The 144179-nt window shown below is 37.4% G+C and overlaps 7 protein-coding genes and 3 pseudogenes across 10 annotated transcripts in view; 7 read left to right on the plus strand and 3 right to left on the minus strand.

The window, feature by feature from the left end:
* Nucleotides 1-8930: 8930 nt before the first annotated feature.
* Nucleotides 8931-16050, minus strand: LOC116267473 (uncharacterized). Its single transcript, XM_031649206.1, is given in 8 exon segments — nucleotides 8931-9021; nucleotides 9138-9206; nucleotides 10159-10222; nucleotides 10225-10288; nucleotides 12232-12418; nucleotides 12626-12794; nucleotides 15604-15694; nucleotides 16024-16050. Coding segments are annotated over 8 exon segments (762 nt in total).
* Nucleotides 16051-19543: 3493 nt separating this feature from the next.
* On the plus strand, nucleotides 19544-21931 carry LOC116267474 (cell division control protein 2 homolog 2-like; annotated as a pseudogene).
* A 1920-nt stretch (nucleotides 21932-23851) lies between these two features.
* LOC116267476 (cell division control protein 2 homolog 2-like) lies at nucleotides 23852-25382 on the plus strand. The gene is made up of 8 exons (XM_031649207.1): nucleotides 23852-23920; nucleotides 24017-24107; nucleotides 24192-24221; nucleotides 24304-24413; nucleotides 24521-24592; nucleotides 24706-24827; nucleotides 24914-25062; nucleotides 25324-25382. The coding sequence occupies exons 1-8, from the start codon at nucleotides 23852-23854 to the stop codon at nucleotides 25380-25382; spliced, it is 702 nt and encodes a 233-aa protein (XP_031505067.1).
* Nucleotides 25383-32498: 7116 nt separating this feature from the next.
* LOC116267477 (cyclin-dependent kinase C-2-like) lies at nucleotides 32499-45899 on the plus strand (annotated as a pseudogene).
* Nucleotides 45900-50469: 4570 nt separating this feature from the next.
* On the plus strand, nucleotides 50470-56512 carry LOC116267478 (cyclin-dependent kinase C-2-like; annotated as a pseudogene).
* Nucleotides 56513-67879: 11367 nt separating this feature from the next.
* On the minus strand, nucleotides 67880-94392 carry LOC116267402 (uncharacterized). Of its 2 annotated transcripts, XM_031649093.2 has the most exons (9): nucleotides 93838-94392; nucleotides 83758-83902; nucleotides 81883-81973; nucleotides 73115-73317; nucleotides 72755-72979; nucleotides 70683-70814; nucleotides 69649-69716; nucleotides 69471-69532; nucleotides 67880-68119 (listed from the first exon to the last, which is right to left on the minus strand). In XM_031649093.2, the coding sequence occupies exons 1-9, from the start codon at nucleotides 93993-93995 to the stop codon at nucleotides 67989-67991; spliced, it is 1215 nt and encodes a 404-aa protein (XP_031504953.1). In that variant the 5' UTR covers nucleotides 93996-94392; the 3' UTR covers nucleotides 67880-67988. The 2 variants fall into 2 exon arrangements, with proteins under 2 accessions (XP_031504953.1, XP_049931123.1); XM_050075166.1 differs by lacking the exons at nucleotides 67880-68119; nucleotides 69471-69532 and having other exon boundaries at nucleotides 69658-69716; nucleotides 70616-70814.
* A 1405-nt stretch (nucleotides 94393-95797) lies between these two features.
* On the minus strand, nucleotides 95798-100064 carry LOC116267395 (ACT domain-containing protein ACR4-like). Its single transcript, XM_031649076.2, has 7 exons — nucleotides 99365-100064; nucleotides 99224-99269; nucleotides 99021-99135; nucleotides 98648-98715; nucleotides 97367-97960; nucleotides 97048-97152; nucleotides 95798-96402 (listed from the first exon to the last, which is right to left on the minus strand). Exons 1-7 carry the CDS (start codon nucleotides 99409-99411, stop codon nucleotides 96061-96063), a joined length of 1317 nt encoding a protein of 438 aa, XP_031504936.1. The 5' UTR covers nucleotides 99412-100064; the 3' UTR covers nucleotides 95798-96060.
* A 6137-nt stretch (nucleotides 100065-106201) lies between these two features.
* Nucleotides 106202-112161, plus strand: LOC116267502 (cyclin-dependent kinase C-2-like). Of its 2 annotated transcripts, XM_050075167.1 has the most exons (12): nucleotides 106202-106285; nucleotides 106417-106479; nucleotides 107929-108010; nucleotides 108105-108195; nucleotides 108280-108309; nucleotides 108391-108500; nucleotides 108604-108676; nucleotides 109042-109162; nucleotides 109249-109366; nucleotides 111367-111507; nucleotides 111715-111772; nucleotides 112079-112161. In XM_050075167.1, exons 3-10 carry the CDS (start codon nucleotides 107939-107941, stop codon nucleotides 111490-111492), a joined length of 741 nt encoding a protein of 246 aa, XP_049931124.1. In that variant the 5' UTR covers nucleotides 106202-106285; nucleotides 106417-106479; nucleotides 107929-107938; the 3' UTR covers nucleotides 111493-111507; nucleotides 111715-111772; nucleotides 112079-112161. The 2 variants fall into 2 exon arrangements, with proteins under 2 accessions (XP_049931124.1, XP_049931125.1); XM_050075168.1 differs by lacking the exon at nucleotides 106202-106285 and having other exon boundaries at nucleotides 106292-106479; nucleotides 107924-108010.
* A 244-nt stretch (nucleotides 112162-112405) lies between these two features.
* On the plus strand, nucleotides 112406-118252 carry LOC116267503 (carboxyvinyl-carboxyphosphonate phosphorylmutase, chloroplastic-like). 2 transcript variants are annotated; one of them, XM_031649254.2, is made up of 5 exons: nucleotides 112406-112645; nucleotides 112767-112840; nucleotides 113628-113710; nucleotides 113846-113870; nucleotides 117538-118252. In XM_031649254.2, the coding sequence occupies exons 1-4, from the start codon at nucleotides 112431-112433 to the stop codon at nucleotides 113867-113869; spliced, it is 396 nt and encodes a 131-aa protein (XP_031505114.1). In that variant the 5' UTR covers nucleotides 112406-112430; the 3' UTR covers nucleotide 113870; nucleotides 117538-118252. The 2 variants fall into 2 exon arrangements, with proteins under 2 accessions (XP_031505114.1, XP_049931126.1); XM_050075169.1 differs by having other exon boundaries at nucleotides 117994-118252.
* A 25922-nt stretch (nucleotides 118253-144174) lies between these two features.
* Nucleotides 144175-144179, plus strand: part of LOC116267582 (cyclin-dependent kinase C-2-like) — a 10177-nt gene continuing 10172 nt past the window's right edge. Inside the window, exon 1 of the mRNA XM_050075165.1 lies at nucleotides 144175-144179. This exon is cut by the window's right edge and continues 135 nt beyond it. Within this exon, the coding sequence (XP_049931122.1) occupies nucleotides 144178-144179 (2 nt within the window). The 5' untranslated portion in view covers nucleotides 144175-144177.

Consider the following 144179-nt stretch of genomic DNA (forward strand, 5'->3'; position numbering starts at 1 on the left):
TTTAAATTTTTTTTAATTTTTAATCAATAACTTTAAATATTTGTCTCCTATGTATATAAGTGCCCCTTTATGAAAATTTGTGAAGTGCAGAAAATGTTTCTGATGTCCATATCCACATAGCTACATAGCTTCTCAGTCATTCAGATCCAGTCACCCACGGACTAGCGACACAAATCCCCACACCTTCTTACTCAACACAGTTTTGAGCTCCTTTTGCTGTTCCGAATAACCGATAAGCAACGGCCAGGTAGGTGTGGACTGCATGTGGGCAATTGCCTACACAAATTTCAAAAATCCTCTCAGTTTTATATTGATATTTTGAAGCAATTTGTCTCATTTACATATTGTTGTTCTTTAAAAAGTTTAAAATTTTACACTTAATACTCGTCGACCAAAATTTTCTGGTTCCGCCACTGCCGATAAGCATGGATTTAAATATATTTTTGTAACACATTATGGATTTAAGGACAGTGGATCTAAGATCTCTTGTCGTAACAAATTATGGAGTTGAGGACAGTAGATCTCAGACCACCGTCATGTCTTAAATTAGTGAATCGCAAGTCAAAGCGGGAAAGGGCTTTGACTTGCGATGCATAGATCTCGAGACGCGCCTTTCACAAATCCATGGTGTAATCTTTAAAATATATTTTAAATACTTGTTATAAATAACATGTACGAATTCTTAGGATATAAGGTCTTATAATGTCAGAATATCTTGTGCCCCCAAGGCTATGTATCGTAAAGAGACAAGGGTTTAAGGTGAGAATTTCGCCTTTCATGTAAGTGGTAAGATGAAATATATTTAACTTATCAACTTGTTAAATCAATGAATCTCACTTGCAATGCATAGATTTCAAGTCTCACTTTCCACAAATCCATGGTGTAATCTTTAAAATATATTTTAAGTACTTGTTACAAATCACATATAGAAATCATAGGATATAAGGTCTTATGATATAGGAATATCTGATGCCTCCAAGGCAATGTACCATACGGGGACAAAGATTTGAGTAGGAGTTTTGGTTTTTATTTGGGTAATAAGATGAAATACTCCTCAACCAAGTGGTGTTGCACCTTCCTACCTTTTGGAGTGTGTGGTCTTCAACAAACAGCTTGCAACTACTTAGGATCGATGATACTTTGATAATAAGTATGCTGTCGATACAAAGCCAAGTAGTCATCCTACTACTACTACTACTACTCTCTCTCTCTCTCCCTCTCTTATATATATATATATATATATATATATATATATATATATATATATATAACATATGTTTGACATCTCGGTGATGCTTAATTAAGAGTACAATCCATGAGCAAGGCAACGCGGCAATGCCTGACGGGCAGGTTAGGTCGGTAGATGATGTTCTTTCTATGTGCTTGCAACTTTCTTCGAACCTCTATGTCTACTAAGATACAAATATATATATATATATATATATATATATATATATATATATATATATATATATATATAATTTTGGATGTTGGTGTATGTAAGGAAGTTAAAATGTAAAAATAATCTTAGCAGATGACTAAAAATAAAATATCCAACACTAAAAAACAGTTATGAGAGTAGCATCAGCAGAGTTCTGTTTTAGCCGAACCACTAAAAATAAAAAAAAAATGTGGTGTTAAAATATTGTCGTTAGAGGAGCATTAACAAACCTTTTTTCTTTTCTTTTTTTTTTATGGTGAAGCAAAGTTTTTCAGGTGCGTTTAGCGACAGTCTTTAGTACTTTCAGCAACGGACTTTTTGCATTTACCTATCAACCAACATCTGGAACCCTTCCGACTTAAAATTCTGCTGGATATATGTATGTTAGGAACAAATTTTGTTGTAACTCAGGTAATGCTTAAATAAGTTTGAATTTGAAGATATGGTGATATTTTCACCTCCAATCAGTTTCAGCAAGTTAAATGCCCTTCAAACCAATTTTCGTTGGCATCTGAACTTGTTAATCATCAAGAGTGGCATGGTTGTATACAGTCATGCCCTCTTGAGAGAGAAACAGAGCATGGCAAAAAAAAAAATTTGAATTTGGGTTTTTATTTTTTATTTTATTTTATTTGGATCTTGTTCTTGTATTTTTAAGATTTTATTTATTCTTACTCTGTTTCGGATCTAGATCCATGGATATGTTTTCAGGCTACATAAAGATGTTTAAAGCCTCATTTGTAATTAGCTTTGAGTTAATGAAGATCCTAATGGTCATTTACATTTAATTTTCCTTTTACATCTCCTTCAATTCCCCCTAGGTTAGTTAAGCGTTGATGTGGGATCAGAAGAGAGAAGTCCTCTCTTACCCTAATGTGTAGATCTTTACTCCAATGGAGGCGGAGAGCAGGTGCCGGCAAAAATGAAATTTCATGTTTCAGTTTTCTAATTTCTGTTTTTATTAACTGAAAGGTAATTACAAATGGATCTCCAAACATATCTATATAGCCTAAAGACAGACCATTGGATATGGATCCAAAATAAAATAATAATAAATAAATACCTAAAAAAACTAGAACTGCATCCAAACATCAAGCGCGTTTAGGAGGTGATGACCTTAACTTTTGGATCAACATTAAGCCCATTTAGGAAGCTGCTATTATGGTAACATAAACTGATAAGAGATTATAAATATCTTGTTAATTTAGTGTCATAGAGACCCTCCCAAATGTAGTATCTAAGCAACTAATAATGGCATAACTGACTAATATAAGTGAAGAGATCAAATTGGCAATCAAAGAGCAAATAACTTCTACCGTCCTTCTTGATCTCACTAGAGTTCTAACCGTCAAACTCATTCAACTCTTCTCTTCCTTAACTGACTGGTCTTCCCAAGCTTCCTTCCATTTTTACGAGTAACAGATGGAGGCAATCTCTCGGTAGGTTTGCATCGAAACTGGCATTCTCATGCTTCCTTCTCCAACTCCAAGCATGGATGCCAAGTGCGATGAGTCTGCAGTTCCGCCTCCGGAGACGAAGATGTACAAGTGCAAGAAGTGTCATTGCTGGATTCGTTTGTTTCAAGCATCAGCGGCCATAATAGCTGATGCAAGATGCAGTGTTTTGACATTGGTGGGCACGCAGTTCAGAAGCGCTTGGTCTCAGTAGGTCGCCGTGAGTGCTCTATTTGCGGAAGGTGCTTCCCGGCTGACCAGGCTCTGGGTAGACATATGACCTTGTATAGGCGGCTGGTTTCGGTGGGCAGTCACGAGTGCTCTATCTGCGAAAGGTGCTTCCCGATTGATAAGGCTCTGGGTGGACATATGACCTTGTACAGGTGGCTGGCTGACAATGTAGGCACAAAGAAGCCTCTGGATATTGACCTTGACTTATCTCTATCAGTTGATGATCGTGAAGAATAAGAAATAGACGTGAAATAGCCGAATAAGATGCATTGCTGGTTATGAGAATTTGGTGGTGCCCATACTCCGAAAACTTTTTGTTATCTTCTCATGTGCCGCTAGCTATCATCGTTGATCTATAACCTGGACAGGTCTCTAAAGTAAATACCTAGTGCCTTCTTGGAAAGTGGTCGCCCTAAGGCTATTTTATCTTCAAGAAAGTGATCACCTTAACTTTTGGATCAACATCAAGCTCATTTAGGAAGCTGCTTGGGCGGCAATGTGATTATTATGGTAACATAAACTGATAAGAGATTAAAATTATCTTGCTAAATTATCACAGAGACTCCCAAATGTAGTATCTAAGCAACTAATAAAGGCGTAACTGACTAATACAAGTGAAAAGATCAAATAGACAATCAAAGAGCAACTAGCTTCTACTGTCCTTCTTGATCCCGCTAGAGCTCTGGCCGTCAAACTGCTTCAACTCTTTTCTTCCTTAACCGACTGGTCTTCCAAAGCTTCCTTCAATTTTTATGAGTAACAGATGGAGGCAATCCCTCAGCAGGTTTGCAATGGAACTGGCGTTCCCATGCTTCCTTCTCCAACTCCAACCATGGATGCCAAGTACGATGAATCTGCAGCTCTGCCTTCGGTGACGAGGATGTACGAGTGCAAGAAGTATCATCGCCAGTTTCATTCGTTTCAAGTACTAGGCGGCTATAGTAGTCGATGCAAGATGCAGTGTTCTGACGTTGGTGGGCGTGCAGCTCAGAAGCGGCGGGTCTCGGTGAGCCGCCATGAGTGCTCTATCTGTGGAAGGTGCTTCCCGACTGACTAGTCACTGGGTGGACATATGACCTTGTAGAGGCGGTTGACAGACCATGTATGCAGAAAGAAGCCTCTGAATATTGACCTTAACCTATCTCTACCTGCTGATGATCATGAAGAAGAAAACGCAGGTGTGAAGTGGCCGAATAAGATGCGCTGCTGGGTATGAGAATTTGGTGGTGCTACTACTCAGAAAGCTTTTGGTTATCATCTCATGCGCCTTTAGCTATCATTGTTGATCTATAACCTGGACAAGCCTCTGAAGTAAATATGTAGTGCCTTCTTGGTAAGTGGTCGCCCTAAGGCTGCTTTATCTTCAAGAAAGTGATGACCTTAACTTTTGGATCAACATCAAGCCCATTTAGAGAGCTGCTTGGGCAGCAATGTGATTATTATGATAACATAAACTGACAAGAAATTATAATTATCTTGCTAATTTAGTGTCACAAAGACCTTCCAAAATGTAGTATCTAAGCAACTAATAATGGCATAACTGACTAATACAAGTGAAGATATCAAATAAGCAATCAAAGAGCAACTAGCTTCTACCGTCCTTCTTAATCTCACTAGAGCTCTAACCGTCAAACTCCATCAACTCTTCTCTTCCTTAACAGGCTGGTCTTCCCAAGCTTCCTTCAATTTTTATGAGTAACAGATGGAGGCAATCCCTCAGGAGGTTTGCAATGGAACTGGTGTTTTCATGCTTCTTTCTCCAACTCTAATCATGGATGCCAAGTACAATGAATCTGCATTTCTGCCGCCGGCAACGATGATGTATGAGTGCAACAAGTATCATCACCGGTTTCGTTCGTTTCAAGCATTAGGCGGCCATAGTAGCCGATGCAAGATGCAGTGTTCTAACGTTGGTGGGCGTGCAGTTCAGAAGTGTCGGGTCTCGATGGGCCGCCACAAGTGCCTTATTTGCAGAAGGTGCTTCTTGGCTGGTGAGGCTCTAGGTGGATAGATGACATTGTACGGGCAGTTGGCCAACAATGTAGGCAAAAAGAAGCCTCTGGACATTGACCTTAACCTACCTCCACCTCGTGAAGATCGTGGAGAAAAAGAAGTAGATGTGAAGTGGCCGAATAAGGATATGAGAATTTGGTGGTGCCAATACTCAGAAAGCTTTTTGTTATCTTTTCATGCACCACGAGCTATCATTGTTGATCTATAACCTGAACAGGCCTCTAAAGTAAATATCTAGTGTCGTCTTGGTAAGTGGTCGCCCTAAGGCTACTTTATCTTCAAGAATGTGATGACCTTAACTTTTGAATCAACATCAAGCCCATTTAGGAAGCTGTTCGGGCGGTAATGTGATTATTATAATAACATAAACTGATAAGAGATTACAATCATCCTACTAATTTAGTGTTAAAGAGACCTTCCCTAATGTAGTATCTAAGCAACTAATAATGGCATAACTGACTACTACAAGTGAATAGATCAAATAGGCAATCAAAGAGCAAATAGCTTCTACCATCCTACTTGATCCCACTAGAGCCCTAACCATCAAACTCCTTCAACTCTTCTCTTCCTTAATCGACTGGTCTTCCCAAACTTCATTCAATTTTTATGAGTAACGAATGGAGAAAATCCCATGGCATGTTTGCATTGGAACTGGTGTTCCCATGCTTCCATCTCCAACTCCAAGCTTTGATGTCAAGCACGATGAATCTGGAGTTCCACCTCCAGTGACGAGGATGTACGAGTGCAAGTAGTGTCGTCACCGGTTTTGTTCATTTCAAGTACTAGGCGGCCATAGTATCTGATGCGGGATGCAGTGCTTTGGCGTTGGTGGGCGTGCAGTTCAAAAGCACCCTTTCTCGGTGGGCCTTCATGAATGCTCTATCTGCGAAAGGTGCTTCCTGACTGACCAGGCTCTAGATGGACATATGACCTTGTACATGTGGCTAACCAACAATGTAGGCAGAAAGAAGCCTCTGGAGATTGACCTTAATCTACCTTCACTTGTTCATGATCGTGAAGAATAAGAAGCAGACGTGAAGTGGCCAAATAAGATGCGTTGCTGGGTATAAGAATTTGGTGGTACCAATACTCGAAAAACTTTGTGTTTTTTTCTCATGCGCCGCTAGCTATCTTTGTTGATATATAACTTGGACAAGCCTCTCGAGTTAATATCTAGTTCCTTCTTCGTAAGTGGTCGCCCTAAGGTTGCTTTTATCTTCAATATAGTGATGAAACCCATTTAGGAAGCTACTTGGGCAGCAGTGTGATTATTGCGGTAACATAAACTGATAAGAGATGATAATTATCTTGCTAATTTAGTGTCACGGAGACTCTCCCAAACATAGTATCTAAGCAACTAATAATGGTGTAACTAACTAATACAAGTGAAGAGATCAAATAGGCAATCAAAGAGCAACTAGCTCCTACCGTCCTTCTTGATCCCACTAGAGCTCTGGCCATCAAACTCCTTAAACACTTTTCTTCCTTAACTGACCGGTCTTCCCATGCTTCCTTCAATTTTTACAAGTAATAGATGGAGGCATTCCCCTAGCATTTTTGCATCAGAACTGGTGTTTTCATGCTTCCTTCTCCAACTCCAAGTATGGATGCCAAGCACAATGAATATGCAGTTTCTGTTACGTGACGAGGATGTACGAGTGGAAGAAATGCCATCGCCGGTTTCATTCGTTTCAAGCACTAGGCAGCCATAGTAGCTTATGCAAGATGCAGTGCTCTGACATTGGTGGGCATGCAGTTCAGAAACACCCGGTCTTGATGGGCCACCATGAGTACTCTCTCTGTCAAGGTGCTTCCCAACTGACCAGGCTTTGGGTGGACATATGACCTTGCACAGGCGGCTGGGCAACAATATGGGCAGAAAGAAGCCTCTAAATATTGACCTTAACCTACCTCCACCTACTGATAATCGTGAAGAAGAAGAAGCAGACGTGAAGTGGCCAAAAAAGATGCGCTGCTAGGTACGAGAATTTGGTGGTGCCAATACTCGGAAAATTTTTTGTTATCTTTTCGCATTGGCGTGTGTGTCCGATGTCAATACTTGAAACAACTCCTAGAAGGATACTAAGCTTTTGTCTATGGAATTACAGAAACTTATTCTTATTTTTTCTACAAGTACTGCAAAGTTTAGTAGATACAGCATGTTTCTCCTTTTACTGTAACTGGCTAACTAGCTTAAAGATTCAGATAAATTAACACATTTTTTGTATTTAATTGTAGAAACTGCGTATACGTGAATAGATATTCAGAAATTTTTCATTTTTTTGATGCATTTGTGGATGTGTATGATATTAACCAAGGGAAACATCTCCTACTAGGATCTTTTGTTGTCGTTGTATGCAATCGCAGGAACTGCATATAAATTACTTGTACTTATATTCTTGAACCCCATTTATAACAAAGCTTTTTGACATGTATAATTACCTTAAACTTATCCGATATGGGAGAAAATGTAAGTGTGTATTTGGGTAAAATTTCAAGGGCTTTCTTAATTAATCACTTTGGTTAATGGACAGTGACATAGCCACATAGATATGACAATATTATCTTATGAAAGATAAGATTAGACAAACCACCATCGGATGATTAAACTTGATCATATGCACCAAGTATTGGATCTTACAATGAAGATGTCAATAAATTCAATTTAAATCTGACTTTCGACTGAACTGCTTCGAAAAGGAAAAAAATTAGCAGTTCCAAAAAGAAAAAAATTAACATCAAATTAAGAAATTTTGTTTCATATTTGAGAAATGACATTCTATGGGATTCGGATTAAATCAATATCCCAATAGGATTTGGGTTTGGATCGGATTTAATATATATATATATATATATATATATATATATATATATATATATATATATATATATATATATATATATATATATATATATATATATATATATATATATATGTATGTATGTATATACTATGTCCAATATCAGGACGTTTTGAAAGTGGGTTCATATTGTAATCTGGTTCGGATGTAACTTAAAAATTCGATTTGGATTCAGATCTGAGTCACTGGTTTTTGTTTTCCTCTAAAAAGCATAAAAAACTTAAACCAGCGACTGACTACCTACCATTCTCTGACCCAATTAGGTGTACCAAACTCTTTAAGGACATATCATAACTAGTGAAGTTATCCCATTGGTAATGTATGAAATTTTTTGTAAATTTATTTGCTTTCTCGAAGGAGAGTTTTTCTATAGAGACAAATACTTTTGAATGTCATAAGTTGGTACACCTTGTCATAATTTGATATTTAGCTTGGTAATAATAATAATGATGATGATAACAACAATTTTAATAATATCTTGTTTAATGTTAAATGTTTGAGATCCCAATAGAATCTCAATCGGCAAGAAACACAGAGATCTCTGTGGTGCAGATAAGCATATCGTAAGTTGGAATTTCTCGGGTATAATATGGTAAAGTTGTACATCTCGGGGATATCTTATCAAAGTTTTAAAAAATTTAAAACTTCTAAAAAATCCTGAAATTGTAAAAAAATAAAATTAATATGAAATTAATAAAAATATGAACGCAAAAAAAACGTATAATACGCATTTTTCATGTTTTTTTATATTCTAGCTTTTAAAAAAAAAACGCGTGTTATTGCCGTTTTATACGGTTGACTTATTTTTCGTGTATTTAACACGTCTTTTTCGATTTTAACTTCACTCTTCCATGGTAGGTATCACTTGAAAAACAAACAGGTATTACAGAAATATTCATCAAAGAACTAAAGAACTGCAACTAAGATTTCCTAAAGGATATCTTGGATAGCGTTATTACCAGCAGAAGGATTGTTTGTAAGAAACTGCTAAACCACATCTTCATTTTGAGCAACAGTCAAGCTGTTCAAGGCAGCAGTCGTCAACTACTATAGGATTAAATTCCCCACAAAAGGCCTATAACATGAAATTAAAAAAAAAATGCATTGATGTCCCAAGTCCTAAATATAGATATTTACCTGCATGTGATATACACAAGTGACCCTCCAACTTTAAGCAATCTGAAACCATTAGTAAGAAGCTGTAACCGCACCGAGTTTTAAGAAAAATCATTCATGTAGCATTTAGATCAAATAGATCTGCGGAAAGGTTGAAGCAACCAAAAAAGAGAGAAAAAGGAGAATAAAATGATGCAATGAGAAAAGGATTAACAACTTCAACCAAAAAATAGGAAGAACAATAACCAAAACAGAAAAACTAAAAATTTTAAAGAGTGCTCCTTCCTGAAAGGCAAGTATCTAAAAATCAAGTCAAGTTTCATAACGTCTAAAAATAATCAGTTGTTGTTAGACATCTAAATACAGATGCACAGAAAATGGTGTGGTGCTCCATGCTTCCTGATTTTAACCTTTTAGGAGAAGACATTGATCTACAGTAAAATGTCTTCATAATCCTGATTACTACCACGTTGCTCCTAGTGGCTTGATACGAAAAAAAAAAGAGTTTGAAGCACTTTTCGTAGAAGTGCCTCCTAGCTGTTGTACTTCCTATTTTACCAGGTCATATAACGGATTATAGCCTTGCTGCCCAGAATCGTACCCAAGAGAATAACTCTTCCATTTTCGGTCATGGTCATACAAGTATAAACATCCACTACATTATTCTTTAGAGTTTAAACTTTAAACTAATCGAAGTTGACAATTACATTTTAAAAAAGGAAACTTCAAATAATTAAAATGCAAAATGGATAGCACCACAAATACACTGACAGGCAAGGGCCACGCAAACTCGTGAAGAGGGTTGGATTTGCCAATCAGATCAGTAACAAATGGAAACCAATATCTCCTCATAACTCAGGAATCCCTAGTGGGGCTGTTCTTAAGGCTCACATGTCTTTTCTAAAGCAATTCAGCGTCAGTAATTTGAAAACATAAATAAGGATCATAGGAATGTTAATTCAGCAGGTGAAAACCTGTAACTAAAATATGATCAATTTAAAATCTCTAGATAGATACGGCTAGGGATTCAACATATTTTGCCTGGAGTCGAGTCAATGAACCAATTCTTTCTGCATCCAACAGTCTTCTTTGAAGAGTGTCCCATCCCAATCTTCAAACTTGAGGATGTGCTTAACAGACCCATCATGTGTACACTCAGCATCAACCAAGACCTAACAAATAAATAGAAACACACAGAAAAAATAAATACGTACAATGATGATAAAGGACAGAGATAGAAGAACAGAGAACATAAGTCACCTAAAATTCTTCATTCTAGCAACCGTGATAAGGCAACTCACAGCTAGCCTAAAGGTATAATGCTACTCCTATGTAGCAAGAATAGAAAGACAAGTACTAAATTACACTGACACCACAAAATACTAGTCCAATAGCAAAGCTATTCTTGTCCCTCTAGAGAATTAACAGCATCGATTCAAAGCATTATTGCACCCCTGAAGTAAATGTTCATGAACTTCATGCATTATTCAACAAAACAACTGTTCACGATCATTTTCACCTTATGAAAGTAGATTTCAAACAAAATCCTAATTTTCATATGATGGCCATAGGGATGTCAATATGTCATCCAAGCCTGCATCGTGCAACAGAAACACATAATTTCAGGTTCAATCAATAGTGAAAATTCAATTAAAGCCAAAAATCAATCTGAGAACCACTGAATGCAACTTAGTTGGTAATGGGCTTGGTGAATATGTCACAACAAACATACAACAGCACTTCTGCATTGCTTTTAGTATCCAAATCTAAATCAGGCTGAACCTCAATACCTACAATGTATATCCAATAAAGCAAGTATCTAATAAAATAACACAAACATATGCCCCCATTGAACGTGAGAAGCTGCTACTGAGTTCCTTAGGCATAAACTAATAAAAAAAACTTCTAATTTTCATCCGAAATGGATTCAGGGTGCAGGTGACACTTCTTGAGAAAGCTTGGGTGTAGGTGCAGCAATGATATGTTTGTGCATGAGTTTTTGTGTGTGTGTGAGAGAGAGGGAGAGAGTTAAGAGCGAAAAGAAGCTTTTTGAAAATTGTAAAATAATCCTCTTCATGTAAATTGTAATAAAAAGATAACTTCAAAAGTAAAAGCATAAAATATCAAAAAGAAACTTTTCATAAACTGTAAAATGATTCACTTTTTGGATCTTTTCTGTGTCTCCCTCCACTGATGGTCGAACCATGCAGCCACTACTCCTCCTGCTGTAGATGGGTTCCCTTCTTCTTCCTTTTTCTCCTTCTCCTTCCTCCTTACAACTCCACTTTCTCCTTTCTCCTTTCTCCACTACGTTAACACTGTACTTCTTTATATGGTTGGCCATGAACTTTTCCATGTTGACACTATAGCCACAAATATCGTTCTCGGGCTTTTATTGGCAAGGTTTTTCTCATGTATTTATCGACAAAGTTTCTTTTAAGGAAAATTTCTGGAAAATCTTGGATTTTTTTTTAAAATTTAAAAATCAAAATGTTCGATAAAATACAAGAAATGAAAATAATGTATTGCATTTAGGAGGTCATGTTAAATACTTAAAACAAGAGGAAATAACACAATGAAACAAAAGTTGAAAAAAATAAAAAACAGAAAGTGAAAGAAAAAATAAATGCAAAAATCGTGATAAATTGTTATAAATTTATTTTTAACTTTTTTTCAAAAAATCGCAATATTTCTTCGTTTTTATCGTTTCTTTTGTTTTGTTCGTTAATATCGCGAAATTTTCGAAAATATCACAATATTTGTGGGCATGGTTGAAACTCCACATGGTGTCATTCTGGAATTCTATTTTTTGGAAGTTCTCTCAAAAGTGAGGTATATTTAAAGCTTTTAGTTCACCAGTTTATAGGAAACATGCTGCCAAATCAGTGGAGATCTTGAATACAAAAAGATGCATTTTCCTTAGAAAGAGAAAAGAATCATGCATGGCAACTTGTTTTACCTGTTCTACATAAGGTGGGTATTTTATTAATATCAAAGGCATCTTAAGTGCTTCATCTAAACAATTAACAATTGAGTGAACTGTGAAGCGAGAGGGATACAAAAACCGATACCGAAATGACATGTTATTTCCAGATGACCATGGAAGATAGCATACCTTGTCGTATCCACCATCATTACCCTCTTCTTTTCCAGTTTGAAACAGCTGCTCCTTTCTTAGTCCAATTACTCCAGAATGCTTTCCATAGAAGATCAATTCACATGTATTGGCTTTCGATATTCTATTAGTGTGTTTAGACTTTCTTCTTTCACTCCAAGGTACTCTAGATGACCATTCCTGATAAACATCTTCCTTTCCTCTATAATCACCATTTTCTGATTCCTAGACATAGTAAGTTAACATGTAAAGGGAAAGACGTATACAGCAAAGGCATGATATCTTTAGCTGAATGCGCATTAAACTCTTGCTGCTAAGAAAAGTATCAAGTTAGCATGTGCTACAATTTTTCTCCTTTACCATCACTGGTTGGTTCTCTGTGCAAGTTCCCAAAGGCAAGAGGGAAAAGGGTGTTCCACCTGCTACAAAAAGCCTACAACGAACCCCCAATGCATATTTTTGCAACATTGTCCTGCATGCAGCCAGACGGCTTTTTGCAATGTCTACTCCAGTTAGCGAACCTGAGCTGCCAAGAAGTTCGGCAAGCATGCATAACTTTGCACCTGATATAGAGAAAATATGGCAATCAGATGCTGGCCTGGAGCTCAAGCAAAAAATGTAAAAAACATGCTTTCAACGGTTCGATCATGCTTAATTATGCAGATTTAAATGGACGAATGTCAATGCAAGTTACAAAAATATGCAACGTAGTTGAGAGAAAATCTGCTAAACACAATGCAGATGGTGTCTGGAGAAAGTTAGTGATAACACACTTCATATGCAAAGAAAACAGCTTAAGATATTGTCCAAGTCCATGCAATAGACTTTTTAAGAAGGTTATCACACCCATGTACCACTTGCACCAGGTTCTGGTGTGGATGTAGGTGCAGCAAATTCAGTGGTCAAGAGATTTCAGGCTCAATCAACTATAGATACATATCAGACTCAACTTTGACACAAGTATAGTGTAGTCATTTGAGTCATAACTCCATAGGTTCATTAATTTGTTCTGATACACAGTCTATATGTTATCTTTTGCTATATATTAGTCTTCATTTTGCTCTTGATGTTAAAACATTTAGTACTATAACTCTTTCTTTGATTTTCTAATGAATTGATAATTTCATGCTTACAACAGGTGTCCCGATTGAAGTAATCTAATCATGCTTGTACTCATTGTTACTGAACAACAACTATTACTTTATTTTATACTATAGCTTATGAGCATAATTCTTCTTATTTAGTTAGTTTGTGGGGCTTTCTTTGAAGTACAGTTCACCAAAACAAAGGTAAGTGAACGTAGTTGCAAGCTTGATAATGACCAACCATTAGTTACTATGGTAGATCAGAAAATTTGCAACTCATGTCTTCCTATTTTCCACGTGATTGAACTGCTGCTCATTTTGTTTCCCTTAAAGTTGCCAGTTTCCTTTCTCTTCAATGTCAACCACAATTAGACATCAATATGTTAATTTGGATTTTGGCATATATCTTTCATGGTGCCAGTAGAGTTTCCACATGCAGATGAACCTTGAACAGGTCTGAAAGTCATAACTGCTTAAGCTTTGAACCTGCACTAGCTGTGCATTGAAGAACTTAAAGTATAGTTTTTATTGACAAGTTGCTTTGGCCTTTAGAATCCACCGTGCACTACGTGATCACAATTCAGTACTCCACTTTGATCCATGTTTACACCAACAAATAACAATACGTTTAAGATGAAAAAGATGACAAATTTCTCACCCTTCCATTAATGTATGACCAAAGCTGATGAAAAATAGCTAGATATAATTAGCTCTTTTAACTCGTCTAAAAGAGGACCAATAATTTTAGAAAGGCCAATGCACTTTGTTCTTTAGGGTTCTTTTCATAGTAAAATTCTTTGAGGAACAAGAAACTATATACTTGTACAAGTTACAACTATACCAGACATTCTACAGTGCATTTGTTTTCATTTGAAGTCTGCAGCACGGAATAACATTGATATGATATTAGCTTCCTGCATCACTTTAGACAAACAGTTTTTGTTTACCAATTATCATGTATTGATACTTCTTATCATTCGTGGACTTGTGTGGTTAAGAAAGCCATGTTATTGCCAGGCAGGCCTTTTTTTCAGATTTTTGATCCATCGATAGATTAAAACTGTAACTGCTATAAAAATGCAATAAATCAAACACTAGACAATTATGAGAAAATAAAGTACATCAAATTATTAGTTGTTCTAATTCACAATTGCATAAAAAATTTGATGCTGTTATACACTATAATAGTTTTATCAAATCTTACATAATATATGAACTATCTCTCATCATGCCAAATTTCCGGATATTTTCAATGAGGATGATCCATCTTCATCTCACAATGGATGAGTTCTGGCAATATTTTGTAAAATTAATCTAGTATGAGTTTGTGCCTTTCTTTTATTACCTTCTAGAGAGCATTACATAATAGTTGATGGGATAACACAGTTAGACCTTAAACTAAAACTTAATATCATGAGGAAAGAATAATGTATCACATTAAGTACTTGTGTATTAGAAGTTGCTAGAGATTTATTATTTGTAGCTTTTCTGTTAGAACTTATTTGGGCCAGCTTCATGGATGCAAATTTCATTTGGTTTATATGCAAAACAATTCATAATCTTGTTCCTTTTTGTTAGATATGCACTTTAACATGATTAAGATGTTCAAACCATTGTCGCAAATTTTTTTGTGTGACATATTTCTCAGGCAGGAAAATTCAGAGAATTTAAAAATTAAAAGTAAAAACTAAAAAGTAAAAACTAGTAATAGAACTACCAAAATCAGAATTTTGTATTCTTACAAAAAACATGGTAAAAATCCAAAACAGGTAATGTTAAGACAAACTATGAAAAGATTAAGATATATTAAAAAAAATTATTATTGAAAAAACAATAAATTTGAATTTTTGCTCCTTTTTTTCAAAATCATGTAAATTTTGTAGGTTATTTATAACATGGACAGATGCACTCTTTAGATTGTCAAGTTTTAAACTTAATTTAATTAACTGCAGGTCCTCATAGCATATATTTTCAATTACTGTGCCTTCTCATATCTAATGTCTTTTACTCTAGCAAATGACTTTTCAACAATTAACTTTTTTACTGAATTTTTATATTTTTTATCCTTTTTAAAATTTTCAAAGAAAAAAATGTTTTTTTACTACATATTACATTCTGTTATAATCTTCCTTTGCACTGAACTTGTATAACTTATTACATTTTGTAACATATTGTGAAAATCAGCTAAATTGCAGAAATTGAAAAAGGAAAATTGATGGGGAGCAACAAATCTTTGAAGAAACATAAAAATAGTAGAATGGAATCGTTATATAACAAAATAAATTACCTGGAGCAGCACAAAGATCAAGAATGTGATCCCCTGGCAAAACATTTAATGTCGTGACAGCAGCTCTAGATGCAGCATGAATTCCATATATCTAAATTGAATCAACAGAATCTACTTAGTAACATACATTAAAAAAAAAGAAATATTAAAATCAATATGGTAAATGCAGTAGTTATAATATAAATATGTGTGAGTGTTTGTGTACGTGTGTATTTTTTAACCACGGTATGAGACAACACAAGACACGCCCCTGAAAGTAGATTACACTCTTTATATTGTAATGTAATTATACATTACATGGTACCTTATGCTCTTGGCGCACTTCAAAAGTTGCCAAATGTTATACTCTTTAGTCTTTAGTTTCTTAAATGATTATGGCTCAGCCTCTACCCGTTTTTATGAGTATTACATGAGAAGCACCTGCATTTTAGAGGGGGAAACATCCATTCGGGGACAATTTGGTGTTGAAACTAGAGGGACATCATGCATGCCATAAATAGGCAGAAGTAGACCAAGAAGTTCACATGTGTGGCTTTTCTAACTGAATTCTTGTGCATTTGATGGTTTATTACTTTATGCAATTGAACGTTTCTTGATACCCATATTATTATTTCATTTTTAGCTAGTATGATTTTTCCAGCATTAACTTCTTTTAAGTATTTTCTGATTTTGTTATCTTGCGATTTTGAAATCTTCTTATTTTTTAAAAGTTTACATTTTTTACAATATGTTACAACTTACGATGTGTTCTTTAACATATCTTAATTTGAGCAGAATCAGTACAAAATATAATACATCTTTTACAACATTACTCCAAACTTATAACACCATTTTTTCATGATAATATAGTGATGTTATTAAGAAAAAATCATTTTGGTGACAAAATCTCATAATATTAGTTCCAGTAAAAAAGTCTTTTTGCAATAAAAACACAAGAAACATGTGAGGCCTTAGGTTTATAGTTGTTTCAAATGAATGAAGAATTGTAAAAGATGTCAAGGCCACGACAAGTCCTGTTCAAAATGATGTTTTTTCGAAAACAAGAAGAGAGATAAACATGTTCATTGAGCATAGTGAGGGTATTAGAATCGGTAGATAGAGAAGGATCTTGATAAAGCCAAAGAATCTATACATTCTTCTACCCAACAAATCAGCCCGGTTTCATAAAACCTCCTCTTTTGGTAGAAGAGAGTTCTTACTTCCAGGTGATATGTCATTTGATGTCAAGTACTTTTTTGAAAGAGAAAATTTTTTATTGTGCCTAAAAACATTTTAAAAGTGTTTATCATGCAATGATATGCCTGCCCAAGTAAAAGGAAACTTTCAAGTTTTTTTATTGTCAATCATTAGAAGAGAAAATGTGGAAAAATCCTATCAAGCTGAGGAAGTAAAGACTAGGAGATGTTATTGGCTCTAGTGATCAAGTGTCTGTAAGGGTTTAGCTGGAAAATATCCTAAGAGAAAAGCCATAATGCCTTATAAAATATTGGCAGGTAGCAAAATAAGAGTTGAGAGATGGGCTCGGGCCTTGTGTAGTTGTTCCTCTGAGATAATAATCAAGAGTACCGAGTAGACATATAGGTGATTTATGTCTATGTCGCGAAGATAATGATTTATGAACTTTTGGCATGTTGAAAATCCGCAAGGTGAAATGGGTTGATATGTGACAAAACTACACATGGCCACCAAAGCGGTGGAGCTTCGTAGTAGCCTTTGGGGTGGTGAGGTATTTCGTCAAAGGTGAAGGTCGGCCTGAAAAAGAAAATCAAAAGCAAGAAAAAATGAAAAGGCAAAAGGCCAAATGCGGAAAAAAAGGAAAGAAAAAGAAGCAAAACCAAGAAAAACAAAAAAGGTGTCTGTCAAGAGATAAATGGCATGAAGGCTGAACTCGAAAGAATTGAAATGCGACAATCTTTCATGGATGTGCGATCCTTGGGTCAATATCTGCTCTTCCTTTTGATTTCCTAAGACGTTGAGGATGATTACTTTATATTCATTTTTGGGAAATTTAAAGGCTTCCCCTCTAGAGATTCAACAATCCCGATGCTTGTACGGTATTGAGGGTAAACGAAGGGCATATCATTTGCACAACACGAGCACTTTCTGCTTATGATTTAAATTGATGATTTATAAACTATTTAAAAGTAAACACTTGACATCTCTTATAATGTTTCCTGACTTCGTGGGCATATGAGGAACTCCCAGCCCCTCTCTGTTTTTGAAAAATGTTGTCCTTTTTATTACCAAACCGCTAGTCCATTCATAGAATAGATGAAACCCCTCAACATATTCCACTGATGCTGAGTGTAATGAATTTTCCATCTTCCCCTTTCCATGTTTCCATCTCAATTTGTTTTCTTGTGAAGGCTAGGCAGTATTTTTGTTGATTTCTCTTTTAAGGTTTGCTTAGGAAAGGGTTTGAAAGAGTCGTTAGCCTTTTACTTTTTTATCATTATTTATTTATTTATTTATTTATTTATTTTACATTGTCCGTGTCTTCTGATGCATATAGCTGATGTCAAAGTTTAAAGCTCAACTCATCAGTGTTCTTGTGGATGTATAGTGGTTTTGGAAAAGCTGATTCACGTTGCACGAGAGTATGATCTTGTACTTCAAAATCAAGTTTTTATTTGAGTTCCCAACAAAGTTGTGGCATCCAATTTGATTTGAGTGAGTTTACATAAATTTTTGGCTGAAACAGAAACTAATGGTGGCTGCAAAAGTTTGCACAAAGACAGGCAAATCCTGTCCTTGTTTGTTTGTGTTTTTTGTTCGTTAGCTTGTCATAATTGGTAGGAGTAGGAAGCCAAGTGTTATGCATGTACATTGCCCGAGAGCTCAAAACCACACCCTCTACACCGGAAATCTCCTACAATTGCAGAGATTGCTGCAGAATTCTATTCCAAATCTGTGGATGTTTGGGTGACTTTAACATTTGATGATTGATTTGTTTTGCTTCCCAAGACTTATCCCTTGGTTTTAGTTTATTTTATTGTAGGGAATCTGATCTGACCCTGTGATTGCAAAGTTGATGTCGAAAACAGAGAATTTTTGCTAGAGAAATTTACATATATGTGCAGAAATTAGATTGCTTGCAGAAACCAAACAAGTTTCAACTTTCAATTGGTCTCTCTTTTACCTGAATTGAGTTAGGATTTTGGGTGTGATATGACAGCTTAAGTCAAAGTCGTGTAGGCTTCTTTCACGGTCTTTCAAATTTGCTTATATTTAGGTCCAGTTAATTTAGAGAACATAGATTTCAAGTAAGGATTTTGGTTATTTTCTGTTTCATGTGTATCGTTTTAAAGTGTTTATTAGTTGAGCTTAGAGTTCTTGCTCGTGAGTGGGTCTAAGCTGTAGGTTTATGCCCTTGTTTTTCTTTGTTCTCATTTTTTTTCAAGTTCGTCATTGCAGCCGCAGGCACTTTTGGATAAATGTAAGGGCGGATGCATTCAGTGGAGGAGTTGGAGCACAAGTCAAAGATCTAAATTGACACAGGGTTGCCCTTTCAAGCAACCACACTTTAGGAATTGTTTATTTTTCAACTTCTGTAATTAAACTAGTAGCATCACTCTTGAAGAACCTTTTGACTTGTTTCTATATGAGGTAGTAAATGTGCATTTTTTGGTCTAACATAATATCCGTTTGTTCCATGTGTTCGATCTTTAATTCCCACTTATTGGACTCTTATTTTCCTCAAACTGCACAAAACTGCTAGGTTTTTGGGTCAAAATTGGGTATTGAACTTGACACTCTCAAAACTTGAGAGTTTTTGGACCGAAGTTATAAAATTCTTACTAAACTGTTTCCTGTTAACTTGGTGCATGAACTCAGAATTTCCAAATTTTATCTTTCTGCTCGCCAAATTGGAGCTCTATAGATGAGGTTGTTGTCAAGCTTGAATGTTCCAATGAATGGACCAACATGTAGCTACTTAGCAATGGCTTGTCTATTGGCCACACTTTTGGTCTCCCTAGAGTATTAGGCATGCATTCTTTCTAGTTGGCATGTACTGTTGCATTTAAGTTTCAATTGTGCTGTATTATTTATTAACTATATATACTCTTGTTAGGTGATCAATCTTGCAAATTCTCCATCAATTGTTGGCAAGCATTTAGACAATGAGTGTCCTGAAGATTTCATCAAAGGCCTTATTCTCTTTATTTCTTTTCTTCATGTTGAGAAGAGGTAATTCTTCTTTCTCTCTCTCTCTCTCTCTCTCTCTCTCTCTCTCTATAAATATTTCATTTCAAGGAAGCTTGTTTCTGTTGCTCAGAGAGACAGAGACTACAGAATGTAGACGAAGAGGACGAGCAGGGAGAGACTTCAGACCCTCCTCTCATTCACGCTTCCTTTTATCATCCCCTCCAGGATTCTGTCGTTCACCTTGTCACCAGGTCTACGACTTCACTTTATCCTACCTCCCATCTGGACCATCCCTGGTAAAGCATTTTTGTTAATCTATATTAGCATGCCGGTACTTTGTTATGGCTGTTAACACTTTTGTATTGTTTTAATTTTTTAACGCTTTTGTATTGTTTTAATTTACCAGATTATAGAGAATTTCCTGTTATTTAAGGTTTGGATTGAGATCATGAGAAACCATATCCAAGGTCCGACTTTAAGCAATAGTTTATTATGTTTTCAAAAATACAGATTCCAATCTCACAGGTTTGAGTGCATATATTATACTATATAGTTAGTTCAACGTATGTCATTTATCAAAAATTATTTTAATTTTTTTCATCTGATTTTTGTTTTCAAATTTCTTGTTTATTTTTCATAATCAAATTTTTAGGTTTTACTTGAAGTGTTCTGAGGTAGAAACCAATAACCTGTCTATTCTCAGCACGACTTCAACGGCTTTACGATTATTCGCCTGGGACGTAACCCGTTGAGGTCATGCTTGTGACTGATCGGTCACTAGTTTCTAATTATTTAGGTCATTAATTAGTGATTAATTAATAAATATGTGCAGTGGGGAACTAAATATTGCAGTTTATCATTTTATTATGAATTCCTGTATTAGGATCCAAAGTTTGGCATATAAAAGTCTTCATACAAGACTGGCCGTTTCCAGGCAACCAGCCAACAACGTTAAGGTGATGGCGGCAGCCCCAAGTTGGGCATTTGCTGAACCCGGCAGCTAACTAGCAGCCTCTTGTATTTTAATGGCTAACTTATAGGCTCAATTGTTGACGTGGTGGATCGATCACCGTGTTCTTTCGCCACGACACCAAAGGGTGGAGCCAGAAATTTTTTCTTGAAGAGGTACGAATTATTCAAAATATGAACCGAAATATCATTTTTGAAAACAAGACAAGTGTTTTCTATTTAATTTATATGTAAATTTTTTATTATTTTTTGTTTTTAAGTGAGGCCAAGGTCCTTGTTGCCTTGGCTCTGCCCCTGAACACTCTAATAATGATGAACATCTTCTTCTCATTGTTCTTGGAACTGCAGTCAAGTGTACATGGCCAGGGAGATCAAAACAGGCGAGATTGTAGCTTTGAAAAAGATACCCATGGACAATGAGAGAGAAGGAGTATGCCAATTAGCTACTTTACTATCTAATAGGACATTTTTAGATGATGAATGCATTTTGTTTAGTTTTGACTTTTTTTTTGTAACAATTGCAGCTTCCTATAACCGCTATACGTGACATCTCCAGGTTCTGTTTCCTCAACAAGGTATTCTTCAATTGTGATGACTTTAGTTGGTCATTGATCTTATATTCTCTATATCTAATTCGGAAGACCTGAAAAAGATGAACACGGAAGGCCAGGTATTTCTTTGTGCATTTAAAATTCCATTATCATATTTTTTCCTTTATCTATTACATTTTGAGACATTAATTTTTGTTCAGATGGCAATAAATGCAAGGGAAGCATTTATATGGTATTTTAATACTTGGACCATGATTTGACTGGGTTTTCAGATAGACCTGGAATGCGGTTTACAGTTCCCCAGATAAAGGCTAACTTCTCTTTAGGTTAAGAAATTCATTTTAACACACTTAATTGTGGTCAGTATCTCAATTGAATATATTCTTATTTATATGAATTTTTCTATGTATATCTCAGTGTTACATGAGGCAGCTGTTAACGGGGCTTCACTATTGCCATGTTAATCAAGTTCTTCATCGTGATATTAAAGGTCACTGGACAGCATTGTTGTTGTTTTCACCCCATAGAATATACTGCAATGCCTTCTGGGCTTGTTTGTTTCCCTTCTAACTGCTTTGGCGTCTTGCTTTCTCTCCTGTGCAGGTTCCGATCTTCTAATTGACAATGAAGGGCAAAGCATGGACTGGAATTTACATGTGTGAACGAGAGGGTGATTTTGCCTTTGTCATGGTGAGCATTTTTTGATCTTGTGTAGATTTCATGGGGATAGGGAGAGAGTGTGTTTTTCTTATTTTTTCTTTACTTGATCTTTTTATTTCAATGAAACCACTACAAGCTTGTTTTCAGTAAATGTGTCCCTTGGGGAACATAAGATGAGGTTATCCTCCAAGAGTTTACTAGATTTGGTTGTTGACAGGGTTGAGAGCAAGATTTAGAGGAATCTCCTTATTGTGGGTTCTGATTGTCAAATGTCTTATTTTGCCTAATCATAAACCATTGGCATTTTGGATGTACGTGAAGTTCATCCAACTCTTTGTAGGCACTGGGGGCCAAATTGGAGCCCTATAGATGAGGTTGTCATCAAGCTTGAATGTTCCAATGAATGGACCAACATGTAGCTACTTAGCAATGGCTTCTCTATTGGCCACGCTTTTGGTCTCCCTAGAGTATTATGCATGCATTCTTTCTAGTTGGCATGTACTGTTGCATTTAAGTTTCAGTTGTACTGCATTATTTATTAACTATATATACTCTTGTTAGGTGATCAATCTTGCAAATGCTCCATCAATTGTTGGCAAGCAGACGATGAGTGTCCTGAAGATTTCATCAAAGGCCTTATTCTCTTTGTTTCTTTTTTTCATGTTGAGAAGAGGTAATTCTTCTCTCTCTCTCTCTCTCTCTCTCTCTCTCTCTCTCTCTCTCTCTCTCTCTCTATAAATATTTCATTTGAAGGAAGCTTGTTGTTGTAGCTCAGAGACACAGAGACTACAGAATGTAGACGAAGTGGACGAGCAGGGAGAGACTTCAGACCCTCCTCTCATTCACGCTTCCTTTTATCATCCCCTCCAGGATTCTGTCGTTCACCTTGTCACCAGGTCTACGACTTCACTTTATCCTACCTCCCATCTGGACCATCCCTGCTAAAGCGTGTTTGTTAATCTATATTAGCATGCCGGTACTTTGTTATGGCTGTTAACACTTTTGTATTGTTTTAATTTTTTAACGCTTTTGTATTGTTTTAATTTACCAGATTATAGAGAATTTCCTGTTATTTAAGGTTTGGATTGAGATCATGAGAAACCATATCCAAGGTCCGACTTTAAGCAATAGTTTATTATGTTTTCAAAAATACAGATTCCAATCTCACAGGTTTGAGTGCATATATTATACTATATAGTTAGTTCAACGTATGTCATTTATGAAAAATTATTTTAATTTTTTTCATCTGATTTTTGTTTTCAAATTTCTTTTTTATTTTTCATAATCAAATTTTTAGGTTTTACTTGAAGTGTTCTGAGGTAGAAACCAATAACCTGTCTATTCTCAGCACGACTTCAACGGCTTTACGATTATTCGCCTGGGACGTAACCCGTTGAGGTCATGCTTGTGACTGATCGGTCACTAATTTCTAATTATTTAGGTCATTAATTAGTGATTAATTAATAAATATGTGCAGTTGGGAACTAACTATTGCAGTTTATCTTTTTATTATGAATTCAGGTATTAGGACCCAAAGTTTGGCATATGAAAGTCTTCATACAAGACTGGCCGTTTCCAGGCAACCAGCCAACAACGTTAACGTGATGGTGGCAGCCTCAAGTTGGGCATTTTCTGAACCCGGCAGCTAACTAGCCTCTTGTATTTTAATGGGTAACTTATGGGCTCAATTGTTGACATGGCGGATCGATCATTTTTTTGAAGAGGTACGAATTTTCAAAATAAGAACCGAAATATCATTTTCAAAATTAGACAAGTGTTTTTTTTTATTTCTATGTAATTTTTTTATTATTTTTTATTTTTAAGTGGGGCCAAGGTCCTTGTTGCCTTCGCTCTGCCCCTGAACACTCTAATAATGATGAGCATCTTCTTCTCATTGTTCTTGGAAGTGCAGTCAAGTGTACATGGCCAGGGAGATCAAAACAGGCGAGATTGTTGCTTTGAAAAAGATACGCATGGACAATGAGAGAGGAGTATGCCAATTAGCTACTTTACTATCTAATAGGACATTTTTTGATGATGGATACATTTAGTTTAGTTTTGACTTTTTTTTTTTGTTACAATTGCAGTTTGCTATAACCGCTATACATGAAATCAAAATTTTAAAGGAACTTCATCATGAGAACATCATTCAGTTAAAAGAGATTGTGACATCTCCAGGTTCTATTTCCTCAACAAGGTATTCTTCAATTGTGATGACTTTAGTTGGTCATTGATCTTATGTTCTCTATATCTAATTAGCAGGACCCGAAAAAGATGAACACGGATGGCCAAGTATTTCTTAGTGCATTTAAAATTCCAATATCATATTTTTTTCCTTTATCTATTACATTGTGAAACATTAATTTTTGTGCAGATGGCAATAAATACAAGGGAAGCATTTATATGGTATTTGAATACACGGACTGTGATTTGACTTGGTTATCAGATAGCCCTGGAATGCGGTTTACAGTTCCCCAGATGAAGGCAAACTTCTCTTTGGCTTAAGAAATTCATTTTAACACACTTAATTGTGGTCAGTACCTCAATTGAATATATTCTTATTTATATGAATTTTTCTATGTATATCTCAGTGTTACATGAGGCAGCTGTTAACGGGACTTCACTATTGCCATGTTAATCAAGTTCTTCATCGTGATATTAAAGGTCACTGGACAGCATTGTTGTTGTTTTCACCCCAAAGAATATACTGCAATGTCTTCTGGGCTTGTTTGTTTCCCTTCTAACTACTTTGGCGTCTTGCTTTCTCTCCTGTGCCGGTTCCAATCTTCTAATTGACAATGAAGGGCATTTAAAGCTTGCAGATTTTGGCTTGGCTAGATCTTTGTCTAGTGACCATAATGGAAATCTCACAAACCCTTTCATAACTCTTTGGTACAGGTAACCTGTCATATCTTGTTGTCAATGATGTTGCTGTTGGTTTTGGGACATAGTTTCTCTTTTCTAATTGTTGAATTCATTGGCAGACCTCCAGGGTTGCTGCTTGGCTCCACTATGTATGGGCCAGCTGTGGACATGTGGTCGGTTGGTTGTATTTTTGCTGAGCTACTAAATGGGAAGCCAATCTTGCCTGGAAAGAATGAGGTGCCTGCACAAGCTTATGATTTTTCGGAATGTAAACCATAGCATTGGATACAAAGCAGATGAAACTAATCCAACTTAGTGATTCACAACTGAAAATAGCAGAAAATTATACATGTATTACTTTGCTCACCAAGTTCCAACACTTAATCTATAATTTTTAACTTTTTATCCTCATGCATTAAATTTTTTTCATGATGTAACATTTGAATTTAAAATGAAAAACGCCAAGAAAAGTCATCAACCTCCCCATTTTTGCTGTCTTATAATTTTTGGGATTGATAATGGTTTCCAGTGTTAGTAGTAACTGACATGAGAGGGGATGGATTAACTGTACAGGCGGACGTCTTATGAAAAAGATAATTTTAAAAATTATTGTCCTCAAATTTTAAGGCTTATACGGTTTATTTTTTAGGATTCCTCGTACTATTGCTTGTGTTAGATCCTCATTTGTCATACCACCAACTAGGCCATTTGACCTGTTGAGTAGCTGGCCTGCTTGGTGCTTTGTTGACTAGGCCTGAAAGTCATAGGGCTTAATTGGTCTTCTAGTGCATGGGCGCCCTCTTTTTTATATTTATATGCAGTGTTATTTGTATCGTATGATATAGAGCCGTATTGTATAATACATGTCATATAGGGCAGCAAAACCTATGCGATACCCTTACGATGCACATGATTTGCATGTGCATTGTAGGTGCATCGGAATGATATGGCTGCTGTATCATACGATAAGACTGATACAGTCCATATCTTACAATACGGAGCTATTTTTAAGAAAGTGGCATGGTGTCCCTTTTGATCGTTTTCTATTTTAAAACCGTTTTCCTTCATTTCTAACACTTCTAAGAACTTTGGGAAGGGGGAGTTTTTGCTGGTTTTGGAGAGCAATTTCCAAATAAATTGACGGAGAAACTGCCGGTTTGAAGGCAAATTTACTCGTTGGAAATCCATTTGTATTTGTTAAAAAGAGGGCTTTTGTGTTTCTCAATTTAGTGGTTTACATAAATTTTCATTATTTTCTAAAGTTTATGAAGATATTTGTTTAATGTGTTCTTAACATATTATGACTTATGAATGATGAATCATGAATGTTCATTATAGAACATGTTTTTCATGATTTTTTCTGAATTTTCTCTATCTTTCTGATTGTTCTTTTTTATGAATTTAAAAAAATAATGTTACGATACATTATGATATGGCATATAGGTCGTACAGTGCGCCTTTTACAAACATTGTTTATATGTATGTGTGTGTGTGTATTATGTGATGTTACATTCAGTGGGTGAATGTGGTGTACTTGGCTTGCAACAATATGTTATGTTTGTTACTACCTTTGTCACTTTAAATTTCTGTTTTTTTGACTTAATGATTTTACTTTTAGTCAGCTGACTTGTACTATCTTTTTGAGGGCCCAACATGTGTCTACTTCTGAGTTTGACAGTAGGTTCCTGGTTGTCAAAATGGAGACTGGTGAGAACTAAGTCTAGACATAGTAAAACTGATCCTGGATGGGCGACTTGGGGGTTGGAAGATAGTCAGGTTAAGGTTTGGATTATTAGATCTGTTTCTGTTGATATTCAACCCCTTATTTTGTGAAAGTTGACTGCATATGACATGTGGACTGTGCTTGCGATGATGTATGGCCGTAAAAAGTGAGTCCTGCGTACATATCAGATTAAACGTAGCATCTACTCTCTTAAACAGGGTGACTTGTCTGTGGCATCTTTCTATCCAGCCTGAAGACTAAATGGGAGGAACTGGATTATCATGTGAATGATGACTAGAAGTGCGGTTCTGATCATGAAATGTATTGGCAGAAAGAGTGGATGGACCGTACGTTTATTTTTCTGGGAGGTCTGCGTGATGAGTTTGAATCCATTAGGAGTCAAATTCTCAATTGTGATGAGATCCCTGGAATTGAGGACGTGTATGCCCGGGTGGAATCTGAGGAACAACGCCGTCAAGTGATGCATATTGATGACTCTAATCAGGGTAGTTCTCCCTCTGCGTTTGTTAGCCGTGCTCCAGGGTTTGGGCAGCGTACTACTCGGCGATGTAGTCATTGTAACAAGTTGGGCCACTCTGTTGATTTTTGTTGGGATCTTCATCCTGAGAAGAGGCTCACCCGTGGTCGTCCTCCCTCTGGTAGAAGGGGTCCTCCTATGCCTGACACTAGCTCTCTCGGTGCTGAAAAACCGAAGCTTTCCGCTGACCAAATCAAAGAGTTACAAGCTTACATCAGCCGATTATCTACTACGAAGGAGGAAGCCTCCACGTTTGAGGGAGCTCAGTTAGCCCAAGCTCTTGTTGCGACTAGTGATCAAGGTAATTCCTTACTTGGAGATTGGGTAGTGGACAGTGGAGCCACTCATCATATGACAGGGAACCTTAAGATGTTTCAAGAGTACAAATTGTCTTCAGGGCAGCAACGTGTTTCTATGGCTGATGGGTCCTCGATCTCTGTGGCTGGAAAAGGGAGTTTGTCCTTATTAAATAAATATCTTCTGCATAATGCTCTTCATGTTCCCAATATTCCTGTGAATTTGTTATCTGTCAGTAGTATCACCAAAGAACTCAACTGCAATCTAATTTTCTCTGCTGATCATTGTACCCTGCAGGACTTGGTGACGGGGAAGAAGATTGGGATTGGTTCGGTTATTGATGGCCTCTACAGACTGCCCGTACAGGTTGCCTCTGCTCTCATTTCAGCCACAACCAGACAGTTCACGGGCGTGGAGGATAGGTCTAGCATTATGAGATGGCACGAGCGTCTTGGACATCTCCCATTCCAGCTGATTAAGAAGTTGTTTCCTAGGTTGTTTACTTCTGTTTCCATGGACTCCTTCACATGTGAAATGTGTCAGCTTGCTAAGCATGTCAGGGCTTCGTACTCTATTTCTATCAATAAAACCACTCGTCCTTTTGCCTTGGTTCACTCTGATGTTTGGGGTCCTTCGGGAGTACCCACTTGTCGTGGTTTTCATTACTTTATGACTCTGATTGATGACTACTCCCGTTTTACGTTCGTGTACTTGTTGAAAGAACGTAGTGAGGTTCCTGTCATTGTAAAAAATTTTGTTGCCTTTGTCGAAAATCAATTTCAGACCTCTGTTTAGACTCTCCGTACTGATAATGCCAGGGAGTATGTCTCCCAATCCTTGGATGACTTCCTGCAGGGCAAGGGTATTGTTCATGAGACGTCCTGCAGTTATACTCCTCCTCAAAATGGCGTGGCCGAACGGAAAAATCGCCATTTATTAGATGTCACCTGAGCTATTATGTTCCACAGGCATGTTCCTAAGCGCTACTGGGGCGATGCTCTCCTCACTAGTGGTATGCCCACCTCATCAACCGTATGCCCACTCGTGTGTTGAATGGTCGTACTCCTTACTCTGTCCCACTCATAACCCATGGCCTCTTACTCCTCGGGTGTTTGGGTGTGTTTGCTTTGTTCATAACCATAGTCCCACCATCAAGAAACTTGACCCTCGGTCTGTCAAAGCTGTCTTCTTGGGGTATTCCTCCACTCAGAAGGGATATAAATGTATTGACCCCACTACCTCCAAAATCTATGTCTCTCGGGATGTTACCTTTCATGAACATGAGGCGTATTTTCCTACGAATCCTCTTCAGGGAGAGTGTATAGGGGACAGTGTGGAAGAGTATTCTCCAACTCAGTTTATTCAGTTTACGGACTTCTTGGACTACAAACTTAGTCACAGTGTGGAAGATACATGCAGAAATGATACAGACACCCATGTGAAAGGGGGCCCTGTGGTTTATCAGCCCACATCCCGTGATCATTTGTTTGGGCAGGTTTATACTAGAAAGAAGAAAGATGTGGTTGAGACTGTTGATGTAACCAATCCCAATCCTGTCAGTTCCCCGGATGAACCAAGTCAAATGAATGAAGAGCTTCCCATAGCCCTGCGCAAGGGGACCAGGTCATGTACTTCTCACCCTATTAAGAGATTTGTCTCGTATTCAAAACTCAGTAAAGAATACAAATGCTTTATTACTACTCTGTCTATGTCTGTGATTCCCAGGGGTGTGGAAGATGCTAGAGAGGATCCTAAATGGCTTCAGGCTATGACAGAGGAGATGGATGTCTTGACAAAGAACAACACGTGGGAAGTGGTAGATATTCCCAAGGGGACTCACTTAGTTGGTTTCAAGTGGGTGTTTAGTGTGAAGTATAAACCTGATGGCACTGTGGAACGGTATAATGCTCGTCTGGTTGCTAAGGGGTTCAACCAAAAGTACGGAATTGACTATCTTGAAACCTTTGCTCCTGTTGTGAAACTGAAGACTATGAGGGTCATTTTGGCACTTGCAGTGCAAAATAAGTGGGCCATGGACCAACTTGATGTCAAGAACGCCTTCTTGAACGGTCATCTAGAAGAGGAGGTCTATATGAACATGCCTCCAGGATATGCTCAAAGTGGAAAATGCTGTCATCTCAAGAAGGCCCTGTACGGCCTGAAGCAGTCTCCTAGAGCGTGGTTTGAAAGACTGAGGGTGGTAATGAAGACAATGGGTACAAACAAGGAAACGGTGATCATACTTTGTTCGTTAAGCAGAGAAGCGGTCTGGTGAGCATCCTTCTTGTGTATGTTGATGATATGATTGTCACAGGCGATGATGAAGAAGATAAAAGGAAGATGAAGGAGAGGTTAGCTGCTGAATTTGACCTTAAAGATCTGGGAAAATTAAGGTACTTTCTGGGAATAGAGATTGCACGATCAGAGACAGGGCTTGTTATGAGCCAAAGGAAGTACACTCTGGACCTCCTGAAAGAGACAGGTAAACTAGGATGCAGGCCCTTTCTAACTCCAATGGAGTCAGGTACGAAGATAAGTATCAAAACTTGTAACATCCTGGATGAGGAATGAAAAGGACGGTATCATAGGCTAGTTAGTAAGCTTATTTATCTTACTCTTACTCGCCCTGATATTACTTATGCTGTAAATGTGTTGAGTCAGTTTATGCATGCTCCTACGGATTGTCACTGGAAGAGTGCAGAAAGAGTGTTGGGGTACCTGAAGAATAACCCAGGTAAAGGGTTACTGTATACACGGCAGGACAAACTTGATATTGAAGGATACTCGGACGCCGATTGGGCTGGTTGCACGGATACCAGAAGGTCTACCACAGGGTACTGCATCTTTCTAGAGGGTAACCTGGTGGTATGGAGGAGTAAAAGACAGGAGGTCTGTTCTAGATCCAGTGCTGAGGCTGAATACAGGGCAGTTGCTATGGGAGTTACAGAGATGTTATGGCTAAAGATTCTTCTAGCAGATATCGGAATTGAAATTGATGAGAAAATGAAAATATATTGTGACAATAAGTCTGCTATTAACCTGACAAATAATCCCGTCCTGCATGACAGAACCGAACATGTGGAGATAGATCGCCACTTCATACGTGAGCGCATAGATTCGAAGGAGTTGATTCTTCCTTATATGAAGTCTGAAGATCAAATTGCAGATGTTCTAACTAAGGCCTTATGTACATCTCAATTTGAAAAGAATGTTAGCAAGCTTGGCATGTTTGACATGTATGCCAAGCTTGAGGGGGAGTGTTAGAATTCAGTGTTATAGGGAACCGAGGACGGGCTCGGTTCCCTAGGCGGGCCTCTCTTCCTCCCTCTACATAACTCTCACTTATTGTAATTGTTGATTAAGTGAATGAAGTTTTCCTCTCTCCTAGGGTTGCGGTTTTGCCCCTAGGTTAGAGCTTCCCCGTGGTTTTTCACCTCTTTTTGAGGTTTTCCACGTAAACTTTGTGTTGGCTCTTCTTTCTCTCCTTTCGCTGTGAGTTTCTACAATTACTTTATCTACATTTTTGGGAAATTTAAAGGCTTTCCCTCTAGAGATTCAACAACATTGATGCGAAATGAATCCCGATGTTTGTACGATATTGAGGGTAAATGAAGGGCATATCATTTGCACAACACGAGCACTTTCTGCTTATGATTTAAATTGATGATTTATAAACTATTTAAAAGTAAACACTTGACATCTCTTGTAATGTTTCCTGACTTCATGGGCATATGAGGAACTCCCAGCCCCTCTCTGTTTTTGAAAAATGTTGTCCTTTTTATTACCAAACCGCTAGTCCATTCATAGAATAGATGAAACCCCTCAAACATATTCCACTCATGCTGAGTGTAATGAATTTTCCATCTTCCCCTTTCCATGTTTCCATCACAATTTGTTTTCTTGTGAAGGCTAGGCAGTATTTTTGTTGATTTCTCTTTTAAGGTTTGCTTAGGAAAGGGTTTGAAAGAGTCGTTAGCCTTTTATTTTTTTATCATTTTTTTTTTTTTTACAATGTCCGTGTCTACTGATGCATGTAGCTGATGTCGAAGTTTAAAGCTCAACTCATCAGTGTTCTTGTGGATGTACAGTGGTTTTTGAAAAGCCGATTCACGTTGCATGAGGGTTTGATCTTGTACTTCAAAATCAAGTTTTTATTTGAGTTCCCAACAAAGTTGTGGCATCCAATTTGATGTGGCATCCTACAATTGCGGAGATTGCTGCAGAATTCTATTCCAAAGCTGTGGATGTTTGGGTGACTTTAACATTTGATGATTGATTTGTTTTGCTTCCCAAGACTTATCCCTTGGTTTTAGTTTATTTTATTGTAGGGAATCTGATCCGACCCTGTGGTTGCAAAGTTGATGTCGAAAACAGTGAATTTTTGAAAGAGAAATTTACATATATGTGCAGAAATTAGATTGCTTGCAGAAACCAAACAAGTTTCAACTTTCAATTGGTATGTCTTTTACCTGAATTGAGTTAGGATTTTGGGTGTGATATGACAGCTTAAGTCAGAATCGTGTAGGCTTCTTTCACGGTCTTTCAAATTTGCATATATTTAGGTCCAGTTAATTTAGAGAACATAGATTTCAAATAAGGATTTTGGTTATTTTCTATTTCATGTATATCGTTTTAAAGTGTTTATTAGTTGAGCTTAGAGTTCTTGCTCGTGAGTGGGTCTAAGTTGTAGGTTTATGCCCTTGTTTTTCTTTGTTCTCATTTTTTTTCAAGTTCGTCATTGCAGCCGCAGGCACTTTTGGATAAATGTAAGGGCGGATGCATTCAGTGGAGGAGTTGGAGCACAAGTCAAAGATCTAAATTGACACAGGGTTGCCCTTTCAAGCAACCACACTTTAGGAATTGTTTATTTTTCAACTTCTGTAATTAAATTAGTAGCATCACTCTTGAAGAACCTTTTGACTTGTTTATATATGAGGTAGTAAATGTGCATTTTTTGGTCTAACATAATATCCATTTGTTCCATGTGTTCGATCTTCACTTCCCACTTACTGGACTCTTATTTTCCTCAAACTGCACAAAACTGCTAGTTCCACCCGCGATTTTGCAGAGGTTAGGGACCGACTTGGTGCAGGAACTCAGAATTTCCAAATTTTATCTTTCTGCTCGCCAAATTGGAGCTCTATAGATGAGGTTGTTGTCAAGCTTGAATGTTCCAATGAATGGACCAACATGTAGCGACTTAGCAATGGCTTGTCTATTGGCCACACTTTTGGTCTCCCTAGAGTATTATGCATGCATTCTTTCTAGTTGGCATGTACTGTTGCATTTAAGTTTCAGTTGTGCTGTATTATTTATTAACTATATATACTCTTGTTAGGTGATCAATCTTGCAATTTCTCCATCAATTGCTGGCAAGCATTTAGACGATGAGTGTCCTGAAGATTTCATCAAAGGCCTTATTCTCTTTGTTTCTTTTTTTCATGTTGAGAAGAGGTAATTCTTCTTTCTCTCTCTCTCTCTCTCTCTATAAATATTTCATTTGAAGGAAGCTTGTTGCTGTAGCTCAGAGAGACGGAGACTACAAAATGTAGACGAAGAGGACGAGCAGGGAGAGACTTCAAACCCTCCTCTCCTTCATGCTTCCTTTTATCATCCCCTCCAGGATTCTGTCGTTCACCTTGTCACCAGCTCTACCACTTCACTTTATCCTACCTCCCATCTGGACCATCCCTGGTAAAGCATGTTTGTTAATCTATATTAGCATGTCGGTACTTTCTTATGACTGTTAACACTTTTGTATTGTTTTAATTTTTTAACGCTTTTGTATTGTTTTAATTTTATCAGATTATAGAGAATTTCCGGTTATTTAAGGTTTGGATTCAGATCATGAGAAACCATATCCTAGGTCCGACTTTAAGCAATAGTTTATTATGTTTACAAAAAGACAGATTCCAATCTCACATGTTTGAATGCGTATATTGTACTATATAATTAGTTCAACGTATGTCATTTATGATAAATGATTTTAATTTTTTTCATCTGATTTTTGTTTTCAAATTTCTTGTTTATTTTTCATAATCAAATTTTTAAGTTTTACTTGAAGTGTTCTGAGGTAGAAATCAATAACCTCTCTATTCTCAGCATGACTTCAACGGCTTTACGATTATTTGCCTGTGGCTTAACCCGTTGAGGTCATGCTTATGACTGATCGGTCACTAATTTCTAATTAATAATGTCATTAATTTGCGATTAATTAATAAATATGTGCAGTGGGCAACTAACTATTGCAGTTTATCATTTTATTATGAATTCCTGTATTAGGATCCAAAGTTTGGCATATAAAAGTCTTCATACAGGACTGGCCGTTTCCAGGCAACCAGCCAACAACGTTAAGGTGATGGTGGCAGCCCCAAGTTGGGCATTTGCTGAACCCGGCAGCTAACTAGCAGCCTCTTGTATTTTAATGGCTAACTTATAGGCTCAATTGTTGACGTGGTGGATCGATCACCGTGTTCTTTCGCCACGACACCAAAGGGTGGAGCCAGAAATTTTTTCTTGAAGAGGTACGAATTATTCAAAATATGAACCGAAATATCATTTTTGAAAACAAGACAAGTGTTTTCTATTTAATTTATATGTAAATTTTTTATTATTTTTTGTTTTTAAGTGAGGCCAAGGTCCTTGTTGCCTTGGCTCTGCCCCTGAACACTCTAATAATGATGAGCATCTTCTTCTCATTGTTCTTGGAAGTGCAGTCAAGTGTACATGGCCAGGGAGATCAAATTTTTGTGCACATGGCAATAAATGCAAGGGAAGCATTTATATGGTATTTTAATACATGGACCATGACTTGACTGGGTTTTCAGATAGACCTGGAATGCGGTTTACAGTTCCCCAGATAAAGGCTAACTTCTCTTTAGGTTAAGAAATTCATTTTAACACACTTAATTGTGGTCAGTATCTCAATTGAATATATTCTTATTTATATGAATTTTTCTATGTATATCTCAGTGTTACATGAGGCAGCTGTTAACGGGGCTTCACTATTGCCATGTTAATCAAGTTCTTCATCGTGATATTAAAGGTCACTGGACAGCATTGTTGTTGTTTTCACCCCATAGAATATACTGCAATGCCTTCTGGGCTTGTTTGTTTCCCTTCTAACTGCTTTGGCGTCTTGCTTTCTCTCCTGTGCAGGTTCCGATCTTCTAATTGACAATGAAGGGCAAAGCATGGACTGGAACTTACATGTGTGAACGAGAGGGTGATTTTGCCTTTGTCATGGTGAGCATTTTTTGATCTTGTGTAGATTTCATGGGGATAGGGAGAGAGTGTGTTTTTCTTATTTTTTCTTTACTTGATCTTTTTATTTCAATGAAACCACTACAAGCTTGTTTTCAGTAAATGTGTCCCTTGGGGAACATAAGATGAGGTTATCCTCCAAGAGTTTACTAGATTTGGTTGTTGACAGGGTTGAGAGCAAGATTTAGAGGAATCTCCTTATTGTGGGTTCTGATTGTCAAATGTCTTATTTTGCCTAATCATAAACCATTGGCATTTTGGATGTACGTGAAGTTCATCCAACTCTTTGTAGGCACTGGGGGCCAAATTGGAGCCCTATAGATGAGGTTGTCATCAAGCTTGAATGTTCCAATGAATGGACCAACATGTAGCTACTTAGCAATGGCTTCTCTATTGGCCACGCTTTTGGTCTCCTTAGAGTATTATGCATGCATTCCTTCTAGTTGGCATGTACTGTTGCATTTAAGTTTCAGTTGTGCTGTATTATTTATTAACTATATATATTCTTGATAGGTGATCAATCTTGCAAATGCTCCATCAATTGTTGGCAAGCATTTAGACGATGTGTGTCCTGAAGATTTCATCAAAGGCCTTATTCTCTTTGTTTCTTTTTTTCATGTTGAGAAGAGGTAATTCTTCTTTCTCTCTCTCTCTTTCTCTCTTTCTCTCTCTCTCTCTAAATATTTCATTTGAAGGAAGCTTGTTGCTGTAGCTCATAAAGACAAAGACTACAGAATGTAGACGAAGAGGACGAGCAGGGAGAGACTTCAGACCCTGCTCTCCTTCACGCTTCCTTTTATCATCCCCCCCAGGATTCTGTCGTTCACCTTGTCACCAGCTCTACCACTTCACTTTATCCTACCTCCCATCTGGACCATCCCTGGTAAAGCATGTTTGTTAATCTATGTTGAATATTGGAGCAAGAAGGGGACGAGAGAGAGAGAGAGAGAGAGAGAGGAAAACACTTTCTTGCTTATTCACGTGACCCTAATCTCATCTTAAAAGAGATTAGGGTTGGCAACATAACAATTACAAAATCAATCCACTAAATATAAGAAAATATTTAAAGAACTACTATTCAACTTTCTAATATTGCAGAAACACTCTTTAACACTCCCCCTCAAGCTGGAGCATAGATATCAATCATGCTCAGCTTGTTACAACCTCTCAGGAAATCGCCTATGGGAAGAGCCTTGGTAAACATATCAGCTGCCTGATCTTCAGAGGAGACATGAATAGTGCTAATAATTCATTCTTGAACTAAATCCCGAACATAGTGGCAATCCACTTCAATATGTTTTGTCTTTTCATGAAAAACAGGATTGTTAGCAATATAGGTAGCCGCCTTGTTGTCACAATACATCTTCATTGGGAGATTCACTGAAACACCCAACTCTAAAAGTAATGATCTGACCCATGACATTTCAGCTGCAGTTTGAGCCATAGCCCTATATTCCGACTCAGTACTAGATCAAGCCACTACATTCTGCTTCTTGCTCCTCCAAGAAATAAGTACCTCCCACAAAGACACAAAAACCTGTGGTAGACTTCCTGTCATCTATAGATCCTGCATAATCAGCATCACTATACGCTTCGATGTCAACACCTTCTCCCTTTTTAAACCATAACCCCTTTCTGGGGGCTGATTTCAAGTATCTGACAATCATTAGAGCAGCATCCCAATGAACCTTTCGAGGCTTTTCCATGAATTGACAAGTATGCTTCTTGCTTTTCCATGTAGTTTATTCACAACAAAGCTAATGTCGGGGTGAGTGACCGTCAAATACAGCAGTTTCCCTATAAGAGTTCTGTAAGATCTAGAGTCAAAAGGCTTTGATTCATCATCATGTATATGAATTCGGGGATTCATGGGAAGTGTGGTAGGTTTAGCTCCCAATAAACATGTTTCTTGCAGAAGATCAAGAGCATATTTTCGTTGAGACACTATAATTCATTTACTACTACGAGCCACCTCATTACCAAGAAAATAACGGAGTTGTCCAAGGTCTTTTGTGACAAAGTTTTGTTGTAAAAACTCCTTTATCTGAGCTATTTCTTGATTACTTTCTCTAGTGAGAACAATATCATCCACATATACAATCAATATCACTATACTAGATGTGCCTCGCTTGATAAACAATGAATGATCAAGCTGGGATCGTTGAAATCCACACTTAGATAAAACCTCAGTTAGCTTATGGAACCATGCACGAGGACTTTGTTTAAGTCCATAAATAGCCTTCTTTAATTTGCATACCTTGGAACACTCCCCTTGTCGCTCAAAACCAGGTGGTTGTTGCATATAGACGGTTTCAGACAGGTCTCCATACAGAAAAGCATTTTTCACATCCAGCTGAAATAGCGGCCACTCTCGCTGGACAACAAGAGATATAATCAGTCGAATAGTGCCCAACTGAGCCACGGGCGAAAAAGTCTCGAAAAAGTCAACGCCATAAGTCTGTGTATATCCTTTAGCAACAAGACGTGCCTTGAACCGTTCAACTGAACCATCAGAATGATACTTGATGGTGAACACCCATTTGGAGCCAACCACATTACAGTGCATTGGTGGATCCACCAAATCCCAAGTCTCCCAAGAGATAAGAGCATCCATTTCCTCCTGCATGGCTTGCCGCCACCTTGAATCTAACAAGGCTTGATGGTGAAAAGACGGGATGATGTGGTTAGACAAAGCTCGATCAAACTGCACCAAACTTGTACTCAAATGGTCAGTAGAGACAGAATTAGAAATCGGATGTAGTGTGCACTGTCGCTTGCCCTTGTGAATAGCAATGGGGAGATCATCTGCAGTGTGATCATCATTTAAACCTGAGTCAGTCTTATCAGTGGAGCTTACCTCTTGAGAAGACACTGGTGGGCGGTTGAGAGAGGGACCCAAACAACGAGTATAAACTAATGGAGGATCAATGAATCGTTCACATGACATAGATTGAGATGGAAGGATCGACTCAAGTGACACTGGTGGAATAGGAAGAGGAACCGGTATAGGCATCTCAGACGGAGGACTCGAAGGAGAAAAATAAGGACGAGACTCAAAGAATGTAACATCCGCACTGATAATCTCTTTCTTGGTCTGGGGATCAAAGCACTTATATCCTTTTTTATTTGCAGAGTATCCAATAAATACACATTTGATGGCTTGGGCAGCAAGTTTGTTTTTGTCTGGGCCTAGGATGTGTGCAAAGCAAGTGCATCCGAATACTTTGGGAGGTATTGGAACCCTCAGACACATTACCATCAGCCATAGTAAAATTCCAACCAGAATTGTACTCACAATATGTATGTATAAGGTGCAGTAGTTCACTTCAACCAAGGCACGACAGCATAGAAGAATCTGGAACACACTTATGGCTCTAATCATCAACTCAGAAATTCACTAAAACAGGCAGCAACATAGGCACAAACTTAGGCAGCAACTCAACAAAATAATTTCAGCCGATGGCAGCAACACAAGCAGGAACTTTACGATTAGCAGCAATCCACAACTAATGAGACCTCAACTTATAGATTTCATATCCACGATCTGTAGATCATTCTACTTCTCACATCAAATTATATCCACAAGCAATAGATTGACTCTGCCCCACACGGTCAACATAAAAATCTGATTACAGCAACAATAACCTCCACGAGATCCACTTAAGGATCAGGTTGAACACAAACACAAAGCAAATTGGCGGACTGTTTTCAGACGTGGATAGCAGGCAGCACTTTCAGATGTCGATAATAGGTAGCAAACAAGCACAAGTTTGACAGTAGAGAAAACCTGTCTCACTTCAACGATGCAGAGAGAAAACAGAAATCTGCCTACTCCATACAATTTCAAACTTGTCTCACTTCAACGATGCAGGAAAAAGACTGAACCTGCCCACACGACATACCTTTGCCTGTGAGAATCCACCAGGCACCACACGGCTAAACAAATCAGACTGCCCTAGCAGATCCGACATTCTTTGGCCTGAACATCTTCCATGGCTGCACTTGAGTTAGATTTGATTTTGCAGCAAAGTCTAATCTGATTCACCATTTCAGCTACGTGATAAGCTTCAACGGCAGCAGCTTTCAGCAACTTCACGACAGCAGCAGCAACACAAGGGTGCTAATCACGTTTTCACATGTTAAAAACGTGATTAGCCCCTATCCAACCAACCAATCAACTTGCTTGTTTTGTAAACAACAAGAACCCTAGGTGTGAAACCCTAGTTTGGCGGAAGAGATGAGAGATGAGAGGAGAAGGGAACCCTAGCCGTGAAACCCTAGATCACACAGCCCTAGGTCTAAAGCTCTGATACCATGTTGAATATTGGAGGAAGAAGGGAACGAGAGAGAGAGAGAGAGAGGAAAACACTTTCTTGCTTATTCACGTGACCCTAATCTCATTAAAAGAGATTAGGGTTGGCAACATAACAATTACAAAATCAGTCCACTAAATATAAAAAAATATTTAAAGAACTACTATTCAACTTTCTAATATTGCAGAAACACTCTTTAACAACTATATTAGCATGTCGGTACTTTGTTATGACTTTTAATACTTTTGTATTGTTTTAATTTTTTAACACTTTTGTATTGTTTTAATTTACCAGATTATAGAGAATTTCCTGTTATTTAAGGTTTGGATTCAGATCATGAGAAACCATATACAAGGTCCGACTTTAAGCAATAGTTTATTATGTTTTCAAAAAGACAGATTCCAATCTCACAGGTTTGAATGCGTATATTATACTATATAATTAGTTCAACGTATGTCATTTATGAAAAATTATTTTAATTTTTTTCATCTGATTTTTGTTTTCAAATTTCTTGTTTATTTTTCATAATCAAATTTTTAGGTTTTACTTGAAGTGTTCTGAGGTAGAAATCAATAACCTGTCTATTCTCAGCACGACTTCAACGGCTTTACGATTATTCGCCTGGGACGTAACCCATTCAGGTCATGCTTGTGACTGATCGGTCACTAATTTCTAATTAATAAGGTCAATAATTATCGATTAATTAATAAATATGTGCAGTGGGGAACTAACTATTGCAGTTTATCATTTTATTATGAATTCCTGTATTAGGATCCAAAGTTTGGCATATGAAAGTCTTCATACAAGACTGGCCATTTCCAGGCAACCAGCCAACAACGTTAACGTGATGGTGGCAGCCCCAAGTTGGGCATTTTCTGAACCCGGCAGCTAACTAGCAGCCTCTTGTATTTTAATGGCTAACTTATAGGCTCAATTGTTGACATGGCGGATCGATCATTTTTTTGAAGAGGTACGAATTATTCAAAATAAGAACCGAAATATCATTTTTCAAAATTCGACAAGTGTTTTTTTTTATTTGTATGTAATTTTTTTATTATTTTTTATTTTTAAGTGGGGCCAAGTTCCTTGTTGCCTTCGCTCTGCCCCTGAACACTCCAATAATGATGAGCATCTTCTTCTCATTGCTCTTGGAAGTGCAGTCAAGTGTACATGGCCAGGGAGATCAAAACAGGCGAGATTGTTGCTTTGAAAAAGATACGCATGGACAATGAGAGAGGAGTATGCCAATTAGCTACTTTACTATCTAATAGGACATTTTTTTATGATGGATACATTTTGTTTAGTTTTGACTTTTTTTTGTTACAATTGCAGTTTGCTATAACCAATATACGTGAAATCAAAATTTTAAAGAAACTTCATCATGAGAACATCATTCAGTTAAAAGAGATTGTGACATATCCAGGTTCTATTTCCTCAACAAGGTATTCTTCAATTGTGATGACTTTAGTTGGTCATTGATCTTATATTCTCTATATCTAATTCGCAAGACCTGAAAAAGATGAACACGGAAGGCCAGGTATTTCTTTGTGCATTTAAAATTCCGTTATCATATTTTTTCCTTTATCTATTACATTTTGAGACATTAATTTTTGTGCAGATGGCAATAAATACAAGGGAAGCATTTATATGGTATTTGAATACATGGACCATGATTTGAGTGGGTTATCAGATAGACCTGGAATGCGGTTTACAGTTCCCCAGATGAAGGCAAACTTCTCTTTAGCTTAAGAAATTCATTTTAACACACTTAATTGTGGTCAGTACCTCAATTGAATATATTCTTATTTATATGAATTTTTCTATGTATATCTCAGTGTTACATGAGGCAGCTGTTAACGGGACTTCACTATTTCCATGTTAATCAAGTTCTTCATCGTGATATTAAAGGTCACTGGACAGCATTGTTGTTGTTTTCACCCCATAGAATATACTGCAATGTCTTCTGGACTTGTTTGTTTCCCTTCTAACTACTTTGGCGTCTTGCTTTCTCTCCTGTGCAGGTTCCAATCTTCTAATTGACAATGAAGGGCATTTAAAGCTTGCAGATTTTGGCTTGGCTAGATCTTTGTCTTGTGACCATAATGGAAATCTCACAAACCCTTTCATAACTCTTTGGTACAGGTAACCTGTCATATCTTGTTGTCAATGACGTTGCTGTTGGTTTTGGAACATAGTTTCTCTTTTCTAATTGTTGAATTCATTGGCAGACCTCCAGAGTTGCTGCTTGGCTCCACTATGTATGGGCCAGCTGTGGACATGTGGTCGGTTGGTTGTATTTTTGATGAGCTACTAAATGGGAAGCCAATCTTGCCTGGAAAGAATGAGGTGCCTGCACAAGCTTATGATTTTTCGGAATGTAAACCATAGCATTGGATACAAAGCAGATGAAACTAATCCAACTTAGTGATTCACAACTGAAAATAGCCGAAAAATTATACATGTATTACTTTGCTCACCAAGTTCCAACACTTAATCTATAATTTTTAACTTTTTATCCTCATGCATTAAATTTTTTTCATGATGTAACATTTGAATTTAAAATGAAAAACGCCAAGAAAAGTCATCAACCTCCCCTTTTTTGCTGTCTTATAATTTTTGGGATTGATAATGGTTTCCAGAGTTAGTAGTAACTGACATGAGAGGGGATGGATTAACTGTACAGGCAGACGTCTTATGAAAAAGATAATTTTAAAAATTATTGTCCTCAAATGCCATTTGACCTGTTGAGTAGCTGGCCTGCTTGGTGCTTTGTTGACTAGGCCTGAAAGTCATAGGGCTTAATTGGTCTTCTAGTGCATGGGCGCCCTCTTTTTTATATTTATATGCAGTGTTATTTGTATCGTATGATATAGAGCCGTATTGTATAATACATGTCATATAGGGCAGCAAAACCTATGTGATACACTTATGATGCACATGATTTGCATGTGTATTGTAGGTGTATCGGAATGATATGGCTGCTGTATCATACGATAAGACTGATACAGTCAATATCTTACAATACGGAGCTATTTTTAAGAAAGGGGCACGGTGTCCCTTTTGATCGTTTTCTAAGAACTTTGGGAAGGGGGAGTTTTTGCTGGTTTTGGAGAGCAATTTCCAAATAAATTGACGGAGAAACTGCCGGTTTGAAGGCAAATTTACTCGTTGGAAATCCATTTGTATTTGTTAAAAAGAGGGCTTTTGTGTTTCTCAATTTAGTGGTTTACATAAATTTTCATTATTTTCTAAAGTTTATGAAGATATTTGTTTAATGTGTTCTTAACATATTATGACTTATGAATGATGAATCATGAATGTTCATTATAGAACATGTTTTTCATGATTTTTTCTGAATTTTCTCTATCTTTCTGATTGTTCTTTTTTATGAATTTAAAAAAATAATGTTACGATACATTACGATATGGCATATAGGTCGTACAGTGCGCCTTTTACAACATTGTTTATATGTATGTGTGTGTGTGTATTATGTGATCTTACATTCAGTGGGTGAATGTGGTGTACTTGGCTTGCAACAATATGTTATGTTTGTTACTACCTTTGTCACTTTAAATTTCTGTTTTTTTTACTTAATGATTTTATTTTTAGTCAACTGACTTGTACTATCTTTTTGAGGGCCCAACATGTGTCTACTTCTGAGTTTGACAGTAGGTTCCTCGTTGTGAAAATGGAGACTGGTGAGAACTAAGTCTAGACAGGTCAGTTTCAGTTGATCAACGTCGCCTGCAAAAATAAAATCAATAAGGAGGTGTAAAACAAATCCATATATTCGCCTTCCCCACTCCACCCACCCCCCCAAAACACATACACGAGTACAGACCCCATCCATACTGTTTTCATTATATATTCTATGTTGGTCCTCCTCTTCTTCTCTATGAGATCATTCTGAGTTGGTCAAAGTGGTCTGACTAAAACAAACTCAATAAGGAGGTGTAAAACAAATCCCTATGTTCCCCTCACATACGCACCCCCCCCCCCCCCCCCGCCCTAGAGAAACCACCCATGATGTTTCCATTTTATATTCTATGTTGGTCCTCCTCTTCTTCTATATGATTGAAACTTTCCTTTTCCTGATAATTCTAGCCAGAGCAGTTGAATAAAATATTTGAACTGTGCGGATCAACTGATGAGGTTAACCGGCCGGGAGTTTCAAAGATTCCTTGGTCCAATAATTTCAAGCCTTCAAGACCAATGAAGAGGCATCTTAGAGATGTTTTTAAGCAGTAAGCACAAAACATATGAATCAGGTTTACAATGATTTGTAGTGAGAATTTGTCTTGAGGAGTTCTTTTTTTCACATTTTTTTTTATTTTGTGTTTGTTTAGTTTTGCGGTTTATCAGTGCTTTACCATCTTATTATTGTTATTGTTTTCATTTTACTTAGAAGTAAATGTGCACCTGAGATGCAGTTATTTTTGCTTTCAGCTTCGATCGATAGGCTTTGGAGTTGTTGGAGCGGATGCTAACTCTTGACCCATCTCAGGTATCACCTTGCTATTTTCTCATAGTTTTGGAGGTTTGAACTTTTTGTGACAAATGATTTAGTGTATGGATCTGAGTTCTGGCAAGTGGGAGTAGCAAACCTACTCCTTGAATTCTTATAATTATTAAGTGGTGAATCCTGCTCCAGATCTGAACGTCCTTGCAAAACGAATGACACTATGCAAATAACATTGCAAGTTTGGCCTTGGGTGTCCTTAGCAGTTTTACTGTTAGATTTATTATAGACTTGTCAAGTTCGTAAGTTTCTAACTTTGGGCTCCCATAGCAGTTAATCTCTTTCTTGTTTTGACAGTGAGCTCGGTAGTTTCCCTACGTCTGGAGAACGAGTCTCTACTTCTTATTTGTTAAGTAGCTCTGTGCATGTAAATGTCTTTATTTCTAGATAGGGCATGATCTCTTATTTGTGGATTCTAATGATAGAGAAATCACAAACTCCAAAATCAAATGAACTGTGTACTAGTATTTCCTTGGATTTCCTTTTGCAGCAAAAAGTGATGAAGGTTTTAGTTTATTGTTTGGTTACTCTTGCAACAGCCTCTCCCTCTCTCTCTCTCTCTCTCTCCGCGCGTGTGTGTGTGTGTGCGTGGTGCTGAAAAGGAAAGACCTCCTATAAACATGAATAATAACCTTTACAAGATTTTTCCAAGTTGAAGTTTTTTGAGTGAATATTTATTGTTCTAATTTCTTTTCTGCAAAAATCATACATGATACATGGCCATTGTATTGTCAAGTCATATAAATATTCCTATTGTTGGCCTCCAAGCTTCGTTTGTTCGGTACCATGTCTTTTTTGCAAGCCACTTGTGGTGATGAGAGTAATATAAGAAAAATCTCCCGCAGTTATGTAGTTCTCTGCCCATTCTCATTGTCGAGTTACTATTTCAGTCTGCATTTGTGAACAGGGTGTCAAGAGGTGAGGTTGTGGCACTAAAGCATTTTGTGACTACTTCACTTGATTCTAAACGTCTTGCTGCTAGTGCTTTTGATAGCTTTCTGGAAAATTATGAATTTCCCAACTAGCGTCTTTTAATCTACCAAAATGAAATAACTGCGATGTTTGGTTAGTATTTGACATGAACTATTCACTAGCTGGACATCATAGCAAGCATTTGGCTGGTCGGATTGTGGTCTGTTTTTTAACTTGTCGTTGTCCCGTGGGATGTCATTGGAAGAATGTTGCCAGCAATTATTCAGCATTCAGTGTTGTCATTTCTTGTTTCTGGAACAAGCTGGAGTTAAGGACCTAAGGTTTAAAACGATGCTTGCTATGATGTCCAGCTAGTGAATAGTTAATCCGACTAGCCAACTAATCAGTTCCCTGCTAAGTCACATTCGAATGAGGGTATGGTCCCTGTACTCCCCATACCACAGATGCAGCACTGCAATTACAGGGACATATCTGGATTCGGCTTTTTTTTTTTAACATTGTTTTTGGTTAAAATTGAAAAAGAAAGGGCAGCAAGGGAGGGTTTTTAGGAGAAAAGAGAGAGAGAGAAGGAGTACACAATGAAAATCTTTTTGCTTGAACAGTTTTTTTTTTTTTTTGGTTGGGTGGGGGTAGGGGAGAGACAGAGAGTTGGGGAACTACAGCAGCATCCCCTTTTTTTCTTATAACTTTCTAAAATTTCTCTTTGAATTTTGTCAGGAAGAATTCTATTATTGTACATATTGAAATACTAAGACTGCATGTTCTGTTTCAATTTGCATTCTGTGTCTCGTTATTTCTATTTACAAGGGGTTCTCCAGCTGCTTTGAAGTCAAAACTAGAGACTAGAGTTTAGATGTGTTGGTACAACACCTTCCTCCTAGCTATGATATTTATCTTGTTGAGATAATATGTATTCTTCCTTGATGTTCTTGCATTTCTCCAGTTTTTTTCTTTTCTGTTGATATTAACCTTTTTTTCTCCTTGCATCCTCTGCTGTTTGTGTTTGTCCATTAATGGTTTCATTTTCTTCTTTTCAGAGGATATCTGCAAAAGATGCACTTGATGCTGAGTATTTCTGGTGTGATCCGTTGCCATGTGACCCTAAAAGGTACAAAATCTTTTGTTTATACAAAGTGTCACAATTGATGGCCTTTTGATAGCCAATTCTGGCCTTCCTCTTAGCTTGCCCAAATACGAGTCATCTAATGAGTTCCAGACCAAGAAGAAAAGACAACAGCAATGGCAGTACAAAGAAACAGCCAAGAGGCAGAAATTAAAGCATCCTCAACAGCATCAAGCTGGTGGATATGCTACTGGACCTTATCGACCTCAAGGCCGAGGTCCTGGTTATGCTGGAACTAGTATGCCAGGAGGTGGCCCTCCTAGAGCTGGAGCTGGTGCCTATGGCGTCGGGGCTACAAATTATCCCCAATCAGGTCCTTATGGCAATTCAGGTACTGGTCGGGCACCCAACATGATGGGTGGTAATCGGAATCCACAATATGGTTGGCCACAGTAGTCTGGAAGCAAACTGAAGTATGATCTGTTCAATATATCTGTGCACTTGACTGGTGATCCTACGTTCTGAAGAGAAGGGCTCTGCAAGGAAGGAGTGATTAGATAGGTGGGGATAGAGTAATAATAGATGATTTGTATTTGATTTTTGAATTCGATAGTTCGATTTTTGAATTGGATAGTTTGATCTTCCCTACTTCTATAGGAGAGCATATGAAGTTCTTCTTCTACCCAACAAATCATTCTGGTTTCATAAAAACTTCTCTTTTGGTATAAGAGAGTTCCTACTTGCAGGTGATATGCCATTTGATGTCAAGTACTTTTTTGAAAGAGAAAATTTTTTATTGTGCCTAAAAACATTTTAAAAGTGTCTTATCATGCAATGATATGCCTTCGTTTTGTTCTTACTACCTGCCCAAGTAAAAGGAAACTTTCAAGTTTTTTTTGTTGTCAATCATTAGAAGAGGAAATCTATAAAAATCCTATGAAACTGAGAAAGTCAAGTCTAGGAGATGCTATTGACTCTAGCGATCAAGTGTCTGTAAGGGTTTAGCAGGAAAATATCCTAAGAGAGAAGCCATAATGCCTTATAAAATATTGGCAGGTAGCAAAATAAGAGTTGAGAGATGGGCTCGGGGCTTGTGTAGTTGTTCCTCTAGGTTAATAATCAAGAGTACCGGGTAGACATATAGGTGATTTATGTCTATGCCGCGAAGATAATGACTTATGAACTTTTGGCATGTTGAAAACCCACAAGGTGAAACGGGTTGATATGTGACAAAACTACACATGACGACCAAAGTGGTGGAGCTTCGTAATAGCCTTTGGGGTGGTGAGGTATTCCCTCAAAGGTGAAGGTCGGCCTGAAAAAGAAAATCAAAAGCAAGAAAAAATGAAAAGGCAAACAGCCAAATGCGGAAAAAAAAGGAAGAAAAAGAAGCAAAATCAAGAAAAACAAAAAAGGTGCCTGTCAAGAGATAAATGGCATGAAGGCTGAACTCGAAGGAATTGAAATGCGACAATCTTTCATGGATGTGCGATCCTTGGGTCAATATTTGCTCTTCCTTTTGATTTCCTAAGACGTTGAGGATGATTACTGTATGTTCATTTTTGGGAAATTTAAAGGCTTCCCCTCTAGAGATTCAACAACATTGATGCGAAATGAATCCCGATGCTTGTACGGTATTGAAGGTAAATGAAGGGCATATCATTTGCACAACACGAACACTTTCTGCTTATGATTTAAATTGATGATTTATAAACTATTTAAAAGTAAACACTTGACATCTCTTGTAATGTTTCCTGACTTCATGGGCATATGAGGAACTCCCAGCCCCTCTCTGTTTTTGAAAAATGTTGTCCTTTTTATTACCAAACCGCTAGTTCATTCATAGAATAGATGAAACCCTTCAAACATATTCCACTCATGCTGAGTGTAATGAATTTCCATCTTCCCCTTTCCATGTTTCCATCACAATTTGTTTTCTGGTGAAGGCTAGGTAGTATTTTTGTTGATTTCTCTTTTAAGGTTTGCTTAGGAAAGGGTTTGAAAGAGTCGTTAGCCTTTTACTTTTTTTATCATTATTTATTTATTTATTTATTTATTTATTTTATATTGTCTGTGTCTTCTGATGCATGTAGCTGATGTCGAAGTTTAAAGCTCAACTCATCAGTGTTCTTGTGGGTGTACAGTGGTTTTGGAAAAGCCGATTCATGTTGCACGAGAGTTTGATCTTGTACTTCAAAATCAAGTTTTTATTTGAGTTCCCAACAAAGTTGTGGAATCCAATTTGATTTGAGTGAGTTTACATAAATTTTTGGCTGAAACAGAAACTAATGGTGGCTGCAAAAGTTTGCACAAAGGCGGGCAAATCCTGTCCTTGTTTGTTTGTGTTTTTTGTTCGTTAGCTTGTCATAATTGGTAGGAGTAGGAAGCCAAGTGTTATGCATGTACATTGCCCGAGAGCTCGAAACCACACCCTCTACACCGGAAATCTCCTACAATTGCAGAGATTGCTGCAGAATTCTATTCCAAAGCTGTGGATGTTTGGGTGACTTTAACATTTGATGATTGATTTGTTTTGCTTCCCAAGACTTATCCCTTGGTTTTAGTTTATTTTATTGTAGGGAATCTGATCTGACCCTGTGGTTGCAAAGTTGATGTCGAAAACAGAGAATTTTTGGTAGAGAAATTTACATATATGTGCAGAAATTAGATTGTTTGCAGAAGCCAAACAAGTTTCAACTTTCAATTGGTCTCTCTTTTACCTGAATTGAGTTAGGATTTTGGGTGTGATATGACAGCTTAAGTCAGAATCGTGTAGGCTTCTTTCACGGTCTTTCAAATTTGCTTATATTTAGGTCCAATTAATTTAGAGAACATAGATTTCAAGTAAGGATTTTGGCTATTTTCTGTTTCATGTATATCGTTTTAAAGTGTTTATTAGTTGAGCTTAGAGTTCTTGCTCGTGAGTGGGTCTAAGCTGTAGGTTTATGCCCTTGTTTTTCTTTGTTCTCATTTTTTTCCAAGTTCGACATTGCAGCCGCAGGCACTTCTGGATAAATGTAAGGGCGGATGCATTCAGTGGAGGAGTTGGATCACAAGTCAAAGATCTAAATTGACACAGGGTTGCCCTTTCAAGCAACCACACTTTAGGAATTGTTTATTTTTCAACTTCTGTAATTAAACTAGTAGCATCACTCTTGAAGAACCTTTTGACTTGTTTATATATGAGGTAGTAAATGTGCATTTTTTGGTCTAACTTAATATCCGTTTGTTACATGTGTTCGATCTTCACTTCCCACTTACTGGACTCTTATTTTCCTCAAACTGCACAAAACTGCTAGTTCCACCCGTGATTTTGCAGAGGTTAGGGACCGACTTTTGTATGGTTTTTGGGTCAAAGTTGGGTATTGAACTTGACACTCTCAAAATTTTAGAATTTTTGGACCGAAGTTATAAAATTCTTACTAAATTGTTTCCTGTTAACTTGGTGCAGGAACTCAAAATTTCCAAATTTTACCTTTCTGCTCTCCAAATTGGAGCTCTATGGTTGTTGTCAAGCTTGAATGTTCCAATGAATGGACCAACATGTAGCTACTTAGCAATGTCTTGTCTATTGGCCACGCTTTTGGTCTCCCTAGAGTATTATTTATGCATTCTTTCTAGTTGGCATGTACTGTTGCATTTAAGTTTCAGTTGTGTTGTATTATTTATTGACTATATATACTCTTGTTAGGTGATCAATCTTGCAAATGCTCCATCAATTGTTGGCAAGCATTTAGACGATGAGTGTCCTGAAGATTTCATCAAGGGCCTTATTCTCTTTGTTTCTTTTTTTCATGTTGAGAAGAGGTAATTCTTCTTTCTCTCTCTCTCTATAAATATTTCATTTGAAGGAAGCTTGTTGCCGTAGCTTAGAGAGACAGAGACTACAGAATGTAGACGAAGAGGACGAGCAGGGAGAGACTTCAGACCCTCCTCTGCTTCACGCTTCCTTTTATCATCCCCTCCAGGATTCTGTTGTTCACCTTGTCACCAGCTCTACCACTTCACTGTATCCTACCTCCCATCTGGACCATCCCTGGTAAAGCATGTTTGTTAATCTATATTAGCATGTCGGTACTTTGTTATGACTGTTAACACTTTTGTATTGTTTTAATTTTTTAATGCTTTTGTATTGTTTTAATTTACCAGATTATAGAGAATTTCCTGTTATTTAAGGTTTGGATTCAGATCATGAGAAACCATATCCAAGGTCCGACTTTAAGCAATAGTTTATTATGTTTTCAAAAAGACAGATTCCAATCTCACAGGTTTGAATGCATATATTATACTATATAATTAGTTCAACGCATGTCATTTATGATAAATTATTTTAATTTTTTTCATCTGATTTTTGTTTTCAAATTTCTTGCTTATTGAGGTAGAAATCAATAACCTGTCTATTCTCAGCAAGACTTCAACGGCTTTACGATTATTCGCCTGTGATGTAACCCGTTGAGGTCATGCTTATGACTGATCGGTCACTAATTTCTAATTAATATGGTCATTAATTAGCGATTAATTAATAAGTATGTGCAGTGGGGAACTAACTATTGTAGTTTATCATTTTATTATGAATTCCTGTAATAGGATCCAAAGTTTGGCATATAAAAGTCTTCATACAAGACTGGCTGTTTCCAGGCAACCAGCCAACAACGTTAAGGTGATGGTGGCAGCCCCAAGTTGGGCATTTGCTGAACCCGGCAGCTAACTAGCAGCCTCTTGTATTTTAATGGCGAACTTATAGGCTCAATTGTTGACATGGCGGATCGATCACCGTGTTCTTTCACCACGGCACCTAAGGGTGGAGTCAGAAATTTTTTCTTGAAGAGGTACGAATTATTCAAAATATGAACCGAAATATCATTTTTGAAAACAAGACAAGTGTTTTTTTTTTAATTTATATGTAATTTTTTTATTATTTTTTTATTTTAAGTGGGGCCAAGGTCCTTGTTTGCTTGGCTCTGCCCCACTCTAATAATGATGAGCATCTTCTTCTCATTGTTCTTGGAAGTGCAGTCAAGTGTACATGGCCAGGGAGATCAAATCAAGCGAGATTATTGCTTTGAAAAAGATACGCATGGACAATGGGAGAGGAGTATCATGGACAATGGGAGAGAAGGAGTATGCCAATTAGCTACTTTACTATCTAATAGGACATTTTTAGATGATGGATGCATTTTCTTTAGTTTTGACTTTTTTTTTTTGTTACAATTGCAGCTTCCTATAACTGCTATACGTGAAATCAAAATTTTAAAGAAACTTCATCATGAGAACATCATTCAGTTAAAAGAGATTGTGACATCTCCAGCTTCTATTTCTTCAATAAGGTATTCTTCAATTGTGATGACTTTAGTTGGTCATTGATCTTATATTCTCTATATCTAATTACCAGGACCCGAAAAAGATGAACACGGAAGGCCAGGTATTTCTTAGTGCATTTAAAATTCCATTATCATATTTTTTTCTTTATCTGTTACGTTTTGAAACATTAATTTTTGTGCAGATGGCAATCAATACAAGGGAAGCATTTATATGTTGTTTGAATACATGGACCATGATTTGACTGGGTTATCAGATAGACCTGGAATGCGGTTTACAGTTCCCGAGATAAAGGCAAACTTCTCTTTAGCTTAAGAAATTCATTTTAACACACTTAATTGTGGTCAGTACCTCAATTGAATATATTCTTATTTGTATGAATTCTTCTATGTATATCTCAGTGTTACATGAGGCAGCTGTTAACGGGACTTCACTATTGCCATGTTAATCAAGTTCTTCATCGTGATATTAAAGGTCACTAGACAGCAGTGTTGTTATTTTCACCCCATAGAATATACTGCAATGTCTTCTGGGCTTGTTTGTTTCCCATCTAACTACTTCGGTGTCTTGCTTTCTCTCCTGTGCAGGTTCCAATCTTCTAATTGACAATGAAGGGCATTTGAAGCTTGCAGATTTTGGCTTAGCTAGATCTTTTTCTAGTGACCATAATGGAAATCTCACACAAACCGTGTCATAACTCTTTGGTACAGGTAACCTGTCATATCTTGTTGTCAATCATGTTGATGTTGGTTTTTGGACACAGTTTCTCTTTTCTAATCGTTGAGTTCATTGGCAGACCTCCAGAGTTGCTGCTTGGCTCCACTAAGTATGGGCCAGCTGTGGACATGTGGTCGGTTGGTTGTATTTTTGCTGAGCTACTAAATGGGAAGCCAATTTTGCCTGGAAAGAATGAGGTGCCTGCACAAGCTTATGATTTTTGAGAACTGTAAACAATAATATTGGATGCAAAGATGAAACTGATCCAACTTAGTGATTCACAACTGAAAATAGCACAAAAATTATAGATGTATTACTTCGCTCACCAAGTTCCAACACTTAATCTATAGTTTTTATCCTCATGCATTAAATCGTTTTCATGATGTAACATTTGAATTTAGAATGAAGAGCCCCAAGGCAAGTCATTAACGTCCCCTTTTTCCGTTGTCTTATCATTTTTGGGATTGATAATAGTTTCCGGTGTTAGTAGTAACTGACTGGAGAGGGGATGGACTAACTTTACAGGCAGACATTTTATGAAAAAGATAATTTAAAAAATTATTATCCTCAATTTTTATGGATGATACGGCTTATCTTTTAGGATTCCAGTGTGGGGTTTCTAGTTTTTAGAGCATTTGACTCGTACTATGGCTTGTGTTAGATCCTCATTTGTCATACCACCAACTAGGCCATTTGACCTGTCGAGTAGCTTGCCTGCTTGGTGCTTTGGTGACTAGGCCCTGGCCTGAAAGTCATAGAGCGTCATTGGACTTCTAGTGCATAGGCTCCCACTTTTTTATATTAATATGTGGTGTTATTTGTATCGTATGATAGAGAGGCATATTTTATAATACATGTCATATAGGGCAGCAAAACCTATACGATACACTTATGATGCTCATGATTTGCATGTGTGTAGTAGGTGTATCGGAACGATATCACTGTTGTATGATACGCTACAACTGATACAGCCCATATCTTACAATACTGAGCAATTTTTAAGAAAGGGGCCCAGTGTCCCTTTTGATCGTTTTCTCTTCTATCACTTCTAAGAGCTTTGGGTGGGGGGGGGGGGGAGTTTTTTGCTGATTTTGGAGAGCAATTTTCAAATAAATCGAGGGAGAAACTGCCGGTTTGAAGGGAAATTTACATGTGGGAAATCCATTTGTATTTGGGAAAAGAGGGCTTTAGTGTTTCTTCTTCTACAAAAGGTATACAATCTCTCAATTTCGTGGTTTACATAAATTCATCCATACTGTTTCCATTATATGTTCTATGTTGGTCCTCTTCTTCTCTATGAGGTCAGTTTGAGTTGATCAAAGCGGTCTGACTAAAATAAACTCAATAAGGATGTGTAAAACAAATCCATATATTCCCCTTGCGCCCCCCCCCCCCCCACACCAATAAAAAAACACACACACACACATGCATCATGATGTTTCCATTATATATTCTATGTTGGTCCTCCTCTTCTTCTCTATGATTGAAACTTTCCTTTTCCTGATAATTCTAGCCAGAGCAGTTGAAGAACTATGTGGATCACCTGATGAGGTTAACTGGCCGGGAGTTTCAAAGATTCCTTGGTACAATAATTTCAAGCCTTCAAGACCAATGAAGAGGCGCCTTAGAGATGTTTTTAAGCAGTAAGTACAAAACATATGAATCTGGTTTACAGTGATTTATAGTGAAAATTTGTTTTGAGGTCTTTTTTTCACATTTGCTTTTTGTTATGTTGTGTTTGTGTAGTTTTGTGGTTTATCAGTGCTTTACCACCTTATTATTGTTATTGTTTCCAGTTTATATAGAGGTAATGTGCACCTGAGATGCAGTTATTTTTGCTTTCAGCTTTGATCGACATGCTTTGGAGTTGTTGGAGCGGATGCTAACTCTTGACCCATCTCAGGTATCATCTTGCTATATTCTCAGAGTTTTGGAGGTTTGAACTTTTGTGATAAATGATTTAGTGTATGGATGTGAGTTCTGGCAAGTGGGAGTAGCAAACCTACTCCTTGAATTCTTATAATTATTAAGTGGTGAGTCCTGCTCCTGATCTGAACGTCCTTGCAAAACGAACGACACTCTGCAAATAACATTGCAAGTTTGGCCTTGGGTGTCCTTAGCAGTTTTAGTGTCAGCTTTACTATAGACTTATCAAGTTCTTAAGTTTCTAATTTTGGGCTCCCAAGGGAGTTAATCTCTTTCTTGTTTTGACAGTGATCTCCGTAGTTTCCCCAAGTTTGGAGAACAAGGCTTTTACTTCTTATTTGTTAAGTAGCTCTGTGCATGTAAATGTCTTTATTTCTAGATAGGGCATGATCTCTTATTTGTGGATTCTAATGATAGAATCATCACAAACTCCAAAATCAAATGAACCATGTACTAGTATTTCCTTGGATTTCTTTTTACAGCAAAAAGAGATGAAGGTTTTACGTTTTTTTTTTTTTGTTAGTCTTGCAACAGCCTCTCCCTCCTTCCCCCCCTCTCTCTCTCTCTTTCTCTCTCTGTGGTGCTGAAAAGGAAAGACTTCCTATATTAAGTTACTAAAGAAACATGAATAATAACCTTTACAAGATTTTTCCAAGTTGAGGTTTTTTGAGTTAATATTTATTGTTCTAATTTATTTTCTGCCAAAAATCATACATCATTCTTGGTCATTGTATTGTCCAGTCATATAAATATTCCTATTGTTGGCCTCCAAGCTTCTTTTGTTCGGTACCATGTCTTTTTTGCAAGCCACTTGTGGTGATGAGAGTAATATAAGAAAAATCTTCGGGAGTTATGTAGTTCTCTGCCCATTATCATTGTCGAGTTACTATTTCAGTCTGCATTTGTGAACAGGGTGTCAAGAGGTGAGGTTGTTGCACTAAAGCATTGATGACTGCTTCACTTGATTCTAAAAGTATTGCTGCTAGTGCTTTTGATTGCTTTCTGGAAAATTATGAATTACCCAACTAGCGTCCTGTTCATCTACCAAAATGAAATAACTGTGATGTATATGACATGAAAGTGATACCTGGCATTTCAATGTATTTACAGTTTTGTTTTCTTCCCAAATATGGAAATGTACATTCAAACTTCTCTGTGACTTAAAAATGACAAAGGGAATCAGTGTTTCTTGAGAAAATTATGGTCTATTTTTGAACTTGTCCTTGTCTGGTGGAATGTTATTGGAAGAATGTTGTCAGCAATTGTTCAGCATTCAGTGTTGTCAATTCTTGTTTCTAGAACAGGCTGGACTTAAGGAGCTAAGGTTTAGAACGATTGTTGCTATGATGTCCAGCTAGTGAACAGTTAATCCGACTAGCCAACTAATCAGTTCCCTGCTAAGTCACATGCAAACGGGGATATGGTCCCTGTACTCCCCATATCACAGATGCAGCACTGCGGTTAAGGGACATATCTGGATATTGCTTGTTTTTTTTTAAACATTTTTTTGGTTAAAATTGAAAAAGGAAGGGCAGGAAGGGAGAGAGAGAGAACTGACTGTAAACCTGAATGGTTTTGAATGAGAGAGAGAGAAAGAGAGAGAGAGAGAGAGGAAAAGGGCACACACTGAAAATCCTTTTTCTTGAACAGTGGTCCCATTTATTTCTTATAACTTTCTAAAATTTCTCTTCGAATTTTGTCAGGTAGAATTCTATTATTCTACATATTGAAATACTGGGTGCATTTTCTATTTCGATCTGCATTCTGTGTCTTGTTATTTCTATTTACAAGAGGTTCTTCAGCTGCTTTGAAGTCAAAACTAGAGACTAGAGTTAGATATGTTGGTACCACTCCTTCCTCCTAGCTATGATATTTATCTGGTTGAGATTGTATTCTTCCTTGATGTTCTTGCATTTCTCCAATTTTTATCTTTTCTTCTTGAAGTCTGCTGTTGATATGTCAACCCTTTTTCCTCCTTGCATCCTCTGCTGTTTGTGTTTGTTTGTCCACTAATGGTTTCATTTTCTTCTTTTCAGAGGATATCTGCAAGAGATGCACTTGATGCTGAGTATTTCTGGTGTGATCCGTTGCCATGTGACCCAAAAAGGTACAAAAACTTTTGTTCATGCCAGGTGTCACAATTGATGGCCTTCTGATAGCCGGTTCTGGCCTTCCTCTTAGTTTACCCAAATACGAGTCATCCCATGAGTTCCAGACCTAGAAGAAAAGACAACAGCAAAGGCAGCATGAAGAAACAGCCAAGAGGCAAAAATTACAGCATCCTCTGCAGCATCAACGTTTGCCGCCAATTCAGCAGCCAGGGCAACCGCATATGCAAATCAGGCCTGGCCCTAACCAACCCATGCATAATGCCGCACCTCAAGTTGTTGTTGGGCCAAGTCACCACTACAATAAGCCTCGGGGACCTCCAGGAGGACAGAACAGGTATCCTCAAGGCGGAAACCCAAGTGGTGGATACAATCCAAATCGTGGTGGCCAAGCTGGTGGATATGCTACTGGACCTTATCCACCTCAAGGCCGAGGTCCTGGTTATGCTGGAACCAGTATGCCTGGAGGTGGCCCTCCTAGAGCTGGAGCTGGGGCCTATGGCGTCGGGGCTCCAAATTATCCCCAATCAGGTCCTTATGGCAATTTTGGTACTGGTCGGGCACCCAACATGATGGGTGGTAATCAGAATCCACAATATGGTTGGCCACAGTAGTCTGGAAGCAAACTGAAGCATGATCTGTTCAATATATTTGTGCACTTGACTGGTGATCCTACATTCTGAAGAGAAGGGCTCTGCCAGGGACTTCCGCTTTCATCTCAAGTGGGTCGATGGGAATTGGTTTAATGCACCAGAGGTATTCCTACAAACCAGTGTTGGATATTTAAGAATATCCCTTGACCTAGATTTAATTCATGCACTTGTTTTTAGTTTTATATGGAGAAAGAGGAGATGGTTTGGTATTTCATTACTACGCTGCTCCTTTGTCCTGCAGACAAAAACAAGAATGTGTGATTTTCTCTTCGATGTTTATCATAGCTTGACTGGCGATGATGAACTTGTCAGTATATGGATGGGTTATGTGGGTTTTGTCTTGTGACTAGAATCTTCGTAGTAGCTATGCAGTCCAATTTCATTTTTGCATAGGAATGGTTGGGTTGTTTGTATGGTGTAGTGGTTCTGAAGTTCTTTCACCAGCTGCTTCACGTCAAAGGCTGAAATGACTTGAACATGGGAATGCCTCTTTGTTTGCATACAGGAAGATCAAGGAATCAGTGGACCTGGGGAGCCCTTTAGAAGGGCGAACTAATCTTCGACTATCACTAATTCTTTTTTTTTTAAAAAAAAAATCTCAGGTTTGGTGCTTTTCTGTTCATTCGTCTAGAATTAGCCCTGGATGTGCTTTGTGCTCCAAATTACCAAGCCGGGTGCCCCTTGTGCGAAGGGGAGATGGCCTAAGGTTCTGGAGAACATTGAACTTTTATTTGTACAATCGTTTTTGAAGTAGACTAGGAATTGTAGCTATTGTCCTGTGTTTCTGATAGAATTTTCACCAAATTAAAAATCGTTTTTAAATATAAAAACGACCTTCAAATTTTTTTTTTTTTTTTGTATCTAAAACTTCTTTGGCATATGTAAAATGACCACCAGTTTTCAGTTGGACCAATTAGGTTGGATTTGCAACATTATTTAGTAGTCTTCATTTTTTTTAGAATTTTGGATCTTTAGTCATTAACCTCACACGACATTGATGGAAAGGTTTGCTTTGTTGTTTTCATTTTTTTTTTGAGTGAAATTTTATATCTTATAGTTGGTAAGGGTTCAACTTACTAAATATAGGTTCACTTCTTCGTTTTTAGGACGTGTTTATGTTCCTATAAACTGTTTTATTTTTTTTTATTGAACTCTTGATTTATTTAGCATAAGGTGCATGAGTGATTAGATAGGCAGGGATAGAGTAGAATAGATGATTTGTATTTGACTTTTGAATTCGATAGTTTGATTTTTGAATTGGATAGTTTGATCTTCCCTACTTCTATAGGAGAGCATATGAACTTCTTCTTCTAACCAACAAATCAGTCTGGTTTCATAAAACCTTCTCTTTTGGTAGAAAAGAGTTCTTACTTCCAGGTGATATGTCATTTGATGTCAAGTACTTTTTTGAAAGATAAAATTTTTTATTGTGCCTAAAACCATTTTAAAAGTGTCTTATCATGCAATGATATGCCTGCCCAAGTAAAAGGAAACTTTCAAGTTTTTTTTGTTGTCAATCATTAGAAGAGGAAATGTGGAAAAATCGTATGAAGCTGAGAAAGTCAAGACTAGGAGATGTTATTTGCTCTAGTGATCAAGTGTTTGTACGGGTTTAGCTGGAAAATATCTTAAGAGAAAAGCCATAATGCCTTATAAAATATTGGCAGGTAGCAAAATAAGAGTTCAGAGATGGGCTCGGGGCTTGTGTAGTTGTTCCTCTAGGTTAATAATCAAGAGTACCGGGTAGACATATAGGTGATTTAAGTCTATGCAGCGAAGATAATGACTTATGAACTTTTGGCATGTTAAAAACCCGCAAGGTGAAACGGGTTGATATGTGACAAAACTACACATGACCACCAAAGCGGTGGATCTTCGTAGTAGCCTTTGGGGTGGTGAGGTATTCCCTCAAAGGTGAAGGTCGGCCTGAAAAAGAAAATCAAAAGCAAGAAAAAATGAAAAGGCAAAAAGCCAAATGCAGAAAAAAAGGGAAGAAAAAGAAGCAAAACCAAGAAAAACAAAAAAGTTGTCTGTCAAGAGATAAATGGCATGAAGGCTGAACTCGAAGGAATTGAAATGCGACAATCTTTCATGGATGTGCGAAGCTTGGAAAATTTAAAGGCTTCCCCTCTAGAGATTCAACAACATTGATGCGAAATGAATCCCGATGCTTGTACGGTATTGAGGGTAAATGAAGGGCATATCATTTGCACAACACGAGCACTTTCTGCGTATGATTTAAATTGATGATTTATAAACTATTTAAAAGTAAACATTTGACATCTCTTGTAATGTTTCCTGACTTCATGGGCATATGAGGAACTCCCAACCCCTCTCTATTTTTGAAAAATGTTGTCCTTTTTATTACCAAACCGCTAATCCATTCAAAGAATAGATGAAACCCCTCAAACATATTCCACTCATGCTGAGTGTAATGAATTTTCCATCTTCCCCTTTCCATGTTCCCATCACAATTTGTTTTATTGTGAAGGCTAGGCAGTATTTTTGTTGATTTCTCTTTTAAGGTTTGCTTAGGAAAGGGTTTGAAAGAGTCGTTAGCTTTTTAACTTTTTTATCATTATTATTATTATTATTATTTTACATTGTCAGTGTCTTTTGATTCATGCAGCTGATGTCGAAGTTTAAAGTCCAATTCATCAGTGTTCTTGTGGATGTACAAGGGTTTTAGAAAAGCCTATTCATGTTGCACGAAAGTTTTATCTTGTACTTTAAAATCAAGTTTTTATTTGAGTTCCCAACAAAGTTGTGGCGTCCAATTTGATTTGAGTGAGTTTACATAAATTTTTGGCTGAAACAGAAAGTAACTAATCCTGGTTGCAAAAGTTTGCACAAAGACAGGCAAATCCTGTCATTGTTTGTTTGTGTTTTTTGTTTGTTAGCTTGTCATAATTGGTAGGAAGTCAAGTGTTATGCATGTACATTGCCTGAGAGCTCGAAACCACACCCTCTACGTCGGAAATCTCCTACAATTGCAGAGATTGCTGCAGAATTCTATTCCAAAGTTGTGGATGTTTGGGTGACTTTAACATTTGATGATTGATTTGTTTTGCTTGCCAAGACTTATCCCTTGGGTTTAGTTTATTTTGTTGTAGGGAATCTGATCTGACCCAGTGGTTGCAAAGTTGATGTCGAAAACAGAGAATTTTTGTTAGAGAAATTTACATATATGTGCTGAAATTAGATTGCTTGCAGAAACCAAACAAGTTTCAATTGGTCTATATTTTACCTGAGTTGAGTTAGGATTTTGTGTGTGATATGACAGCTGAAGTCAGAATCGTGTAGGCTTCTTTCACGGTCTTTCAAATTTGCTTATATTTAGGTCCAATTAATTTAGAGAACATAGATTTCAAGTAAGGATTTTGGCTATTTTCTGTTTCATGTATATCGTTTTAAAGTGTTTATTAGTTGAGCTTAGAGTTCTTGCTCGTGAGTGGGTCTAAGCTGTAGGTTTATGCCCTTGTTTTTCTTTGTTCTCATTTTTTTCCAAGTTCGTCATTGCAGCCGCAGGCACTTCTGGATAAATGTAAGGGCGGATGCATTCAGTGGAGGAGTTGGATCACAAGTCAAAGATCTAAATTGACACAGGGTTGCCCTTTCAAGCAACCACACTTTAGGAATTGTTTATTATTCAACTTCTGTAATTAAACTAGTAGCGTCACTCTTGAAGAACCTTTTGACTTGTTTCTATTTGAGGTAGTAAATGTGCATTTTTTTGTCTAACTTAATATCCGTTTGTTCCCTTTGTTCGATCTGTACTTCTCACTTATTGGACTCTTAGTTTCCTCAAACCGCACAAAACTGCTAGTTCCACCAGTGATTTTGCAGAGGTTAGGGACCGACTTTTGTATGGTTTTGGGGTCAAAGTTGGGTACTGTTTTGTTATGGATATATGTTGATACATCAATTTAGTTGATTCTTGGTTTTACTGTTCAATTTGATAGAAGCTTTTCCAAGAATTGGTTGTTTTAGACTGAAACACAGAGGGATTGGTCTCACTCTGAAAGGACCAGGATTAGATCTGGACCCATGAAGATTACAGACACGCTGTTGAAGCAATTACCACCTAAAACCAGCTCGCCTGCTCATCTTGTTAACAGTTAACTAGTGTTTTTGCAGTATGCTTACAACATTACACAGAAAATCAAAGATACTACTTGCACACAAAATGGTCAAACATAGAACTATATCTGCTTCCAGTTTACAGCAAAATACTTGGATTGGATTTTGGTGTGCTATGCATGATCTACAGGTTTGAAAAGTAGAAACCATACTGAAATGTTGTATTTATTGTAATTCACTTATATTCGTATCTCAGTTGGGTAATGCTCGACATTTCGTTGTCATTTCAGTACGCAGAATGTGTAAGCATAGTATGTAAAAGCAAAAAACTTTTACTGAGTTATTGGATGTACCTGAAGTTCATCCAACTCTTTGTAGGCACTGGGGGCCAAATTGGAGCTCTATAGACGAGGTCGTTGTCAAGCTTGAATGTTCCAATGAATGGACCAACATGTAGCTACTTAAGCTTGAATGTTCCAATGAATCGACCAACATGTAGCTACTTAAGCTTGAATGTTCCAATGAATGGACCAACATGTAGCTACTTAGCAATGGCTTGTCTATTGGCCATGCTTTTGGTCTCCATAGAGTATTATGCATGCATTCTTTCTAGTTGGCATGTGCTGTTGCATTTAAGTTTCAGTTGTGTTGTATTATTTATTAACTATATATATTCTTGATAGGTGATCAATCTTGCAAATGCTCCATCAGTTGTTGGCAAGCATTTAGACGTCCTGAAGATTTCATCAAAGGCCTTATTCTCTTTGTTTCTTCTTTTTTTCATCTTGAGAAGAGGTAATTCATCTTTCTCTCTCTCTCTCTCTAAATATTTCAATGTTTGCTTTTGCAAGATCCCATATGTTCTTGACCTTAAAGTATAAGACAAACTTCTGATGAAAAAAATTGAGAAAATAAACATAATGGCAAAAATGAGAATGAAGAAGTCAATAAAAATGAGAAATAGGGCCAAAGATAGTGATCGCAATTGAGTCTAGCAGCAATCTGCTGCTACATGGTTGAGTTATGTACACATATATCATGTTAGTTAGCCAACTCTTTTGGCTTACCTTTTTCGGAAAAATTATGGCATTACAAATTATCTTGTGTTTGAATGTGCTACCACATTGATATTGCATTAGCTAATGATTGGACACTTTGGCCCACTTAGTTACTTTCCATGGTATGGGTCATGGCCAAAATCTTATTTGTTGTAGTGATCAATCATTTTCTTACATGTAGATTTGCAGAGCTGCTGGATGCAAGCCCATCCGTGCTGTATCTGATCTTCTTTAACTCAGGCAAATTCTTGCCTCTTTTTTATGAAGCCGCTCACATGGCCTAGGTAACAAAGTCATTATATTGGGTGATATTTGAGGGAGAGAAATTCTTTCATGTTTTTGATGGACGTTTGGAAAATGAAATCATGCAGGAAGTGGTGTTTGAAGTATGCAAAAGTTGCAAGGAGATGGTGTTGAAGGAGTCCTTGCATATGCACATGGTTATGTGGGCAGTTCTCCATTGAAGTGTTCCAGTATATTTATTTTATCTATAAGCTTTCTTTTTTATTCTGTTTTGTTATGGATATATGTTGATACATCAATTTAGTTGATTCTTGGTTTTGTTGTTCAATTTGATAGAAGTTTTTTCAAGAATTGATTGTTTGAGACTGAAACACAGGGATTGGTCTCACTCTGAAAGGACCATGGTTAGATCGGGACCCATGAAGATGACCAAGGCAAAATAGAATATGAATTCAGAAAATGTGCTTACGTCTTATTTCTTTCATGCTTCTCTCGTCCTCGTCCTCGTCCTCGTCGTCTCCCTCGCACTCTCACTCTCCTGCTCCAGCCACTCGCCCTCATCTCTCTCTCGCTGCCTCCCCTGACTCCCTCCCTCACTGTGTCTGCTCTCTCGCTCCCTCCCGAGTCCCTCCCTGACTCCCTCCCTGCGTCTGGGGCCTCTGGATGATCGATGACTTTGACAACGGCGGCACCGTCTTTGATTCATGTACGACCCTGAGCTTCTTCCTCGAGGGGTGGTGTGACTGGTGTTGCTGGACGCCTGGACCTGTGCGTGAACACCAGTGCCGAGTGCCGACGAGGGAACCGCGAGGCACGAGAGCGAGGCTGCCGGCTGCTGAGCTCCCTCCAGTTGAAGCCCACGGTCCACCTGCCGGCTTCCGCCGCTCGATTTCAATTTGCAGATTTAACTACGAAACACCCACCCGCTGCTCGATTGCAATTTGTAGACCATCACGGTCAGTCCCCCTTCTTTAGTTCTTTCCCCTTTTCTTCCACTCTGTTTTTCGCCTTTCTATTGGTTTCTTTAAGCATCTCTGTGCCTCCGGCATGGCATGTTGCAGTAGTAATGTTTTTTCATCGATTTTATTTCCCCTTAAAATCATATGAATTTGTGTTGTTGTGGAAGGCGATTTCTTCAGTTCATTTGAGGAAATTGATTTTTCCTTTTACAGGAACCGATTCTGGCTTCCGACCGCATTTTCTGTTCAATTATATTTCTTCTCTGTTCCTCTTGTTATATGCTTATGGGGGCTGGTTTTGTTTTCTACGAACTAATCTGGCTCTGAGGTGATGATTACATTTATTTGAAAGCCTGCTTACTGGAAGCTGATTTGGTGATGTTGGTTTTATGCCTGGTAGATGAATCAAAATGACAAATGGAGCCTATGGCTGTTATTAGTAGGTGAACTAGCATTATGAGGATGGTCTCTTCATTGGTCAACTGAATCAGAAACATTCGGAAAGAGAAGCTTCTCTGATAACTGGAAAATATGCTACTTGCATCCGCAAACATGGTAAATGGATATAAAATGAGAATCGGAAAGATTTTTCTCATTCATTTTTTCCAAAAAATATATTTCTATATTTTCAATTCGAGATTTTCAGGCCATCAAACGGCCCCATGTAAAGTTTGTCAATGCATGCAAATCTTCCCTTTAGTGGAGAAGTGAACAGAGTCTTGAGGTTCTTGGAGTTGCTGCAATAGAAAAAAGGTGATTCTCTTTTTCCTTCTTTGGGGGGCATTGTTTACTTAAGTAGATTGCGTTCGTCTTCTTTTGGATGCCATTGCAGGAAGGTGTTCCTGGAACAATCGATCTACTTCGGAAGGCTGGAATCAACTTTTGGATGCTTTTTGGTGATAAACAAAATACAGCCAATCAGATAGCACTTTCTTGCAACCTAATTTCTCCTGGTTAGTCATGCTTCATTTTCTTTTTTGACCAGCCCAGGTGACTTCTTTCTCTTGCAACTCTCTCTCTCTCTGAGATAAGTTTGAAGGAAGCTTGTTGTTGTAGCTCAGAGAGACAAGAATGTAGACTAAGAGGATGAGCAGGGAGAGACTTCAGAACCTCCTCTTCCTTCACGCTTCCTTTTATCATCCCCTCCAGGATTCTATCGTTCACCTTGTCACCAGCTCTTACCTCCCATCTGGACCCTGGTAAAACACTGTTTTGAAATTGCTATCTTTCAACAAATAAATTTTATACATAACATGACATTAATCGGCTCATATATATATATAAATAAATCATATATTTATTTATTTAATCTGATATGTGCGTAGAATATTTGGCAATTGCAAAAACAAGAGAATAAGTCCTCAGAATTGATTTAATGAATAGTCGTTGAGAACAAATGCTCATAATTGGCTTATTAATTAATTGTATTAGCAGAGACCCACTTCTCAGTTTTGAGCAAGACAGGGACCAGGTTGGGACCAGGTTGAGATCCCGGCTAACATTATCTGGTCTGATTTAAACTGTTCATTCTCGTTAGCTTTCATTTACATATGTTCAACTAGTTCAGCCAACTAGGGTTGGACTCGAACTCATCCATGCAAGTTCAACTTGTTAATGAACGAGTCTAATTTGAGTTTGATTTGCTCGGTCGTCTCAACTTGTTTAATAAAAGGAGTCGAATTTGAGTTTGATTTACACGAGTTCGACTCGTCGTATTGCATGTTTGTTAATCTATATTAGCATGTCTATGACTTTTAACACTTTTGTATTCTTTTAATTTTTTAACGCTTTTGTATTGTTTTAATTTGCCAGATTGTAGAGAATTTTTTCCTATTATTTAAGGTTTGGGTTCAGATCATGAGAAACCATATCCAAGGTCCGAAACCTCACTGCTTGGATTCGGTACCCAAGCCTTTCGGCATGTCGTGTCAGAATTGAGCACAATTAACATGTTTATTTATTGTTTTGCTATATATATATATATATATATATATATATATATATATATATTGGTGAAAACCAATACAAAAGTCAGACTTATTAAGATTAATTATTATTTTTTATGTAATCTAACCTTATAAATATATGAGATTAAAAGTGATTTGATGAGAAACATATGTTAAGTTAGTTGTTTTTAAATTGTTTTAATTAAAAAAATAAACAGTTCTTATACCATCAAAGTTTGTATAGTAGAAAAATCTTTTTTTTTTACAAAAATTCTTAAACTAAAACATGATTTATATTAAAGTAATATTATGTTTTCAAAAAGACAGATTCCAATCTCACAGGTTTTAATGCATATACTATATAATTAGTTCCACGTATGTCATTTATGTTAAATTAATTTAATTTTTTTCATCTCATTTTTGTTTTCAAATTTCTTGTTTATTTTTCATAATCAAATTTTTAAGTTTTACTTGAAGTATGAGGTAAAAATCAATAACCTGGCTATTCTCAGCACGACTTCAATGGCTTAGGTCTACGATTATTCGCCTGTGACGTAACCCGTTGAGGTCACGCTTGTGACTGGTCGGTCACTAATTTCTAATTAATAAGGTCATTAATTAGCAATTAATTAATAATTTTTTTTCGTGGGGAACTAACTATTGCAGTTTATCATTTTATTATGAATTCCTGTATTAGGATCAGAAGTTAACATATAAAAGTTTTCATACAAGACTGGCCGTTTTCAGGCAACCAGCCAACAAGGTTAACGTGATGGTGGCAGCCCCAAGTTGGGCATTTGCTTAAAGGTCTTCGCCTGAACCCGGCAGCTAACTAGCAGCCTCTTGTATTTTAATGGCTAACTTATAGGCTCAATTGTTGGCATGGCGGATCACATCACGGTTATACTTTTAAATTTAAATTTTGATATGAACCGTCATTTTTCAAAATTAGACAAGTGTTTTTTTTATTTATATGTATTTTTTTATTTTTTATTTTTAAGTGGGGCCCCTGAACACTCTAATAATGATGACCATCTGGCTAAGCCTCGGCACCTGGGCCGGTCCGTAGAAATCGGGCTCAGACACCCAAAAACCCAGGCTTGAGTGTGGCCGATTAAATTATAATATTATCATGCCCACCTGAGACGGCTCGGTGCCTTTTTTTCTGAACCTGAGTTGGATTTTTTTCTGAACCCGAGTCGGATCGGGTATTGAGTGCCTGCGGGCGGCCTGGCCGGGTGCCCAGACTTACATCTGGCCACATGGTTTGGGGCTTCATGTTGGCTACAACCTAATGAGCTTTTACTTGGCCGATTTAACGTGTATGCTATTGAATGATGGCTTGACTGCAATATTTAGAGCTTCCTCATAATAATAATGATGATGATAACAACAATTTTAATAATATCTTGTTTGATGTTAAATGTTTGAGATCTCAATAGAATCTCAATCGGCAAGAAAGACATAGAGATCTTTGTGATGCAGATAAGCAGATCCTAAGTTGCACCACTGTCAATTAAGACAAGGAACCGCTGCTTAGTTTCCTTCTACATATAGGTTTTGGATTCCACGTTCCGAATGAAAGCTCCTTCCTTCCCCTTTATCTCTGAGTCTCAAGCTGTCAGCCTCATCCTTCAATTTGCTTGTAGAACCCACTCCTTTTTTGTTGGTACAGAAGCATAGTCTTTCCACCCACCCATTTGAGTTATACCCCTTAGTGTTACATAAAGGTTTGAAAATGTATTTTCCTTATAAAGCTCTGCTGATACAACCTCCTAGAAGAATCTGTTAAAAAAAAAGACTCAGTTCTTCAAAATAAAACTAGAATGGGATTGATATGGTCCAGGGTTTTTGTTCGAGATGAACATGAAACAAGCACACAGAAAACAAGAGAGTCCACGGAGGGAGTAATTATAGAGTTCAGTTAGGCTCCATTTATCTGCTTCATGTTAACCTTCCAGTGCTTTATAGATTGCATGGTGGCTGGCAAACGGGAATGAAGTTGTACAATTATTATAAGTCTATAACGGTGACATTCGTCACCCGTATTTCTTGACTACAAGCATGTCAAGATCGGCTCAAACTCAACTCATCTATACTCGTTTATTTTATGACAAAATTTGCATACTTCAGCCAGCAAAAAAACTCGTTTAAGTGGGATCGGCTTCTCTATGGTTTTGATTCTTCGGGTCCCATTTCTTCACTTTTTGAAAGGTGGAAGGGCTTTGCCGGATGTCACTGGGTCTTGAGTTGAAACGAATCGAGTTACATAAACTTGAACTATGGACTCATTAAAAAGCTTGACCTTAAAGTGGAGCTCTAATTGATCAACTTGTTAATAAATTAGTCCAGTTCGAGTTGAGTTTTGTAGAACCAGTCTGAGTCCAACTCGAATTGGCTCAACTAATAAAACAATCCTTGGTGCATAAAAACAACGTCACTAATTTCTGTATGATTCATAAATGCGACTATTGAATCCGGCCCACTACCTTAAAAATTGCGTCAATATTAATACCCATCTCCTTTGATGCGTGCACACTTCGTGGATCTTTGTCTGTGGTAAACAAGCGCCCCCTAATAAACATCTTGACCTAATCTCTCATCCTAATGTTTTTTCAACCCCAGCTGTACTTGACATCAGTCTTCTTGAACCAAAATCCTTGTGCTCGAACCCAAGTCATATGGGTAAGGGTGCGGGTTCAGTACAAGAAGCACGAGGAGACGGGTACATAGATATTATATATAATGTTCATAAAAATTCTCGAAATTAAAGAAAAATAAGAGGAAGATATATAATCTAGATGGAAAAAAAGAAACAGAAAAAATCAAAATTAAAACAAAAATTAAGATGGAAAAACAGAAAGAAACTATCAAAATTAAAACAAAAATTAAGTTTTAAAACCCAGCTGTATCCGCGTACTTGTGTGTTACTGTACCTACATACTGACACAGATATACGCGTACCACTTAGCATAGAACCGTCACCAGTCATAGAACTATCACCATCGTTCAAATCAGAGCCAAATTTGACACTTTCAATTGGTCATATAACAGTCTGCTTCCTCAAACATAGATAGTTTCTAAGACTCTAATTAAGGAAGAAACGGGAATGGATTAAAAATTCTTGACAAGGGAAAGATGAATCCTGAAGCTTGCCAGTAAGGTAAGGAGAAAACTCCAAAATTTACAGATCACTATGCTATTGCTATTCAGCCCACGACACAGTCCCTCTTCATTATCTTGCCTATACCTTATTGACATCCTCATGTTTTTTATGTTCTTATCGGTTGTGACACTTATATACAAGCTCAGTTCACGCTCTTTACTGAATCGTTGATAGTTTAAATGCTGCAGGGACGATGAACAATTAAATGTTAAATTTACTTCAGAGCTGTCCAATCTCAAAAACTAGTAAAGAAGCCATATGTAATAGAAGAAATGACTGAACTACTGATTAATCTAAATTTACATGGAATTACAATAAAAGGATTCGAATACGTTCGTGGACTAATTTTACATAATGGACTCGCCTAGTCTTAGAACAATTTCACGACCTTGGCAATAAATAGCCCACTTGTTCGGGATGTGCAGGGATCAAATCTTATTGTCCTTGGAATCCTTCCACTCCTGCAAGGCCAACCCTTTGCAGCACGAATATCTTGCAGCTCTAATTAAGTCAAAACAGAGAAAAATAAAAGAAATCAGTTACAGTATCTCTTTGAACAACAATTAGCATCTGGATTCTTCTGACCAGATTTCAGGACATACATGATAATAAAAAGGCAAGCAGAAAATTTTCCAGTAAATTTTTTCCTCCGTTGCCCATCGCATTCCTCTATATGACTTTTCTTTTTCTGCCAAAGTGCCAGCAGGATCTACAGTACTAAAGTGCAAGTAGCGTTGGTGTGAAAGCATAGCATTTCAATTTGAATCCACCCAACCCAATTGAGAAGAACCGAACTTAACAGACACTTTCCTTTGGTGGGAATGCACTCCAAGTAATGGGTACCTTGCGGGGACCCCAACCCACCTACTCAGGTCTTGTGTGGATATACATGAGGAAGGGGTGCTCCTAGGTATGCAAGGGGTGAATTTGTAGCAAAAATGCATTCCTCATCAAGTCTTTTGGGAGTTGCAGACATGCTTGTACAAATTAGGTGACAGCTACAAGGAAAAGAGAAAGAAAGGAAACTGTGCCCAACCATTATGCTGCTCAATTTCTAACATCATTCCCACCTTAACTAAAACTAAATTGCAACTACATGTGCGCCAACTTTTTTTTTAACAGTTGCAAATTATGATCAGATTTGCAGTTGGCTATTATCGTACAAAAATCTAGACTATAAAGTATTTTAACCATTGTCACATATATAGTGGATGGGTATTATAGGGCGAGGAATTTCTCGGGTATAATATGGTAAAGTTGTATATCTCGGGGATATCTTGGCAAAGTTTTAAAAAAGTTAAAACTTTTAAAAAATCCTGAAAATTGTAAAAAAAATAAAATTAATATGAAATTAATAAAAATACGAACGCAAAAAAAACGTATAATACGCATTTTTCATGTTTTTTTATATTCTAGCTTTTAAAAAAAAGGCGCGTGTTATTGCCGTTTTATACGGCTGACTTATTTTTCGTGTATTTAACACGTCTTTTTTTATTTTAACTTCACTCTTCCTTGTGACAAATGCACGACTTATATTGCTTGACAATTCTAATTATGATGCTTTAATTAGTTACAATTGTTCAGTGTCATACTATGTTTTATTTTGCACTCGATATTTCCTTGCTGTGTAACCTTTTCAACAATAATTTTTCAATTTTCAGGTTTTCTATATTTTTCTCTGAACGTTTTATCTTTTCTAAAATTGTGAAAAAGTAAATTATGTTTTTACACGGTATACTCTTCCATGGTAGGTATCACTTGAAAAACAAACAGGTATTACAGAAATATTCATCAAAGAACTAAAGAACTGCAACTAAGATTTCCTAAAGGATATCTTGGATAGCGTTATTACCAGCAGAAGGATTGTTTGAAAGAAACTGCTCAACCACATCTTCATTTTGAGCAACAGTCAAGCTGTTCAAGGCAGCAGTCGTCAACTACTATAGGATTAAATTCCCCACAAAAGGCCTATAACATGAAATTAAAAAAAAAATGCATTGATGTCCCAAGTCCTAAATATAGATATTTACCTGCATGTGCTATACACAAGTGACCCTCCAACTTTAAGCAATCTGAAACCATTAGTAAGAAGCTGTAACTGCACAGAGTTTTAAGAAAAATCATTCATGTAGCATTTAGATCAAATAGATCTGCGGAAAGGTTGAAGCAACCAGAAAAGAGAGAAAAAGGAGAATAAAATGATGCAATGAGAAAAGGATTAACAACTTCAACCAAAAAATAGGAAGAACAATAACCAAAACAGAAAAACTAAAATTTTAAAGAGTGTTCCTTTTCCTGAAAGGCAAGTATCTAAAAATCAAGTCAAGTTTCATAACGTCTAAAAATAATCAGCTCTTGTTAGACATCTAAATACAGATGCACAGAAAATGGTGTGGTGCTCCATGCTTCCTGATTTTAACCTTTTAGGAGAAGACATTGATCTACAGTAAAATGTCTTCATAATCCTGATTACTACCACGTTGCTCCTAGTGGCTTGATACGAAAAACAGTTTGAAGCACTTTTCGTAGAAGTGCCTCCTAGCTGTTGTACTTCCTATTTTACCAGGTCATATAACGGATTATAGCCTTGCTGCCCAGAATCGTACCCAAGAGAATAACTCTTCCATTTTCGGTCATGGTCATACAAGTATAAACATCCACTACATTATTTCTTTAGAGTTTAAACTTTAAACTAATCGAAGTTGACAATTACATTTTAAAAAAGGAAACTTCAAATAATTAAAATGCAAAATGGATAGCACCGCAAGTTCATATTTCTCTTTTCTGTACTGACAGGCAAGGGCCACGCAAACTCGTGAAGAGGGTTGGATTTGCCAATCAGATCAGTAACAAATGGGAACCAATATCTCCTCATAACTCAGGAATCCCTAGTGGGGCTGTTCTTAAGGCTCACGTGTCTTTTCTAAAGCACTTCAGCATCAGTAATTTGAAAACATAAATAAGGATCATAGGAATGTTAATTCAGCAGGTGAAAACCTGTAACTAAAATATGATCAATTTAAAATCTCTAGATAGATACGGCTAGGGATTCAACATATTTTGCCTGGAGTCGAGTCAATGAACCAATTCTTTCTGCATCCAACAGTCTTCTTTGAAGAGTGTCCCATCCCCAATCTTCAAACTTGAGGATGTGCTTAACAGACCCATCATGTGTACACTCAGCATCAACCAAGACCTAACAAATGAATAGAAACACACATAAAAAATAAATACGTACAATGATGATAAAGGACAGAGATAGAAGAACAGAGAACATAAGTCACCTAAAATTCTTCATTCTAGCAACCGTGATAAGGCAACTCACAGCTAGCCTAAAGGTATAAGGCTGCTGCTATGTTGCAAGAATAGAAAGACAAGTACTAAATTACACAAACACCACAAAATACTAGTCCAACAGAGGTAGCAAAGCTATTCTTGTCCCTCTAGAGAATTAACAGCATCGATTCAAAGCATTATTGCACCCCTGAAGTAAATGTTCATGAACTTCATGCATTATTCAACAAAACAACTGTTCACCCTGAATATACAGACACCCAGATCTTTTTCAACTTATGAAAGTAGATTTCAAACAAAATCCTAATTTTCATATGATGGCCATAGCCCATAGGGATGTCAATATGTCATCCAAGCCTGCATCGTGCAACAGAAACACATAATTTCAGGTTCAATCAATAGTGAAAATTCAATTAAAGCCAAAAATCAATCTGAGAACCACTGAATGCAACTTAGTTGGTAACGGGCTTGGTGAATGTGTCAGAACAAACATACAGCAGCACTTTTGCATTGCTTTTAGTATCCAAATCTAAATCAGGCTGAACCTCAATACCTACAATGTATATCCAATAAAGCAAGTACCTAATAAAATAACACAAACATAAGCCCCCATTGAACGTGAGAAGCTGCTACTGAGTTCCTTAGGCTTAAACTAATAAAAGGAACTTCTAATTTTCATCCGAAATGGATTCAGGGTGCAGGTGACACTTCTTGAGAAAGCTTGGGTGTAGGTGCAGCAATGATATGTTTGTGCATGTGTTTTTGTGTGTGTGTGAGAGAGAGGGAGAGAGTTAAAAGCAAAAAGAAGCTTTTTGAAAATTGTAAAATCATCCTCTTCATGTAAATTGTAATAAAAAGATAACTTCAAAAGTAAAAGCATAAAATGTCAAAAAGAAACTTTTCATAAACTGTAAAATGATTCACTTTTTGGATCTTTTCTTTGTGTCTCCCTCCACTGATGGTCGAACCATGCAGCCACTACTCCTGCTGCAGATGGGTTCCCTTCTTCTTCCTTTTTCTCCTTCTCCTTCCTCCTTACTACTCCACTTTCTCCTTTCTCCACTACGTTAACACTGTACTTCTTTATATGGTTGGCTATGAACTTTTCCATGTTGACACTATAGCCACAAATATCTTTCTCGGGCTTTTTCAACTTTTCCATGTAGGATTTTTTAAAAAAAATAAAAAATCAAAATGTTCAGTAAAATACAAGAAATGAAAAACTAATAAATATTGTATTGCATTTAGGAGGTCATGTTAAATACTTAAAACAAGAGGAAATAACACAATGAAACAAAAGTTGAAAAAAATAAAAAACAGAAAGTGAAAGAAAAAAATAAATGCAAAAATCGTGAAAAAATCGTGATAAATTGTTATAAAATTATGTTTAACCTTTTTTCAAAAAATCGCAATATTTCCCCTTTTTTATCCTTTCTTTTGCTTTTTTTGTTAATATCGCGAAATTTTCGAAAATATCGCAATATTTGTGGGCATTACTTGACACTCCACATGGTGTCATTCTGGAATTCTATTTTTTGGAAGTTCTCTCAAAAGTGAGATATCTTTAAAGCTTTTAGTTCACCAGTTTATAGGAAACATGCTGCCAAATCAGTGGAGATCTTGAATACAAAAAGATGCATTTTCCTTAGAAAGGGAAAAGAATCATGCATGGCAACTTGTTTTACCTGTTCTACATAAGGTGGGTATTTTATTAATATCAGAGGCATCTTAAGTGCTTCATCTAAACAATTGACAATTGAGTGAACTGTGAAGCGAGAGGGATACAAAAAACCGATACCGAAATGACATGGTATTTCCAGATGACCATGGAAGATAGCATACCTTGTCATATCCACCACTATTAGCCTCTTCTTTTCCAGTTTGAAACAGCTGCTCCTTTCTTAGTCCAATTACTCCAGAATGCTTTCCGTAGAAGATCAATTCACATGTATTTGCTTTCGATATTCTATTAGTGTGCTTAGACTTTCTTCTTTCACTCCAAGGTACTCTAGATGACCATTCCTGATAAACATCTTTCTTTCCTCTATAATCACCATTTTCTGACTCCTAGACATAGTAAGTTAACATGTAAAGGGAAAGACATATACAGCAAAGGCACGATATCTTTAGCTGAATGCGTATTAAACCCTTGCTGCAAAGAAAAGTATCAAGTTAGCATGTGCTACAATTTTTCTCCTTTACCATCACTGGTTGGTTCTCTGTGCAAGTTCCCAAAGGCAAGAGGGAAAAGGTTGTTCCATCTGCCACAAAAAGCCTACAACGACCCCCCAATGCATATTTTTGCAACATTGTCCTGCATGCAGCCAGACGGCTTTTTGCAATGTCTACTCCAGTTAGCGAACCTGAGCTGCCAAGAAGTTCGGCAAGCATGCATAACTTTGCACCTGATATAGAGAAAATATGGCAATCAGATGCTGGCCTGGAGCTCAAGCAAAAAATGTAAAAAACATGCCTTCAACGGTTTGATCATGGTTAATTATGCAGATTTAAATGGATGAATGTCAATGCAAGTTACAAAAATGTGCAACGTAGTTGAGAGAAATTCTGCTAAACACAATGCAGATGGTGTCTGGAGAAAGTTAGCGATAACACACTTCATATGCAAAGAAAACAGCTTAAGATATTGTCCAAGTCCATGTAATAGACTCTTTAAGAAGGTTATCACACCCATGTACCACTTCCACCAGGTTCTGGTGTGGATGTAGGTGCAGAAAATTCAGTGGTCAAGAGATTTCAGGCTCAATCAACTATAGATACATATGAGACTCAACTTTGACACAAGTATAGTGTAGTCATTTGAGTCATAACTCCATAGGTTCATTAATTTGTTCTGATACACAGTCTATATGTTATCTTTTGCTATATATTAGTCCTCATTTTGCTCTCAATGTTAAAACCTTTAGTACTATAATTCTTTCTTTGATTTTCTAATGAATTGATAATTTCATGCTTACAACTGGTGTCCCGATTGAAGTAATCTAATCATGCTTGTACTCATTGTTACTGAACAACAACTATTACTTTATTTTGCACTATAGCTTATGAGCATAATTCTTCTTATTTAGTTAGTTTGTGGGGCTTTCTTCGAAGTACAGTTCACCAAAACAAAGGTAAGGGAACGTAGTTGCAAGCTTGATAATGACCAACCATTAGTTACTATGGTAGATCAGAAAATTTGCAACTCATGTCTTCCTATTTTCCACGTGATTGAACTGCTGCTCATTTTGTTTCCCTTAAAGTTGCCAGTTTCCTTTCTCTTCAATGTCAACCACAATTAGACATCAATATGTTAATTTGGCTTTTGGCATATATCTTTCATGGTGCCAGTAGAGCTTCCACATGCAGATGAACCTTGAACAGGTCTGAAAGTCATAACTGCTTAAGCTTTGAGCTTGCACTGGCTGTGCATTGAAGAACTTAAAGTATAGTTTTTATTGACAAGTTGCTTTGGCCTTTAGAATCCACCATGCACTACGTGATCACATTTCAGTAATCCACTTTGATCCATGTTTACGCCAACAAATAACAATACGTTTAAGATGAAAAATATGACAAATTTCTCACCCTTCCATTAATGTATGACCAAAGCTGATGAAAAATAGCCAGATATAATTAGCTCTTTTAACTCGTCTAAAAGAGAACCAATAATTTTAGAAAGGCCAATGCACTTTGTTTTTTTAGGGTTCTTTTCATAGTAAAATTCTTTGAGGAACAAGAAACTATATACTTTTACAAGTTACAACTATACCAGACATCCTACAGTGCATTTGTTTTCATTTGAAGTCTGCAGCACGGAATAACATTGATCTGATATTAGCTTCCTGCATCACTTTAGACAAACAATTTTTGTTTACCAATTATCATGTATTGATACTTCTTATGATTCGTGGACTTGTGTGGTTAAGAAAGCCTTGTTATTGCCAGGCAGGCCTTTTTTTCAGATCTTTGATGCCATCGATAGATTAAAACTGTAACTGCTATAAAAATGCAATAAATCAATCACTAAACAATTATAAGAAAATAAAGTACATCAAATTATTAGTTGTTCTAATTCACAATTGCATAAAAGATTTGATGTTGTTATACACTATAATAGTTTTATCAAATCTTACATAATATATGAACTTTCTCTCATCATGCCAAATTTCCAGCTATTTTCAATGAGGATTGTTGAAATTAGGAAATTTATATTTAAGTGTGGTAGTTTTCTGATTATTTAAAAGTTAGAGTCTTCTTGAGTCATTTATATCTTTTTGTGTCTCTCTTGTGTAAAGACACTAGCCGACCCCTATTCTCTCTTTAAATAAGAGATTAGGGTTAGCAATGAACGTACGTTTTGTTTGTTCTCACTCTCTCTCTCTCCCTCTCGTTCTCTTCTCTTGTGTTCCCTCTCTTTTCTCCATCTTTTGCAACATGGTATCAGAGCTGGTTATCTCAATCCTTCTCCGGTGACGGCTGATGTGATTTTCCGGCGATCTCTTCTCCTATTCTATCTCTTCCTATTTCTTTCCTTTTCTATCTCTACCCTTCCTTTCTCTCTTCTCTCTGCTGATCGAGAAATAGTGGACAGTGTGGAAGGGGAACCTAATCACACGTGAGAGGTATGTGTGATTAGGTCCCTAACATGGATGTAGTGCAGCATAAGCAACTACGTGGAAGTTGCGGGTGGGAGTTGCTGTGGAACAGTTTTTCTTTTTCTCTCTGATCTGGAATGTGGAAGACTGAAAAGGGTTGTATCAGAAGCTTCTTAGTTGCTGCTGTTGAAGAAGAAACTCAGGCCAGATCACATTGGTCGTTGTTGTGTGGGAGACGACAAGATCAGCCTGAAATGTGGATCATATCAGATCTGATAAATATATATATATATCAATCTCTGGACGTGGATACATTGAAGCTGTGGACATCAACAGAAATTTATATGCACAGCTGTGAGGGAGTCTACATTGGTTAATGTCTTAAGGACATTTCTCTCTCAAGACTGTTGGCTGTAACATGAACATTTGGGGACCTACACAATCTATTGGTACTTCCTTCCTACTCTCTCACCTCTGATTTTCTACGGCAGACTTCTGTGAGCAAGTCTGCTCACATCTTGGGCAGATTTGTTTGCTCAAGTTAGGGTTTCTTAAAACCCTAAGTCGATCCATTCTTGAATTCGTGTGGAGGAAACCAATGTCGTGCAGGCAATTCTGATTGTTTTTGTAGAAGTCGTGGAATGACGCACAACACTGTTTTCTTATGTCGTTGAAGTTTGAGGTCACGTTGGAAGGTCTGAAGTTGTCTGAAAATAAGTTTTTTTTTGTTGGTTGTCGTTAGAAGATGTTGGCATAATCATCATTGTGACATTAGTGGCATGTGGCAGTGGTGCTGCGCGTGATATTGTTGATTTCTACTTTGCTGATCAGCCCCTTGACATGTGACAGTGGTGCTGCGACTGCGAGTGATATTGTTGAGTTCTGTGTTGTTGATCAGCCCCTTACATGACTGATTAATTATAAGTTGGATGTTCTTTTGTGTGTTCAAACTGCTGCAAAATTGTTTTGGTGCTCCCTGCTGTGTTTAATATGGCTGAGATTAGCAAACCAAATGGTGGGAATGATTATAAAGGAACTGGGAATTCCTCCTTTTTTGGATCTACAGTCACAGTTAGCATTGACAGATCTGAGTATGAGCAGTTTTTGGCACACATAGTCTCACAGGCTTCAACTTCCACTGTTTTGATTGATCGAGCTCTCTCTACGGGTACATCCACGCCTGATTCAAGTATCTCTTGGATTATTGACTCGGGAGCATCGAGACATTTCTGCAGTAGACCTGGTTTGTTCACTGTTTTGCATAGATTCTCTCAGCCACGTCATGTTAAAATTGCAGATGGCAGAATGTCACCTATATTGGGTTATGGAGATGTGAAACTTTCTCAGTCTATGACCATTCCACATGTCTTATACGCTTCTGAGTTTCCTTCCAATTTGCTCTTTGTTATACAGTTAACTATTGATTTACACTGTCGCATTATTTTTGACCCTGGTGCATGCTCATTTCAGGACTTACAAACTGGGAAGATTATTGGTGGTGGCTATGAAAAAGGGGGCGTCTACATCCTGTCAGTCCCTATGGGCCTTGCTGCTACCTCTTCTACATCAGATTCTACACCCTTTCAGTGGCATCTCAGACTTGGCCATCCTTCGGGGTCCAAGCTTCGTTCCATCCTACCTCACATTTCAGTCTCAGAGTCATTTCCATGTGAGGCCTGTCAACTTGGCAAGCATACTCGTAGTAGTTTTCCTTCGAGTCTTAGTCCATCAAGTCAAGGGTTGTTTGATCCAATGTTATAAAAGGCGTAGCGTATCGCGTATCGGTCGAGCTGACCTATACGCTGTATCGTAACGTATCGCAAACGTAGCGTATCGTATCGTAAAATTAATTTTTTAATTTTAAAAAATATTTAAAAATCATAAAAAATAGAGAAAAATTATTAAAAATCTAAAAAAATAAACAAAAAATCAGAAATCAAGAAAAATATATTCAAATATAAAAAAGATCATCATACATAAGGAACATTCATGTGTGTCAACAACGCATTCAAAAATTAAAAATTAGATATTCAAAATAACATAATAAGCATCCATGACAATTTTAAACTTAAAATTTTATAGAATCTTAAAACTTAGAGTCTTAGGACTTTGAGTTTTAGGACTTATATTACATCACAATTTTATAAGTTCAAAACATATAGTTATCAACTTATCATCTTTCATGATTTAACGATAATATTTTCCAAATCGATGAATCCTTGGTTATTTTTTATGAAAATGTGCAAAATCTCTCCCTCCTACGTCTCTTGGAGTCTTTAAATACAAGAAGAGAGAGAGGGAGGAGTGTTTAAACTTTAAAAAATAAAAAATTTTGTGTTTTAACCCGTATCGTACGATACGGGGGTGTATCGCCCGTATCGTACGATACGGCCCCCGTATCGCACGTATCGTGCGATACGTGTACGATATAGATGCGTATCGTCTTTAAACAGCGTATCGTATAGGTTTTCTTAACCTATACGATACGTATCGTACGATACGCGTCTGTATCGTACGATACGGATAACATTGGTTTGATCTTCTTCATGTTGATGTGTGGGGTCCTAGCAGGGTTGCTAGCCGATCTAAGATTAGGTATTTTCTGGTTGTTGTTGATGATTACTCTCGAGTTAGTTGGGTATTTCTTTTGAAAGAAAGGTCTGAAGTAGTACATATCCTCAAAAACTTGATTATTGAAATAAAAACTCAGTTTGGTTCTCTGGTTAAGTGTATTCGCACTGATAATGCTCTTGAGTTCAAATCTTCTATCTTAATGACCTTTTATGCTGAAAATTGTATCTCTCCCCAATTTACATGTCCCCACACCTCACAACAGAATGGAGTTGCGGAAAGAAAACATAGACAACTTCTAACTGTTGCTCATACCCTAATGCTTCATAATCATGTACCTGCATACTTATGGGGTGATGCCATACTCATGGCTTATTACCTAACAAATCGTTTACCATCATCCTCCATTGACAACAAAGTACCGATTAAACTTGTTTATCCCAATCGAAGCTTATTTCCTGTTGCACCTAAAGTATTTGGTTGTACTTGTTTTGTTCACATTCTTGGGCCCAAACATGATAAACTTACTGCTCAAGCCATTAAGTGTGTTTTCATTGGCTATCCTCGAAACCAAAAAGGGTACAAGTGTTTTGATCCGGTAACTCACAAAGAGTATATCAGTGCGGATGTAACTTTCTTCGAGTCTCAATCCTACTTCAGTCCTACTTTTGTGTCATCTGAGATGCCATGTCTTATTCCTCTACCTATCCCTCTAGTCCCATTGCAGTCTTTTCCCTCTCCTACTCCGACAATGAATAGGTTCCAGGACCCTCCATTGGTATACACGCGTCGGCAGGATCCCTCTCATGGTCGACCATCAGAATCTTCTCAGGATATGAGCTCCATTGAAGTAAGTATACCTGACATTGATCCTTCTCAGGACTTGCCTATAGCCCTACGCAACGGCAAGAGACAGTGTACTATGCATCCAATCTCACAATTTGTTTCCACTGATCACCTTGATGACAACTTACAGCAGTTTCTTCATGCTATGACAGTTCATACTGTTCCAACTAGTCATCAACAAGCACTACTAGACTGTAAATGGCGAAAAGCCATGCAAGATGAGATGGATGCTCTCTTACAGCGTGGTACTTGGGAATTGGTTGATCCTCCTTCAAATTGTGATATTGTTGGCTCTAAATGGGTCTTTACAATCAAGTACCATTCAGATGGGTCTTAGAGAGATATAAGGCTCGATTAGTGGCTAAGGGTTATACCCAGACGTATGGAGTTGACTTCTTTGAGACTTTCTCTCCTGTGGCCAGGTTATGTACTATTCGGCTCATTATCTCTGTTGCGGTATACTCCAATTGGCCTATGTATCAGCTGGATGTAAAGAATGTCTTTCTCTATGGTGATCTTGAAGAGACTGTATATATGTAGCAGCCCCCAGGGTTCGAGCGACAGAGGGAGTGTAGAAAAGTGTGTCATTTGAAGAAGGCAATTTATGGACTTAAACAAAGTCCTAGAGCGTGGTTTCACAAATTATCTGAGGTCGTTTCACATTGTGGATTTGAAAGATCTCCTTTGGACCATTCTCTATTCATCAAGAAGACCTCCAAAGGTATAGTTGTAATGGTAGTTTATGTTGATGACATTATCCTGACAGGTGATTGTGATCAAGAAATTTCGATCACAAAGACTTTCCTTCAGAAGCACTTTGTCACGAAAGATCTTGGTCACTTGCGATATTTTCTTGGCATTGAGATTGCTCATAACTCAGAGGAAATATGTACTTGACCTACTGCAGGATACAGGGATGTTAGGAGCCAAGCCGGCTAATCTTCCGATGAATCCACGTCTTCATCTTCATGATGATCAATCAGAGCTAGTAGATTCACGATCTTACAGGTCTCTTATTGGCAAGCTTCTGTATGTCATTGTGACTAGACCAGATATTAGCTTTGTTGTTGAGAAACTAAGTCAGTTTATGAAAAAACCTAGAAAAGTCCATTGGGATGCTGCATTGATGGTTTTGAAATATCTAAAGTCATCTTCGGGCAGGGGCCTTTTTTTCAAGAAAGGTGAATCTCTAGAAATTGTTGCTTACAGTGATGCTGACTATGCAGGGTCTATTGAAGATAGAAAATCCACCACAGGCTTTTGTATCTTTGTTGGGGGCAACCTAATATCATGGAGAAGCAAGAAACAGAATGTAGTTTCGAGATCAACTGCAGAATCTGAATATAGAGCAATGGCTCAAACGGCTACTGAGATGACTTGAGTTAAGTCTATGCTAACAAATATGGGTATTGAAGTTTCTCTTCCTATGAGAATGTGCTGTGATAACAAGGCTGCCACTTACATTGCAAATAATCCAGTATTTCATGAGAGAACAAAGCACATAGAGGTCGATTGTCATTATATTCAGGATCTTATACAAGGAGGTGTTGTGTCTACAGTTCATGTAGCTTCTGAAGATCAGGCGGCAGATATGTTTACTAAGGCTCTTCCTATTGGTGATTTCTCTAGATGCTGTAACAAGCTGAGCATGATTGATATCTATGCTCCAGCTTGAGGGGGAGTGTTGAAATTAGGAAGTTTATATTTAAGTGTGGTAGTTTTCTGATTATTTAAAAGTTAGAGTCTTCTTGAGTCATTTATATCTTTTTGTGTCTCTCTTGTGTAAAGACACTAGCTGACCCCTATTCTCTCTTTAAATAAGAGATTAGGGTTAGCAATGAACGTACGTTTTGTTTGTTCTCACTCTCTCTCTCTCCCTCTCGTTCTCTTCTCTTGTGTTCCCTCTCTTTTCTCCATCTTTTGCAACAAGGATGATCCATCTTCATCTCACGATGGATGACTTCTGGCAATATTTTGTGCAATTAATCTAGTATGAGTTTGTGCCTTTCTTTTATTATCTTCTACAGAGCATTACATAATAGTTGATGGGATAACACAGTTAGACCTTAAACTAAAACTTAATATCATGAGGAAAGAATAATGTATCACATTAAGTACTTGTGTATTAGAAGTTGCTACAGATTTATTATTTGTAGCTTTTTTGTTAGAACTTATTTGGGCTAGCTTCATGGATGCAAATTTCATTTGGTTTACATGCAAAACAATTCATAATCCTGTTCCTCTTTGTTAGATATGCACTTTAACATGATTATGATGTTCAAACCATTGTCGCAATTTTTTTTTTTGGTGAAATATTTCTCAGGCAGGAAAATTCAGAGAATTTAAAAATTAAAAGTAAAAACTAAAAAGTAAAAACCAGTAATAGAACTACCAAAATCAGAATTTTGTATTCTTACAAAAAACATGATAAAAATCCAAAACAGGTAATGTTAAGACAAACTACGAAAAGATTAAGATATATTAAAAAAAATATTATTGAAAAAACAATAAATTTGAATTTTTGCTCCTTTTTCTCAAAATCATTTAAATTTTGTAGGTTATTTATAACATGGACAGATGCACTCTTTAGATTGTCAAGTTTTAAACTTAATTTAATTAACTGCAGGTCCTCATAGCATATATTTTCAATTACTGTGCCTTCTCATATCTAATGTCTTTTACTCTAGCAAATGTTTTTCAACAATTAACTTTTTACTGAATTTTTATATTTTTTATCCTTTTTAAAATTTTCAAAGAAAAAAATGTTTTTTTACCACATATTACATTCTGTTATAATCTTCCTTTGCACTGAACACGTATAACTTATTACACTTTGTAACATATTGTGAAAATCAGCTAAATTGCAGAAATTGAAAAAGGAGAATTGTTGGGGAGCAACAAATTTTGAAGAAACATAAAAATAGTAGAATGGAATCGTCATATAACAAAATAAATTACCTGGAGCAGCACAAAGATCAAGAATGTGATCCCCTGGCAAAACATTTAATGCCGTGACAGCAGCTCCAGATGCAGCATCAATTCCATATATCTAAATTGAATCAACAAAATCTACTTAGTAACATATATTAAAAAAAAGAAATATTAAAATCAATATGGTAAATCCAGTAGTTATAATATAAATATGTGTGAGTGTTTGTGTTTGTGTTTGTGTACGTGTGTGTTTTTTAACCACGGTATGGGACAACACAAGACACGCCCCTGAAAGTAGATTACACTCTTTATATTGCAATGTAATTATACATTACATGGTACCTTATGCTCTTGGCGCACTTCAAAAGTTGCCAAATGTTATACTCTTTAGTCTTTAGTTTCTTAAATGATTATGGCTCAGCCTCTACCCGTTTTTATGAGTATTACATGAGAAGCACCTGCATTTTAGAGGGAAAAACATCCATCCGGGGACAATTTGGTGTTGAAACTAGAGGGACATCATGCATGCCATAAATAGGCAAAAGTAGACCAAGAAGTTGACATGTGTGGCTTTTCTAACTGAATTCTTGTGCATTTGATGGTTTATTACTTTATGCAATTCAATGTTTCTTGATACCCATATTATTATTTCATTTTTAGCTAGTATGATTTTTCCACCATTAACTTCTTTAGTATTTTCTGATTTTGTTATCTTGGGATTTTGAAATCCTTTTATTTTTTAAAAGTTCACATTTTTTACAATATGTTACAACTTACGATGTGTTCTTTAACATATCTTAATTTGAGCAGAATCAGTACAAACTATAATACATTTTTTACAACATTACTCCAAACTTATAACACCATTTTTCATGATAATATTGTGATGTTATTAAGAAAAATTCATTTTGGTGACAAAATCTCATAATATTATTTCCAGTAAAAAAGTCTTTTTGCAATAAAAACAAAGAAACATGTGAGGCCTTAGGTTTATAGTTGTTTCAATTGAATGAAGACTTGTAAAAGATGTCAAGGCCACGACAAGTCCTGTTCAAAATGATGTTTTTCGAAAACAAGAAGAGAGATAAACATGTTCATTCAGCATAGTGAGGGTATTAGAATCGGTAGATAGAGAAGGAGCTACTATGGGTGTATTTGTTTAAGGATCTTGATAGAGCCAAAGAATCTATACAAGCTCCTAGCAAATATTAAAATATATATATATATATATATATGTCATATCAATATAATGGATAGAAGATGGAACCATAATGCTTTAGCTTTGTGGTTTTCGTCACAATACAAATAAATGCCCGTAATGCTTTCTACTGCAGTCATTTAGATGTGTATGCCACATTTTTTCATATGTTGATAAGCATAAATATTGAAGTACCAAAGCTTAGATATTTTTTTTTTTATTAGGTAGACCACAGTAACCAAATCTAAAAATTTGATCAACAAAATACTCAATCAATATAATGATAACTATGGGAGCAGAATAAACTGGAATATTCATATTTGATCTACATCATTTTGTGAGAATTATGAGCTCTTCAGTTCTTCAACTCTTTTGAATCAGATAAAGTTTTTAAATTTTTTCATTAATCTTTCTCTAAAGACTCCTTTATCATTGTCCAATCCATTGAAGACATGTTGGCATATCTCAAAAAAAGAATAGGCTTAGATACACACTGACTCAAAGAACCCAGCACGATTGCAGCTGGACTAAATCACTCAACCCTATCCAAAAGAAAAAGATTGAAAATGCCTTGCTGAAAAGCTTTCTAATCTCTTTCATACTTGTGAAATATATACATAAAAAAAGCAGAAGATTGAGACCTTAGTCTTTATAGCAAGTTTCTACGTGAGCTAAAATCATGTCCAAGAAGATCACAATGTTACCTTTCCTTCACAATAGACCTTAGACCTTGCAATTTGAATTTGTGATGCAATTGCAAAGAAACCTGGGAGCCAGTTGACGTTTTCAAGCTTACAACCAAGCTCAGCTTCCACATCTGCAAGTAGAGTCTCAGAACCTGGTTTAAGCCTTGAAAGCAAAAACAGTTACTTAAAATATGCACAATTCAAAACTAACGGGGAAAAAGACCATAATAAAAATTTTACATAATGCTGATATAAAAAACAAGAAGCACAATCAAGAAAGGTTTCTGTTATAGGCAATAGATCAAAGAGGTGTTGATAGGTGTATCATGTGGGATCAATATGCCTCTTATGCCAACTGGGCCAAACAACTATTCGCATGTGGTAAGCCATAAAATATCATGATGGCTGTACTTTGTAAGTAAAGAAAGGAGTGCAGAAAAGCCAAACTATCAGAAAAGTGTCTTTTTGTGAGATAGGAGAAGCAGCTTTTACACCACAGTAGACATTCGCTATGTCTTTAAGAGATAAACATTATGATAAGCTACATTAAGCGTGCCATTGTGAAGTATTTACCTATTATAAGATGCACAATTAATAAAAAACAAAGTGATTTTTCCAACTTCAGGTCCAAGTTTACTCCTCAATGGTTGCTACTATAATGAGACTCCTCCTCCATTTGTATATGACTCTGGAACTTAGTTGTTAAGGTGTCGTCTAAGCGACGCTTAGTCGTGGACTAGGCATGAGTCCACAGCCCTCGCCTAAGTCATGGACTTAGGCGAGGGGTTTGGTCTTGGCGCCAAGGCCAACCAAGGCTGGACTAGGCGCCAGCATGCCTAGTCCATGGAAGGTGACTTTTCACCTTCAAATTGTTTTCTGTTCAAAGTGTTTGTTTTGTGTTCTCAAAGTGTTTCCTGTGTGTATTATGTATTTCAAAGTGTTCAAAGTGTTTTTCTGTGTGTTCTACCAGTATTTATATATGAGTTTTGTATTTGTTTGTGTATATATTATAACTTGTTACATCAGTCAAAGTCAATGTCAAATCTTTTATGGTAACTGGTTGTTTCTTCTTCTAACTCTCCATACCCTGAATGCAATCCTAACAATTTTGGAAACTGATTTCTTCTTCTATCTCTCCATACGTTGAATGCAATCCTATCTCTATTGTTAATTGTTATGAGGAACTAATCTCCATACACAGAAAATTGTTGAAAGCCTAGCATTTGACCAGAGCCAACTATAGCCTGGCATTTCACTATTTGTCAAATACAACTTGAAAAACCTAAAGCTATTTGCCAATGCATTTGACCACAACCAACTATAGCCTAGCATTTCACTATTTGTCAATGCATTAAACATTTTATTTTGCTGTTTTATAAGTTGATTTTGACTAATCCTAACTCGCTAACATGCTAACTTAACACATAAAACCAATGTTGCAAAATGTGTATCGTAAGCCGTATCAATCTGCCCAATAGATACGCTATATCGTAAAGTGTCGTAATCTATCGCATGTGTATTGTAAATTTATTTTTTTAATTCAAAAAAATAAAAAATAAAGAAAATTAGATAAATCAATAAAAATAAAAAATTTGTTTTTTTAAATGAAAAAACATGTTATACCTAATAGCAGGCTTATTATAGGTATAAAGTTACTTCACAAACATTAATAAGTAGTTATAATATCATATAGTAACACAGCATGATCTAAGGCATCAGGAAACATAATTTATAAGATGATCCACATAATAACTCATAAGTAAGTCATAACATCCATAACACATCAAAAACCAAGTTTTACGTACATTATACATCACATCACAAGACAAAATTGTTCAATGTTAATGCAAATAACAAATGAAAACAGCTTCCTTCATAATCTTTATCATCTCATTCTCATTCTCATCTTTTATAGAAGGTAATAAACCTTCTTTATCTAAACAAGAATCAATCATCCATGCATAAATCTGACCTCAAATCGATGATTTCATGGTGAAACTGATTATTCCTTTTGAAAATTGCCACAATCTCCCCCTCCTTCAACTATTAGATATGTTCAGAAATGAAGAGGGACGCAAGTTTTAAAAATTAGTTTGAAAAGTTTTAACCCTATATTTTTCAAAATAGACATGTATCATGCGATACGCGGTGTATCGTGCGATACGCGGTGCATCGCCCTGTATTGTATGATACAGGCTGTGTACCATATTGTTAATTTAAAAGTACACCCCGTATTGCACGATACAGGCTGTGTATCATATCACAAATTAAAAAGCGACGATATGTATCGTACAAGACGGCCTCGTATCATACAATACATGCAGCACTGCATAAAACATAAAAGCCAGCATTTTAGAATTTAAAATAACTAAGCAAAATTGCAACGACTTTTGGATGCCTTTTTAGGCTAGTCGCGCCTAGCGGCCTTGACAACTAAGCTCTGGAACATCAAAACCTTGTGCATTAGGTACATGTATTGTTGCAGTCACAAACCACTTTTAAGCTTATCAACTGTTTGAAAATTCACTGAACTCATTTCAGTTTCTGTCTTCTCCCCAGTACAGTGGCATTAGAGTTCTTACTTACAAACAAGGCCAGGAATTCTTGTTATAGCAACATATGTTGTTACACTGTCAAACCCAAGTGAGTTGCATTGTTCAAATCCATGAGATCTCAGCATAGTCACTGCTGTCATATATTTTGGAGATATTGCAATGTTGAAGTGAGAATTGGACACTTTGAGTTAAACTGGAAACTATTTTCATATACTGAAAATAATTATACATAACATGATAATGTTGGCAAAATCTCATAAAATCTCTATAAAATCTTGAGACCACTTTATCTTTTTTCTAAAATTTAAACAGGTATTTTTAATTCTTATGTTCAAATTATCATTTTTTCTGTAGTTGCATTTGGATGCTGCTTTTTTAAACAATCTTAACAGTCCATTCTTTCTTAAGATGCCCTTGATATTATCTGTAGAAACACGAACCACAAAGAGAGAGAGTGGAGAACGAACACACAATCTACGTGGAAAACCTCAGAAAGAGGTGAAAAACCACGGGGAGGCTCTGACCTAGGGGCACACCGCAACCCTAGGAGAGAGAAAATTATATTTCACTTAATTCAACACTAAACACAAGTGACAATATAAAGAGGGAGAGAGGAGAAGCCGCCTAGGGTACCGAGCCCGCCTCGGTACCCGCGCCCCATAGAACCGGGTCCAGGAATGGATCCGGTTCCCACAGCAACATATTCTAACACTCCCCCTCAAGCTTGGCATACATGTCAAACATGCCAAGCTTGCTAACATTCTTTTCGAATGAAGAAGTACAAAGCCCTTTAGTTAGGACGTCTGCAACTTGATCTTCAGACTTCATATATGGCAGAATCAGCTCCTTTGAGTCAATGCGTTCCCGGATAAAATGACGGTCAATCTCCACATGTTTGGTCCTGTCATGTAGAACTGGATTATTGGCAAGATTAATCGCAGACTTGTTGTCACAGTACATCTTCATTTTATCTCCCAGTTCCACACCAATATCAGTCAAAAGAATCTTCAGCCACAGCATCTCTGTAACCCCCATTGCAACAGCCCTGTACTCAGCCTCAGCACTAGACCTCGAACATACTTCTTGCCTCTTACTTCTCCAAACAACTAGGTTACCTCCAAGAAAGATACAATACCCTGTAGTAGACCTCCTTGTGTCAGTGCAACCTGCCCAATCTGCATCTGAGTAGCCCTCAATAGTAAGTTTGTCTTGTCGAGTATACAGCAGTCCTTTTCTTGGGTCATTCTTTAGATATCCCAACACTCTTTCTGCACTCTTCCAGTGACAATCCGTGGGAGCATGCATAAATTGACTTAGCACATTTACCGCATACGTGATATCAGGGCGAGTTAGAGTAAGATAGATAAGCTTACCTACTAGCCTCTGATATCGCCCTTTTCCTTCCTCATCCAGAATAGTGCCCGTCTTGATACTTATCTTAGTTCCCGACTCTATAGGAGTAAGATAGGGCCTACAACCAAGTTTGTCTGTCTCCTTTAGTAAGTCAAGAGTGTACTTCCTTTGATTCATAACCAGCCCTGTCTCTGATCGAGCAATCTCTATTCCCAGAAAGTATCTCAGCTTACCCAGATCCTTGAGGTCGAATTCCTTAGCTAATCTCTCCTTCATCTTTCTGTTTTCTTCTTCGTCACTGCCAGTGACAATCATATCATCAACGTAGACAAGGAGAAGACTCACCAGACCACCTCTCTGCTTTATGAATAAGGTATGATCTCCATTTCCTTGCTTGTACCCAGTAGACTTCATAACGATCCTTAGTCTCTCAAACCAAGCTCTAGGCGACTGCTTCAAGCCATACAAAGCTTTCTTGAGGTGACAACATTTTCCCTCTTGAACATACCCGGGAGGCATGCTCATATAGACTTCTTCCTCCAGATGGCCGTTCAAGAACGCATTTTTAACATCAAGCTGGTCCATGCGCCACTTCCTGTGCACAGCAAGAGCAAGAATAACCCTCACGGTCTTCAACTTTGCAACAGGGGCAAAGGTCTCAAGATAGTCGATCCCATACTTCTGGCTGAACCCCTTTGCAACCAAACGAGCTTTATATCGATCTACAGTGCCATCAGGTTTGTACTTCACGTTGTAAACCCACTTAGAGCCAACTAAGTGTGTCCCTTTAGGAATATCAACAACTTCCCATGTTTTGTTCTTAGCTAACGCACCCATCTCCTCTGTCATAGCATGTAACCACTTGGGATCATCCTTAGCATCATCCACCGACCTGGGAATAACAACTTTGGATAAGGTTGTGATAAAACATTTGTAATTTGTACTGAGCTTAGCATAAGAAACAAATCTCTGAATAGGGTGAGAAGTACATGACCTGGTGCCTTTGCGCACAGCAATGGGGAGCTCTTCATTCGATGGACTTGGGTCATCCGGGGAGATCACAGGATTGGGATTGGTTCTATCCTCATCACCAACATCTTCCACTGTAGCTTTCTCCTTTCTGACATAAACCTGGCCAAACAAGTGATCTCGGGCAACAATGGGCTGAGCATCCACCGTGACCCCTTCCATATGGCTGCCCTTCTCATTACTGACCGTGACCGTGTCAATCACACTGGGACTAACCTTGTAATCCAAAAACTCCATAAACTGAATTAGCTGATTAGAGGAATACTCTTCCCCTTTGTTCCCAAGACACTCCCCCTGAAGAGGATTCACCGAAAAATACGACTCATGTTCATGAAATGTGACATCCCTCGAAACATACACTTTGGAAGTAGTGGGATCCACACATTTATACCCCTTCTGAGTGGAAGAGTACCCCAAGAAAACTCCTTTAATAGACCGGGGATCAAGTTTTTTGAGAGTAGGGCTATGATTATGCACAAAACAACTGCACCCAAAGACACGAGGAGTAAGAGGCCACGGATTCTGAGTGGGCCACAGGGTAGAATAAGGAGACTGACCATCCAACACCCTAGTAGGCATACGGTTAATGAGATGTGCACTAGTGAGAAGTGCATCACCCCAATACCGCTTCGGGACATGACGTTGGAACATAATGGCCCGGGTAACATTCAATAGATGACGATTTTTACGTTCAGCTATACCATTTTGAGGAGGGGTATAACTACAAGAGGTTTCATGAACAATACCCTTGCCTTTCAAGAATTCATCAAGGGATTGGGAGACATATTCCCTTGCATTATCCGTACGGAAAGCTTGAACAGTAGTATGGAATTGAGTCTCAACAAAGGCAACAAAGTTTTTCACAACTGCTGGAACCTCACTACGTTCTCGCAACAAGTACACGAACGTACATCTAGAGTAATCATCAATAAGCGTCAAAAAATAGTGACAACCACCACACGTGGGTACTCCAGAAGGAGTACCAAACATCGGAATGAACTAAGGCAAACGGATGAGTGGTTTTATTCAAAGAAATAGGGTACGAAGCCCTGACATGTTTAGCCAATTGACACACTTCACAAGCGAAGGAGTCAATTGAGACAGAAGCAAACAAATGAGGAAACAACTTCTTTATTAACTGGAAGGGTAGATGTCCAAGACGCTCGTGCCATCGCAGAACAGTAGATCTATCGTTCACACCAGACAAGTGACCACTCGTGGCAGAAATCAATGCTGAAGCAACTTGAACCGGCAGCCTGTAGAGCCCATCAGTAACCGAACCAATCCCAATCTTCTTCCCCGTCACCAAGTCCTGCAGGGAACAATGATCAGCAGAGAAAATCAGATTACAGTTTAATTCTTTAGTAATACTGCTGACAGAGAGTAAGTTCACAGGAATATTTGGAACATGCAGGGCATTGTGGAGACGGTATTTGTTCAACAGGGACAAGCTCTCTTTCCCAGCCACAGAGATAGAAGACCCATCTGCCATAGACACGCGTTGCTTGCCAGAGGAAAGTTGATATTCTTGAAAGAGTTTAGAGTCCCCTGTCATGTGGTGAGTGGCTCCACTATCAACAATCCAATCACCAAGAGAAGGGTTACCTTGATCAGTCGAGGCAACGAGAGCTTGGGCTAGCTGAGCCCCTTCAGACGTGGAGGACTCCTCAGGGGTAGTAGATAGACGGCTGATGTACGCCTGTAGCTCCTTGAGTTGAGCAGGGGACAACTTGGACATTGCACCACTAGAAGAATTGCTCTGACTGGAATCAGACACAGAAGGGCTACGCTTGCCAGAGGGAGGACGACCTCTGACCAATCTCTTCTCGGGATGAAGATCCCAACAGAAGTCCACCGAATGCCCCAACTTGTGGCAATGAGTGCAATGTCGGGCAGGACGCTGCCCAGTCCCTGAGGCACGGCTGACAAAGGCAGAAGGGCCATGACCGGTGTCAAGATGCATCACGTGGCGACGTTGTTCTTCAGACTCAACACGAGCATATACTTCCTCTATCCCCGGAATCTCATCACCATTAAGAATCTGGCTACGAATAGACTCAAATTCATCCCGCAGGCCTCCCAGAAACAGAAACGTACGGTCCATCCATTCCTTTTCCCAGTAGAGGGAATGATCTGAACCGCATGTCCACTCATCAGTCACATGATAATCTAACTCCTCCCACTTGGTCTTCAGGGCAGCATAGAAGGCAGCAACAGACAAATCACCCTGTGTCAGAGAGTAAATACTGCGTTTAATCTGATAGGTGCGCAAATGTCTCTTCTTGCGACCATACATCTTTGCAAGCACAGTCCACATATCAAAAGAGGTCGGCTTCCGCAGAATGAGGGGCTGAATATCGGATGACACGGAGCTGATAATCCACACCTTCACTTGGCTGTCCTCCAACGCCCACGTCGCCCATTGAGGATCAGATTTGATGGGCGCAGGTTTGTCGCCAGTGATGTAAGAGAGACGCCCACGGCTAGTAATCCCAATCTCGAGAGCGGCAGACCAAGATAGGTAATTGTCCTTGGTCAGACGGATGGAGGTGACCTGGATCGGCACGTTCTCAGTCTTGGAGGCGCTGCCCGTGTCAAGAACGGCATCTTTTTGAGTCCCCATCGCTTCTGCCATCACAAACAAGCACACAGCAACAAGAGGCACAGCAGCGGGAATGAGGCAACGGCGACGGGAAGGAGGCAGCGGCGACGGCGGCGGGAATGAGGCAGCGGCAACGGAAAGCAGGCGACGGCGCAACACAGAGGCCACCCACGGTGGCAGAAACAAAGAAGCGGAGGCGTAACAGAGGACGGCGGAACAGAGGACGGCGGCGGCGGAACAGAGGACGGCGGCGGCAGAGCAGGGCGACGTCACAAGGGCAGCAGCGACGCCGGAACAGAGGACGGCGGCGGCGGAACAAAGAACAGCGGCGGCAGAGCAGGGCGACGTCACACGGGCAGCAGCGGCGCCGGAACTTCAACGGCGTCGGGCGACGAAAAAACTTGACGATCCTCGGAAAAAACGCTTCTCCAACTCCGCTAGCTCTGATACCATGTAGAAACACGAACCACAAAGAGAGAGAGTGGAGAACGAACACACAATCTACGTGGAAAACCTCAGAAAGAGGTGAAAAACCACGGGGAGGCTCTGACCTAGGGGCACACCGCAACCCTAGGAGAGAGAAAATTATATTTCACTTAATTCAACACTAAACACAAGTGACAATATAAAGAGGGAGAGAGGAGAAGCCGCCTAGGGTACCGAGCCCGCCTCGGTACCCGCGCCCCATAGAACCGGGTCCAGGAATGGATCCGGTTTCCACAGCAACATATTCTAACATTATCAAAAGACATTTATCATTGTAGGATTTCGCCTTGAGATATAATTGATACTAAAATGTCTAACAGTGAGATTGTGAAGTTTATGTACTATATATTCAGCCTTAGTGTTAGACCTGGCCACATGTACTTGTTCTTGTACCAAAGACCCCTCATATATATATATAGGAACACCCTATGTGCAAAAAAGGACTTGAGAATACCTACATTGAAGATTTTGAGAAATCTTCAGGGATCCATATACTCACGTCTCATATACTTAATACTAATAAGCATCTCATTTCATAAGAAGTCGAGTACAGGAGCCGTTGAGATCTGCCATCCTGGCATTCAGGTCAGTTTTGGGGCAGGTCCTTATAGTTGGTATGAAATCAGGTCCAATACTCAAACTTAGGTACAAACATGCATAATATGTATTCCTTAAATTAGGGTGGTTGCGACACCCTATCTGCAGAAAGGACTTGATATAGTCCCATATTGAAAATTTTTTATGTTCTATACCTCCATGTTCCACACTACCGGGCGTCTTGATACTTAGCCTTTTTAAGTGCAAATCGGAGCCAATTACAGTGGGGATTGGGATCGCCCATAACAAGCACTCAATCAATTCCAGGCTGGCTCATTACATTCACAGTGTCAATACTCAAAATAACATCCTCATCCATGAAAATACTTTCTCGTAGTCCTACATCTAAGGTTTCGAGAATGTCAATGGACCCATATAGCTAAGCCCTACTTTGTTGTGTCTCAGTTTGCATTCCTTGCCAGTGTTGTGCACCATAAGGCAGGTTGAGATCCACAGAGTTGACATGATACCTGGTCAGCCTTGGACCTGGTCATTACCATTCACACACACCTACGTCATGGGGCCTCCACTCTCCAGGCCCACACAAGTTGCATCCAGGTATCTAATTACTTCAACATATTTTTTCTGGTGAGATACTCCTTGAATAGATTCCCCTACTTCTGAAGCATCTTTTTGTATATTTCATTAGTCACTTCAATGCTCCCATGAGAGTCATAGGCATGCATGCATTTGCAAACTTTGTACTCAAAATTTCAAATGCTCCAGATATGCTTTTGAAACTTTTCTGTGTTACCTTAATACTCATTGCACAATGTTTGTTGGCTCGCAAACCGCCAGAACCTGATAAGCCTATTATTAGCTTTCATAAAATAGATATAAGAATTTGAATTTAGCTTGTGCCATCCAAAGACAGATTGACCTAAGATCTAGAGTTGACATAAATTTAGCACACCACCAAAATGTTGTCGTAACAGGTGGACAAAAGAACCGACGGCTTTAAGAATGGAGGTGCTTTGTGGAGGTCAAGACACTATAAGTTACAGTTATATTGCTTATCAGGTCAGAAACGAATTTATACGCGATGGCGATTGCCACAAGTTAGGTTCGTCCACAAGCCACAGAGCCGAAACTTCGGCTCTAAAGTAAGCAGTTCTCAACCCAATTATCGTAGATACGTTTATCATTTTTTTTTCACTGTAGCAGGGTCATATTAGAATTTCATAATCGGAATGGTACTTCCGGGGGCAATCAAAAAGAGTCAATTTCGCAGCACGTGAAAGACCAACTTACCAATTCTCCCTAAAATGTCCAGATCACAAGAACAGCATGCCGTTTCTTTAATAAAAATTGTATAGAAATTACAATAAGAAAACGAAATAGGCAGGAAATTCAAAAATTATTTCCACATTTTTGTTTGGGATCGTACCCTCGCAATAAAGTGAAACCAACAACTGACTTCGGAATCGACAAGGAAATGCATGCAGTTTACTGCCAGAAACAGGGAACAAAGCAAACCTTATATATCGAGGAAGGTTATCAATCTCATCATAGACAGAAGGACTGAGGCCGTTCAGTGCCAGGAAATCGAGGAAAGCCTTTGGCAAGGGAATCTTCGTAGAGGGTTCCTTCTGTAACTGAGCATTGGACCGCTCCGAGCGACCTTGATTTTCCATTCCTAGATGCCGCCCCAATTCCCAACAGAACACCAGAAATCTATCCAAAATTCACGAAACCATCGCATATTTAACCCCCATAAGCCAGAAATGCGCCTTAATATAGCTGAATCTCCCGATCTTCTCTACATGCAGGAGAAATTGCAAAGTGGTTGCGTTTATGCGGGTGCCCTGCCCACTCAGAGAATCTGACAAGCCCAACGCCGTTTCCCCATTCCTAACATGTGGCTCAGCAATCTGATTCGCCCCAGATTGAAGACGCAGCTCTAATTGAATTGGAGTTCCAAAACTCAGACCGATTCCTCAAGGACAGCAGAAGTAACAAAGCTGTCGCACCGTCACTAAACCTACGAGTTTGAAATCCCAAGTCCGCCAAAGACCCTTAAAAGCCACCACCGGAGACAAAGTTGTTTTTTTAAGGAAAATGTCTGGAAAATCTTGAGTTTTTTTAAAAATTAAAAAATCAAAATGTTAGGTAAAAATACAAGAAATGAAAAACTAATAAATATTGTATTGCATTTAATAAGTCGTGTTAAATACTTAAAACAAGAGGAAATAAGACAATGAAACAAAAGTTGAAAAAAATAAAAAACAGAAAGTGAAAAAATATAAATGAAAAATCGTGAAAAATTCATAAAAGTATTTTTAATTTTTTTTCAAAAAATCACAATATTTCCCGTTTTTATCGTTTCTTTTGTTTTTTTCATTAATATCACGAAATTTTTGAAAATACATCACTTTCTTCTTCTTGTTGAGGAAAAAACAATCCTTCCTAATAGGCAGATAGAGTTGAAGCAAACACCTATTGGGGGCTAGGGTCACCCATCTAATTCAGTGATCCAAGTCACAAAGAAAAGCTTGGTCTCAACAATTTAGAAAGAAAACATTGTCCTTCTTACCATTATTTAATTTTTAATTATTTTATTTAAATCTAACAATCTTGCAAACTACTTTTAATTTTGAGGCCCAATCCAAGCTATCGATGAAGAAAGAGGGATCCACATGAGGGTGAAGCTCCTTTCTATAAGGGGCACTTATCTTCTTCTTATTATAAGTATAAGATTATAAGATTATAAGATCGTGATTTGATCCACTTATTTTTGTTTAGTAAAATGAATAATATTCTCCCTTGATCATAATTCAAATGAAAAGTGTTCAATTGAAACATCAAAACGTAACTGAATTGGTCCTAGTTACTCTAGCTACTTTGAAATCCGATGGTGTTTTTCGTAGTAGTCCAAGGGGTTGGTTCACTTTTGGACATGCTTCGTTTGCTTTGCTTTTCCTTCTCGGCCACATTTGGCATGGTGCTAGAATGTTGTGGGCAGTTGGGTACACCAGCCCAAATAAATTGCTTTATTTATGTATGAATACCTCTTTAACTTTTATTATTTATATATGGGTGCCCCTTAAAGTTTAACGTTCAAACTATTATTACTCTAGAGCCTCTTTGCATACCAATGGAGCACACCTAACACTTGTAGGAAGAGATGTTTCCTGCCCATTGCACTAACCCCCTCAGAAATGCCTTCATATTGGAGTCCACCTTCATCTTGGAGTCCATGAGTTACAGTTAAAGGGTTTAATAGATGATTCCACAAGGCTCAGACCAGGGTTTCTCTTCAAACCCTGTGAAGAAAAATGTGACACAAAGCCAGGTGACTGCAAATTATGCACCAAAGCAAACATGTGGTCTTAATATGCTGCGTTTGATGCAAGAAGTGGTTCCAGTGGCCATTGAATAATGACACAACTCCAAGATAGAAAAGGAACTCAATGGTTTTCTTTGTAAAGAAAAAAAATGTACAAATAACGACTTTCATATTGGGGATCACTGTACACTTTGGTTACACCTCATGGTCAGTCGAAGCAACCTCCTAAAGCCTCTCATTCTCATGTTACAAGGATCCTTCCCTAAAAAGTTCCAAGTTACTACAATCTGCAGAAATCTTGTGAGTGAACATCATACAGGAAACATCTTAATTGCATTGGCCACTTTTGTTCTATGCTCCCTTTCAACAGACAAGAGATGGCAATAACAGCCTAACTGGAAGACACAAAGAAATCAAGAATGTGATCGCACAAGCCCGAAAACACAGAGGCATCTGGACCTGAAGAGGTTGCTGAAGAGAAACTTGGTGCTGGATTCTTGAGGAGCAGAGTTCAGACTAGCAGAGTTGTGTTTCACTTTAAGAATTGTTTGTCCAATCACTAACCTTATATGGTCAATTGTCTTTTCATCAAGAGGATGTCCAGAGGCACCACACACATAGAAAGTGTTGATTGCTTTGCCCCCTCTGGTTGTCACTTCTGCTCTAGTGACTGACAAGCTATTCTCACGAAACAGCCTTGTGACATCGGAGAGCAGGCCAACTCTATCAGTGGCGCATAATTCGAGCTTCAGCCCCTGAAATTCCCAACAATTTAAGAAGGAATGAGTGTTGAATGCAAGTATATGGGCAAGAGCAAAAGTTGGGAAACAACACCTACAGGCTACAGAAATCAAGAATGCCAAATTATAAGGCCAGTCACAGGAAGAGGAAATGTTAAAACAACATTTTTCATTCTGAAGATGAAAGAGAGTAAAGAAATCTACACAAATAACGATTCCTATATCTCAAATATAGATAGCAGATATTATACAATTGCTTAAATTAATGTATATGGACAATTAAAGGGTGATGTTCTGAACTATTATGTGCATTCTAACTCCGTTTTAAGCTTTTGTTTGATATTTTAAGCATGTAACTGGCTAAAACAATGAACCCTAATACTGTAATATGCAAGGATAAAAAACAACCTGCTCGTCATGAGCGCTCAAATTGAAGATCCATTCAAGCAAATGCAGTTGAGAAAAGATTCACTTAAGAAGTTTCCAAACATAGACCTATTAATTAATAATTCCATGACTTCCTGATTCTAAAGTTCAAAATGACTCCATTCCTAGCAGGTCCAATCAAAATATTCTGCAAAACCCTATACCAAGAAACAAATGTCATTAACAAAAACAAGGACTATGAAACTAAGTACAGAAGTATTTGAGATAGCAGACCTCTGAAACTCTTGTCTCTATTGCTGCCTGAAGACATTGGACAAGGCGCTGCTTTTCAGCTTGTGAATTTACAGGGCATCCATCTAAATGACGAATATAGTATTCCTTCGATGAAAAAAGTAACAGAAAGAAAAGGATTCAGTTTGACATGTCATCAGACACTTTGTACAATTTCGAGAAAATGATAAGGTTTGTTTCACAAGTAATAAAAACCACAGAAAGATCTCTTTTCATATTCCAATACACAATCAGAAGTTTATGGAACTGGATTTGACTTCTTGTAATTCCGAGGGACTATCTAGTCACAGTTCAGTATTACCTGATAAGCTTCAGGTGTTTCTGCATCAACGTTTGCGTGAAAAACCACATATTGCAAGTCCATCAAAGTACATACTGTATCAAAAAGAAGCTTTGGCTTATCCCTGCAGCGAATGGTGACAACTGAGTAGTCCTTCTCAGTGCAATCCATAACAGTTACATGAGGCTTAAGACTGTCAATTATGCAACCTTGATCACCTCTTTCATAATCCCGGTCGGCAAACATCATCTGGTGCAGCCTCCTCTCTGTGTGAGCATAACCAAAAGAAACAGTTGCACTTGCACCTCTACTTCTGTTGTTGCCTCTCAATACATTGCACAGAAGCTCCTTGATCCTAAAAAGTCTTTGTGGGTCATTAATAGGCAAACCAGTTGCTTCATCAGTTACATGTATCACTGCTCCAGCTTTAGTGTTATGGGTCCAGAGTTCAACATTCACCACATTGCACTTGAGATAGTCAAGAACTGCAGAAACTTTTGAGAGTAACCCTGGACGATCGGTACCCGTTAACTCAATTGATGTGTGCTCATTTGATGGTTGAATACCAATGAACCTTCTCATAGTATGGGTGCAAGAGGGATCCTCACCTAGAGACTGCACATTTAGTTATCCAACATAACATGCTTAGTTAAAGATAGTAGAAAATGGAAATGTTGCTTGGCTGTTTAAACAGCAACCAATTAGATTCCAAGTTAGCTTGGTTCAACATAGCATAGGAAAGGCAATGTTCAAAGATGACTAGTTCAACCAAACCCATTTGAGGAAAAATCGAAGAAACCAACTAGTTCATTTATTCTGACATGTAGAAAAGGACTCAGAGATGGCCAAGCTTCTGTGTAGTCAATGGGGACTTCTTAACTTGTCATGCTCAGAGTTGACTTTCTGGTCTACTGACTCATTTAAATACATTCATCTTGAATTATAAGGAAGCTAAATCTAATTTTCATGGAACTGCATTTCTTTTTTTTTAAAAAAAATGCTCAGATTACCTGAGTAGTACCAAGCCACTCAAGTGTCCTGAATGTAGGAATGCAAACAATTCAAGTTCACATAAAGTAGAAATACCGGCAATCAGATTTCATGAACTTCAAAACAAAATTCAGACAAAATCTCAAGAACAAGCAGATAGCAGAGGTAAGGTAACAACTGAAAATTCTAAGGCATGCTGGTGGTAGATGAAGACAATAACATGAACAAAGCAGATCGCCAGCAAACATTCAGCAAAAGCTCCAACTCAACTTCACCCCAAAAATGTTGAAAATACAGATAATTAAAATGTACCTCTCGAATGCAATCTAAAATCTTCTCATCTCTGACTTTTTTCCTCTCTGAATCAGTTACATTAAAAACTTCAACAGAAACAAAAGGTAGGAAAGAACAGTCAGATCCTTATAGTCCAATTAATGGGGAACAAAAATAGAAAAGATACTAACGCTTCAATAAAAGAACAAGTACAGTTCTCTGTGAAATCGGTTCTCTCAAAAAAGGATTCCTAGATAAACTAAAACTGCGGTGAAAAATATATACTTGAAGATTGGTACTTCAAAAATACTTGAAGAATAGGATTCTTTTCTCATTTTGGACAACAACATATAATAACGTATTTTGGCTCGCATGGGATTCTCAAATTATGTAAATAGACGAAGATAATTACCATCCATGAACCAACCCCCGTCTGAAGAAATGTAGGCCTTCGTGATAATGAGATTTAAATCAATGAGAATCTGGACAACTTCCAGAAGTATGCCATGTTTGTTTGCACTATCCACCTGCATCAACTCATATAGATATAACAAGTTAACAAGAAAAAAAAAATCCAAAACAAATAGAAAAGAAAAAAAATTGACTAAAATCTACCCTGACAACCGTCGCGTTATTGTATGACTCATTGTCAATTACCACCCTGACGTAAAAAAAGAGAAAACAAAAGAAGAATAAAGTTAGAAATTAGTAGTTTTGAGGTGACTGGTAAACCAGAAACAGGGAGAAGAATTATACCTGGGAGGATTCATCCTCCTGACTAGTTTCTCGTATTCGTCCTCCATAGTCCACGAGACGTCCTTATATAGCTTATGAATCAACGAAGGAGTAAAGCACTCTGTTTTTTTTTCCTTTAATTTTCTCGAAAGAAGCAAGGAGGTTCGAGTGTGGTGCCCAAAACCAGTCGTAGAAACCACTCGCGTGTGGAAATCAGTGATAGGCAAAGAAACAACACTCACCCATCTCAGGTAAAACTAGAATCCTCTCCCTCTCTCTCTCTTTCTCTCTATAATAAGTTGAAGGCATTTTTGAATTGCCATGCTAAAAAGAGAGAAGGTTGCAGCGAAACTAGAGAAGTCTCTCTCTCTCTCTGTGAGATAAGTTTGAGGGAAGCTTGTTGTTGTAGCTAAGAGAGACAGAGTCTACAGAATGTAGACGAAGAGGACGAGCGGGGAGAGACTTCAGACCCTCCTCTCGTATTTTTGAATTGCCATGCTAAAAAGAGAGAAGGTTGCAGCGAAACTAGAGAAGTCTCTCTCTCTCTCTGTGAGATAAGTTTGAGGGAAGCTTGTTGTTGTAGCTAAGAGAGACAGAGTCTACAGAATGTAGACGAAGAGGACGAGCGGGGAGAGACTTCAGACCCTCCTCTCGTTCACGCTTCCTTTTATCATCCCCTTCCTTTTATCATCTCTTCCAGGATTCTGTCGTTCACCTCGTCACCAGCTCTACCACTTCACTTTATCCTACCTCCCATCTGAACCATCTATGGTAAAATACTGTTTTGAAATTGCTATGGTGCTATCTTCCAACAACTAAATTTTATACATAACATGAAATTAATCAGCTCATATATATATAAATAAATAAATATATCATACATTTATTTATTTAATCTGATAAGCAATTGCAAAAACAAGAGAATAAGTCCTCAGAATTGATTTAATGAATAGTCGTTGAGAACAAATGTTCATAATTGGCTTAATTAATTGTATTAGCAGAGACACACTTCTCAGTTTTGAGTGAGACAGGGACCAGGTTCAGAACCCGGCTAACATTATCCGGTTTGATTTAAACTGTTCATTCTGATTAGCTTTCATTTACATATGTTCAACTAATCCAGCCAACAAGGGTTGGACTCGAACTCATCCATGCAAGTTCAATTTGTTAATGAACGAGTCTAATTTGAGTTTGATTTGCACGAGCTCGACTCAACTTGTTTAATAAATGAGTGGAATTTTAGTTTGATTTATACGCACTTTTTTTTTGTTTTAATTTTTTTAAAAAAAAAATCAAATAACACGAACTAAACGAGTCAAGCTCGAGCTCATAGTAAAAACCTGGATTTCAGCTCAAACCAAGAAATATATGACTAGTCCAGCGTATTTTATTGGTAAATTTACGAGATTATAGAGAATTTCCAGTTATTTAAGGTTTGGATTCAGATCATGAGAAACCATATCCAGGATCCAAAATCTCATACCCAAGCCTTTCGGCATGTCGTGTCAGAATTAAGCACAACAAACAAATGACATTGAATGAAGCCAAAAGTGGCACCTCTTTTTAGATCCATATTGTAATGTATTTAATTAAACTTAAGTTTAGCCGTCCGTTATGCAGATGCTTCGCTTTAAATCGAACTTTTAAATTTTTTTAGTAAAAAGTGTTTTTTTGGGTGCAAAATTGAATTTTACAACTCGAAAATTTAAACTTTTATTGTTCCTCTCTGTTTTATTTTCTAATAGTTTTTTTTTTTCCATTTTGTTTACTCATAGCAAATTCCTCCCTCCATTCCTTTGTGTTTTTTATTTTTCTTATACACTCTTTGTTTTCAAGTTATTTATGCACTCTTTTATACTAGATAAGTAACCATCATGCCTCACGTCGTCGTAAGAAAGTATGCCGGTGACAATTAACATGTTTATATATATATATATATATATATATATATATATATATATATATAAGTTGGTAAGAGCCAATACAAAAGCCCGACTTCTTAAAATTAATTATTAATTTTTTGTGTAACTTAACCTTATAAATATGAGATTAAAAGTGATTCGATGAGAAACATATATTAAGTTAGTTGTTTTTAAACTTTTTAATTAAAAAATAAACAGTTCTTATACCATCAAAGTTTGGATAGTAGAAAAATCTTTTTTTTTTACAAAAATACTTAAACTAAAACATGATTTATATTAAAGTAATACTTATAAACATATTAAAGGTTCATATTTTTGTTTGAACACTTCTTAGCATGAATGTAAGAGGTTTGGCTTCCAATTACTATATATATATATATTCAAATGATTAAAATTTTAAAAATTCAAGAATTGAAACTCCTCTCCCCTTTTCCCTTAACCATGAGGTCCAGTACAGTTTATAAACTTTAACCAATAGTTTATTATGTTTTCACAAAGACAGATTCCAATCTCACAGGTTTGAATGCATATATTATACTATGTAATTAGTTCAACGTATGTCATTTATGATAAATTATTTTATTTTTTTCTCCTCCCATTTTTGTTTTCAAATTTCTTATTTATTTTTCATAATCAAATTTTTAAGTTTTACTTGAAGTGTTATGAGGTAGAAATCAATAACCTGTCTATTCTCATCATGGCTTCAACGGCTTAGGTCTGGAAACACTATTCTTCGCCTGTGATGTTACCAGTTGAGGTCACGCTTATGACGGATAAGTCACTAATATCTAATTAATGAGGTCATTAATTAATGATTAATTAATAAATATGTGCAGGGGAACTAACTATTGCAGTTTATCATTTTATATGTAATTTTTTTATTTTTTTGTTTAAGTTGGGGCAAGGTATTTGCTGCATTAATGATGAACATCTAACTAAGCTTGGGCATCGGGTTGGCCAGACCCAATTGGCCCGATAAAAAATTGGGCTCAATTGTTTTGACACTTGAAACCTGTGTTCAAGCCCCACACCCGAAAACCTAGGCTCGAGCCTGATTAAATTATAAAATATACATTTTAATCGTAATAAATAAATAAATATATATATATATATATATATATATAAATAAAATATATATTAAAGAATTAGTATCATGACTACAATTTAAAGCCTTATCATCTTTTTTGGAGATATATATACTGTCAACTAGTATTATTTACAGTTTGAAGGAGACGCACCAATGAAAATCAGACTTCATAAACTCAAAGAAAATCTTTTAGATGAAATGAATCATTTGATTACTCCATATTGAAAATCCATTGATATGATGTAGAATGACATGGCATGCTTTTGCTTAAGTAGCAAAAGATCCGTGATAAAATTAACGGTTCCCACGTGCGTTAAGGTCACGTGCTAGATCCGGTCAAACAAGAGAATGACGGAAATGGAGTTGAAATATATATGGGCGACACTGCCCTCACGACCAGATCTTAAGTAAAACGAATCGTTTAGTAAAGAGCCGAACCGGTTCTCAAGCTTGTCAACTTGTAAGGAACATGGTAACATTAATTTTGTTTTTTATATATTATTTTTTCCAAAATATGATTAAAAAAAGCCCCAAACTTTAACCTTTTTAAGGACGTGTTTGATAGCGAGACTAATTTTTACTCCATGTTAGGGGAAATTTCGGCTTAAGCAAAAACAAACACTGGATTTCTCACTTAAGGATTTCCAGCCAATATTGCCTTATAAAAACCACCGATCTATTGTTAAAAGAAGGGAGTCGGAGCATAGATCCACAATTTTTGAGATCTATGGTAGCTTTGGATCTTAAATCAAGAGCTATGAAATAGAGTATAAATGAATGTCAATTAGGCTGGCCGGAAGAGTTCTTCATGTACAAATAAGTACACCGAGAATTTATAGTGGACCATAACGAATATCAATGTTTGGGGATGTCAACAGATGTGATTCAAATCGGATATACCCATTAACCAATCGAGTGAATTCAAACATGACTAAAGAAAAAAGTCATATCTGAATCTGAATTTGAAATCCAATTTCACAATTTTAATCCAATTTGTTCCATTCGTGTCCGACTGTGAATTTTGAATCGAACTACCCAACTTCCAAAACGTAAGAGTATTGGATATATTATATTTATTTAAAACTAAATTCAATCCAAATCCAATTTCGGTCTAATATTTATGTCAATCGAATTCAAATTCAAATTTGATCGGACATCATTTCTTAAATCTGAATCTGATCTGATTTGTTGGGAATGGTTCAGTCTGATATCCAATCAGAATAAGATATATTGACATTTTTATCAAATGCAGCTTTCCTGGAAAAAGTGAAGGGAAGGCTTTTAGATCTCAATTTAGTTGTGAGGTTGAAGTAAAAAATTGAAAACTTATGAAAAGCAAAGTTGAGGACTCTAACACAAGTTTCAACCTTGTGATTCCTTAAAATAATATTGTCTCAAAAAATTCATAAATTTGAGCAATAGTGCCCTCATCATAGCAAAAATAACTAAATAAAAAAGACTCCGCCAAGAAGTATTGAATGTGCGTTGTTGTGGACCTCATACAGTTCAAAGAGTTATGAGCAGTTCTTAGGTGCAAAAAGAATACTATAAACCCTAAGAAGTAGGCGACCATAACTTGTATAAAATTTGAATTTGGACCAAGCTGTATATACTAGAAATTGAATTCAATTGAAACTTGGTGCACCCCAAAAGCTAAAACCCTAAATCAAAATTTCACAAAAACAAACATGCCCATATTCACATGATATGAGGAAATCATCCATAAGTTTGCGTCTTTCTTTTAGATACCACTTTTTTTTTTTTGGTAATGTAGGCAGTTCTATGTAATATGTTCAAGTTTAAGGGCATGTTTGGATAAATTTTAATTATATTTTTTATTAGTAATATATATTTTTATTATTTAAAATATATTTTATATTAAAAAATTTATATTTTAAAAATATTTTGTTATTGTAACCGGGCCTGGGCCCGGGCTCGAGTTTCGGCCACATGCCAGGTCATATTTTCTTATGCCTTTTCATTAATAATTATATAGTTTGTTATTTAGGTTTTAGGGTGAGCGAGAGGATTATGACCCACACCACAGAAAGGAGGCTGAAGCTTCCCTCTATCTCAGGGGTATTGCATGGGCATATGTGATGACAGGGGTGAATTTCACCTACTCGCTTATACGTTAAACGGGGTGAATTTCACCCCGTTTGATGCATTTTGAGTCGGGCGGGTGAAATTTCACCCGCCCCTACCGTTTTTCCCCTCCCCATTCATTTTACCCCGGCTATCAAACGGGGCCTTAACGAAGTCGTCTCCAGTATTCAAATCAAGCATGGTTGAGGTTTTAAAATTTTGATAGGGGCTAAAATATCATTTTTCATAATTTTTTATATAGAACAAGTAAACTTTTTTAAAATCTACATCTTTTTTCTTTTTTTTTAATGAGGGGCAGGCTATAACCAAACCTACTAAAAATAATGATTAAAATGTTTTTGGCAAACTAATCTTATGGATATGCTCTTGTGAGTGATTTGATGAGGAACATGTATCAAGTTAGTAAATAGTATTTTTTTAATAATCAAACAATGAACATATATTATAACATCAAAGGCTCAATAAGAGGAAAATCAAATTTTGTACAAAAATAACTTGAAATAAAACATGAGTTATATTAAATTAAAGGTTATGAACACATCAGGATGTTTTTTGTTTACAATATTTTTAAACATAAAATTAGGAGGTCTTGCTCTTGTCTCTTGGTTTGGTATAAAAAGTTTGATATCCAATTAAGAATTTGATTCAGATTCAGATATAGAAAACGACATCCGATCATATTCACATACCCATCTAAGTAAAATGTTGATCAGATTCATATTTGCATTTGGGTTTAGACAAACTATAGTTTTAAATAAATAAAATCTATATTATTCTATAAAATGGTTTGGTTTCAGGCTAAACATTGAATTCAGATTCAGATGTTAATCTAAAATCTGATTTAAATCGGTTTATGATTATGCATTTAGATTTACATATGGTGTTGGATTTTTCTTCAACCAAATTCAAATATGAATGTAGATATGGTGAAGTGTGTTTCTAACTTATATCAGATCCCCTAGTCAACATGGCCCCAACAAGTTTATCCATATAAGTAGGCCACGTTTGTTTACCACAGATATGAGATCCACGGTAATCTCAACTTCCTGCTTCACTTGATTTATGATATTCACAAACATCATTCTCAATCCATAAATCTTTGTTTTGGTTGAATTTCAAGTTCGCTAAGTAACTGGAGTGTTGTACATCAACCATTTGCATTTGATACGCAAAAAAATCATAGTTAACGGACTCGTTGAGTTGGCTCAATTGACTAAAAAATCACATGAGTCAGCTTGAAATCTGACCACAAGTCAAGATTGCCATGGGTTGTACCTGATTTAGCCCGGCTTGCCTCAGACTCATTTTGTTGATGAGTTAAGTCGCTGAGCCTAAGGGTGAACATGAGCCGAGTCAAGCTCAATCTCGATAATAGCTCAATGGAAGCAGCTCGACTCGTGTTGAGTTTGAGCTCGACTCAATTAATGCTTGACAAATTCGTTTGAATATAATTTATATTCCTGGTTATGTGTTGAGCTCGAGTTCGACTCGATTAAGGCTCGACAAACTTGTTTAAACAAAATTGATTTTCATGGTTACATGGTGAGCTTGAACTCGACTTGATTAAAGTTCAATAAAGTTGATTAAGGTCAGAGCTCGACTAGGCAGTTACATGTTGAGTTCAAACTCATTATTTCGACACTCATCAACTCGGCCAAGATTTTCTCGTGGCCTGAAAAAGCAATGGAAAGAGGTATGTGTAGTTCTTATGATTTTCGAAATAACTAACTTTCCTTGGAAAATTAAAATTGCCCGTGAGGGCTTTCTTTCGAGCACTCGACCAACAGTCTTTCGGCGACACCCGGACCTTCTCGTCCGGCCAAATAGGTAAGCTTCCACTCCCTGTCTCTCTCTCCCTCCCCCTCTCGCAGTCATCTCTCTCGACTCTCCGACCTTCGTCCTTTTTTATCTTCTCCATTTCTCATTTCCGCGCTCTCCTCTTCGTTCCATTCCCGAAGCCGTGCAGCAGGCGCCACCAGCTTGAGCGACGAGGTCTCCGACCTTCTCAGCCGGGTGAAAAGGTGATGACCTCCTTTTACTCTCTCTGTCTCTCCATCCACGCCTCATTCTCTCAATACCTCTTTCAATCGGTTTAGGGTTTCAATTGGAACGGCTTTTAATTTTGATCGTTTTTGGGCGTTTCTCTATGAACTCTTTTTCTTTTTCTTGATCCATATCAGTGCGCTAAAAACGAATTTTAATCATGATTTTATTTTCAAGAAACATGATTTGTAAGTATCCATATCATTATATCGGATTAAATAGCTTAAGACGATCAAGGCACCTGCTTACCTATTAATAAAAATAATAACTATATCAGTAGTGATATGTTTCTACGAACGTAAACATGACGGTCATTTTTCAATGAAGTGGCTATCAGATTATTGCCGGGTTTCATACGGCAAACATTTTGACGAAAGATGCCCTTTCGGTTTTACAGACATTTCCTGAATATCTCTAGCCTAGGCAGCTCGTGGATGGAGAGCGATTCCTGAAGGTTGAGTAAATTACGTTGTTGCTCTTGGATTTACTGGCAAAGTAGCCTATGATGCTTTCTTGCTTTCCTTTCCAATGTTTTTCAGCAATTCGAGCAATCGGTGACACTGGGTGGTCTCTTTTTTGGTGTTCAACTGTGTGGGTTTGGTTTTCACGAAATGTCTTCGCCGATTGCCTAAAGTTGGGTTGGGGTTACTTGCGTCTCCTTCGAGGTTTTCAAGAGGCTTTTCATGGCTTTCTTTCTCTGGGTTGATCAACTTTGTATGTTTCTGTTTTCCCCTTTTAAACTGGCTATTAGTGTTTTAGTAGATCGTTACAAAACGAATTTTCAGTTAATGTGCAAAGAGATTTCTCTTTGGTGCTATGCGTTGGTGATCTGCTTCTTGATTTCACACCGTTTGAATTGTAACTGACAGTATGACCATGGGATAACCAGGGTTAGGATATTCCTTGTGGTTGCATATGCGTTCACAGTAACAAAATGGCTGCATATACAGTAGCACATACACGCGGGCAATACGTAGTTTTTCACAGCCAATAAGAACTCACTGTTAGATGCACGGGATATAGGCATATCAAATTAACATAAAAAGATTTAGTGGGTAGATATATGGAAAATGGGCATCCATTTTTATTTACAAGCTGATAACCGTTAATCAATAAAATAGGGTCCTGAATCTGTTTCCACTGTACAGTGTAAGTCAATTTTTCTTTCTTTAATCTTCAATAACCTCCTATTTGATGTGCTATCTTTTGGCTAGTTTCTTCTTAAGCTGCCAAAATCCAGACTGAGGCACTTAGATAAACTGGAGAACCACACCACACCCATATGCATACACATATGCACTAATATACACAAATAAACGAAAACAAGTAAAACTAATGATATTGTTCTGTGTTCTGGAATTGTGTCTAGCGATTGTTAATTCTTCTAACTCTCAAGATGATTCTTCTCTTTGTTCTTGGTAGTGCAGTCAAGTATACATGGCCAGGGAGATCAAAACAGGCGAGATTGTTGCTTTGAAAAAGATACGCATGGACAATGAGAGAGAAGGAGTATGCCAATTAGCTACTTTACTATCTAATAGGACATTTTTAGATTATGGATGCATTTTGTTTAGTTTTGACTTTTTTTTTGTTACAATTGCAGTTTCCTATAACCGCTATACGTGAAATCAAAATTTTAAAGAAACTTCATCTTGAGAACATTATTCAGTTAAAAGAGATTGTGACATCTCCAGGTTCTATTTCCTCAATAAGGTATTCTTCAATTGTGTTGACTTTATTTGGTCATTGATCTTATATTCTCTATATCTAATTAGCAGGACCTGAAAAAGATGAACACGGTAGGCCAGGTATTTCTTAGTGCATTTAAAATTCCATTATCAGATTTTTTCCTTTATCTATTACATTTTGAAACATTAATTTTTGTGCAGATGGCAATAAATACAGGGGAAGCATTTATATGGTATTTGAATACATGGACCATGATTTGACTGGGTTATCAGATAGACCTGGAATGCGGTTTACAGTTCCCCAGATAAAGGCAAACTTCTCTTTAGCTTAAGAAATTCATTTTAACACAATTGTGGTCAGTACCTCAATTGAATATATTCTTATTTATATCAATTTTTCTATGTATATCTCAGTGTTACATGAGGGAGCTGTTAACGGGACTTCACTATTGCCATGTTAATCAAGTTCTTCATCGTGATATTAAAGGTCACTGGACAGCATTGTTGTTGTTTTCACCCCATAGAATATACTGCAATGCCTTCTGGGCTTGTTTGTTTCCCTTCTAACTACTTTGGCGTCTTGCTTTCTCTCCTGTGCAGTTCCAATCTTCTAATTGACAATGAAGGGCATTTAAAGATTGCAGATTTAAATTCTGTATATCTCAGTGTTGCATGAGGCAGCTGTTAACGGGACTTCACTACTGCCATGTTAATCAAGTTCTTCATCGTGATATGAAAGGTCACTAGACAGCATTGTTGTTATTTTCACCCCATAGAATATACTGCAATGTCTTCTGGGCTTGTTTGTTTCCCTTCTAACTACTTTGGCGTCTTGCTTTCTCTCCTGTGCAGGTTCCAATCTTCTAATTGACAATGAAGGGCATTTAAAGCTTGAAGATTTTGGCTTGGCTAGATCTTTTTCTAGTGACCATAATGGAAATCTCACAAACCGTGTCTTAACTCTTTGGTATAGGTAACCTGTCATATCTTGTTGTCTATGATGTTGCTGTTGGTTTTTGGACATAGTTTCTCTTTTCTAATTGTTGAATTCATTGGCAGACCTCCAAAGTTGCTGCTTGGCTCCACTAAGTATGGGTCAGCTGTGGACATGTGGTCCGTTGGTTGTATTTTTGCTGAGCTACTAAATGGGAAGCCAATCTTGCCTGGAAAGAATGAGGTGCCTGCACAAGCTTATGATTTATAGTTTTCTTTTTGGACATAGTTTCTCTTTTCTAATTGTTGAATTCATTGGCAGGCCTCCAAAGTTGCTGCTTGGCTCCACTAAGTATGGGCCAGCTGTGGACATGTGGTCGGTTGGTTGTATTTTTGCTGAGCTACTAAATGGGAAGCCAATCTTGCCTGGAAAGAATGAGGTGCCTGCACAAGCTTATGATTTATAGTTTTCTTTCACCAAGTTCCAACACTTAATCTATAGTTTTTAACTTTTTATCCTCATGCATTAATTTTTTTTCATGATGTAACATTTGAATTTAAAATGAAAAACGCCAAGAAAAGTCATCAACCTCCCCGTTTTCCGCTGTCTTATAATTTTTGGGATTGATAATAGTTTCCGGTGTTATTAGTAACTGACATGAGAGGGGATGGACTAACTGTACAGGCAGACATCTTATGAAAAAGATAATTTTAAAAATTATTGTCCTCAAATTTTAAGGCTTATACGGCTTATTTTTTAGGATTCCTTGTACTATTGCTTGTGTTAGATCCTCATTTGTCATACCACCAACTAGGCCATTTGACCTCTTGAGTAGCTGGCCTGCTTGGTGCTTTGTTGACTAGGCCTGAAAGTCATAGGGTTTAATTGGTCTTCTAGTGCATGGGCGCCCTCTTTTTTATATTTATATGCAGTGTTATTTGTATCGTATGACATAGAGCCGTATTGTATAATACATGTCATATAGGGCAGCAAAACCTGTGCGATACACTTACGATGCACATGATTTGCATGTGTATTGTAGGTGTATCGGAATGATATGGCTGCTGTATCATACGATAAGACTGATACAGTCCATATCTTACAATACGGAGCTATTTTTAAGAAAGGGGCACATGTCCCTTTTGTTCGTTTTCTATTTTAAAACCGTTTGCCTTCATTTCTAACACTTCTAAGAACTTTGGGAGGGGGGAGTTTTTGCTAGTTTTGGAGAGCAATTTCCAAATAAATCGAGGGAGAAACTGCCGGTTTGAAGGCAAATTTACTCGTGGGAAATCCATTTGTATTTGGAAAAAGAGGGCTTTTTGTGTTTCTTCTTCTACAAAAGGTATACAATGTCTCAATTTAGTGGTTTATATAAATTTTCTTTATTTTCTAATGTTTATGAAGATATTTGTTTTATTTTTTTAATGTGTCCTTAACATATTATGACTTATGAATGATGAATCATGAATGTTCATTATAGAACATGTTTTTCATGATTTTTTCTGAATTTTCTCTTTCTTTCTGATTGTCCTTTTTTATGAATTTAAAAAAATAATGTTACGATACATTACGATATGGTATATAGGTCGTACAGTGCGCCTTTTACAACATTGTTTATATGTATGTGTGTGTGTGTATTATGTGATGTTACATTCAGTGGGTGAATGTGGTGTACTTGGCTTGCAACAATATGTTATGTTTGTATTACCTTTGTCACTTTAAATTTCTGTTTTTTTTACTTAATGATTTTTTTTTAGTCAACTGACTTGTACTATCTTTTTGAGGGCCCAACATGTGTCTACTTCTGAGTTTGACAGTAGGTTCCTTGTTCTCAAAATGGAGACTGGTGAGAACTAACTCTGGACAGGTCAGTTTGAGTTGATCAACGTCGCCTGCAAAAATAAAATCAATAAGGAGGTGCAAAACAAATCCATATATTCGCCTCCCCCACTCCACCCACCCCCCCAAAACACATACACGAGTACAGACACCATCCATACTTTTTCCATTATATATTCTATGTTGGTCCTCCTCTTCTTCCCTATGAGATCAGTATGAGTTGGTCAAAGTGGTCTGACTAAAATAAACTCAATAAGGAGGTGTAAAACAAATCTATATATTCCCCTCACACACGCACCACCCCCCTAGAGAAACCACCCATGATGTTTCCATTTTATATTCTATGTTGGCCCTCCTCTTCTTCTCTATGATTGAAACTTTCCTTTTCCTGATAATTCTAGCCAGAGCAGTTGAATAAAATATTTGAACTATGCGGATCACCTGATGAGGTTAACTGGCCGGGAGTTTCAAAGATTCCTTGGTACAATAATTTCAAGCCTTCAAGATCAAATGACGAGGCGTCTTAGAGATGTTTTTAAGCAGTAAGTACAAAACATGTGAATCAGGTTTACAATGATTTGTAGTGAGAATTTGTCTTGAGGAGTTCCTTTTTTCACATTTACTTTTTTTTTATGTTGTGTTTGTTTAGTTTTACGGTTTATCAGTGCTTTACCACATTATTATTGTTATTGTTTCCAGTTTACTTAGAAGTAAATGTGCACCTGAGATGAAGTTATTTTTGCTTTCAGTTTCGATCGACATGCTTTGGAGTTGTTGGAGCGGATGCTAACTCTTGACCCATCTCAGGTATCACCTTGCTATTTTCTCAGAGTTTTGGAGGTTTCAACTTTTTGTGACAAATGATTTAGGTAGTGTTTGATACGCAGGAATTCCACTGTAGCAATGGAATAATATTTCAAATTTTTTAAAAAATTCCTGCATATCAAACGCGGAATTATATTTTCGACCGTTGAGGTCGATTCCGGAATAATGTTTCCAGAAACATTATTCCACCCGGAGGGGTGGAATAATGTTTCCGGAATTTTTTTTCGGATCGTTAGGGCACGGTCGCGTTTCGCTGCCTCTTCCCTCACTCGCCTCTCGCTCTCGCAGCCGCAGCCCTCTTCGTCCTTATCGCTGCCTCTTCCCTCACGCGCCTCTCGCAGCAGCAGGCCTCTTCGTCCTCACGAAACTTTCATGTCCTCACGCGCCGTGAAGCCACAGCCTTCTTCCTGCTGCCACGAACCGTCCCCACTCGAAGGATTCCCTCATCAGCTCCTTAATAAGGTGAGGGTTTTGACATTTTTACTCTCACTCGTTTCCTTGATGTTTGCCTGCCTTACGCACAGAGAGAGCGACAGAATGAGGGAAACTTTTCGGAATGAAGAAGAAGAGGAGGAGGAGGCCAAACTCTGGTTTTCTCGGTGTACAGGACTCTAGACAGCATCTGTTCGTCGTCGTTCTGATGGGTGAGGGGGAGTCATCTGCCTTGCCCTTCACTGGTTTGGTAGGGGAAAGAGAGGGAGAATCAGGGTCTGCAGAAGGAATCGTCCTTATGCCCGGTTGCTACGATGCCCTCTCTGCAGCCATTGTACAGAAATCTGGCTTCTCGGCCGGATTCATCTCCGGCTACGCCCTTTCCGCCTCGCTCCTTGGCAAGCCCGACTTCGGCCTCCTCACGTAAGTCTTTCACTCCCCTTCTTCTTCCTGGTTTTGCTGTGTGTCGGCTTTATCCGAGATGGTCCTTCTACTTTTTTATTTTTGTTTCGCGAGTATACATGGTGTTGTTGTCCTCTTTCAGGCAACCTGAGATGGCGGAGAAAGCACGGTTCATCTGCGCCTCTGCCCCAAACATCCCAATTATCGCTGATGCTGGTAGGCACACACACTCTCTGTCTCCCCCCCTCTCTATCTATCTTTCTCTGGTTCTGCCAGAAGCAATGGCAATTATTTAATATGTCGTGGACCTGATTCTATGTTTTGGATGTTTTATGTTCCCTTTTTGTTCTTCGAGGGATACCCTTTTGTGTTGTCTATATCTGACTTTGCTTGCATAAAATAAGTTGTAGTTTGAATCCTTGAGGTGATCCACATGCATATCTGATTAAAAAATGCATCCTTACCTGTCTGAGATCAGTTGCTAAGTTTCAAAAGTCTCTTTCTTTCATATGAAAATTCCCTTTTAAGCATAAATTGCCGTTCCTAAGCTCTGGGAGTAATGATGCATGTTCGGTTTCTTGATCGATATATGGAATCACCAGTTACAAATTTGATAATCTTTTCCGGAAAACAGCCTTTAATTCGTCTTGTGCCCTTGATCGGGTGAAGCCCAGCAGATATAAGGATTGACATGTTTTCCATCATCTTATTTTGCCATGTAATGGGTTTTCTAGGAGCATCAGTCTCATTGTTCCGAAATGGCTCAAAACTTTGGAAATTTTATGATCAGGAAATTAGGTTGTTATGTCAAATCAACTTATTTCACAATGCATTCAATGATAAATGTATAGTGCTTCTTATAGATCGAATTTATCAAATAAAGCTGGCAGTCTGGCACTCATGATTGTCTGCTGGATAGTTTGTGGGCATGCCCATTTTATAATCATTTTCCAGAAACTTTGGAAGAGATGTAATTGTTTTGCTTCCTTTGTTATCAATGAAGATACTGGTGGAGGTAATGCTCTCAACGTGCAAAGGACTGTGCAGGACTTGATTGCAGCAGATGCTGCTGGATGCTTTCTTGAGGTGCTCTTTTATGAACTTCTGCATTGTGGTTTTGTTTGATTTGAATTTGTTATGGTTGCATCTATATCTGACAACTTTTACAATGCAAAGGTATCTTAGTTTTGACTGACTAATTGACGATTGGCTCTATTTCAGGATCAAGCATGGCCAAAGAAGTGAGGTAATAGCTTTTCTTCCCTTGTCAGTTTATCTTTTCTCATTCCTATCACCACATTGCTTACCAGGCGATCAGAAAAAGAGAAGATTTGCTTATTCTGAAAGAAAACTCACGCTGTTCAAGTTTATAACAATAGTCTCACAATGTTTCTTTTTTGCCCTTTCTCATTGTATGTGCGACCGGGAAGGTCACCTGCGTGACCAACAGATGTTTGTGCTGAGAACTCCTGAATCTTCGTTACCTGTGCATGCATTTATATGTCCTAATGTATGATGGTGTTGCTCTGCTTCTGTTGTCTGACCATTTAGATATGTTATACACAAGGCCTTAATTTTCCTACAAATGTGAAGTTGATTCTGACTTAATTTTTGTTAATTCATAGTAATGTTCATGTTCATTTTATCACTCGTCGTGCTTTGGTAGATGACTTATTATTTATCTGTGTTTAAGAAACTATATCAAAAGCTTATGTAAATCTGGAAATATGTTTCCTTATTATCAAACACAGAAATATATTTTTGGAAATATATTTCTTTATCATCAAACAGAGAAATATATTTCACACACATATCAAAATGGGAATCGGAAATATTTTTCTCATTCCTTTATTCCAAGAAATATATTTCCAGAAATATATTTCCAATTCCAAATTTCCTAGCCATCAAACACTACCAAAGTGTATGGATGTGACTTCTGGCAAGTGGGAGTAGCAAACCTACTCCTTGAATGTGCTTTGTGCTCCAAATTACCAAGCCGGGCGCCCCTTGTGTGAAGGGGAGATGGCCTAAGGTTCTGGAGAACATTGAACTTTTATTTGTAGGATCGTTTTTGAAGTGGACTAGGAATTGTAGTTGTTTTCCTGTGTTTCTGATATAATTGTCACCAAATTAAAAATCGTTTTTAAATATAAAAACGACCTTCAAAAGTTTTTGTTTTTTTATTTTTTATTTTTGTTTCTAAAACTTCTTTGGCATATGTAAAATGGCCACCAGTTTTAAGTTGGACCAATTATGTTGGATTTGCAACATTATTTAGTAGTCTTCATTTTTTTTAGAATTTTGGATCTTTAGTCATTAACCTCACATGACATTGGTGGAAAGGTTTGCTTTGTTGTTTTCATTTTTTTTTAGTGAAATTTTATATCTTGTAGTTGGTAAGGGTTCAACTTAGTAAATATAGGTTCACTTCTTCGTTTTTAGGACGTGTTTATGTTCCTATAAACTGTTTTATTTTTTTTGCTTGAATTCTTGATTTATTTAGCATAGGGTGCAAGGAAGGAGTAAGTAGATAGGTGGGGATAGAGTAGAATAGATGATTTGTATTTGATTTTTGAATTCGATAGTTCGATTTTTGAATTGGATAGTTTGATCTTCCCTACTATAGGAGAGCATATGAAGTTCTTCTTCTACCCAACAAATCAGTCTGGTTTCATAAAAACTCCTCTTTTGGTAGAGGAGAGTTTCTACTTGCAGGTGATATGCCATTTGATGTCGAATTTTTTGAAAGAAAATTTTTTTGATTGTGCCTAAAAACATTTTAAAAGTGTCTTATCATGCAATGATATGCCTTCGTTTTGTTCTTACTACCTGCCCAAGTAAAAGGAAACTTTCAAGTTTTTTTTGTTGTCAATCATTAGAAGAAGAAATCTAGAAAAATCCTATTAAGCTGAGAATGTCAAGACTAGGAGATGCTATTGACTCTAGCGATCAAGTGTCTGTAAGGGTTTAGTAGGAAAATATGGTAAGAGAGAAGCCATAATGCCTTATAAAATATTGGCAGGTAGCAAAATAAGAGTTGAGAGATGGGCTCGGGGCTTGTGTAGTTGTTCCTCTGGGTTAATAATCAAGAGTACCGGGTAGGCATATAGGTGATTTATGTCTATGCCGCGAAGATAATGACTTATGAACTTTTGGCATGTTGAAAACCCACAAGGTGAAACGGGTTGATATGTGACAAAACTACACCTGACCACCAAAGCGGTGGAGCTTCGTAGTAGCCTTTGGGGTGGTGAGGTATTCTCTCAAAGGTGAAGGTCGGCCTGAAAAAGAAAATCAAAAGCAAGAAAAAATGAAAAGGCAAAAAGCCAAATGCAGAAAAAAGAAGAAGAAAAAGAATCAAAACCAAGAAAAACAAAAAAGGTGCCTGTCAAGAGATAAATGGCATGAAGGTTGAACTCGAAGGAATTAAAATGCGGCAATCTTTCATGGATGTGCGATCCTTGGGTCAATATCTGCTCTTCTTTTTGATTTCCTAAGACGATGAGGATGATTACTTTATGTTCATTTTTTGAAAATTTATAGGCTTCCCTTCTAGAGATTCAACAACATTGATGCGTAATGAATCCCGATGCTTGTACAGTATTGAGGGTAAATGAAGGGCATATCATATGCACAACACGAGCACTTTCTGCTTATGATTTAAATTGATGATTTATAAACTATTTAAACACTTGACATCTCTTGTAATGTTTCCTGACTTCATGTGCATATGAAGAACTCCCAGCCCCTCTCTGTTTTTGAAAAATGTTGTCCTTTTTATTACCAAACCATTAGTCAATTCATAGAATAGATGAAACCCTTCAAACATATTCCACTCATGCTGAGTGTAATGAATTTTCCATCTTCCCTTTTCCATGCTCCCATCACAATTTGTTTTCTTGTGAAGACTAGGCAGTATTTTTGTTGATTTCTCTTTTAAGGTATGCTTAGGAAAGGGTTTGAAAGAGTCGTTAGCTTTATACTTTGTTATTATTAGTTTTTTTTTACATTGTCAGTGTCTTCTGATTCATGCAGCTGATGTCGAAGTTTAAAACCCAACTCATCAGTGTTCTTGTGGATGTACAGTGGTTTCGGAAAAGCCGATTCATGTTGCATGAGAGTTTGATCTTGTACTTCAAAATCAAGTTTTTATTTGAGTTCCCAACAAAGTTGTGGCATCCAATTTGATTTGAGTGAGTTTACATAAGTTTTTGGCTGAAACAGAAATTAATGCTGGCTGCAAAAGTTTGCACAAAGTCAGGCAAATCCTGTCATTGTTTGTTTGTGTTTTTTGTTTGTTAGCTTGTCATAATTGGTAGGAAGCCAAGTGTTATGCATGTACATTGTCAAACCACACCCTCTAGACAGGAAATCTCCTACAATTGCAGAGATTGCTGCAGAATTCTATTCCAAAGCTGTGGATGTTTGGGTGACTTTAACATTTGATGATTGATTTGTTTTGCTTCCCAAGACTTATCCGTTGGGTTTAGTTTATTTTATTGTAGGGAATCTGATCTAACCTAGTGGTTGCAAAGTTGATGTCTAAAACAGAGAATTTTTGCTAGAGAAATTTACATATATGTGCAGAAATTAGATTGCTTGCAGAATCCAAACAAGTTTCAATTGGTCTATCTTTTACTTGAATTGAGTTAGGATTTTGGGTGTGATATGACAGTTTAAGTCAGAGTCGTGTAGGATTCTTTCACGGTCTTTCAAATTTGCTTATATTTAGGTCTAGTTAATTTAGAGAGCATAGATTTCAAGTAAGGATTTTGGTTATTTTCTGTTTCATGTATATCGTTTTAAAGTGTTTATTAGTTGAGCTTGGAGTTCTTGCTCGTGAGTGGGTCTAAGCTCTAGGTTTATGCCCTTGTTTTTCTTGGTTCTCATTTTTTTCAAGTTCGTCATTGCAGCCGCAGGCACTTTTGGATAAATGTAAGGGCGGATGCATTCAGTGGAGGAGTTGGAGCACAAGTCAAAGATCTAAATTGACACAGGGTTGCCCTTTCAAGCAACCACACTTTAGGAATTGTTTAGTTTTCAACTTCTGTAATTAAACTAGTAGCATCACTCTTGAAGAACCTTTTGACTTGTTTCTATTTGAGGTAGTAAATGTGCATTTTTTGGTCTAACTTAATATCCGTTTGTTCCCTGTGTTCGATCATTACTTCCCACTTATTGGACTCTTATTTTTCTCACACTGCACAAAACTGCTAGTTCCACCAGTGATTTTGCAGAGGTTAGGGACTGACTTTTGTATGGTTTGTGGGTCAAAGTTGGGTATTGAACTTGACACTCTCAAAGTTTCAGAATTTTTGGACTGAAGTTATAAAATTGTTACTAAACTGTTTCCTGTTAACTTGGTGCAGGAACTCAGAATTTCCAAATTTTACCTTTCTGCTCGCCAAATTGGAGCTCTATAGATGAGGTTGTTGTCAAGCTTGAATGTTCCAATGAATTGTCGTCTTTGCATTGAAATACAGGCAGCTAAGCCACAATCGTTCTTGATAGTTTTGAACATTGCTAGAGAATTTTGAACTACCTGGAATGGTTGAGGAGAAATGTAAGGGATGGCTGACAAACACTTTTGAGGCTCTATAAAATGCAAAATCTTATGTTTAGCCTTAATGGATCTAAGATCATTTTCTATATTTACTTCATTTTGCATCTTATATGTTTTCCATGAATCTTCAGAATCTTAGGGCCTTGCATTCTTTTCCAGTGCTTGTCTCCATTTTTTGTGGATGGTACCACTAATAGAATTTTATTGTGGAGACAATTTTATTGTGGAGACTGGTGTCAACCTTTATTGGAAATGATGAAGAACTTTTCAGGTTTGGTTTTTAGTGAATTTAAGGTCCATGTTCGGGCATTCTTAATGACATTTTTGTATGCATTGCTCCTAGACAGGAGCTCGGTGGACTACTGCTCATGCTTGCAGTATGGTGGTGATGATGGTGTTAGTTGAGGTAGCGATCGCTCTTTGGTTATGCCTCTTCACTTTGTTGTCGTTGGAGAATGTGTGAGATTAGGTGTCATGTACATCTGCACTTTAAATTTGTGCTAGCTGAGTGGTTGTGCATTGAATTTTTGAATTCTAGTTCGATTTGCAAAAAATTGCCTGCAGAATGATTTAGTATTTTCTTTTCCAAATGAAAGAACTTAGGGATAACACCAATTATGTATTTGCAAAGGACTAGGCTTATGTGAAAGCTGTAGCTTGCTTGGGGATGGGAGGCAAAGCATGGACTGGAACATACATGTGTGAACGAGAGGGTGATTTTGCCTTTGTCATGGTGAGCATTTTTTGATCTTGTGTAGATTTCATGGGGATAGGGAGAGTGTGTTTTTCTTATTTTTCTTTACTTGATATTTTTATTTCAATGAAACAACTACAAGCTTGTGTCTAGTAAATGTGTCCCTTGGGGAATATAAGATGAGGTTATCCTCCAAGAGTTTACTAGATTTGAATGTTGGCAGCAAGATTTAGAGGAATCTCCTTATTGTAGGTTATGATTGCCAAATGTCTTGTTTTGTCTAATCATAAACCATTGACATTTTGGATGTACGAAGTTCATCCAACTCTTTGTAGGCACGTGGGGGCCAAATTAGAGCTCTATATATGAGGTTGTTGAGCTTGAATGTTTCAATGAATGGACCAACATGTAGCTACTTAGCAATGACTTATCTATTGGCCATGCTTTTGGTCTCCCTAGAGTGTGCATGCATTCTTTCTAGTTGGCATGTGCTGTTGCATTTAAGTTTCAGTTGTGTTGTATTATTTATTAACTATATATATTCTTGATAGGTGATCAATCTTGCAAATGCTCCATCAATTGTTGGCAAGCATTTAGACGGTGAATTTAGTTGATTCTTGGTAAGCATTTAGACGGTGAATTTAGTTGATTCTTGGTTTTGCTGTTCAGTTTGATGGAAGCTTTTCCAAGAATTGGTTGTTTGAGATTGAGGCAATCATCGATAGGCAAAGGAACATCTCTCACCCATCTCAGGTAAAAGTTGTATCCTCTCCCTCTCTCTTTCTCTCTTCCTCTCTATAATAAGTTGAACGCATTTTTGAATTGCCATGCTAGAAAAGAGAGAAGGTTGGTGCGAAACTATAGAACTCTCTCTCTCTCTGAGATAAGTTTGAAGGAAGCTTGTTGTTGTAGCTCAGAGAAACAGAGACTATAGAATGTAGCCGAAGAGGACGAGTGGGGAGAGGCTTCAGACCCTCCTCTCCTTCACGCTTCCCTTTATCATCCCCTCCAGGATTCTGTCGTTCACCTCGTCACCAGCTCTACCACTTCACTTTATCCTACCTTCCATCTGGACCTGGACCATTTCTGGTAAAATACAGTTTTGAAATTGCTATCTTTCAACAAATAAATTTTATACATAACATGAAATTAATCGGCTTATATATATATATATATATATATATATATATATATATATATATATATCCTACATTTATTTATTCAATGTGATGTGTGCGTAGAATATTTAGCAATTGCAAAAACAAGAGCCACATCCAAATGATGATAACATGTTTTTTCTGCACTCTTAGCAAGGTACCACACTGGTTTTACTCTTAGCAAGGTACCACACTGGTTCGGAGAAAAGATCCATATAAAGGTTGCCTTTGACGAGCACATCAATTGGGACTGGACCAACAAATGGATGGATTCAGAACATGAAATTGAGTGTATCGAAGAACATGAACCACACCTGGTTGAACATATCATGCTCGACAGTGATGACGAGCATGAGTGCAGACATGGTCATCCAGACCATGATAATGACTGCAGTCACGAATCCTGTCATCTACCACAAAAAATTCGTACAAAGAAAATCTTGGTAGATGAATCCAGCTTCTTATGGAAGGAACCTAGGCGTCCGCAGATGAAAATGCTATCTAGAGTGCAATTCAGCAACGTTCAATTTCTGAAGCCGGACCTTCTACAGAAATCTCAGAGATTCATACAGCTCTCATAGAACATAGCTCTCATAGAAGATTGAATCCTCCTCTGATGAGAACAAAGAACAAAGAAGTATCTTTCCCAGGTATAAAGAAAAATAATCTCTATTTATTACCTAGCAATATTATGAAAATTCAAAGGTCGGTTAAACAGACAACAGATAAAAGTTTCACTTTCAAACCTGTTTTTCTTCCCTTTTTCACTAATCAAGGCTGGGTTACAAAAGGCTACAAGTTTGTCCATCTCGGACAAATTTGTTCGATGTTTTGGTAAAACCTCATTTCAAGTATGAGCTTAACGCTCCATATTTGATTTCTCTCCTTGATGTACGCCACGTAGACTGGAAGCAAGCTCTTATCTGTCAGTTCACAGGAGAACTCTCTAAAGACGGTCTTTGTTGTGTTCAGCCATTCACTATAAGATCCTCACCTCCTTCAAGCTTTTGTTCTCTGCGTTCAAATCAAAGAGGCAAACCTGGTGGCTAAGTCCATCTATGCTACCATCACCTCCACCAGGTGCACGTTTAATTTTCTGCAAAGCACCCTCACCAACTTTAAATTGGACTATGGTATCAATTTTTCACTATCCATGAACAAGAATATCATGCAAGTCGGAGTCGAAATTTCAAACGAAGGGTATCCAGCAATTGGCGAATTCCTGCAACGCCAGAAGTACAAGGATAGAAAATCCTGACAGAGCATTTTTTCAAAATACCCTGAAAAACATGCTCACAGGTTACATCCTACAAGATCTTTGAATTTACCAAAGATACTGCCAACGGTCAGAACTCCCTCTGAGGAACCTTCATCCCCCAATAGGGATTCGGCAGTAAAAATGATGATGATGATTTCAACATCATCACCCAAAATCGAACTAGGAGAAAGTGGTCCTAGTTATGTTACTAATGGAGATTGGCCCCCAAAAATGGCGAAGAAATGCATAAAGGAACACCGGAGTTTCGTGCTGACGTAAGCTACCTACTTCTGCATTCAGCCCAGTCATCTAAAACCCAAGATGACAAAACTCGGCAGCTGAACTACCTCATCCATTGGAGCACATATGCAGAAAAGCATTTTCAAAGAATCGAAAAATAGCTCCAAACCGTAGAAGCTAACATGGAAGTTGTCAAGTCCAGGCCAAAACAAAGGAAGCCTTAAAAGCTCACTCCCAAAATCTGTCGATTCGAGAAACCAGTCCATATATTCTCGAAAGTCGGCAAAAACCAGTGGCATATAAAGATTTTTATCTTATGCCAAATTTCAAAGATGCTGAAATTAAAGAAGAAGATGTTCCAGAATCAGCGTCATAACAAACCACCCGAGGTTAAGAAACATGTGATTTCCCTGGGTTCAAAAATCCCAATTATGAACATTGATACATGCCCAATCACGAAGGTAGCCGAAGTTATCAGATTATGGGCACAACATCTGCACATGGTGGTATCTTAAAAACGGTTATCTCTACATTGGAGAATCTTACCGTTTACATTTTCAGGACGAGTAGCTAATTAGTGGAAATTCTTGCCAGAAAGGTGAAATTATGAATGATGATTTAGCAGTTTTGGGCAACCGCATCATTCTCGAGTTCCAGCCCAACCTTCTAGCACACCAATCATCAAATTGGCTGATGTTTACCAAAAGAAAGCTGAAAGACATAAGCCAATTCAAGCAATTTGAAGAGGACTATCTCAACGAGCGCTCATGCCCTCTCAACAGTCGGTATGTCTTTTCTTGCTTCATTACCAGAATCATCGGGTGATATTGTCCTTGATGAGTTATCACATCGCAACATCTTGGTTGAAAATCTGAATTTAGTCGATCTCCAACAAGTGGTTCGGCAAGAGATGAAAAAAACTCTGTTACCGACTTAAAGGCAAACCATGAATTGCCAAAAGTTGGCAAAAATATTTGTGGTCAGATGGGGCAGAAGAACACAATTTGCCAAAGAAGTTCAAACCAAGATTTCGAAGGTTCAGACGAACCAAATCAAGGCGGCCATTCAAGCCTTACAAATTAGGAGAAGCAGTGACAATAAAAAAGATGACAGGTGTTTTGCATGTCGCAAAAGAGGGCATTATGCCAACAAATGCCCAAATAGAGCTACTCGTGATGTTCGAAGTCCCAAAGATTGAACAAGATTGGGACCTGATAGAAAACGAAATAGAGTTTGAGGAATGCCTCAAAAATAGAAATGTGTTTTAAAAATAGAAAGAAGTCCGAGAGATTGAACAAGATTGGGATAAGATTGGTACCTGATAGAAAACGAAATAGAGTTTGAGGAATGCCTCAAAAATAGAAATGTGTTTTAAAAATAGAAATGTGTTTTATTTGGCTGATGAAGAAGAAGAAGAAGAAGAAGATGATGAAGTCATAAGCATAATGACAGAATCATCATCCGATAGAAGTACTGATTACAGAATCAAAATCTGAACTAGACGAGTTCGAATGTAAAAGCAAGTTCTGCAATAATTTTGCCACCGCCAATCCTTATGAGATTATCCAAGATAACAGCAGCAACTCGGATAACTCAACCTCCGAATCAGGGTCAGACATTGAAAGAGGAATTTATTCTGACAATAAAGTACCTATAGCCCAAAAACAACAAGAGAAATGGGGGTCTCAGAGAAGGTAGCAAAGGCTCTACTGGACAATGGTACAATTCCAATTAATTTTTGGGATTTTACACCAAAAAATAGCCTCAAAAATTTTGAGATCAAACAGATTAAGCCTAACATTTCCGTAATCATTCCAGTCCGCGGATGAAAATTGGAAATGGAAAAAAGGACAAGTCTTCATAGACACTGGTGCTAACATGAATTTTTGAAAAAAAGAGATAAATAGCAACTGTCCAGAAGGAACCAGAGTCGAAACCATGAATGGTGAAAGAAGGCTTCACAATTTTGTTTTAAATGTCCAGGTAAAAATAGGGGAAAAAACGATCAGTACAGATTGATGACGCCGGACATGATATTGGGTTAGGGTCGGTTACTTTGGATGAAATAGGACCCTATACAATTTGCAAAGACTACATTGTGTTTAAAATAGGAAAGGAACAACAAGTTGTTCCAAGGTTGTCCGCCTCTTTCAAAAGAATGCAGAATAAAAAAGGAAAGAAAGAAAGAGAACAGAAAATACATGCTTCAAATTATGAAGCAAGAGCTCGAAGGAAGAAGTAGAAATGATCAAAGACTATAAACCTGCTAGTAGGACAAAAAATAGATTGTCTACCAGAGTTCAAACAAGTGGTAGAAAAATTAAAATCATGTTGCGTGGAGCATCCTTTACAGTTTTGGGCCAAGGACTCCCCCACATCACATATGTGCACAATATTCCTGTACAAAGCAGACCCATCGTAGGTTCTGAACTAGATAGAAAAGAGATACTGACTCAAATACAGGCCTTATTCGAAAATCCGAATCTCACTATGCAAGCACAAGCTTCATAGTTAGAAACCATGCCGAGATCAATTGAGGAAAAGCAAGAATGGTCATAAACTACGGTTGATATAAAGTGGCCCCTACCCAACAAAGAAGTTCTGATACAAAGGGCGGCTCAGGAAAAAATATTTTCTAAATTTGACTGCAAGTCTAGATACCACTAGTTCAAGATCGCCGAAGAGAACATACACAAAACGGCGTTCTTCTATACTTCTAATGGCTTGTACGAATGGCAAGAAGAATGGATGAAATCTTCAAGGGTTATGATTTTATCATTAACTATATTGATGATTTTTTGATAATCTCAGAAACTGTTGATGAGCACTTACAACACCTTACAACCTTTGCAATAATATGCGAGAAGCATGGTATTAGGCTATCCAAAAGTGAAGAAAAGTTTCAACTGGCCAAGCGAGAAATTGAGTTTCTAGGTATTAGACTCAAATAACCATGCAGGATCATGTGCTGAAGAAGATCGAGCAATTTTCGAATCAGCTCGAAGACAAACTACAATGCCAAAGGTTCCTCGAATGCCTTATAGGAAACTACATACAAAATCTTTCTCAAAAAACTCAGGCAATCCGAAAAGTCATGCATCATGAGCCCTACGAATGGAACAAAGCGGCTACTGACTCATTAAAAGAAGACTGCCAGAACTTGAACATGCTTTTGTTGGACCATTTGTCTTCTCCACATATGCTTCAAATGACACATGGGCGGCAGTTCTCTTAAAAAAAGAGGGCAACAGAAGAAAGAGGGCAACAGTGAAAAGGTATGTTTCTATACCAGCGGGCAGTTTAAATCTAATGAAATTAATTATTGGCCTGCAGAGAAAGAAATCCTGGCGGCAATTTGAGGGTTGGAAAAGTTTCACCCTTACTTAATTGGTGAGAAATTTATACTGAGAACAGATTCTCAAAATCTGTCACTACTGCTCAAAAAAGAAAAATTACGAGCAGTCCAAAACTTCAAAGGTTTGCCTGGTGGTAATTTTTACTTTCTCAGTATGATTTTACAATTGATCTGGTAAAAGAAGCACATCATTCATTACCAGACGCCCTAGTGTACAATGATGAGATCCATTGGTAGACAATGGGAAGACTGGCACGTAGACACTCCAAAGATCCTTCACAGACGACAACTATTCGTTAACAATGTGTCTAGGGATTTTTTTAATTTTATTGCAGGAACAAAGTGGGAAGAAGCCTTATGCCGAAAGTTGCAGAGAATCAACTTTGTTGATTACCCCGAAGTAGCCATCTTTCAGGACGAAGAGCTCATTTACAAGAACATCCCAAAAACCAAAGAATTTGAAGCAAGTTGCACAACCCTCGAACAGATCACTAAGGAAATGCGCGTGTCCAAACAAAAGGTTTTTGCCTTCATCATGAATGGGCAGTGAGAAAAATAATGGAATCTGAGGCAGAAAACAGCGAGACAAAAGAATGACGACAAAAGCCGACAAGAATATATTCAGAGCAAAAGCAATCGAACGAGTCATCTGTCGTCTTCTAATCAGTGCACCGAAAGCAGAAGTCCTTGTTATGTGTCATTTCTATCGTTTTTCCATCATTATAGTGGCGAATCTTGTAAAGACTATCTCGTCACTATTTTCTTTTTAAAAGTTTCGCTTAGTGCCATAGTTTGTGTATAAATTCATACAATCGAGTCCTTTAGAGGCATCGGTCTTTTGAGCAACTTCTTGCCTTGTGCAAACTTTAGATTTTCCCTTTGCTGTGAGCAGAGAGAGACGCGAAGTCTGAGTGTGTTCGCCTTTGCAACATTGAGTTTCATTATCCTTTGCCAATCCTTTAGTGGTATTGTGCAACCGCGGCCCCTCTTCCTGTTAAATCCAAACTTCCTCTTGGTCATCAAATCCAAGAAAGGAGCTTAAGAAAGGAGCTTAAGGCCTGGGTTATGGGTGACGAGGGTGACCAACAGGAAGTTTGGATTTGATGGATTTGATGACCTGAAGTTTGGATTTAATAGGAGGGCCGCAGTTGCACAATACCACTGAAGGATTGCCAAAGGATAATGAAACCCAATGTTGCAAAGGCGACACTCAGACTTCGCGTCTCTCTCTGCTCACAGCAAAGGGAAAATCTGAAGTTTGCATAAGGCAAGAAGATGCTCAAAAGACCGATGCCTCTAAGGGACTCGATTGTATGAATTTATACACAAACTATGATGATAAAATAATTCAGTGAATATATTCGCCTGACAAAAGTAGTAAAGTAGTACGCACTAAGCGAAGCTTTTAAAAAGAAAATAGTGACGAGATAGTCACGAGATAGTCTTTACAAGATTCGCATGGAAAAACGACATAAATGACGCATAACAAGGACTTCTGCTTTCGGTGCACTGATTAGAAGACGACAGATGACTCGTTCGATTGCTTTTGCTCTGAATATATTCTTGTCGGCTTTTGTCGTCATTCTTTTGTCTCGCTGCTTTCTGCCTCGGATTCCATTATTCTTCTCACTACCCATTCATGATGAAGGCAAAAACCTTTTGTTTGGACACACGCATTTCCTTAGTGATCTGTTCGAGGGTTGTGCAACTTGCTTCAAATTCTTTGTTTTTTGGGATGTTCTTGTAAATGAGCTCTTCGTCCTGGAAGATGGCTACTTCGGGGTAATCAACAAAGTTGATTCTCTGCAACTTTCGGCATAAGGTTTCTTCCCACTTTGTTCCTGCAATAAAATTAAAAAAAATCCCTAGACACATTGTTAGCAAATAGTTGTCGTCTGTGAAGGATCAGGTTGTCAAGCACAGCTTTGTCAAAATAGGTGATTCTTCCTGCTGCTGTGTAGTAGAAATCCAAATTTGGATAACGGCCTTCTGCGGCATCTGCAAATTCGGGATAGAGTTTTCTGACTTTTTGGCAGACCTTCCATCTTTGGAGTGTCTACGTGCCAGTCTTCCCATTGTCTACCAATGGATCTCATCATTTTACACTCTCGTGTGAGAGCGTCTGGTAATGAATGATGTGCTCCTTTTACCAGATCAATTGTAAAATCATACTGAGAAAGTAGAAATTGCCACCAGGTAAACCTTTGAAGTTTATGACAGATTTGAGAATCTGTTCTTAGTATAAATTTCTCACCAATTAAGTACTCCAACCCTCGAATTGCTGCCAGGATTTCTTTCTCTGCAGGCCAATAATTGATTTCATTAGATTTAATTGATTTCATTAGATTTAAACTGCCCGCTGGTATAAAAACATACCTTTTCACTGTTGCCATCTTTCTTTAAGAGAACTGCCGCCCATGTGTCATTTGAAGCATCTGTGGAGAGGACAAATGGTCAACTAAAGCAGGTTTAAGTTCTGGCAGTGTTCTTTTAATGAGATTACGATTACGACTTCAGTAGCCGCTTTGTTCCATTCGTAGGGCTCATGATGCATGACTTTTTGGATTGCCTGAGTTTTTTGAGAAAGATTTTGTATGTAGTTTCCTACATAGTTAAGGCATCCGAAGAACCTTTGGCATTGTAGTTTGTCTTCGAGCTGATTTGAAAATTGCTCGTTCAGCACATGATCCTGCATGGTTATCTTTCCTTCTTTGAGTCTAATACCTAGAAACTCAATTTCTCGCTTGGCCAGTTGAAACTTTTCTTCACTTTTGGATAGCCCAATACCATGCTTCTCGCATATTGCTGCAAAGGTTGTAAGGTGTTGCATCAACAGTTTCTTAGATTATCAAAAAATCATCAATATAGTTAATGATAAAATCATAACCGTTGAAGATTTCATTCATGAGATGGAGCATTTTTTAGACCAAATGGCATGACCAGCCATTCATACAAGAGTATAGAACGCCGTTCCTCTTCGACGGCAGACTTGCAGTCAAATTTAGAAAATATTTTTCCCTAAGCCGCCTTTGTATAAGAACTTCTTTGTTGGGTAGGGGCCACTTTATATTAACCGTCACACTGTTTAGACGAATGTAGTTTATAACCATTCTTGCTTTTCCTCTCTTGATCTCGACATGGTTTCTAACTATGAAGCTTGCGCTTGCATCGTGAGATTCGGATTTCTGAATAAGGCATTTTTCTATACTTGAGCCAGTATCTCTTTTTTATCTAGTTCAGAACCTACGATGAGTCTGCAGAAATATTGTGCACAGGTGGGTGGGAGAGTCCTTGGCCCAAAACTGTAAAGGATGGGGAGTCCTTGGCCCAAAACTGTAAAGGATGCTCCACGCAACATGATTTTAATTTTTCTACCACTTGTTTGAACTCTGATAGACAATCTATTCTTTGTCCTAGTAGCAGGTTTATAGCCTTAATGGCTTTGATCCTTTCTACTTCTTCCTCGAATTCGAGCTCTTGCTTCATAATTTGAAGTAAAGTGTGTTTTCTGTCTTCTTTCTTTCCTTTTTTATTCTGCATTCTTTTGAAATAGGCGGACAACCTTGGAACAACTTGTCGTTCCTTTCCTATTCTAAACACAATGCAGTCTTTGCATAGGGTCTTATTTCATCCAAAGTAATCGACCCTAACCCAATATCATGTCCCACGTTATCAATCTGTACAAAATTTGTACTGATCGTTTTTCTCCTATTTTTACTTGGACATTTAAAAGGCTTCTTTCACCATTCATGGTACTCTGGTTTCTTCTGGATAATATAGCCAGTTGCTAATTATCTCTTTTTTGCAAAAATTCATGTTGGCACCAGTGTCTATGAAGACTTGTCCTTTTTTCCATTTTCCATTTTCATCCGCAGCTATTTGGACTGGGATGATTACGGAAATGTCAGATAAGGACATCTTTTTAATCTGTTTGATCTCAGAATTTTTGAGGCTATTTTTTTGGTATAAAATCTCAAAAATTAATTGGAATTGTACTTTTGTCCAGTAGAGCCTTTGCTACCTTCTCTGAGACCGCCCATTTCTCTTGTTGTTTTGGGGCTATAGGTACTTCATTGTCAGAATAAATTCCTCTTTCAATGTCTGACCCTGATTTGGAGGTTGAGTTATCCGAGTTGCTGCTGTTATCTTGGATAATCTCATAAGGACTGGCGGTGGCAAAATTATTACAGAACTCGCTTTTACATTCGAACTCGTCTGGTTCAGATTCTGATTCTATAATCAGTACTTCTTTGCCCTTTTTGCCTACCATGCAGATGTGTCCACCGGTTTCTAATGATGATTCTGTCATTATGTTTATGACTTCATCTTCTTCTTCTTCTTCAGCCAAATAAAACACATTTCTATTTTTGAGGCATTTTTTAAACTCTATTTCGTTTTGTCCCAATCTTGTTCAATCTCTGGGACTTCGAACATCATCTTAATTTGACGAGGAGCTCTATTTGGGCATTTGTTGGCATAATGCCCTTTTTTGCGACATGCCAAACACCTGTCATCTTTTTTATTGCCACTGCTTCTCCTACGTCGAAAAAATCTGTAAGGCTTGAATGGCCGCCTTGATTTGGTTTGTCTGAACCTTCGGAATCTTGGTTTGAACTTCTATGGCAAATTGTGTTCTTATGCCCCATTCAATCTGACCATAAATATTTTTGCCAACTTTTGGCAGCAATTCATGGTTTGCCTTTAAGTCGGTAACAGAGTTTTTTGATCTCTTGCCAAACCACTTGTTGGAGATCGACTAAATTCAGATTTTCAACCAAGATGTTGCGATGTGATAACTCATCAAGGACAATATTACCCAGTGATTCTGGTAATGAAGCAAGAAAAGACATACCGACTGTTGAGAGGGCATGAGCGCTTGTTGAGATAATCCTCTGCAAATTGCTCGAATTGGCTTATGTCTTTCAGCTTTCTTTTGGTAAACATCAGCCAATTTGATGATTGGTGTGCTAGAAGGTTGGGCTGGAACTCGATAATGATGCGGTTGCCCAAAACTGCTAAATCATCATTCATAATTTCACATTTCTGACAAGAATTTCCACTAATTAGCTACTCGTCCTGAAAATGTAAAACGGTAAGATTCTCCAATCTAGAGATAATGTTGTGCCCATAATCTGATAACTTCGGCTACCTTCGTGGTTGGACATGTATCAATGTTCATAATTGGGATTTCTGAACCCAGAGAAATCACATGTTTCTTAACCTCGGGTGGTTTGTTATGACGCTGATTCTGGAACATCTTCTTCTTTAATATCAGCATCTTTGAAATTTGGCATAAGATAAAAATCTTTATATGCCACTGGTTTTTGCCGACTTTCGAGAATATATGGACTGGTTTCTCGAATCGAAAGATTTTGGGAGTGAGCTTTTAAGGCTTCCTTTGTTTTGGCCTGGACTTGACAACTTCCATGTTAGCTTCTACGGTTTGGAGTTGTTCTTCGATTCTTTGAAAATGCTTTTCTGCATATGTGCTCCAATGGATGAGGTAGTTCAGCTGCCGAGTTTTGTCATCTTGGGTTTTAGATGACTGGGTTGAACGCAGAATTAGGTAGCTTACGTCAGCACGAAATTCCGGTGTTCCTTTCTGCATTTCTTCGCCATTTTTGAGGGTCAATCTCCACTAGTAACATAACTAGGACCACTTTCTCCTAGTTCGATTTTGGGTAATGATGTTGCAGTCATCATCATCATTTTTACTGCTGAATCCCTATTGGGGGATGAAGGTTCCTCAGAGGGAGTTCTGACCGTTGGCAGTATCTGTGGTAAATTCAAAGATCTTGTAGGCTGTAACCTGTGAGCATGTTTTTCAGGGTATTTTGAAAAGATGCTCTGCCAAGATTTTCTTTCCTTGTACTTCTGGCGTTGCAGGAATTCGCCAATTGCTAGATACCCTTCGTTTGAAATTTCGACTCCGACTTGCATGATGTTCTTGTTCATGGATAGTGGAAAATTGATTCCATAGTCCAATTTAAAGTTGGTGAGGGTGCTTTGCAGAAGATTAAAAGTGCACCTGGTGGAGGTGATGGTAGCATAGATGGACTTAGCCACCAGGTTTGCCTCTTTGATTTGAACGCAGATAACAAAAGCTTGAAGGAGGTGAGGATCTTGTAGTGAATGGCTGAACACAACAAAGACCAGAGTTCTCCTGTGAACTGACAGATAAGAGCTTGCTTCCAGTCTACGTGGCGTACATCTAGGAGAGAAATCAAATATGGAGTGTTAAGCTCATACTTGAAATGAGGTTTTACCAAAACATCGATTTGTTCGAGATGGACAAACTTGTAGCCTTTTGTAACCCAGCCTTGAACGTCTTCCTTAATGAAAAAGGGAAGAAAAAAGAAAAACTTCCAGAAAGTGAAACTTCTGTCTGTTTAACCGACCTTTGAATTTTCATAATATTGCTAGGTAATAAATAGAGATCATTTTTCTTTATACCTGGGAAAGATACTTCTTTGTTCTCATCAGAGGATTCAATCTCATGTACTATGTGAGCTATGTTCTATGAGAGTTCTATGAATCTCTGAGATTTCTATAAAAGGTCCAGCTTCAGAAATTGAATGTATGCAGAAATTGAATGTATGCTGGATTGCACTCTAGATAGCATTTTCATCTGCGGACGCCTAGGTTCCTTCCATAAGAAGCTGGATTCATCTACCAAGATTTTCTTTGTACGAATTTTTTGTGGTAGATGACAGGATTCGTGACTGCAGTCATTATCATGGTCTGGATGACCATGTCTGCACTCATGCTCGTCGTCACTGTCGAGCATGATATGTTCAACCAGGTGTGGTTCATGTTCTTCGATACACTCAATTTCATGTTCTGAATCCATCCATTTGTTGGTCTAGTCCCAATTGATGCGCTCGTCAAAGGCAACCTTTATATGGATCTTTTCTCCGAACCAGTGTGGTACCTTTCTAAGAGTGCAGAAAACAAGAACAAGCATGTTGGATGTGGTACTATGTGTTTGAGGCCGAAGAATTGTTTTTCTTTGTCTACCAAAAACATGAAGATTCCTTCCCAACTCGTGATATCTTGGATACTGCAGGTAGGTCCGTGCCATTCTTCAAGGACAATTGTGTTATCCCATGAAGGAAGCGTAGCTTTGTTTAGGGCAAGCACGACTTTACGCTTTACGTTCCACTTGTCATCTGGTGAACTTTGAGATCACTGCGAGATTTCAATACACTTGAAATTGATGGAGCGGCCTGGTACTATTCCCGTGGGGTAGTGATCCTTGAGACTCTAGAATTGTGCTCCTTGAATGTAACCTTGTTGAAGGCTATCATAAACAACTTGATTATACATAGACTTCTGTTCGGGAAGGATGGGATCTCATTGTAATGTTTAACAAACTGGGAGGTTTGTGGCTGAGGTAACTTCGGGATGGGTGTCTGTGGGCTAAAAAACTGTTTGAGTAAGTTTTTGGGTGCAGAGGAAGAATATGGATGAACAGGGATATGGGTGACCAGGGTGACCAAGGATATGGGTGACCAACAGGAAGTTTGGATTTGATGGCCAACAGGAAGTTTGGATTTAACAGGAAGAGGGGACGCGGTTGCACAATACCACTGAAGGATTGTCAAAGGATAATGAAACTCAATGTTGCAAAGGCAAACACACTCAGACTTCGCGTCTCTCTCTGCTCACAGCAAAGGGAAAATCTGAAGTTTCCCTGGGTTCAGAAATCCCAATTCTGAACTATTAAGTCATATTTTATCCCAATTCTGAACTATTAAGTCATATTTTGTTTGAACACTTCTTAGCATGAATGTAAGAGGTTTGGCTTCCAATTACTATATATATATATATATATATATATATATATTCAATTATTTAAATTTTAAAAATTCAGTAATTGGAACTCCTCTCCCCTTTTCTCTTACCTATAAGGTCCAGTTCAGTTCAGTTTATAAACTTTAAGCAATAGTTTATTGTGTTTTCAAAAAGACAGATTCCAATCTCACAGGTTTGATAATTATATGATAAATTATTTTAATTTTTTTCATCTCATTTTTGTTTTCAAATTTCTTGTTTATTTTTCATAATCAAATTTTTAAGTTTTAGAAATCAATAACCTGTCTATTCTCAGCACGACTTCAACGGCACTTCAACGGCTTAGGTCTGAAAATAAGATTATTCGCCTGTGACGTAACCCGTTGAGGTCACGCTTGTGACTGATCGGCACTAATTTATAATTAATAAGGTCATTAATTAGTGATTAATTAGTAAATATGGGTTACCTGTATTAGGATTCAAAGTTTGGCATGCAAAAGTTTCACTGGTCGTTTCCAGGCAACCAGCCAACAACGTTAACGTGATGGTGGCAGCCCCAAGTTGGGCATTTGCTTTCTTCTCCTTGTATCTTATAGGCTCAATTGTTGACATGGCAGATGGATCACCGTGTTCTTTCGCCATAGCTGTGGTTTATTTATATATATATTTTTATTTTTTATTTTTAAGTGGGGCCAACGTCCTTGCTGCCTTGGCTTTTCCTTGATAATGATGATTATCTGGCCAAGCCTCGGCACCAGGCTGGCCAGGTCCGGCTGTTCAGGCCGGTATGACACCCGAAACCTGGGCTCGGGCCCGACCCAAAAACCCGGGATGACACCTGAAACCTGGGTCGTATGGATTCATGCTTCTCGCCGCTTTGACGCCTCCCACGTGCATTAGCGGCTGCAGAAAGGGTCACGTGCAGAAAGGGTCACGTGCTAGATCCGATCCGGTCAAACAGGAGATAAACAAAAATGAGGTTGAAATAAATATGGGCGATAAATCGTCAAGTAATGATCTGAACCGGATCGTTTAATAACCGGTTCTGATTGAACCGGTTCTCAAGCTTGTCGACTCGTAAGGAAGATGATAACATTTTATATATCATTTTTTCCAAAATATGATTAAAAAAAGCCCCAAATTCGAACCTTTTTAAAGACGTGTTTGGTAGCTAGACTAATTTTTACTCCATGATAGGGAAAATAACAACTTTAGGAAAAAAAAACAAACAGCCAACATTGTCATATAAAGCCCACGGATCTATGGTTAAAAGAAGGTAGTCGGAGCATAGATCCACAGATTTGAGATCTATGGTAGCTTTGGATCTTGTAGACCGAGATGGCCCTGCCGGGACTGCCAAAACCGCCTTGGGTTGGCCCTGGCCTAATATTTTTTTTAATTAATTTTTAAATATTTTTTGCGTATGTATATATGCAATATATATTTTTATATTCTTTTAATTATAAATATTGCAGGGCCGGTCTGCCAAAATGGGACCGAGCCCGACTTTAAATCACCGGCAGTCCGGCCCGATGCCCCCCTTACCAAAAACTAAGTATATTCAACATTGAGCTAAACTTGATTTTTAGAGATTGCATCAAAAACATGTTTTTTGTCATAAAAAAAGGATCAAGTTTAAAAAGTAAAATCCTATATTTTCTTTTGTCATCCAAAGAAAAACCATGTTTTAAAATCTGGTTTAGAAAACCAAGTTTTTACAAAACATGGTTTTCTCATAACCTGTCATCCAAACGCCCCACAAAGTGTTCATTTTTTTCACTTAGAAGTTGAACATGTTTTCTCCCGTTGAACGTCGTAGAAAGTGTTCATTTTTTTCATTTAAAAGTTGAACATGTTTTCTTCCGCTCAGTGAGATACACCCCCAACTCACCCAAAAATATTTCTATGTTAATACTTTGGCAGTAATGAGTTTGAGAAGAATTCAACTCTTATCAATTTTAGATTATTTACTTGAAAGCAAGCCTTGTACCCTTGAAAGCAAGCCTTGTTGTACCCTAGGGGGTGAAGGGCTGAGTAAGCTTGGGCATTGGGTCGGCTCGGCCGGATAATGAGTCGGATAATGAGTCGGGCCCAAGCTAGCCCGACATCCAAAACCCAAGTCTGGGTCTGCCCGACTCAAAAAACCCGAGCCTGAGTTCGGTCTCATTAAGTTAAAAATATATTTTTAAATAAAAATATATAAATATAATTAATCATAATAAAATACTATAAATAATATAAAAATTAATATATTAAAAAAAACTTATTATCGGGTGGACCCAGGTCAGCCCAATACTGGGTACCTGGCGGCGGCCCGGCCCGGTGCCCAAGCTTCCGGCTAAGCAAGGGCTTTGATCTTCAGCTAGGCACGAGTCTCTTCCACTTACCCTAAAATCCCAACATTTTGCACCTTAGGCCTAATGTTCTCATTCGTTTTGTTAAGCCTCTATGTCAGTGATGTCCCATGAGTGTTTTATGCAAACCCAATTTTATGCAAACCCAATACGATTTTGAGATACTTGACTCCGAGTTTCCAGTCCTAAAACAATATTCAATTAAAAAATATCATTCTTAGTCATACAAATTATGCATTTGTGACTTGAATAATCTGATTAATATTCTTAAAAGTTAATTTAATTTTGTGCATTGACATGAAATTGAATCTGACCTTACCCAATTCCCCTTTTACTTGAACACTCTTTAATATAGATTCATCAACAAGTTTATTTATAGCAGGACGAAACTCATGTAGACCTGGGCGCGGGGCCGGGCCGCTGACGGATACCTGGTACCTGGCCAGGTACGGGCCCGAAAACCAGGCCCAGGCCCGATAGGCCAGCTCGACAAGGGCCCGATCCAGTCCGATAATTTTTAAATTAATTTTTTATTATTAATAATATATATTTTATTATTAAAAATATATTTTATATTTAAAAAATAATTTTTTATTGTAATCGAGCCTAAAAAATAATTTGTTATTGTAATCGGGCCTGGCCGGGCCCTTGTTTCTAGTTTCGGCCTGATGCCCAGGTCTAGTATCATGTCTCATTCAATCTTATTTTCTTATACCTTTTCATTAATAATTATATCTTGTGTTCTTTAGGTTTTAGGGTGGGGGAGAGGATTACGACCCACACCCCATAAAAGATCCTGAAGCTTCCCCTCTATCTCAGGGGTACTGCATGGGTAGTTGTGATTACGGTGTTCTCAATCTTCAGAGCTATGAAAATGGAAAACTAACATAAACAATTATATTTTTAGTATAAAGGAGGAGTTTTATAACACAAAAAATCAAACCAACTGTTGATTATTAAACTTTTAATCAATCTTAGTTGCATTCTTTACAATGTAATTTTGGCCCACTGTCTACCTTGTGAATCTGTAATTTTTTTGTTATAAAATTTGAATATATATATATATATATATATATATATATATATATATATATATATATATATATATATGAAATGAGTAAAATTCTGAAAATAGTTATGACTTACACCCAGTCAAAAAAACTGATTAGTCCTACAAATTATCTATATATGAAATTCTTTATTGAAGGTTTTTCAGCTTTTTCCAATATGTACAAACACAACAATGGGTTTCAATTCTCATTACATGACCTCGAGACACCAAATGCAAGTCATGTACCATAGAGAGATGAAGTTAAGTCATGCCTTTTCACACACACTGGCTGTTGCTAATGAACCCATGGACACTCGACACTGGAGGATCAATTTTATCCAGTATATTATTCATTTTTGTTTTACGTTTCGATATGAATTAATATTGATAACAACAAAAAGGAACATATTTATATATGTAGCACTGTTTCTACCAAAGACAAAAGCAAGATTAATTCGTCCATTTGATCAAGTCTTATCTATGGCTTTGCCCCTCAGGTTAAGTGTGTGTTTGGACTTGGGTGAACATAAGGTTACTCTATTCAACTCGATAATAGTGCTTATCACTGTATGTGGTTCAAAAAAAATAGCGCTCACAAGAATCAAACTGATGGTAGAGCTTTCATCACCCCACCAACCTGACCAGCTATGCTACACTCCTAAAAAAAAGGTGATAATAAGGATTTAGAAAGCATGAAGAAAAGTAAATGTCATTCCTTATAAAGACCAGCACATGCTTATTTTCAAAAGCTTGGCGTGTTTATCTTTGCCAATAGATATTTAGGTCCTTTCCTGGTTATCAGTGTATGAGAAAAAAGATAATGAACTGATAACATACAATGTATTGATTCGGCTTATGCAGGGGTGAAGGCCATACAACGAGTGGAGCCAGCCCAAGTTCGACTCAAAATCGCTCATCAAAACTAGACTCAAGCTCGAAGAACTAGAGTTCTGTATGTTAATGTTAAATGGGTCAAGTTTGAGATGTAAGAACTCAACTCAGCTTAACGATATAATGAAATAAGAGAAAAGTCAAACAGATTAACTAGTTAAACAAATTAAAAGAAATAATACAGACTTAACAAAAACGAGTTAAGCAAGTCAAACTCGAGCTTGATGTACCGAGCGCTCGGGTTGTGTGTAGCCTTTAACAGATGCCCATGGAAATCGAACTAATGTCAAGTCCTCAAAGTGAGGACTTCATCTTTACTCCAACTATTTGGCAATCAGTGAAGATGAAAAAGCACCCATGTGACTTACCAAACAATTGTGGCCTAAACTGCTATCCCAAATCCATTATATATTGTAATACAAAAAGGAATCAAGATTTCTTCCCGTCTCCTCTCATTTGCATGATCTTGCTAGGGATAAGATGATGGGGCCATGGAAACTAGCAGAGCCAGAAAGGTGTGGGCACTAATTCAATAAGTTTTATAATTTTAGGGGTACCTCTATATATATATATATATATATATATATATATATATATATATATATATATCAAATTGGTGATGTAAAAACAAATAACCTTTGTGAAGCTAGTGTAGGCAGTTGCCCACACCAGTCACCATGTGGCTCTGCCATTAGGGTCATGGAAGATCCATACAAGATCATCTATCAGTCCATTGCAGCCGCATGCCGATCATCCACATTCAAGTTGATCTATTTGAATATGAAACCCAATTTAGTACCACTAGTTTTTCAAGCCTTTTTGATATTCATCACTATAATGTATACAAGGGTCGTATACATTTCAGGCAAGTGAAAAGATTAATCCTACTGTTTAGGTAGGATCCGAAGCCCTTCTTTCCTCTTGCCTGTATAGTTCGTTTGGCAGTAAGGATACTTTGTGGGTGTCATATTAATTTGCATAAAAAATTACGGCAAATTTATCGGACACTAGAATTATTGTTTTATGAACACACTCCAAGCTTTGAGGCGGATTTATGGGACACTCATAAAGTGTCCATGCTGCCAAACTATTTCTTAGAATTCAGAGTTGTACCAGTACTAAGTGTAAAGATCTCTATATACTTCAACTTGCATATATGACCTACCCCCTTATTATATTGAAACATAGCCTCCTACAAGTTGAACAAGAGAGATGGCGCATAACTCACATCAAGTTCATTCATTAACTCTCCCTCAGTACCAAGTAGTTTTGCTGGAACTCAAGGGTAGAGCTAAAAAATTTTTATGAAGCATGCCAAATTAAAGTTTTTAAATTTTGACTAGGGCAAAAATATCATTTTTCAAAAGTTTTATATAGAACAAGTGAATTTTTTAAAATTTACATGTAAATTAAAAATAATTGAGGTGGGGCCAGGGCCCATGCAAGCCCTAGGCTCTGCCTTACTGGAACTCAAAATGACAGAGCACTTGCCTCGAATAGTTTGTAATATTTTGAATGGAAAGGTGACAATGTAATATTTGTATAAAGTAAACAACATTTTATTAACTTTGTATGAAACATTTTTAATATTTTATGTGCAATTTTGAAGCGATTTTGTTATGCAGTTTATTGAAGATTTAAAACAAATAAGACAATAGGTAGCCTTCGGAACCAGGGGCATGATTTATAAATAGAGAACCTAACAAACTCAATTAGTGTCATTTACAGTATCCCTGGTCTTGCATATGGATATTACAAAGTGCAGTTGATTTCAGTTTTGATCAGGGCACCTGAGGCCTGGATGCAAATGGATCCAAGTTGCCAAGTCAAAAATGCAGAACAAAAAATTCTAACTTGTTTGAGAACTCTAGGATCTTTGGAGCCCATGGCCAAGGGGGAAAAAAATTCCTGGAGGGGCATTCATTCACTGGTTTTTATATTTGAAGGGGCACTACTTATATAACAGAACAAATATTTGAAAATATTAATATAAAAATAAAGAAACATTGAAGGGCTGGTGTGGGCAACTGCCCCCATTGTGGCTCTGAGGGCCCCAATAACAGTTTTTTAATATATAATTTATTATTTATAATATAATATTTTATTATAATTCTTAATATTTATACATTATTTTATATTAAAATATATATTTTATAATTTAACTGGGTTGGACTCGGGCTGGGGTCAGGCTCGGGCCCGGGTTTCAGGTGTCGGGCCGGCCCGAGCCTGCCTTCTTATCAGGCCAGGCCGGCCCAATGCTCTGTTTTATATTTTGGATTTCAACACCTTGTTTGGAGTGAGTGAGTGAGACTCACCATATAGAGAGCTAAAATTCCCACCTAACACTTTGTTCTCATGGGGTACACGTCTGCTTTCATCGATGTGTCACTCCCGCTCCATACATCGAGATTCCAACATCATGTAGAAACTTGGTCTAATAGCATATATATAACTCTTTTCTATTCTTTGAAGTGCCTAATTGAAAGTATAAAATTGGAACTCATGATAAAACATCAATTGTGTTTCTTTCCTGCAATCATATGCAAAAAACATCAAAAGAATTTCATCTTGATGTAACCCTGCTTTAGACACCTCTAGGGGCGGAGGTAGGTGTGGGCTGCATGGGGTGTATGAGTCACGGAGCCCACTCTAAAACCTTGTTTCTAATGGCTGGATCTGAGTAAATTTTGGTTCAACTATATGAATCAATCCCACGAAACACCGTCATTGCCCCAAGACCAATTGAAAATTTGTTACCTATATATTTAGTACTTTAGAGACAAAAATTTTTTACTCGGCTCATAGACATCTTTAGTCAAAGTTTATTTAATCAGCGCCATAAGGAAAAGGAGGTGGCTCATGGGCCCCCTCGTATTTTTGGAAAAAAAATATTATTTCATTTATGGCTCTGCCCTTGTAGGAAATAAAAAGGTGTCGCCCAAAGCCCCTTTTCTCTTAACCTGTTGAAAAACAGAGAAAAATGTTAAAAACAAAAAGAAAAACTATTTAACAGGTTTTGAAATATGAAAACATAAGATGCTTGATGCACACAAAAATGTTAAAAACAAGAAGGAAAAGTATTTAACCGGTTTTGAAAGATGAAAACATAAGATGCCTAAAGCATACGCTTCAGGCACCAGTTGCGCCACGATGCGTGCACCTCAGTGAGGCACACGCAACAACTGAGGCGCACGCAACAGGCACATCTGCGCATCACCATTACTAGTCGAGGCGTCCTACTATATGTGGATGGTAGTATGATCAGGCCATGACCTGCAATGTTATCGCTGCTGCGATACTTTACCATATCTACTTTTTTGGATACTTATATATTCAAATTTGAATCCGAATGAAGAAAAATATATACCATATCCAAATGCAAAATTTGGATTCTTAATCTGAATCCGATGTTTAGATTAATATTTGAATCCAAATCTAATTTCAAACTGAACCCCAAGCGTTTGTAGTCGTTGAGTTAGGATATTTATTTAAATATATATATGATCCAAATCCAATCAACATTTACTTAAATCCAAATTGAAATCCTATTGAATGTCATTTCTTATACCTGAATCTGGTCCAACTTCTTAATCAAATACGAATTTTTTCCTATATACTTTCTTTTATGTATTTCATCGAATATTGTTCTAAATAGAATTTATTGACATCCCAACTCTAAAATGACCATGCTGCTAGGATTAAGCCTGGGCATCGGGCCGTACCGGCCCGTTGCATGAAATCGACTTTGGCCCGGCCTAATAACCAAAAATCGAGTCTGGGCCCGGCCTGATACCCGACTTCCGAGCTCGGGCAAGGCCCGGCGCCGTCTGACCTAGTTATATTAAAAATATTTAAATATAAAATATAATTTTTAATAATATATATATAATTAACAAAATAAATCGGGCCCGTTTACATTAAAAAATACTTTTTAATATAAAATAATACATAAAAATAATTAATGGTAATCAAATATTATAAATAAATATATATATATATTAATAAAAAATTAAAAAAAATCATTTGGGCCTGATCCGGGCTTATCGGGCCCACCTGGGCCAGCTCGATAAGAAGCCCTCGGGTCACGTTTTCCGAGCTCGAGTCTGGTCGGGTACCCAGCGGCGGCCCGGCCTGGTGCCCAAGCTTACCCGTTAGGCCTATCTAGGCCGGCCTAGACTGATTCGGGCCCGATCGAACCAAGTACCAAGTCCTTGGGCTTGATGCCAAAACTTTGCTAGGGTCTGTTGCCAATTTATTGCCTATGAAATGTTGCATGTTTTTTGCCCTGAATAGAAATGATGGTTATGTGCACGGTACTTGTGCACTAAAAATCTACTTACTTATTAACCCTTGTTTCTTAATTTAAAACTAATTAAATTATTTTAATACAAACAAAAATATAATAATTATATAACGTGTAGGACCCATTGTGTGGTGGGGTAAAAAAAAATGTTCACATCCCTCTCGTACTTTTCTTATTCCCAATTTCAAGATGTAAATTGCCTAAAAAAAATTGAAATTCAATTGGGATTAATAAGAACCGAATGCAAGTTCTAAGAGTATGATATTAAAGAGGATTTGAACAATTAATAAAAGATTAGGCTATGAATTTTTAGAATTATGTTGAAGATTCAATGACAAACAAAAGAATTAAGTAAGTTGTGATCAGCATTTGTCCACATCAGCCCACAAATTTTCATGTTTTTACATATACATTCCTTGTGGATTTGCACCTTTTTTTTCATGCATCAGTGCTCCTAAGAATCCAAAATATAAAAAAATATTTTTTAAATAAAAATAAAAATTTTGAATATAAAATATATTTTAAATAATAAAATATATATTATGATTAAATAAAATTATAACAAAAATTGAAAAAATAATTGGGTCGAACCATGCCCCATCAGACCAGGCCGGCCCGATATCTTATCGAGCTGGCCTGAGCCAGTTTTTTTGGGTCCAGGCCCAATCGGGCCAGGTACCCAAGCCCGGTGCCCAGGCTTAGTGGTACTCATTTAATCTTTCTAAAATTATTCAAATTAATTCTCCTTAGTTAGAATTTTTGGCTCCGCCACGGGATGCTTGCAAAAGCCTTAGATGCTTAATTTTTATACTAATTTAACCTTTTTTTCTTTTTAGATTTTTTTTTTAACCAGATGTATGGGTCAGGCCTATGTTCGACTATAACTGGAACAGATCAAATCCATATCCCTGGATGATTTAAAAGCCTGGTAATCAGTTATATGATTGAATTGATTTCAAATGATGGAAGCTGAATTTGACATAGTATGATTTTTGAACCATTTGGAGAAACGAATCTGGATATGTACTAAATGAAGAATATAACTAATTAGACTGATTCTTTTGTTCGTTAAAGCTTTAAAAATAACTTTTATAAGTTTTATGAATGGGCAATTAATCAATCTTTAGGTTTAAAGAAATTATCAATTTGATAATCACCTCATTTACTGAAAATGATTAAAACAGGGGAGATTGGGGCAGATATAACCCAGATTTGGTTCCAATCATGGCAAACCCCAGATATGAAAGATTTATATTTAATGAAGTTGTCTCCAGTGTTCAAATCAGGCATGGCCAAGGTTTTAAAATTTTGATAAGGATCCAAATATCATTTTTCAAATTTTTTTATATGTAAAAGTAAATTTTTAAAAAATCTACGTTTTTTAGGAGGGGCCAAACCTACAAAGATAATTATTAAAATGTTTTTGGCAATCGAATCTTATGGATATGTTCTCGTGAGTGATTTGATGAGGAACATATATTAAGTTAGTAAATAATATTTTTTTAATAATCAAACAATAAACGTCTATTATAACATCAATCGTTCAATAAGAGAAAAATCAATTTTTTTACAAAAAATAACTTTAAATAAAACATGATTTATATTAAATTAAAGTTTATGAACACATTAGGATGTTCACGTTTGTTTACAATATTTTTGAACATAAAATTAAGAGGTCCTGCTCTTGTTTCTTAACTAAGTGGTTTGGTATAAAAAGTTTGATATCCAATTAAGAATTTGGTTCAGATTCAGATATAAAAAACGACATCCGATCATATTCACATACCCATTTTTAAGTAAATGTTGATCAGATTCATTCATATTCAAAATTCATATTTGGATTTGGATTCACAACCAAATTCAAATATGAATTTGAATATGAATGTAGATATGGTAAAGTGTGTTTCTGACTTATATCAGATCCCGGGCCCAACAAGTTTATCCATATAAGTAGGCCACGTTTGTTTACCACAGATTTGAGATCCACGGTAATCTCAACTTTGCGCTTCACTTGATTTATGATATTCACAAATTAACTAGAGTGTCGTAAAGCCATCATTCTCAATCCATAAATCTTTGTTTTGAGTGTTGTACATCAACCATTTGCATTTGATACGCAAAAAAATCATATTTAACGGACTCGTTGAGTTGGCTCAATTGACTAAAAAATCACATGAGTCAGCTTGAAATCTGACCACAAGTCAAGATTGCCATGGGTTGTACCTGATTTAGCCCGGCTTGCCTCAGACTCATTTTGTTGATGAGTTAAGTCGCTGAGCCTAAGGGTGAACATGAGCCGAGTCAAGCTCAATCTCGATAATAGCTCAATGGAAGCAGCTCGACTCGTGTTGAGTTTGAGCTCGACTCGATTAATGCTCGACAAATTCGTTTGAATATAATTTATATTCCTCGTTACGTGTTGAACTCGAGTTCAACTCGATTAAGGCTCGACAAACTTGTTTAAATAAAATTGATTTTCATGGTTACATGGTGAGCTTGAACTCGACTCGATTAAGGCTCAATAAAGTTGATTAAGGTCAGAGCTCGACTAGGCTCAATAAACCTCGAGCTCAATAATAGCTCAATGGAAGCAGCTCGAGCTTGACTCGACAGTTACGTGTTGAGTTTGAGCTCTACCCGATTAAGGCTCGACACTTATTTGAATAGAATTGATATTCCTCGTTATGTGTTGAACTGGAACTCGACTTGATTAAGGCTCTACAAACCCATTTAAATAAAATTGATTTTCATGATTACGTGTTGATTAAGGTCGACTATGAACTCAACTGGAGCTGAAAGATTTTGGCTAGAAAGGCTTATCGAGTCGACCAACGGCGCTGCACTGTATGTTTATATGTTCAACAGTACTTTGGTTTGGTGGCCTGAAAAAGCAAT

The sequence above is a fragment of the Nymphaea colorata genome, chromosome 14 (genome assembly GCF_008831285.2).
Source record: "Nymphaea colorata isolate Beijing-Zhang1983 chromosome 14, ASM883128v2, whole genome shotgun sequence".
Taxonomy (NCBI): Eukaryota; Viridiplantae; Streptophyta; class Magnoliopsida; order Nymphaeales; family Nymphaeaceae; genus Nymphaea; species Nymphaea colorata.

Excerpts from the sequence above, each read along its gene's own strand:
- LOC116267395 (XM_031649076.2), bottom strand. The coding sequence starts at position 99,411 with ATGGAGGACGAATACGAGAAACTAGTCAGGAGGATGAATCCTCCCAG. Across the intron at positions 97,153-97,366 it reads AAACACCTGAAGCTTATCAG|GAATACTATATTCGTCATTT; the intron begins GTAATACTGAAC and ends TTTTCATCGAAG. Across the intron at positions 96,403-97,047 it reads TAGAGACAAGAGTTTCAGAG|GGGCTGAAGCTCGAATTATG; the intron begins GTCTGCTATCTC and ends TGGGAATTTCAG.
- LOC116267476 (XM_031649207.1), top strand. The coding sequence starts at position 23,852 with ATGGCCAGGGAGATCAAAACAGGCGAGATTGTTGCTTTGAAAAAGATA. Across the intron at positions 24,593-24,705 it reads TTCTTCATCGTGATATTAAA|GGTTCCAATCTTCTAATTGA; the intron begins GGTCACTGGACA and ends CTCTCCTGTGCC. Across the intron at positions 25,063-25,323 it reads AGCTTATGATTTTTCGGAAT|TGTTAGTAGTAACTGACATG; the intron begins GTAAACCATAGC and ends AATGGTTTCCAG.
- LOC116267502 (XM_050075167.1), top strand. The coding sequence starts at position 107,939 with ATGGCCAGGGAGATCAAAACAGGCGAGATTGTTGCTTTGAAAAAGATA. Across the intron at positions 108,196-108,279 it reads AGAGATTGTGACATCTCCAG|GACCTGAAAAAGATGAACAC; the intron begins GTTCTATTTCCT and ends TCTAATTAGCAG. Across the intron at positions 108,310-108,390 it reads AGATGAACACGGTAGGCCAG|ATGGCAATAAATACAGGGGA; the intron begins GTATTTCTTAGT and ends ATTTTTGTGCAG.
- LOC116267503 (XM_031649254.2), top strand. The coding sequence starts at position 112,431 with ATGGGTGAGGGGGAGTCATCTGCCTTGCCCTTCACTGGTTTGGTAGGG. Across the intron at positions 112,646-112,766 it reads CCCGACTTCGGCCTCCTCAC|GCAACCTGAGATGGCGGAGA; the intron begins GTAAGTCTTTCA and ends GTCCTCTTTCAG. Across the intron at positions 112,841-113,627 it reads CCCAATTATCGCTGATGCTG|ATACTGGTGGAGGTAATGCT; the intron begins GTAGGCACACAC and ends TTATCAATGAAG.
- LOC116267402 (XM_031649093.2), bottom strand. The coding sequence starts at position 93,995 with ATGGAAAATCAAGGTCGCTCGGAGCGGTCCAATGCTCAGTTACAGAAG. Across the intron at positions 72,980-73,114 it reads CAGAGAACCAACCAGTGATG|GAGTCAGAAAATGGTGATTA; the intron begins GTAAAGGAGAAA and ends TACTATGTCTAG. Across the intron at positions 68,120-69,470 it reads TTCAAACAATCCTTCTGCTG|AGCTGCAAGATATTCGTGCT; the intron begins GTAATAACGCTA and ends TGACTTAATTAG.